This window comes from Anopheles coustani, chromosome 2, assembly GCF_943734705.1.
Source record: "Anopheles coustani chromosome 2, idAnoCousDA_361_x.2, whole genome shotgun sequence".
Taxonomy (NCBI): Eukaryota; Metazoa; Arthropoda; class Insecta; order Diptera; family Culicidae; genus Anopheles; species Anopheles coustani.
The window spans coordinates 18,217,882-18,358,334 of NC_071289.1; the positions used below are offsets into that span (position 1 = coordinate 18,217,882).

At 45.8% G+C, this 140,453-nt stretch overlaps 13 protein-coding genes across 17 annotated transcripts; 6 read left to right on the forward strand and 7 right to left on the reverse strand.

Annotated features, from left to right (window-relative positions):
• Positions 1-7,393: 7,393 nt before the first annotated feature.
• On the reverse strand, positions 7,394-9,323 carry LOC131263770 (protein-serine O-palmitoleoyltransferase porcupine). The gene has a single exon (XM_058266025.1). The coding sequence runs from the start codon at positions 9,235-9,237 to the stop codon at positions 7,753-7,755; it is 1,485 nt and encodes a 494-aa protein (XP_058122008.1). The 5' UTR covers positions 9,238-9,323; the 3' UTR covers positions 7,394-7,752.
• Positions 9,324-10,909: 1,586 nt separating this feature from the next.
• On the forward strand, positions 10,910-38,075 carry LOC131267578 (bridge-like lipid transfer protein family member 1). The gene is made up of 21 exons (XM_058270485.1): positions 10,910-11,025; positions 12,076-13,642; positions 14,051-16,384; positions 16,453-17,073; positions 17,434-18,244; positions 19,498-19,599; positions 20,825-21,432; positions 22,017-23,934; positions 24,009-24,131; positions 25,359-25,548; positions 26,367-26,794; positions 26,864-27,926; positions 28,014-28,152; positions 28,218-28,595; positions 28,685-30,890; positions 32,346-35,580; positions 35,841-36,047; positions 36,132-36,262; positions 36,342-36,668; positions 36,726-36,907; positions 36,978-38,075. The coding sequence occupies exons 2-21, from the start codon at positions 12,180-12,182 to the stop codon at positions 37,192-37,194; spliced, it is 16,683 nt and encodes a 5,560-aa protein (XP_058126468.1). The 5' UTR covers positions 10,910-11,025; positions 12,076-12,179; the 3' UTR covers positions 37,195-38,075.
• Positions 38,076-38,420: 345 nt separating this feature from the next.
• On the reverse strand, positions 38,421-39,158 carry LOC131264025 (vacuolar protein-sorting-associated protein 36-like). Its single transcript, XM_058266316.1, has one exon. It carries the CDS (start codon positions 39,156-39,158, stop codon positions 38,421-38,423), a length of 738 nt encoding a protein of 245 aa, XP_058122299.1.
• Positions 39,159-47,640: 8,482 nt separating this feature from the next.
• On the reverse strand, positions 47,641-50,645 carry LOC131263432 (peroxisomal acyl-coenzyme A oxidase 3). The gene is made up of 4 exons (XM_058265633.1): positions 50,562-50,645; positions 48,952-50,483; positions 48,732-48,886; positions 47,641-48,300 (listed from the first exon to the last, which is right to left on the reverse strand). Exons 1-4 carry the CDS (start codon positions 50,585-50,587, stop codon positions 47,899-47,901), a joined length of 2,115 nt encoding a protein of 704 aa, XP_058121616.1. The 5' UTR covers positions 50,588-50,645; the 3' UTR covers positions 47,641-47,898.
• A 1,801-nt stretch (positions 50,646-52,446) lies between these two features.
• LOC131263125 (choline/ethanolamine kinase) lies at positions 52,447-63,769 on the reverse strand. 2 transcript variants are annotated; one of them, XM_058265281.1, is made up of 7 exons: positions 62,960-63,769; positions 56,924-57,256; positions 55,455-56,059; positions 55,240-55,380; positions 54,893-55,163; positions 53,403-53,663; positions 52,447-53,331 (listed from the first exon to the last, which is right to left on the reverse strand). In XM_058265281.1, the coding sequence occupies exons 1-7, from the start codon at positions 62,978-62,980 to the stop codon at positions 53,218-53,220; spliced, it is 1,746 nt and encodes a 581-aa protein (XP_058121264.1). In that variant the 5' UTR covers positions 62,981-63,769; the 3' UTR covers positions 52,447-53,217. The 2 variants fall into 2 exon arrangements, 1 of the variants encoding a protein (XP_058121264.1); XR_009178242.1 differs by lacking the exon at positions 52,447-53,331 and adding an exon at positions 54,137-54,693 and having other exon boundaries at positions 53,580-53,663.
• A 900-nt stretch (positions 63,770-64,669) lies between these two features.
• Positions 64,670-69,117, reverse strand: LOC131264026 (zinc finger protein Xfin-like). Its single transcript, XM_058266317.1, has 4 exons — positions 69,030-69,117; positions 67,686-68,941; positions 66,035-66,122; positions 64,670-65,946 (listed from the first exon to the last, which is right to left on the reverse strand). Exons 2-4 carry the CDS (start codon positions 68,910-68,912, stop codon positions 64,709-64,711), a joined length of 2,553 nt encoding a protein of 850 aa, XP_058122300.1. The 5' UTR covers positions 68,913-68,941; positions 69,030-69,117; the 3' UTR covers positions 64,670-64,708.
• Positions 66,208-67,660, forward strand: LOC131266846 (nucleophosmin-like). Its single transcript, XM_058269508.1, has 2 exons — positions 66,208-66,641; positions 66,708-67,660. The coding sequence occupies exon 2, from the start codon at positions 66,821-66,823 to the stop codon at positions 67,550-67,552; it is 732 nt and encodes a 243-aa protein (XP_058125491.1). The 5' UTR covers positions 66,208-66,641; positions 66,708-66,820; the 3' UTR covers positions 67,553-67,660.
• An 85-nt stretch (positions 69,118-69,202) lies between the features above and the next one.
• Positions 69,203-72,032, forward strand: LOC131262326 (nucleolin-like). Its single transcript, XM_058264303.1, has 3 exons — positions 69,203-69,636; positions 69,703-70,514; positions 70,592-72,032. Exons 2-3 carry the CDS (start codon positions 69,816-69,818, stop codon positions 70,994-70,996), a joined length of 1,104 nt encoding a protein of 367 aa, XP_058120286.1. The 5' UTR covers positions 69,203-69,636; positions 69,703-69,815; the 3' UTR covers positions 70,997-72,032.
• A 247-nt stretch (positions 72,033-72,279) lies between these two features.
• LOC131267198 (E3 ubiquitin-protein ligase RNF10) lies at positions 72,280-76,021 on the reverse strand. Of its 3 annotated transcripts, XM_058269997.1 has the most exons (5): positions 75,895-75,990; positions 75,266-75,769; positions 73,414-75,155; positions 73,019-73,135; positions 72,280-72,950 (listed from the first exon to the last, which is right to left on the reverse strand). In XM_058269997.1, exons 2-5 carry the CDS (start codon positions 75,333-75,335, stop codon positions 72,567-72,569), a joined length of 2,313 nt encoding a protein of 770 aa, XP_058125980.1. In that variant the 5' UTR covers positions 75,336-75,769; positions 75,895-75,990; the 3' UTR covers positions 72,280-72,566. The 3 variants fall into 3 exon arrangements, with proteins under 3 accessions (XP_058125980.1, XP_058125982.1, XP_058125979.1); XM_058269999.1 differs by having other exon boundaries at positions 73,414-75,152; positions 75,266-76,021; XM_058269996.1 differs by having other exon boundaries at positions 75,266-76,021.
• A 14,786-nt stretch (positions 76,022-90,807) lies between these two features.
• LOC131264027 (acidic mammalian chitinase-like) lies at positions 90,808-91,930 on the forward strand. The gene is made up of 2 exons (XM_058266318.1): positions 90,808-90,817; positions 90,894-91,930. The coding sequence occupies exons 1-2, from the start codon at positions 90,808-90,810 to the stop codon at positions 91,928-91,930; spliced, it is 1,047 nt and encodes a 348-aa protein (XP_058122301.1).
• A 1,559-nt stretch (positions 91,931-93,489) lies between these two features.
• On the reverse strand, positions 93,490-101,302 carry LOC131261921 (WD repeat-containing protein 81). Its single transcript, XM_058263782.1, has 4 exons — positions 100,910-101,302; positions 94,518-100,309; positions 94,002-94,463; positions 93,490-93,937 (listed from the first exon to the last, which is right to left on the reverse strand). The coding sequence occupies exons 1-4, from the start codon at positions 101,120-101,122 to the stop codon at positions 93,706-93,708; spliced, it is 6,699 nt and encodes a 2,232-aa protein (XP_058119765.1). The 5' UTR covers positions 101,123-101,302; the 3' UTR covers positions 93,490-93,705.
• A 1,006-nt stretch (positions 101,303-102,308) lies between these two features.
• LOC131262456 (putative inorganic phosphate cotransporter) lies at positions 102,309-122,295 on the forward strand. Of its 2 annotated transcripts, XM_058264461.1 has the most exons (6): positions 102,309-102,943; positions 102,986-103,060; positions 119,159-119,793; positions 119,863-120,247; positions 120,861-121,099; positions 121,404-122,295. In XM_058264461.1, exons 1-6 carry the CDS (start codon positions 102,844-102,846, stop codon positions 121,620-121,622), a joined length of 1,653 nt encoding a protein of 550 aa, XP_058120444.1. In that variant the 5' UTR covers positions 102,309-102,843; the 3' UTR covers positions 121,623-122,295. The 2 variants fall into 2 exon arrangements, with proteins under 2 accessions (XP_058120444.1, XP_058120443.1); XM_058264460.1 differs by having other exon boundaries at positions 102,309-103,060.
• Positions 122,296-123,106: 811 nt separating this feature from the next.
• On the forward strand, positions 123,107-125,412 carry LOC131264028 (sialin-like). Its single transcript, XM_058266319.1, has 4 exons — positions 123,107-123,140; positions 123,215-124,390; positions 124,458-124,498; positions 125,254-125,412. The coding sequence occupies exons 1-4, from the start codon at positions 123,107-123,109 to the stop codon at positions 125,410-125,412; spliced, it is 1,410 nt and encodes a 469-aa protein (XP_058122302.1).
• The last annotated feature ends 15,041 nt before the right edge of the window (positions 125,413-140,453 follow it).

Genomic DNA, 140,453 nt, shown 5'->3' on the forward strand with positions numbered 1-140,453 from the left:
TAGATTAGGCACCGGATACGGAAAGGAAAATGGGACACGAGGTGCAGGAGAATGGATTTTTCCACACCGCAACGCACTGTGCTGGTTCTGTCATTTACGAACGCACAGCGCCTTGACGCTCGCCCTCTAGGGTTTCGTGGAATGCTGGTACACCTGCATACGCACAAATACACATACACACACATAAGTAGATGCACACAGAGTCAGACACAAGCCGCACAACAGGAAACGAAAAATTGCTTCAGTTTGAGGTCCCAAAAGTGAGTTCGAAAAATTCGTTCGTTGGTCGAACGTGCATGGGATTTCGTTTAGTTCGCTGTTTTAAATTCTAAAAATTTGAGCTGACGGCCAGCGATGGTCTAGAGTTGCACCGAAAGTCAGGATAATACACAATTGCACACAAATGAACACACAAAAACACCGAGGGATAACCAAACAACACACGAGAGAGCGATCAGGTTAACAAGGGGTCTGGCAAACGGCAACGGCAATAGATAGGCGAGGGCTATTACTTGTCTAAACCAACTTCTGTCGAAGACTAAAACAATCTTAACTGGTACCCGTGGGGTTGGTTCCCTTTATTAAAATCGCGCCGGCCCGGTGTCGCGCACTGATAAAAGATGTCGCGCGACCCTGCAACGCCCCGTCGGATTCGGCCCGTTTCGTCGGCCTGGGGGTCCACGGGCCGAGCGCTCCACCGGGATCGCCCGGATTTTGCCGAGTCTGCGCAGGACGGGCGCACCGAGGGTTCCGCGGTTTTGGGGCTCGTGCCGGCTGACGCGCTCCCGACGAACGCCGCTTGTTTTGGCGCCAAAAGGGACGGTTTTTAATTAATTGTTTCAAATGGTTCCATCGGTCCATGAAACTATCTAAGGGGATGTAAAGAGATTTAGCATGGAAAAGAGGGTTTTAAAGGTTACTGGAGCCGTGGAAACAGGTAAACGGTTCGAAGGATTTAAAAGAAAATTAATGCAGGACAAATGAGGAGTTTATTTAATATTGGCTTTAAAGCGATTCAACGGATCAATTGTTGATAAAAATCGATCGAATTTAAGAGACGCATTACGTACAGAATACGAGATAAGCAGTGCATATAAGAATAATATCATGTAGAAAGTCTGTAAAGCGTCCAAAGCTGATTGTTCAGGTAAAAGGCAAAGAGTAGAATACAGTCTAGAGCCAGTCGGTGGGTCCCAGTTTAGTCAATAATAGTCTCCTTATAATTATTTAGAGCGAACTTGGGCAAATGGTGGAGCAAAGTCGTGGATAAAATTAAAAATAATAGTATTATTTATCCCATTATCGACATATTAATCAACAGATCCATCATACAGCAAAGACAATAATTTCTTCGCATTCATGCTAAGAAAGATCAACCTTGGTAAACTAGTGCTATTTATCGACGAGCTTGGACGCTGCCCAGCTTGGCGCCTGCGCATTGCCCTGTCGGCCCACCAAAGTGCTGCGATTGTTGGCCCCAATGCAACATGGACACGTGCGAGCTACGCGATCCTTCCATACTGTCACGTCGCGGGCCGCAGCAGATCAAGCGATCCTGGGGCAGATCAAGCGATATAACGAGCTAGAAAGAAGCGACGCGTTTGTCTCTTCCGGCTGCTGCTGCACCTAATCGCGATCGAATCGTGGTGGAAAAGCGAGAGTTTTGTTTAAGCCTGCTCAAAAGTTTTGCCTACGTACGCCGCAAAAGCGGGAAAACATTGGAAGAAAACAAAACTCCCCATCGTGTATCGCAACGCTTCGGGAGTGATGAGGCGGGGTGAGGGGATGGGGAGCAACAAAACGTAGCAAATAAGATTTACGAAACGAACATATTGAGCAAGAACATGAAACGAGCAAAAGGAAAAGAACACACCCAAAAATTGTGCGGTCCGTAGTTGAAAGTGTATTATTTTCGACCCAAGGGAAATATAATGAGCACGAGGGTTTAATAATAAAAAACAAGGATGTGCAGTTAACCGTGAATTAAATAATTAAGTGTGAATTGGCACGGGCTCAATGTGAGCGAGAAACATACACACACAAGCACTTGAGCGCGCACGCTTCTTGAAACAATGTGCAGATCCGATGGGGAGAAGGAATTTGCCAGCGAAAGATTGCCAGATTCATCGTTTTGTTTGCACCTAAAAACTAGTTATTACTATGTTTTTTTATTTATTTATTTGCTCAAAAACTCACTTGCCAACTAACTTAGCGAGTTTGATACATTAGTGTGAATAGTATAAGATTCTTTTGTGTCGCTTAATTGTTCCTCCTCCCATTGTTTCGTTGATATTTTTCAATTTAATTTAATTTATTTTTTTCTGCCTAGCTTTGCCGTCACTTCCTGTTCGCTAGGTTTATTGGATAGTTCAGATTAACGGGGGTTGTAAAACCTGTCGTCTCTGTACCCTTTGGTCACTATATTTTCCACCTTTCATCTTGCAGGGCGGTTAGTGCGTGTGGCCCGACCGGGTACCGCCTGCGTGGGCTGGGTGGTGTATGTTGATGGTGTTTGTCAAAAAATTACGACAATACCATACTGTTTCGCTTCGTTTGTCATTCCGATGAAGTTTTTAAATCTATCATAAGGTACGGACGTCGCTTTTATTTTTATGTACGATGCTCGGCTTGACGACCGACTGATGTTTGCTTGTTCGGTTGCTCTAGAGGATTGTTTTTTGTTTTATACCAGTAGATTGAAGTATAGAGATTAGGACTGTCTGTAGAGAAAGTAACCTTTGCGTTTTCAAATTTATTTACACCTGCGTTTTTGGTAATGTAATGTTCTTCCTTTGTTTGCTTAGAAACTTGTTCGCATGTGCTTAGCTTTTATTATATAATTTTAAATCCGTTTGCATTATTTAACATCGGCTATAAATTGTATAGCCATTCCTTACTGTGGGTGAATAACGGAAGCGATGCAGTCGCGAGAGGCCCAACTCAAGAGACGAACAGCCAAAAGTCATGGCACGCATTGTCCTACACGTCATCATCATTGCTGGTCGGCAGATTGTCACTTTTGATTTCGGCATTCCCGGGGTGGCAACATTCTCCTCTGGCTTTGGCTTCCTTTGGCGCGAGGTGAAATTGTGCAAAACGGCGAGGGGTCCGCAACCGTCGCCGACGAAAAGGAGGAGTAAGCGCAATGGATACCGAACGAAAAAAGATTTCGGTACAGGAAGCGGTAGAGCAAAATAAATATATATATCATTGGTGCGAAGCGTTCAAGGGATGTTCAAGGCGGTTTGGGGCAGGGTGGGACGCTTCGTAAATTAATCTCCTTTCAACAAGCACCAACGAGAAGAAGTGGGATGGCGAATGGGCCACATTTCTTCTTCTGGCTGCCTACTGCTGGCGATTTTGCGGCACCAGGCGGCCCCACCGCCTCTCGGGCAGCTTCATTAGCCCACCTCAGGAGCCTAGGACACACTTTGTTCGGTCGACGGGCCACGGAATGCCACAGCGGGAGGCCAAAGACACACCGAAGCGGGCGACCGATAGCATCGGGCCCAGCGAGTGGCGCGCGCGCTTCGGCAAAGCTGTCTGATGAAGTGGACTGTCTAATTTTACGCCCAGGGGTGGAAATAGCTTGCCCGCGCAACCCGCGCGACCCGGGGAGAAAAGTGCCGCGGGAACGCCAGTGCCGGTCACAGGATATCGAGCGCTCCCTGTCGCGCTCTCGCTTTCTCTTGTAACTCTACTGTTCGATCCGAGGTCGGAGGTTGCTTCCACCCTGGAAGGAGGAAGGTGGATTGGAATCGCTCACTAATAAGCCTTCCGCTGTACGAGCAGTTATTTCAAACAAGCTGTCGACAATGGCACGCATTTTTGCCTGTCCGGAATGTTTGAACCGTGAGCGTGAGGCAAGAGAAGTCTTCCGCTTCCTGGTTGAGTCATTCGTTTATGTCTTCTGCTTGCAAATAGTTTACCCCCAATGTTGTCGCTTCGAACACACAATTACAATTTGCGGAACATGTTCATTATTATATTAAATGTCCCGAGAAAAGTTTTTGAATTTTTGAATAATGATTTTTTTTTCCAAGTATCAGTATTAAGAAAAACCCGATGGGTGTATGGAAAATAATGGCGTTATCATATGCATATGTTATCATGCATGCTTTGGATTTTCTACTTTCTGGTTAATAACGAATTGGGGGGATGTAGTCATATGACTAAGATAGAAGGAGGTGAAAAAAATATTATACTACGATTTGTTCGACGTGTCCCAGTAGGACAAAGTCAATTTCGGAGTAATGACACCGGGATCCTTTCAACGTTTAAAATAATGTTAAACTTGGTTTTATTCATTTGATAAACAAATCCGATCATCTATATGTGTATCCAATTTTAATTTTAAAAAAAACATTGATTTCGAGAACTGATACACCTTCAATAATAGTAATTTCTAAACAGTAGTCTATATTGCGCCTGAAAATTTAAACTTGAACCAAAAATTCGATAAATATCCTCATTCCCCAAATGGCACATGGGTTTTTTGAAGGTGGTATGAAATGTTGTCTTCTGCTTAAAATATTCAATGATTATTAAAATGAAAATTGTATAATCACTCATTATTTCCCCCTTGATTCTATATATCCAGGAAGGAACTGTTTCCGTTACATTGAATAACTCTTCAATAAATATTATGAGTAAATTTTTGTATTGCTGCAATCCGTAAAAGGGTAACAAAGCATACACAAATATTAGCAACGTAATGGATATTACTATAGTCCTTTTGTACTCTGGAGAGTTTTCTTTAGTAGCTACTAAGCGAAACAATTGTCAAATGTTTAGAAACGCTGTCACTCTGTCAAACTACATCAACTAAGCAGCAAAACTGCGTGGTGTAGATGAGGGATAAAGATTACACGTGTTGTGCATCATTACAAAAAGCTAATTGATCTGATGGAAAGAATGGAAACCCGTTGGCAGTATCAAAGTAAAATACAAAGCGTCTATTTTGCGCATAAAGTTGAGCACAGTAATAATAGTGACGGTTACTAAATATCAATCCGATATCAACCATCGTTGCCTGTCAGTCGGTGTCATGTTCATTGTCTGCTTTGCTTTCGCTCCCTATCTGCACACCTCGACAACCGACGACAGGTGCGAGTGTCACGTAAAATTTTAATGGCTGAACTAAAAAAATAAAAGTAAATGAGACAGTAGCAAACAAAACCCCAAGGCTGCACTGAGTGCAACTGTATGCCAAACGGGTTTACTTAAAACATATTCAGATTAATAAAAAAAAATTAAAAACACACACACACACATAAAACAACAACAGATTCGCAACAAAACAATGCGATCGTGATCTCAGTACAGTTGGCAACGATTTATTTTAGCGTACGTGAACCTCGTGGGACCGAGGGTTAGTTAATGTGTCCTCGAGGCAAGCCGGGTTTGGTAGAGTCAGGGGTTTGATTCGCGTGTACTTTTCACTCCCGAAACGATATGGCTGGCTTTAGATTTTGCGGAAACACAGTGAAAGCGTGTGTAGCTTTGCGTGCCGCCGCAGAATAGAGAGGAAAAAAGTCCCATTTGATTAATTTAAAAAGATAGCGGGTAACGGTTACTGCTAGCATAACGGGTTTTAGATGCTAGTAGAGTTAGCAAGCTGAGATGTTATTGGACCTGAGTTGCCAAGAATCTTTCCCGGGCAACGAACGGTTTGCAAAGATAATTTCGAAACTATCGTGCACAAGATCCCTATGCAAAAGGTAAAAGGCCAGTAGGAGGAAAATTACATACGTACATCCACAGTAAGATTAATTGACGAAATTTATTTGCGGCCAAACCAGATTACAAACTGTACTAAGTACTTCAAGTAAGCAATTTTTCCTTATTCTGTCGCCTTCATAAGGTTTTTCTTTAGTCAAGGATCAGAAACCATGGGTTTTCCTATTTCCTGCTCCGCTTGACAAGACGCTGTCGCTGTGTTGTAGATTTTGCAATCGAAAGGTACCTCATGTTGCACCAACGTTATTCTACATCATATTTCAAACAATTTTCACGCTGATTATTCTCTTTTCCTTGAAGTAGAACAACAAGAATATTGTTCTGTGGTATTTTTGATTGCCAACCCTATCAGACCTGCAGCGTGATAATGCTTTGTAGCGCGTGTATGAATGCGCAACCTCGAGAATTTCTACTGTCCTCCGAGGAGTTAATTGTTTGTACGAGCGAATGGTAGGAGGCCGGATTCGGATGTCGCGTGTCTTTTGTTGCTCCGAGGTGAAGATCTGATGATCTCCCAGATCGCCCCTTTTTTCGCTTTCCCATGATCGAAGGAAAACCCAGGAGTGAGAAAAGTATATAAGCGCCAAGTGCAACCGGGCAAACAGCTACAACGAAGGTAGGGACACGCCTGCTCGTACTTTCGCTTTCGTAATTCGTATTCGATTGATCTATGGTGCTTGAGGTAGTCCTGGCTGTCTTTTATTAACTGTACCAAGAACAATACCGCTAGCGCGGAAGTTCGTGTTGAAGATCCAAATGAAGAGGCTCGTTTTTCCGGTTTCTCTTTTTGCATTGTGATCGGAAGGGCCTCGCGAAACGGATCGCACAGTTCCAACCGTCTCGGCGGTGGGAAAACCTCATCCACAAATCACTCGATTGTAGTAAAAATGACATATTTTCGTAACAAAAAAAAAATCGTATCATCCATCGTTGGCATCTACCCTCGAATGTGGAATGGGAAGGGGGGGCATACGAATCGAAGGAAAAGCGGAAAGGAAAGCTACACCGACCAGCTAGCAGCGAAAAGAAGAGACAGATTTGCGAATCCGCGAACAACGGAACGGGTGGGCATCATAATAAAACGATCAACTGTCAGCTTTTTATACGGCTACCGGTGTAATATACCGTATCGTGTCCGCGTCAGGCACGTTGATCTCTTCCTCGAATTTCCTGGGATATTGGGGGAAAAAAGCGACGCGCCAACCCGCCACCTCACATCCCTCGCGTGCGACAATTTTTTGCAATGTGTAGCTATTTTCTTATTGCGCCGACAGCTCAAAAATAATCTTACGGGCACTTTTTGTCGCTCGGCACGTTGCCTAGCAATAGCGTTACTACGTGTGCGCTTCTTTACGTTTTTGTTTCTTTGTTTTGGCTTCAGTTTTCGGTGTTCAGGGGCAATTATATGATGTTCCGACCGCTCGCAATTTATTTGCCCTGGGGTTTTTCGCGATCTTTGTGGTTTTGCACTAAAGATTGTATTTTGTTTTAAGCGGTCAATGATTTAATTGTAGTCTGATCCAGGGATAAAGCTATTGGTGAAGGGAAGATAAGGGTTTAAGTGAAATGTCAAGAGGGAAATTTTCATCCGTTTTTTTGTGATATCACTTAGTACACTCTCCAACAAAGCTTGTCATAATTTTTGCTTCAATTATTTTATCTTTTATTTATAAGAGAGCTTAAAGACAATTTGTTAGTGACTAATTACTTTTATTCTCCTATAACCTTTTTTTTTGTTGGCGATTTAGTGTTTTTTTAGGTTTTCCTCCAAAATTATCACATTGCTTAGGTTGTGCGTGTTCACTATGTTAGTGGTACGGGAAAATTGACTGATTGTTTACATAGAGTTGGAAAAGCTTTTTTTTCTTGAGATCAGTATTGATCAAGAATACTGTTCGGTACACTACAAAGAAAGGATTATGCGTATCTGTTGAAATAGAAGCGTGTGAATTGATTGAATTTGTGCTCATGGGCGATTGTTTGGTCCTTAGTTTTCTAAGTTTTACGTTCGTATCAAATGATAAAATAGAATAAGTAGGCAAATACTAGCAACCAGTGGGAAGCATAGTTTAATTCAGTCCAGCGACCAAAGATCGACGTATCATGATGGACTTCCTCCGGTGGGCCTTCGGTCGATTCAAAGATGCATCCAAGGTAGATCAGATTGAACACGTTCAGCAGGAAAAACAGTGCATTGATGACGATACTGAACAGACTTTTTCCTTTATGCTGATGCATGACACACGCCTCGGGACACTTGCCAACCAGCACGCACGCCGAGTAGATGGCGGCAAGCTTTTTCCTAATTTCGTGCTCAACGTACGTCCACGAGCCGATGGTTAGCAGCGTTATCCACAGACGGTAGTGCAAACCGTGCAGCAGCGATGATATGATGTAGGTTAGCGCAATGGCTGCCCCCGTCCCGAATGGGCGCTTCGTCGTGCGGAAGATGTACCGCTTGAGCCAAAGGTGCATCGGTATATTCCAAGCCGTCACAACCTGCACCAACGATCGGGGGAATTCCACTGCCAGCGGGGAGCTTACCCGGTACAGCGAGCTCACAGGAACCATCAGTGAACGATCGTCGTCCGCTCGGCTCCAATCCGCGGCCGCCGCGAGCATAGAACTCTGCGAAAGGTATGCGATGAAGTAGTGGCTGGTGCGAAACGACAATGCCCTTCCGTATGCTCGCACCCATTTCCAATTCGCAGCCGGTGCCAGCAGGTAATCGATCATGCAGTTAGAGGTGAGCAGAAACGCAACGGCCATTAGTGCGTTTATCGCTAGTCGGAACACATGAATCAGCATCCGACGTCCGGTCGATCTGGTTTGCTTGGATTCTAACCCTCCGGCTGATGCTCGCCAAATGTGTAGATAGTCACTGAATGAGACCCACGGACCTAGAATCACGTTGGCGGGACAGAGGATGTATCCGCAGTATGAAAGCACGCCCAATTGGTTCCGCAGCGCCATATTATCCTCCGTGTCGAATGCTAAAGATAACACCTTCATCAAGAGGATCATCTGGGTGCCCCTTACGCGGTTCCATGCTTCAGGCGACGGTTCTAGAAGCTCGCTCAGTAGTAGATTTCCGATTCCATAAGCGATGAGGATGAAAGGCGACTTTATATAACGGGCAGTTTTGCTAAACCAACGATGCAGCAACCACTGCATAACGTACAGGGTGACGGCTAGCTGCACGAAGTGATAGTATCCATGCTCAAGTACTCGGTAGAAAAGGGCCACACCACAAACGCAGCTGAGTACATGCAAATTCCTTAATTGGCCAGGGAAGAGTCGTTTCGCTGCTAGCACCAACACGCAGAATGTCAAGTTAATGACGATAAAATTAACAATATACTCTCCGGCAAACCGTAGCGATGGATGGACACAATTGTTGACGGTTTCGTCGAAGCTAAGTTCACGGTTAAAGGAACGCTCCGGTACGCCCGCCTGATCGTAATACTCGTCGTAGTAGTCATCGTAATAGTAATCCATGGTTTCTGTTGAGGGTACGAATCGCTAGATTGCTGCCTTTAGCACATACCTCTGTCCTCTACTAGACTACACTCTGCTTCTACACAATCAGAATTCGAAGTGATGATAGAGTGACACTCTATATTTATTACAATAAACAGATGTAATTTATCTGCACTTCTTTATACGAACAGTTGATTTCAGTAGATGCTTCGACTATTTACTTTACTGAACATGGTTGGTCAAACCAGCAATGTTGCCATGCCTATTTTAAGTTGTAGTTTGATCGAATGATTATAGTTTTCTGTTTCAACGCACAGGGTAAATGGACAATTAACTGATAACGTATCTAATCCACATTTTCTATAATTAAAAACTAATTACAATGAATCATTTTCACACAGTCACAAGAACGCTTGCTGGAGCTGTGAAATTTTGGAAGTAAACAAAACACCGGTTTTGGCTTGCAGTTTGGTTGTCAAACTTTTGATACGATTGGTTGCGCTATCATGCGTTACTAGCGTTATTGGGTGCGTTGGAATAACTTTTTGTTTTAAATTTTTAACTGTTGTTTTTAGAAGAAAAAATAATTCTTCTATGGAACTTGGCAATTAACATTGTGTGAAACGAGTGTTAGGGCTTATACAGCGAATGTTTTCAAACATGTGTTCCTAAAAACTGTTGAACCCAAAAAGAAACATTTAACTGGGCCTTTTCAGGTTGCATCTGCCTCTCTCGGTTTCAAATTTAGTGCATTAAACTTATTTATAGCTTCGTGTGTGGTTTGTGATGCATTGCATCTGAATGTTAAATTTATAATCCATGCACTGATGTATTTATTATGAAGCTTTGCTTTAAGAAATCGTAGTGGGAAGATTATCCATCATCAATTTTTACTCGAACAGGCTTTCAATATTCCGGATCGAACTGTGGCTCTTTATACTCACTTGAGTGTGATTGAAACAATTTGCGAATCGTTCGTAAGTACAATGAAACGAGTTCATTAGCCCTTCTGGACTATTTTAGCACTTATTGGGAATAAGTATTAGCAATTTTTGGTAATATTAACAAAAATAACTAAACAAACTGTTACAGAAGAACGCCATCTGGTTTTGAAATGGGGCAATATGTTAGTAAACAAAACAACAGGTGGCCTTGGATGCACATTTTTTCGTACCCGAGATTATGAATGAAAATCATTAAATGAAATATGAAACAAAGTGAAAACCCAATCAGGAGTAAATGGATGATTGTTTAAGTAAAGTTTTTCCAATATATTCTGTTTTTTAAAGATTACATGTTCGAATTCGTGCTCGCTTTGTTTACAAACTTTGGATGCCGGCTATGCATGTGTGTGTCGATTTGCTGCGGCTGATAAATTTCAGCTAGCCGCCGAAAAGGCGGCTAAATTTTCAAATTCCTGTCATCTGAGACTGACAGCAAACTGAGAATGACAAGTTGATCCAAGTCTTTGTTTACGTCTGCTAGTGAAAGTTTCTTTTGATTTTTACCAAAATCTAGACTTATATTGTAAATATTAATGTTTCAGCTTGTTTTAAACTATTAGTAACAGGTTGTTCATCATTAATCAAACTTTTGCACTATCTTAAAAGCGAAATATTTTGGAAAAAAGGACTTCCTGTACACACAATGGGACCTGCCCACTTGGGAGCTGTCAATTTATCAAAGAATTCAAGATGGTGGCAAGGTTTGCAAGTCGATCTGTGATGCTATTAGTTTTTGATAGAAATTTCGTTTCAATTTAAGTTCATTGCGTTACTCAGTTATGTTGAAAAGACAGTGTTTAAGGTAGGTAACCGCAAGAATGTGAAGTTCAGTTGACTTAAGACATCTAAAGTGGTGAAAAATGGTTTCGAAAGTTGTGACATCGCCCCATTACGGAAGTTCGTTGTCCATTGCACCTTGGAATCGATGTGTGGGGTCAATGGTTAGTTTTCCACACAACGACAAGTGCGTAGTATCGCAATCGTTGCTGATAAGACCTTGCGACAGTGGCTTAACGTGTGGGATTGTGATTCACTGCTTTTATTCGTTCCGTCGCAGCTTAGTGACCGATTCATCCATACGCACTTACGCGCAGACGGGTGCTTCGATCGATTTTTCACTCGGATGGGTTTCTTCATCCCGTCAGTTGTTGTCTTTGCGGCTGTCATTATCAGAGCAATCGATATCAGCAGAATGTGTACGATTTCCTGGATCCCGATGCCGGGTTCGAACTGCGTCAGCGCGAGATTTTTTCATCCATTTGTTGTGCTCCGTTAATTCTCCACGAATGTATAAATTCGGCGCAATGGAGTGAAACTCGAAACGTGGAAATTTCACTTTTCCATCACCCCTCCGGCCTGTTTGCAATGGAAAGTATGTTTTTGTATATTTCATCAGCTGATCGCGCACTGCTGCATGCCAGCTGTGGTTTGTTTACATTTTTCGTCTGGACGTATTTTATTGATTTTTCGCTTCGCTCTTGAAATCTCCACAACAAAAGCATTGTTTTGTCTGGATGCCAATTATTTTTCTACTGGATGTTTTACGAAACACGTTTCTCTTATAACGCCCTTGGCAAAAAAATCATATGTCGTAAGTCTATCAGGGTTTGTATCTTTACGTAATTGCTATTCGTAATACACGAAATCTAACCCCTTAGGCAGGTGTTTGAATGAATCATTATGAAACACGTTTTTTTCTTCTTCTTTTCTCGGAAATTTCTCGAGTTTGAGCTCATTTTAATTACTGTTCCTTTAATGGATGCTATAAAATGTACTGCTGTTTTAGTGCATGTTTTAAAGCTACACTCATAATGTTGACTTTTAATCATTACTTTTTTCACTTTTGTTTCAGCTTTAAATTAGTTTTTGTCTAACGCCGGATTTCTAAGAGGACGGGAGGTCGAACTAACACATCCAGAATTTAAACCCCGCCCACCTTCAACAAAAAGCATCAAAATGAGTTACGAAGTTACGAGCGAAATGAGCCTGATCGACTCGGGCCAGAGCGACAGCAACGATCTGATGAGCATGGGTCAGTTCAACATGACCCAGCCGCTGGAGGATATGAAGCTGGACCAGAACATGTTCTGGCTATTAGCGTCGCTGTTGTCCTCCATCATCTGGGTGGTTTACATCACATTCTATAACGCGCGCCTGTTCGGCTGCATTATCACGAAGCTGGCCAACCGTTTGTACGTGCGTGGTGCCTACTTTAAAATCGGCTCGCTCAACGTGAACCCCCTGGCCGGGAAGATCATGTTTCGTGACGTCGTGTACGTGTGCTTCGACTACACCGTTCGGGTACAGGACGGGTACTTCATCTTCCGCTGGTGGCGCTCGTACGTCCCGAAGGATGTCTCCGAGGATTTATCGCACTCGGACACGCGACTCTCGGTGATGCTGAACGGGTTCGAGGTGCACATCTACAACCGGTCGGATCTCTACGCGAAGCTAGAGAAAACATTCGGACTGAAACCGGCGGTGCTCGTTCCGACCGAAGACATGAGCGCGGAAGAGATCGCAAAGTTCAAGGAACAGATGATGAACGACGAGAACGCCCAGCGGCATAATGCAGAGCCCCCGGCAAAAGTGAAAAAGCCCCGCCCGGAGGCGATGACGGCCACCACCTGGCGGGATTTGATTCCGGTGATCAAGATCGATATCTGCTCGGGACGGTTTGCTTTCGGCAATCGGCTCACCCCGACGACGCTTTCAATCTGCGTGGAAGAAGCGCACTGCGTGTACAGCACCAAACCGGCCGTCTCGAAGCTGGACCACTTTATGCACTTTGTGAAGGCGAAGGTCGAAAATGCGAAGGTTCTGCTTGCACCATCCCCAAAGTTCACCGGAATGGTCGATGAGCCACCGCGCTACATGGGCGAAGGGTTTGTGGTGATGATGTCCAACCTGATGGAGCTGTACTTCTACATGGACGAAGCGGGTGTGGTGCCTGAGGAACCGGTCACACTAACGCTAGCCAACGGTGATGTCGTCGAAGCAGCACCACCCGTTTGGGGCATTGACATTAAGTGTGGTAAAGGTACGGACTTTAGCTACGGTCCGTGGGCTGATCGGCAGCGTGATCATTTGTTCCGGTTCTTCTTTCCACCCGACTATCAACCGATGCCGGTTACCAAACCCCCGAAGCCGGGCGATCGGCGTGAGGTGCGTTCGTTCGACATTAGCCTATGTACGCTGAACGAAGCCACAATCGATGTGCTTTTTTCCAAGAACAAAGAAACAAACGCGGTGCATGTGAACATAGGGGCGGGTTCTTACCTGGAGGTGACGCTGCCGTGGATCATTCTACAGGACGGTATTGCGACGAAAGTGACCGGACAGCTGTTACATGTGGAGGCGACGACCAGCTTGCAGTATCGCAGTCTGGCAGAGTGCGAAACGCTACAGTTTAACGTCAAGTGAGTAAAGAGTACAACCACATAAATAGGCCCTTCAAAACCGATACTTGAAAGGAGATAATAATAGTGAAGGAACGGAAATGCAGTTATCCAGCATCACCCTATAATTTAAAAAGACACTCGCATTATCCAGTCAAGTTGTACGTTAATGCTATTATATCATTCACAAAGCATGTTCAAAATGAGCTAAAGTAGAGGCTTTTTTTTTTATTCATTCATGGGACGCGAGTTCAAGCGAAATTATTCCAGAAATTTTTAAAGTTCAATCACAAATTTGTGGTGCATACTAACAAAACATATTCTCCTTTGATAGGAAAACGATAGCAGTACTTATTCTGCGAACTAAATTTCACTTGAACCGTATAAGTTATAGCAATTCGTATTTTCTGATTTTTTTTTTTTTTGTAGAGTACACTATCCCTTAAAATGGAACGACCATCAAGAGTGGACTATCAACCTGACCGGCAGCAAAGCGACGGCTTGCATCGTGTTCTCCCATAAGGAGTTTTTCCAGGATCTAATCGAAGACTGGGCCTCGAAGGCACGGCCGGACATTCTTAGCTTTGTACCGTACACATGGAAATTCGGTGTCATTCTAAAGGAATTTGAAATCATAACGCTTAGCAATGAATTCAATTGGATCGACTGCTCGAGCACCAACCAGGAGAATCACCATCTCGCCTTCTGTGGCGATCTGTTCGATCTCAGCTTCTCGCTGCCGTTTGACGATTTTCTGCCGCTCAAGCTCCCGATCGTGTTCTGGATACACGGCGAGGGTCTGGACTTGAGCATGTACATTCCGGAGATCTCGAGCAGCCGGCCGATACTGCTGGCGCTGGATGAGAATGCGCGCATTCTGACCCGAGATGGCAGCGTCAAGAAGCGCTCCGAGTTGATCAACAAAAAGTGGCGCAGGGTGTGCCAGCGGTCGACCGGATGGATCGACTGCTGGACCGTGCCGATAGTGGCACTGTCGATAAAGTACATCTACCATCCGATGCCACCGCTTGGGCCGGATCCACAGGCGGACATAACGACGCCGGAAAAGGAGGAAATCTTGCTCAGTCCCATGCGCATCCCAAAGCTACGCAAATCGCCTGCGATCGCGTGGACAACGGTCGGGGAGGGTGGTGCGCCACGGTTCGATCCGACCACGCTGCCGCCGGATCAGGTGTCGGTGGAACTGGAAATCGGCTCATCGGTGATGCTTGCGTACGGGGCGATCCTGCGCAATTTCATTCACCTGAAGGAGAACATCTTCGGCGAAGATCAGTCGTTTACGGATATGGAAAATTCGAACAGTAAAAACGGCACTCGCAGTACCGGTCCACTGGCCGGTGGTGGAGGACATGGGAAAACATCGTCGAAGGATGACCCGGCGAAGTCGCTATCCGAGACTAGCCTCAATCCGGATGAAAAGCCGAAACGTTTTGATCCCCGGCTCTATCGTCCGCTGGAGGTGATCGTAAGCGTTACGATTCATGATCTACAGGCACATGTAATGAAAAATTGTAACGAAAACGATCCTCCCTGCCCGATCGTACTGATCGAGCGGCTTGGGTTCGAAATGAAGAAGCGATTCCACGAAACGGAGCTGCAGGTGCTCGTGAGTCCCTCGTTTCTCATATCCTCGGACAACACGATGCGCCCGTCGAAGGATAAACATCTACGCCAGGGACACCTGCTGCTTTCGGCGGTTCAGGTCCGTGGGCACGCCATGTTCAGTAACGAGGGTCGCCAGCTGGAGGACGAAACGCTCGAGTACGCCTGGTTGCTCGAGGTCCAGCTAGGGAAACTTTCCGGCAAGATGACACTCTCACAGCTGTGTAACGTTGTGACGGGACTGGAGACGCTCGCCTTCCTCACGATGGACTCGGAGAACGAGCTAAAGTCGCCGAAAACGATTCGCTATTGTCACCATGGCGTTCCGTCGAGCACCTGTCCGCATACGAAGGAGGATGCAAAGTATCGATGCCCATCGACGGAGGACATCAAGTATCGGATGACGCGTGTCGCCGTGGACGCGGTCGATCTCTACCTGATCGAAAATGGAACCGCCATGCATACGTGGATATCGCCGATTCGGCTGGCCACCTGTAATCTGCACGGCCAGCAGGTGAAATCGGGCATCACCGGGCTAGTACCAACGATTCTACTGCGCCAGTTCGTATCCACCGGGGGCCACTTTAGCCAGTACAGTAGTGGTAATTCGCACAGCAACACCAACACCACCGGGAGCAGCCGATCGGCCAAGTTGCATCATCAAAACTCAACCAAACATGCGCCAGGACCCCCGGAGGACAGCTATCGTAAATCGTCCGACGAGACGGGCCACATTTATCGCCGCACGATGGAGGAGAACGGGCCGATGGTGTCGTCCACCGGGTCCGGTTCGTCGGTTGGCATGATGCTGAAATCATCCGGCCGGCGGGAGAATGTTGTGGTCGAACCACCGTATCCACCGCACCGAAAGGATTCGAAGGAACACACGAAAGATGATCCATACGGGTCGATCTCGTCGAGCAAGAAGGGACGCGACGGTCGAGACGACCCGTCCGTCCACTATCGACGCGACAAGGAGGATCCGTATGCTTCGCTTCACTCGACTCGCAACAGTGGACGCGACATCGATTCCAACGAACCGTGGCTTGAAGTTGGTTGTGTGTCGCTTGGTCCGATCATTATCGAAGCTGCATCTGCCTTGCCAATACCAGAGCACTGTTTGCATCTCGTGCAGCACAGGTGAGTTAGAACAGCCACAGAACCCCGTGGCGAACATCAGTGATGACAATTGTTCTTTTTCTTTTTAGCTACTTGAAGGTTCACGACGAAAGGAATAAAAAGCTTTGGTTCCTGTGGTCGGCCAGCAGCGACCCGGTGCGTTGCGGTTGCGTCGGTGGCTGCGCCTTCTTCGGTAGCAACCGCAATGGTCCACGTTTCTTCAAACCGTGCGCCCAGGACATACAGGAGTTTATCAACATCGCGCGTTACCATATCCATTCGAACCCGCGCGAGTACGGCTTCGGCCAGAGTCTGCTGCACGAGGGTCAGTTGGTGTTCCACACGCCACCGTACAGCCTTCAGCCAGTGTCGCTACAGGAGTGCTACGAGTACATCGGGAAACCAAGTCTGCATCGTGCCGGCCACCGCCATCCACCGGCTCACGGTGGTGGAATTCCGTCGGCCTGCTGTGGTACGTTGGACAGCAGCAAATCGCCACATCTGCCCCAGAAACACGATGCAACGCTGTCCCAGAAGGCTACATCGGCCGAGATTTCACCGAATAGTACATTGATTCGTGGTGGGAGTGGCACCGGAACGGGTGAACGTTCGGGCAAATCGTCGCTCGAGCGGGTCAAGGAGAAAGATTCCGGTTCACCGCACGGTTCGGATCGTGCGCGAGGAAGACGCTTTTCGTACACCAGCGGAAGGTGAGTTACTGTCTTGTTCGTTGTTTAAGAGTTTCAAGTTTTTCTAAAAGTTGATATTATTTATGGCTGAATTTAACTATTGGAAAAGTTTGTTTTTATAGCGTCCATTGGTTCCTTGAAATCGTTCAAAAACTCAGACAAAATTGGGAATTTTGATGGTTTCTTAATTCCATTATACCGGGGAAAGGAACCTATAGTACACCCTAGTAAGCGTGGTATGTTCCAGGTGAAGTCTTATCTGAAATTGTTGATAGACTTTGTATAAAACTACCTACAGATGTAAATTTTAGAGTAATGTTTAAGAATTAGCCTTCCTTGACAAATGTTAACACCCTCTCGCATTCTTCCATCGCTATGCAGACAAAACACAATATCCCACGATGTCCCGTACTGTCGGCTGCTCGATGCTAGTCCTAAAACGACCACTAACAGCTCGAAGGTATCAACACCGACCCCGGGCCGGCTGGACTCCTCCGAATCGCGGCTGCTAACGGCGAAAGGATTCAAGGTGCAGAAAGCTCCCAACACTTCCGCCTCGGACTCTCGACTGATGCACTACTCGGACTACTTGCAGGGTGAACTGGACAGCCTGCCGGCTGTCGGTTACGACGAACACCATCAGCATCCTTCGCAGTCGTCGTCGTCGTACCTGCCGCATCAGTATCATCAGCATCAGCACTACTCGGCCGCACATCATGCGTCGCAGTACCAGCATCAGCCGGCCTCGCACCAGCACCAGATGGTGATGGAAATGTCTCACTCGGCACCGTCTCCCGGTCATCCTTTGGCGTCGGATTCGGAGCAATCGCTTGGTGGTATCCTACCACTGTCCGGTCTACGACCACTACCCTCGGACGATGTGATCATGCGTGATGTTCAACGGACGGTGTCGCTGACGTCCGAGAACCCATCGGAAGCGTTCTTCTCGGCCGATGAAGATTTGCACGCATCCCGCAGCTCGAGCCTGAAGGCGGCCGGTGGTGTCAGCGGCATGGACCATCACCATCATCCACATGCGGCGGCCATCCCCAAGAAACGGTTCGCCTCTGACTTGAGCATCGTCGGGCCGAACGAACTGGAGGGACGACTGTCGACGCACCGGAGCGACTACGAGATCCACACACCCGAGCATCGGAGCCTCCCGATGCGACCACAGTCGACCGCAGAATTGGTGAGTTTTGCTTCGCAGTGCGATCGCACCGCCCTTTATCTTCAGTTGTGATCTAAGTTGAATCCGGGACTAAGTGGACTGTTTGCGCCGGCGATCCTTTGCAAGATCGAACCGAACCAGCGGAAAACACAGGAACCTGGACACCATAGTGTTATACATTTAGCGTTGCTCAAACACCAAACAAACGCCGAGTTGAGAGTTTCGTTTTCTGTTACTGTTTACCTTTGTTCGCATTTCTTTTACGTCCTTAGCAAAAATGTTTGCTGAAGCTGAAGTTTGCTTTCATAGTCTGCGCGAACAATTGCAGCAGTAGTACAACTACACTTTTCGTTTCATTTCCTTTCCATTCAAAACTAGTACTTAACCTTAGTGATCTTCTCTGTAGTTTAGCGACATTCCATTGCGAGAAAAGAACGATATTTACTCCTGCGTTTGCTGCGATGGTTTAAAAAGTTAAAAATCTTTCTTCTCTCTACGTGGGCAGCGTCCTCTACTTATATGACGGACCTCTTGCAGCAGCCACAACAGCCAATTGTCATTTATTGTTTTCTAAATGTTCTTCGTCCGCCCATATATCGTTATATGTATATGCGAACAAAACCAAACTCTTTCCTGCGCTATTGTGATGTTCTGGTTGTGATGTCCTTACTATGCAAATCTGACGATCGCAACCCGAACTCCATATGGCGACCGACTATCAATTCGACTACTGTTACGTTCACATGGCAAACCAATCTCTCAAACTATCTCATCACTTTCTATCCCTCCCAACCCCACAACTGTAATGGATGTCATATGTTTGTCATCAATCGTGTGCAACAAAATTCATCTGCGCAAACGAACCCCCCACACCGCCACTTCTCATCAACGACATCCCGACACACACAAACACCCTACACCCCCAAACACCCTGTTTCATTCACATCCGGCGTAACACTCACGGACGGAACGGTGCACGGCGTGTTTTGCAACATACTGTTTGGGAACATATCAAAATGTCTACGGAAAAAAACTGCACGCACGCACGCAATCGGCTATTTGGTATAAATTGGACACTCCACACAACTCCGACCTTCCCACCTGTTTCCCCTGGTACGTGCGGCACGCTTGGGTGCGCGTGTGTGTGTTGTTGTCGTTGGATGGACGTTTGTTGACTGTGTGTGTGATGATGGGTGTGTGGGGATGGGTTCGTCCATCTGGCCGTCGGTCGTCTCCCCTTACACTTCCCTTGTCCTTTTGGCCCCCCGCTAAAGAACGAAGAGGAACGACGGCTCCACGGTCTAGCGACCCCGCTGCGTAAGTTTAGCAACATTTCACCACGGCCCGAGTTCCGCCACTTTAAGCCAGTCTACGATGTGAGTAAAGTAACTTAGAAACAAATTCGAAAACAAAAAGACAAATTCTTTCAAGCCAAATCTCTCTCTCTCTCTTTCCTTTTCTTTTTACTTTTTGTATAAATTCGACTGTCGGTATGCATGCGGGTAATACTGGAAAACGGAAGCGTTGTGGCGTGATGGATACTAGCTACTTGAACTAGAGCCATTCCCATCTTTTTCATATTTCTCTCTTGTCATTTCGCTTCCTCGAGCTTCCTGAATGCATACCGCAGTCGGTCTTTGAGTGTATCTGATTGCTATCCTTGTGCTTGAATCGTATGTCCTTTCCTTTTCGCTTTCAACATCTGTACGGTTTCAGTTTGCCCTTCATTTTTGTTCAGAGTGTGTTTCTCCTACCTCGTTTGCAAGCTCATTTACACGAGACTGTACTGGCTGTGTGTGTGTGTGTGTTTTTGGTTTTATGTGAATGTCCTTTTTCAAGTGTGCTTTTGTTTGTTTGTATGCTTCGAGAGACTGCAGAATAAAAAAACATATTTTAAGTCCGTTTTCCTATCCTATGCACCTATTACACATTTTTCTTATCCGCTTAATTTTCGGTTGTTTTGCGAGCTTTACAGCGCTTCAGGAGCAATTTATTGAAATATATTCACCGTTGATTAGTAACTGAACAGCATATAACAAACCAAGCATATAACAAACAGTATTTTGCTTATCGTTTTAATCTGTTGCTCATCGGTGACCAGCTAGCATTATTTGTTTTACATTTTGTTTTGCTATTATGTACTATTTAGTTTGATTTTTAATAACAAATTATTTTATTCAAAATTCACTTAAAGTGTTAATAATTGGAAACCGTATGTTGGTTGATAATGTCCATATACCGAAACACTTAAAAAAGATATGCTGAAATTTTTAATACTTTAAAATAATACTTTAATACTTTGTAATAATCTTTGTATCACACAATAGCGGCCCATTTCTAGTGTGAAATAACACGTAATAATTGTTTCATATTCACCTAGTGTTGTACGCTACACTCGGTCATTAGAACTCGTGCCTCACAACAATATAATAGAAGTAGTGCAAAGTTTTAGTCTGAGATAATTTATGTAGCACCCCTGGCACAACCGTTTGCTTTCATATGAATGTTTTCTTTTTACGAAAGTAAAGCAGATACGAGAACGTGTGTGTCTACAACTATGTCGCATACTGATGGCCATTTGTCTCTTTCCGATGTGTTTAGGTTGACCCGCAGGATTCGTCCGAATCGCATTCGCTGTCGTCGAGCTCGTTCATTTCGGCACTCTCCTCGCAGGAGGACATCACGCTCGTCAACCTGCACATGCAGATCAACCGGCCGATCGTTGACTCGCCCCTACTGATGGCAAGTTACGTGACGCACCTGGCGCAGGTGCGGTGCTCCAACTGGTCCCACTGCTCGATGCCGCTCGGTGCGGATGCGTTCTCCATGCCGCTTTTTCAGCAGAACGAAGACGGCGGTCTGGTGTACATTGGCGGGAAACTGATACCGCACTTCGATACCTACTCCAACTGGCGCGAGGTGAAGATCGTTTCACGCTACGATGGTCCCTCGGCTGGTGGCGGTGTGTCCGGCGGGGGTGCGTCCAGCTCATCGACGGGAGGCTTTTCTACGCTCCCCAAGCCGCACCCCTGGGACCCGAGTGTGCTTGTGCGCAGCAGCTTCGATAAGCAAGGAGCGGAAGGCAAGGAGGGTGAGAACGAATTTCTCAGTTCGCAGGGCGAAATAGCGACGCGCAATTCGATTGTGGTGCGCTTCAAAGGACAGGTCGACGTGATGTTGACACCGTTGCTACTCGAAGGACTACAAAGGTAGGTGTTCTGATCTGTGATTGTCGTTTTGGATCAACATTGTTAAATTTTATTGGTTTCCTAGTTAGATTTAAATCCGTTGGAAAATTCGTTTCTCGAATTTTCATCCAATCTACTATGTTTGTGGTAGATTAAGGTGCTACTGCTGAGGTCTTTATTCTCTTCTAGACCATTTTTCCTGTTTCGAAGTCCCAACGTATACCGTAACGAAGCCAAATCGGTCCTTGCCAAACGTTGCCATAGAGATAGGGCATTTTTATTCGTGTCCATGCTGGTTATAAGTTCGATTGTTCTGTGCAATTCGTTTTCGGAAGCCAACTTAACTTCACCATGATTTTTTTCCGCTTTTGACATATAATCTGTACAATAAAGCAATAACACTATGAAGTATATTATAACATATCGATACGCAACTTTAACCATGCTGGTATAGTTAGTTGATTGAACGAATTAGGTTATCTGAGATATCTGTTGTGCTGTTAAGATTTGAAGCCTCAATGAAGACTAGATCATGTTCCTCATCGATAGTCGATAAGTAAAACTAGAATGAATGTTGTTTACATTTCTTGCCCTTTTACTTGCAGAATGATCGAATCGTTAACACCGACGCTTTCCACGCTGCATCCATTGACGGTGGTCAACGATATCCATGCGTCGTGTGTACGAAAGGTCGAAGCGGTCAACATCTTGAAGCGGGATCAATCCCTCAGCTACTGGTCGCAGGTGCACTCAAACTCGAAGCGTTCCACGGCGGAGCGGAACCTACAAGGGCCCGGTGGCCCCGTGCTGACCGACGTGTACGAGGAAAGCATCTCGACCCAGGTGCAGGGGTTGATCGTGCTGCCAAAGATCAACGTCACGCTCATCCAGAGCTCGGTGGTGGAGGAGGTGATTTCGTTCGCCGCCCTGGACAACGTTCAGGAGCTCAGCTGCGCGTCGCTGCTCGCCGTCTGCTTCGAGGGCGTTTCGACGCGGTTCCACCTGGGCAAAACCACCAAGGCATCGATGCACACAGTTTACACGCAGCCCACGGTGCGCTCGGGGGGTTTGAAGAAGAGCGGTCTGATACGGGGCACGCGTGCCCTGCTGGCGCATCTATCCTCGCAAACCCGACCAGATAACATTCCCGGCGAACCGATTCTGTTGGAAACATCCGAGAAGCAGCTGGAGGAACTGATCATAACGCTCGACATCGGAAAGGCACACGCGCAGCTACGACGGCTGAAGAACGAAGCGGCCAATCTGACTGACTCGCAAATCGTCATCACGGCCATTCCGGCGCATCGTAGTCGCGCGATGTTTGATTGCGCACGCGTTCCGGAAGAGCCGTCTACGGTGGTGCCCGGAGAGGTTGGTTCTGGAGGCAGTTCTTCCGGCGGACTCGGTTACATTATGTTCGAAGGTGGTCTGGAAGGTGTGAGCGTAAAAATAGTGAAGCGATCGCAGTTCGAAAAGTCGGAAAACGCCGAAGAAACGCTGAAACCCGAGGCGGACAATGTGTTGCCGGCGTCGACCACGGTTCACTCGGAGGCGAACCAAAATAGCGTCACGCTGAACAACCCACTCAACCTAGTTACGTTGCTCAACGAAGCGGGTGGTAATATGGCCGCGGAAGCGTTGGCTAAGTTCGGTATGAAAAAACCCGGTACACCGAAGGCCGGTAGCAGTGGCACGAAGGATCGGTCGTCCCTGTTCGACATCAAGTCGAAGGAAAAGACATCGTCTATCACTACAACCACGGTTACGACCACGGTGGCGACGTCGACTACCACAACGATCCTGGGCGACGGTGGGAAGTCATTTAAATCGATCATCGTACCGGATGAGGTAGATCCGGCATCGGTTCGAGCGTCGCTGGTCAATGATTCACCGCTACCGCCGGGAACTGGGCAGCCCTCGGGTCAACCACAAGGTTCGGGACCATCCAGTGTACCGGGACAATCCGCCTCTAGCCAACAACAGCCTTCGGCAGCTGGTGGTAGTTCTGGAAGCGATGCAACACGAGTCGGTGGAAGCGCCAACACAACTGGTACGGTTGCACCTTGCACGAACGACAACGGGAAGACCTCTTCTTGTGTGATCGATTTCAAGACGGTGTGGTTCAACTTTGCTGCCCCACCGAGGACACCAATAACGCGCAAGATCGACTACACTCGACTGGACTGGAACCTGCTAAGCACCGCATCACCGGCCATTACCGCGTGGATGAACCCAAGCAATCGGTTTGCGATCAAAATCGTAGCCCTCATGAAGGCGATGTACATCCGGCGGACAGCCGTCACGGTGGCACTGATGGCAGACGCTTGGGAACGACCGTCCCTGCACCGGCCGATCAAGAGCCGATACGGTGGGAAGTTTACCCCGCTTGCCAAAACGCTTCAGGAGGACCCAAGTTGTCAACTATGCACGGTTCTTCAGAAGTACGTCCTGGACGAGACGGCCGCCAAAATCGAAAACATTCTAAAGCAGCAGTATCTACCACAGCTAAGCACGATGAGACAGGTCTGTTAAATTCCTTTTGGTAGTCGTAGATGGTTAAACGCATCGTTTCTATCGCCCTTTTACCATCGAACTAGGCCGTAATCGTATTGAGTCGTCAGTGGAAAAATGTACTCTACAATCCGATGCTGTTCGAGCACCAGTACAAGGGAAAGCTAGCGAAACCGGTCAACGTGACGTTCGCGTTGCCACAGGACGAGGTATGTTCACATCGGCACAGCCCAAACGCTCCCAGAGGTCGCTCTGTCTTCAGTCATCCGTCGAAATCCGCTCTTCCGGAAACAGGACAGGAGTTGTTGTTCAAAATCGAGTGTTTCCCAACACCACTTGGTCCCCTTGTTGATATCGTTTGTTAAAGCTTTGTACATCTGATCAAGCACATCCATATCCATTTTCCGTACACATCCACCCACCCATCATTTGTACATTTCTCCATCCCATTGTAAGCTTCATCCACAACATACAACGTAATTTCCCCGTTGTCTTCGTCACACGTTTGCCGGTATGCCGCTCTTGCGTTCATTTGTTCAAGCAACATAACATCCGTTCCAAAAGTAAAAGCAAACCATTCTCATTCACCATCGTTCGTTCGTTCCATCTGGAAGAGAGAGGGAGGGAAGTTGATCGAGAACCCATAAGAGGTATCCGAGTTCAACGCAGCAAGCATAAAACAATACCATAAATATGTTCAACCACTTCACACTGATTGCTTTCCTTTTGCAGCGATACGAACCTATTTGGGGTAAGTGTTTCGAACGCGCCAAATTCACGTGATCTACTGCCATAGCAGGGTTACAAATAAGTACACACGAAGTACATAAACACTCGGACACACCAAGAGAGACTATCTGCAAAATTCTGAAAGGATATCTACGTACCCTTTTGAAACACGGTGGTTGTATTGTGTCTATTTGTTTGTGCGTGTGTGTGTGTGTTTGTATGTGCTTTCTGTTCGATCATGTTCGTGTGAATGTGGTGAGGGGTGTATGACTTACTTAAGTACGTGGTATAGATGATTTGGCGAAACTTAAAAAGCGGACAGCTTTGAAGCACAATTTTATGTGAAGCAATGTGGGTATGTCCTATGGGGAATGGGTGACAAGTTTGGGGGACATTCTGTTTTTTGTTTTGCCCACCATGTGTTCCTTGTTGTATCATTCACTAACACACTATAGAATCACTAGTACAAGGCGGATGGGTATATGTTGTCTATGAACTGAACGCATCGGAAGCAGAACCGCAACGTCGTGTAAACATTTTCCTATCCACATTCTCCAAGTGTGTCCGCGGAACATATCCTACCCTCGACCAAGTTGATGTCTTTTCCATATTGACTCGATTCTTCCGAGCACCCGGCCAACGGTTCTTTTGTCCCAACCTCCACCACCACCGGTCTTTCTTTTGAATACACGTTTTTCAAACCGTAGGACGCCGAGGATACGGATGACATCGACACGGATAATTATCCGGCCGGAATCGTCGAAAATCACCCGCTGCTTGGGGAAGAAAACGAGCACACGATGCTGCTAGGGCAGTGCATCCAAACGCAGCAGCAACAGCAACAGTCGGCCTCGTCGGCCGCCACCGGAACCAGTCATCACCAGCAACAGCATCATGGTAAACATTTTCTTCCTAAACCGGTTCTACGGATTCAAGGATCCCAGAACCGACGACCATTTCTACGTGTCTTCTACGTGCGATGTCTTCGGCCCTTTCTCTCTCTCTTGTGCTCTATTTTTCTCTAATTCCCCCCCACAATCCCTTGCTACACCGTTTCTAATGCTCACATTGTCGTCTTCCTCACTGATCCTAGTTCCAACAAAGTTGCTTGCCACTGTTTTAACCCAATCCCATAACCAATATATATTTGCGTTGCCTTCGATTTTTCTTATTTTCCGATTCGGTTCCAATCAGTTTTGTTGCTTTCCAGTGCATGTTTGCTTTATTAGAGCTAGAAGTTTCGATGATTTGTGTGCGTGTTTTGTGTTTCAAGAAAAGCTGGAAAAAGTTATTAACACTTATTCGATGTGTGTGTGTACTTTAATTGACCTTTTCTGTCCGTGTGTGCTGTGTTAACTAACAATTAAATAAGCAATGGACAGACCTAACAAGAACCTTAACATGGTCACGTACAACAAAATACATGCACGCACAGAGACACATACGCACACACACATAAAGTAGATGTCGATCGTAGATTGTGTTACTTCCTGTAAGTTTGGCGAACCTTAGCTGAAATTTTGCTTCTCCTTTTCTCCAATTTTCTTACCTTTCGGTTTCCTTGCGCTAATATGCAACCTAAAATATACTTAAAAAAAAAAACAAACAAAACCGAACAAAAAACCAACCCCCGTAACGAAACGCTCCGTGTGCCGGTCACCACCATCACCACCACCACCACTACCAATACCAACCAACCCGTGTCCCGCTCGCAGTAATCAAAGTGCCCAGCGAACCACCGGTACCGTCCGCGGCGTCGGCGGTGCACATGGCCACCACCGGCCACCGGCTGGGCGATTCCCTTAATACCTCCCCCAGTACCACTAACAACTCGCACCGCAAGCTGCGGAAGAAATCGTCGGTAAAAAGTTTCATTCCACCGGCAGCGCCGCCATCGCGTGCAAGCATACAGATGTTCCCGATCATCTTCGACAAGCAGCATCAGCCGCACCACCAGCACCACGACCCGGTCGGCGTGGAGTATGGCGAACTGCGCGAGGGCTCGGTACCGTCCGTGTGCAGCTCGTCCGACTCGATGGACAAACCCTGGACGCCCCCGGCGAACCACAAGGAGGATCTGTACTCTTGGATGGCGAAGCAGCAGAGCGAAAGCACCAAGCAGCGGGAGAAGGAAAAGACTACCGTAAGTGATAACACCAACAATAGTCGAAGACAAGTATTCTGTTAACGTTTGTTTCTCCTTTTCCAACAGCAGAGCAGTCGCCCAACGTCGAGAAACCGTCCGGCAATTCATTCGGTGAAGTACATGCAGGATAACAATCGCATTCTTGATGCGCACCTCATTTTTGAGCCGATGCTCACCTGCCTCGGAGTGATGCCTCAGCAGATGATCAACAACGTCTCGAGCAAGGATGTGTCGTCGCTGGAGAGCCTTGGCACGAACCTTTCGCTGGTGTGTTCGTTCGACACCATCCGGATCGATATCGTGGTAAGCGAGGCGGGAGATGGCAAAAAGCCCAGCAAGCAAAAAGACCCCAAGAAGCGGGGCAACGGAAAGTTTACGATCATCATGCCGGGCGAGCAGCCGGCGTTCCTCTGCGAGCAGGTCGGCGTCGAGTTGGAGGTGCTAAAAATGACCGACGGGTTCCCGGACGAAACGAAGCCGGCGATGTTGTACGTGTCGCGCGGCCAGCTGAAAAAGCACACCAGCACGGTGATCAACTTCAGTCTGAACGTGCGCTACATCTCGCAGCAGGTCAACATGCCGCTCCTGCGGCTTCTGCATCAGATTACGAACATGTACCAGAACGTGAAGGATGCACAGAACGAGCTGCGGGACCATCCGGACCACGGTGGGAAGCGCAGTGCACCGCTGAAGGACGAATCGAGTCTGGCATCGGAAATCAACGATCCAACGCTGATGGGCTCGCTGAACGAACCGCTGATGGCGCACATCGAAACTTCCGGCATCTTCGATTACACCGACGAGCGATACGATAAGTTCAACGAAGACATCTCCACCATGCGCCACGAGCTCCGTCACTCGATCAGCAGGAGCAAGATGCCGACGCTTGGGCCACTCATTCCACTGACTCCGTCCCCGAACTCGCGCAATCGGCCGCATAGTTTCGCGCAGAAGCTTCGCAGCACCGGCAAATCCGTGAAGGGCAAGCTGGGTTACACGAATCTGAACGAAACGATCAACACGCCGATCAAGACGAGCCCAACGGGGCTGGCGTTTGCTGATGCGCAGTCGAAGCAGTCACTCGAAGCGAAGAACTCGCTTACCGGGGGCCTCTCGAGTACTTTTGGAGGTAATGATTATCGACTGTTTTTCGATTCAGCGAAAGAGCCGATGCATTCCACTTCAAACCATTCTGATCTCCTTGGTATTTTTACAGACTACACTGCACCATTCGACCGATCAACATTTACCGGACCGATTCATAGTATATTGGATACACCCAAGTGTTGGAAAACGGTTTACCATCTACTGGATCTCTATTCGGCCATGCCGGAGACGAAAACCATCGCCCACCGGTAAGCCATCCGAGGCGGTACATCGATCCAAAACATAACGTGCTTATTTTGATTGTCCTTTCTAGCGTCTCAATTTCACCGGATGCAGTGGAACAGATCAAGGCAAGGAAGTACAATTTACTTCACGACAGTAAAACCATGCGAGATGAAGACGATTTGATCGGTCACGGTGGAGGATCGGCTAACGGCGGGGGCACCGTGAAGGATGTTGGTATTGTGACACCGGAACGCACCCGATTGGTGGTGTTCGGTGTGGCCAAGATACACCGTACCCGGTTGCTGGCGACGCTGAGCGGGTTGAAACTGGAGGCGGAAATCACCGCACTGCACAGCAGCACGACGTGGCGGAAGAAGTCACGGCCTGCGTCACTCGAGTGCTCCCTAACGGGGCAAGTTGGTCGAGCGATGATCGTGCTTCTTGAAGGTGTTCAACCGAATCAGCAGTAAGTTTCGATCCCAAGCTGCAAAATATGGACTTGTTAGTGAATTTTTCCTTCACGTTCTCTTTCTTCCTCTCACGGCCTCTTTTCAGAACGGTAGTGAAAGTGTCTATCGGTAAAAGCCAAACGCTCTACTCGAGTATCACGCGCCGTGGTAAAGATAAAAACAATGGACTTCTGTCGATTGGAATCGTTAACGTTGATATACCGCAGCATCCGGTCGCGTTGCACGGCATGATGACGCGCAGTTCGAAGCAGATCTCGTCGACGCTGCAGGAGCTACGAGTAACGCGCACCTCGTCCCGGCTTACGCGCCAAAACGAAGAACCGGAATCGCCGCTCCATCATCATCACCACCACAATCAACGCGATTCGCGCGATAAAGCCGGACCGTCGTCATCGGCGGGCAGCCATCGGAAGCACAGTACGGCCACCGTACGCACCATGACCGGTGCGACGGCGAACAACGGTGCCGGAAACAATCCGAGCGGTCTGCTACAACCGCTCGTGATGCAGTTCAATATTATTCTCCAAAGTTTGTCTATCAGTGCGGCGTTGCTACCGTCGTTGCAGGCGCAGTACAAAATGGACCACGTCACGTCGACCGGGGTGACCGGGAGTAAGGCCAAGTTCACCATCGACCTGCCGAACCATTCGCTCAGCTTTACGACGAAAATTCAAACCACCGAAACGAATCTTCCGTCGGAGGCATGCATAGCGCTTCCACCGGTGCACGTTAGCGCCGAGTACATCCCCGAGAGCACCTCCGAGGAGGTGCCGATCGATGGGGTCGTGCTGCGCCAGGGCGGATACCTGTCAGCGTCGGCCGAGATTGGTGTGTTTGAGCGTTGCCTCACGACGGATCTGCTGAACCATTTGGTGTTCGTGCAGAAGGTGTTCATGAAAGAGGTGAACGAGGTGGTGCAGAAGGTGTACGGCGGAGAGAAACCTGTCCCACTGTGGCTGGAGGAGTCGGAGGAAAACGGATCGACCATTAAGCGTATTTTGTTCTCGTTGAATATTCGTGTGAAGCGCATACAGTTGACGGCAACAACGCCCTGTTCGTCGGCCGTGCGCTTTGAGACGGGTCTGCTAGAGCTGCATCTGTCGAATCGCGTGAAAAACATCGCCGACGTGTCCAACACCAAGCTGTTCGGCAAGGCGCAGATCGATCTGAACCTTTCGCTGGGGCAGATTATCAAGAATGTTATCTTTGACGAAGCCGAACCGGAGTTTCAGCAGCACGCGTTCTTTAACACCACCATCGGGCTGCGGAACGCATTCCAAAACGAAATGCTCAACGACGATAAGGAACTGGTTCTCATCACACTAAAGCGGCCGCTAATCTACGTGCAACCCATCGCCGTCGACAAGGCCATCCTGGTGTGGCTCAACTACAAGAATGCCTACGAGTACTGGACGGAAAAGCGGGCCAATCTGAACAAGGAGGTACTGATGGCCACACAGCAAGTGCTGGAAAAGGTCCCCTTCGGCCAGATCAGCCATCATCTGGCTACGTCGGCCAATCTGTCCACGCTCTTCCTGCAGCTGACGGTCGAAGATATGGGGATCTGCCTGCCGCTCAATCAACCCCCGCAGATCTGGGGCAACCGTTCAGTGCAGGACTTTGAGCAGAAAGGCGCCGTAGTGATAACGCTCGAAAATACCATCATTTCCGCGTGCAGCTCCGGTTCGCTCGTGTCGAACGGTCGCTTCGTGGGACTGTGCCTACGGTTCGCCGAAGATTTCGATTCCTCGTTGGACGAGTGGAAGCCGAACATGGGCGACGCCAGCATCATGAACCTTTGCGTGGTGTCCGAGGGTACGTACGAGGTTTGCTCGCGCACGATCGCTGCCAAACATCCGGACAACGCTAAGTGGTTCCTCAACGTCAAGTGGCAGATGGAGGGCGTCGATATCCATCTGGACGTAAACATCGGCAAGCAGCTGTCGGCCTTGGGGCATACGCTCACGATGCTTACCGGGTCGGAAGACGATGAGCCTATATCGTCCGACACGCCAGATAGTGACGACATCGATGCCGGTGGGCCGCAGACGGCCGGCAAGGACGCCAAGTCGCGCAAATCGGTAGACTCGCTGCCATCATTCCTGTTTGATACGACGCTGGATCCGAAGAAACGATCGCTGCTGATGGAAAACGAAATCAACGAGCAGACGAAGATAGTGAACGACTTCCGGACGCTCGGTGCGTCGGTGAAAACGATCGAGAACGAAGAGCGACGCCTACAGGAGTTGCAAGCTGTGTACTACAAATACTTCCGGCGCGATATGATACAGGTTGGTACATTGAATATCCCTATGCGGAATTTTAAACTATTTTCTCTAATGATCTCATGAAAATCTGTTTGTGTAACTCTGTTGTTTTAAATAATATTGGCTACACATGAAACGCATGTCGGAATTTAGTGTGAGCTAGCCTACTTTTTCCACTTACTTTCCTATGCAGTACAAAAGGCAGAACTTCAAGATTCACACAAATTCATGTACGGCTTTTTGGAAAATCATCCAAGTAAGCATTGCATAAGCATTTTATTTAAAGTCACTAACCATTTTCGCAAAGTCAAATTTCGTACAGAAGTTGTTTAGACAAAATTACATACAATGCCGTCCGTTAAAATCGTGCTAAAATTATTGTGCCAAAACGTTGATGATGGACACCAGTGTCAGGTGCATCTACGGCGGTCAATGTATGAAGTGGACGGGGATATCGAAGAAATTAAGATTCCTCTGCAAGCAATAATCAAATTGAAACGCATCGCGCCGTTGGACGCATCGTACTCGTCCTCGATGCTACCGATGTCACAGCGCGCCCAGCTCAGCCTACCGGTGATATCGAAGCTCGAGTCGGATCAGGACGAACGAAAAACGGAGGATGAAGGAGAATCGAAGACCTCAAAGAAGCAAAAACCTCGGGCTCGCAAGTCCATTATGAAGGAGACCAAGGATATGTCCAAGGAATCTGACGATGTTAAGCATACCGACGACAGAGTAAATGAATTGAAGGAGCTCAAAGCTTTGTTGATGGAGCTGAAAGAGCGATTGCAATTCACGCATGATAGCAACAGTATGGAGGTTCAAAAGGGACGTACAATACCACGCAAATCATCCGTAATGATGGATCGACCAAGTGTTGGAATCAATGAAATTCGCTCGTCCGAAGAGAGCAACTGTCCCTTTGTGCAGTACCTGTTGACCCAGCACGAATCACCAGAAGGTAACATCGATATGAGCCTTCCGATTTCAGCCATCATAGGACCCGGTTATGCCCTTTCATATAAACGAGATACGCAGCAGTCGATCGATGCTGGCTCTATTGCTCCCGAAGGGTTGGAGACCAAATCTTCCGAAAGTGGCTACCCGAACAGCACGACGGATAATTCAGTGGACACTTGTAACCTGGCAGTTACTAGTTGCGATGAAGATTTCGAAAAACGGGATTGTTCGATTGAGACTGGCCAGGAAGAGGAGCAGAACGACTCGGTTTGTTCGTGTGAAAGAAGTATGTCAGAAGGATTGACGCATAGCTGTGTAGAGAAATCAAATTAAAATTGAAATAATGAAAATTCAGCGACGATCACCGATGAAACATCATGAGCATACACTTTCTAAAAATTACAGCAAATAATAAAAATTACGGTTGTTAAAGTCATAGCGTTACACAAACAGAAATCCATTCTCTGTTGATTGTTGATGTGGTCATTTTCTAAATTATAACACCTTGTCTCCTTACAGAAATGGAAACGCCCCGCGATGCGTAAACCGATGCTAAAGGCCGCCAATCGTTCCCGTTCCTTTGTTGCGCCATCGCCCACCCGGGAAGATCTTATCGATGCCGGCTGCATCGATGGAATTGGTGGTCCCGGAGGAACGGGTGTGATCAGTGCTGGTGGCGCCGGAACTAGTAGTAGCGTTATGGATCCGTTCACCGGAAGCGACGATATGAGTAGCCTGCAGGAATCGCCCAGTTCTGGGCCTTCGCGGACAGCGTCCCTCAGGGTGAAGATTCCTCCCAACTCGTCCCGTGTAACGTTCAGTGAAACGATGCGCCAATCGTCGCTCCCCAGTGCCGATTCGGACGTGGCGGCGTATTCAGACTCCGGGCTCGATTGGCCTCGGTACGACTCGAGCTCGGCCACCTCGGACGTGCCGCATCTGCTCGAGATCGATGGTGAGCAGGTGGAACTGCGCAAGAAAAGCCCGAGCCACCCGCAGAAGCAGCAGGAACCGAACATTGACTTCGAGCTCGACATCAAGGTGCTGGTGAACTCGGGCAAGTGTGTCCTGCACACCAAGGACATTCACGACGAGCGGCTGTCTTCCACGACGAACGCGACGACGACCACATCGACGACTGCATCGACGACGGGTGTCGGTGGGAACAGTAACACTTCGGCATCGGGGGTCGGAAAGCACCACAAGCGGGAACGTTCGACCGGCGGTGCGACGGATTGGGGCAGCCCGATTCCACCGCGTCGGAATAAGGACAAGTCCCGGCTGAAGTACAACACTGCGCCGTATACCGCCCTGGTCGATCTGACGATATTCCACATTCCTGGGCTGGACGTGAAGCTCCAGTATCAATCGAAAACGCTCGGCGGAGATGACGCTTCGCCGCGGTTAAGCACGAACGATCCATTTGGTGTGTCGCGCAAGTTAGCCTCCAAACGCGCCACGCTGTTCGCGTGGATGACTCTGCAGAGCATTCCGGAGGAAACGATCATATCGCCGCACATCCTGGAGTTCCTGGAGCAAACGCTCGAACCGATCCCTTCGTCGAAGATTAGTGGAGGCGTTGCGGGGTTGAGCAGCAGTAGCTGTGGCGCAGGTGGTGGTGGTGGTGGTGGAAGTGGCGGATCCGGACCAGGAGCAGTCCCCGGTGGGGCCTCCTCTAACCCGGTGAACCTGCAGATGCTGGAACACAACTATGCAGCCGTTTACGCCAGCTTCCCGGTGGACGTGGTCGTGTACTTCCACATGCAGCCCTCCACCTTCCGCTTCTCCTGCCTGCCGGTGTCTCGAGTGGAGTGCATGCTCCAGCTGCCGAGTCTTGACATCATCTTCAGCTCGAACCGGCAGGATGGCGATGATACGGCCAGTCATCCGAGCGATGCGACGAACCCGACGAGCGCCGCGGGTGGTGAAGGAAAGGTAGCGGGTGGCTTAAGCGTCACCGGTTGCCTCGCCGACTTCAACGTGTACATCTTCCATCCGTACGGGGGCAAGAAAAGCAACCTGAAGGAGGCGCACCAATTTTCCCCGCTGGCCGACAGTGAGCGTAAGGACTCGCTCAGCATCAACGTGGAGTTTGTAAAGTTCCACATAACGCGCTCGAAGAAGATCAACATCATCGAGACGGCGGGCATCTCGCGGAAACACTCCGACCAGTCGTCGAAGGCGACGATACGCTTCTCGACCATCGTGGACATTGGTTCGGCATCGTTCAAGTACGATATGCGCCGGCTTACGGAGATACTCGCCTTTCCGAAGGCTTGGTACAGGCGTAGTATCGTACGGCGGATGTTCCTCGGTGATTTGGGCATGCAGCAGACCAGCATGTGTGACCTGGAAGTGCCCATACCGGAAGGAACCGGCACGACGGACGGTGTTGGCAGTGTTGGTGGAGACTCTGACAATGTTGGCTTAGGTCTGGGGCTGGGCAAAGGGGAAACGATGAGTCGCGATCGACTGCGGTTGAGTTTGGAAAGCGATCTTCACAAGCACCATCTCGGAGGGCTGGGTACGAATGGCGGAAGTGGCGCCAGCAGTGCATCTTCGACGGCCCGCATTAAGGATCAGAAGTCGTCCAGCCTGGACTCGACGTCGTCTCCATCCGATGTGAATCAGGTGACGTCGTGGGAGACGCTGGTGCTGTTCGCGATCAACTTTACCAAGCTGAACGTGCAGATGAACATGGGCAACGTGATGGGGAACATCGTGTGGTTGACTAAGGCTTTCCGTAGCGATGGACGGCTGAGCATCGGGAGCACGGGCCACAAGAACATGTACATCGGGGTCGGCCTCGGTGGTTCATCGCTCGACGCGAAGGGAGGAATCGTGGGAGGCACCATCGATTTGAATCGCATCGATACATACATACACATTCGGGAGGATCCCGGCTCGGAGCCCGACCACAAGGTGGGCATCAAGCTGAACGCCCTCGAGCTCAAGTTCGACTACATGGGCACGAGCGTTCTGATGACGCGGGTTAGTTCGCTAAACGCGCAGCTACGTGACGAGTGGAAGTTCTCCAAGGATCACGACTTCAGCAACAAACTCCCCACGAACTATCCAGCGATCATTCTCATCCACGGCGATCTCTCCTGGGACCAGCTGCAGATGATGATCTCCAAGTCGACCACCGCGGACATACTGAAGATGTTCTACAAGCTGGAGGAGTTCTTCTCGCAGCAGTTCAAATCGTCGAAGCGAGTCTTCTCCAGTCTCGAACCACGGCTGGCCAACCCTTCGCTGCGGGCGAGTGTGCGCAGGCGGGAGGAGAAGAAGGCAGCGTTTGGTGCGGAGTCAGCGTCGGCCTCGATCCATGATGCCCGGCACCACCGCCACTGGCAGCGGCCGCTCAAGCAAACCAAGGGACTGTGGCTGTCGACGCTGGGCGTGCCGCTGTCCAACATCGGTACCGTGCTCGGCGGCACGATGGAGCTACACGGACAGAACATCTCGCTCGCCTGTTTCCACGGTATCAACTTCAAGGCGAAGTCCTGGGCACTGTTTAGCCTGAAGGAACCGTGCATCGACTTTGCCACCGAGGCGCAGCACGTCGAGTCGACCGAGGAGGTGCACATCATCCAGACGCTCACGTTCGGACTTGGCATGAACAGCCAGGCGCCACCGCAACACCACTCGAACGCGACCGTCGTCCGGATGTCGCGGAATGTGATCTTTCCGCCGCAATTCAAGACTCTGCACGAGTGGTTCCACTATGCGTTTGCCAACAGCGAAATCGATGGTAAGTAGTGCCTTCACTGGATAGATTTATGAGGTATCAAAGAGTAAAGATATTCTAATTATTGCAAAAAGTAAACTACATATTGCAAAAAGCGTATAAAGTATCGACTTGTTATCGTTTCTAACTTTTCCAACACTTTCTTAAATGGTTTTGATCATTCGCGTGTTCTAATTTCTTGTAATGTATTGCATGTTTTGATGCAGCTGTCTATACACTTTTCTAATTCGTGTGATTGTTTTACATCTATTTTAACTTTTCAGCAGTGGACCGATTTCCGGTGATCGAACGCGACAAAGAACACAATACAAACTCGATCGAACGTGCGCGCGGCTCGGGACCGGGCTCGACGTCCCATCCGAAACTGCAGGATCCTAACCACAATCGGGAGGTGATATTCGCCCTGCCAACCCTCCAGCTGCACTTCAAAACGGAACACCTGCAGGGCATTTCAACGCCGGATACTTCACGTAAGCATTGTTCTGTCCTTCGGCTGCAGTCGAGTGCTAGTTTGTTTATTTACTAAAAAACCGTACTTTTGTTATGCTCTACAGAAGATAAACCAATGGTGGAGTGCAGTTTCATAACAGCGTTCGAGGATCATATCTTCGTGACGGTGGATGCGGATGCCTTTTTCTTCTTGCATGATCTCATTACGTCCTACCTTAGCGAGAAGGAAAAAGTGGTACGTTTTGTGTTTGCTTATTCAAAATCAAATCAAAAGATTTCACTGGTACAGTAATGACTCCACTTTCCACATGTAGCTTGGCACGATCACCAACAATCGGTCGTCGTCGCCGAATCCCGCCACAGTCACGCCACCCCCACCGTCCGCGGGCAGTTCGGCCGGGCTTTCGGTCGGGCTTAAAACGGCCCATGCGCAGCTCAAGAGCAGCACGAGCAATCTGATGGGACCGGCACCATCGATGTCGTCACTTGGCACGCAAGATTCGACCTCCAGTCAATCGATTGCCATCGGTGCCGGTGGCAGTGCGGTTGATTTGAACGAACTGGGCAGTAGTACGACACTCAATAATGGCGGCACCGGTGTTGGTCCTACCACCACCTCTACCACTCCGGGGCTGATGGCGGCATCCGTCGCGGGTACCAAAGTGCACCGGTTGGTGACGGAGGAATTGGGATCGAAGAAAGGTGGTAGTGCCGTCGGTACAGCCACGGGTGTTCCATCGACCACGACCGGAAGCAGTGGAGCAGGATCCGGGGGGAAACACGTCAACATTGTGGTGGAAAAGACTGATCTCGAGTCGTTCATGCGCACCGACTGGAGGCATTTCAACTGCAAGACGTGGCATCTGGAACCAACCGTGCGGTAAGTAACTTTGTATTGTGTTGAGTTTAACCGTGTTTACTGACAGTACCTCTCCTCGTTCCCCGTGCAGACTCCTCTCATGGGCGGGCAAATCGATCGAACCGTACGGTATCGATTACATCCTAAACAAGCTCGGCTTCAGCCACGCCCGCACAACCATCCCCAAGTGGTTGCAGCGTGGCTTCATGGATCCTCTGGACAAGGTGGAGGCGCTGCTCATGCTACAGCTGCTCGTGATGGTCAAGGATAACGGCTCGGAGGAGAAGGACACGAGCAAGGATAAGTAAATAATGCATTTGACTGCTGTTTGCGCGTACTCCACTACGCATAGTGACCGACTACCATGAGACTCACGATCGGCGATTAATCAAATTGTTGATCCACGATCTTCGCGTTCGTGGGTTCGTACTCATGACTGCTCAACTATCTTGTATCTTACTTCTACCATTGGTTTGTATTTCCTTCAGTAATTCAGCTTTACTCTAGTCCCCCTACACTTAAACAAACTAATATAACTATCTACTCTACGAAAATGCGATCGAAGCCACAATTGATGGCTACAACCGAAAGTAGAGGTGTCGAACCGACTTCCAAAAATCAACACTCAGTACGGAATAAACTCAGCATAATCAATGACTTAGATCAAGATCGCGCTAGGAAGTGAAGCTAAATTAAATAAATAGTCAAATATCAAACGAATGCATTGTGAACGAATACGCAATTAGTTTATGCCGAAAATTAGCAGCGTTTATTATTGAATATCTTTTATTAATATATTGCAATATTTGCTTAAATCATTCGTTGAAAGTGAAGCGTTTCGTAAGGACGACTTCATTAAATAATGCTGATATTTAAACAGTTTAATAAATTTCGCATACGGGAGTTGTATTCCAGGTCAATTCGGCCCCTGAAAATCGAAGTCCGACTGTATAAACAAATGTCGAATTACCTTACCAGCAGAAGGTTCATATTTTGGTTTTGTTCTGGGAGGTATAAGAATGTTGGACAATTTACAGTTGAAAAATGTGTTCCCTTATAGTTATGCTTGATGCAAATTGGTACATCAACGCCGAGGGAAGAAAATATACAGACAACGTTGACTTTCATGCATAAAAATTACTAACCGACCAATTAAACCATTTGAAAGAATATTTGGATACAGCAAAAAAGGTGGAGAAATACAGAAATACAGCAAAAAAGGTTGAGAAATGAAAACATACGCCTTTCGTTTTGCTAAAGAAAAGTAAAACTTTGCAACTGCAGACATCTCGAAACCACGAAACAAAACCCGAAACGCCCCAAAGAAATACCATGCACCAAATTAATAACACATAAACTTTGTTTTGTATTCATAAAAATTAGTTTAATCTCCTTGATATCGTTTTTGTTTTCGCAACTTAATAACTTAACATGACTGTGTGTGTGTGTATCCATCGTCTAAAATCACATTTCACGGCCGATGGATGCGTTAAGGAACGTGCCCCTTCTGGTGGTAATCGACGCCGGTTCGTTCCTATCGCTGTTTGGTGCAGGAGCTTTCGGCCATCAGTGCCACGCTGCAGAAGATGGACTGTCTTCGTTCCCGCAGCAAACCACTGTTGGCGCCGATCGGGGAGGGTGTTTGATCGATGAACTGCCTTTTCGTCTGCTGCTCGAGCTCGAGGAAGGAATCGCTTTTCCGCTTCCGCTCCGCCGATTGCTGTTGCTGGTCCAACGACTGTATCGATGACGACGATCGGTTGTTGCTTCCGGAGACGTCCGAGGTGGAAAGGCGATCCGAAGACGTGTCCGGCTGCTCGGGCGCCGGTGACGTCGACGGCGAGAGAGACTTGTTGGCACGTCGCTTGTAGGGACCTCGGGTTTTCCTGGGAAGTGCCTTGGTGGAAGGTCCTTGGTCCTTCGCTTTGGATGTGTTCCGCTTTGCCGGGCGCGACTGCGGCGGAGTGGTTCGATGGAGTGACCGTTGCAGCAGTTCGGCCTGCTGGTTGAGCAGATACAGAGCTGGGGTTAGCTGGTAGTCCACGGGCTGTTGCGGCTGTGCCATCTGCTGTTGAGCGCCGTACACGTACGGATTGTAGAACATGGCGGCCGCGTCCGGTGAATAGTATCCCATAACACCGGCAATCCTTTGTTGATGCTGGGGAACTTGTTGTTGTTGCTGTTGCTGTTGCTGATAGTAATACTGCTGGTAATCCATGCCGTAACTCGCACCGTACACTGAACCACCGTTGTATCCTTGCTGGTTGTACATTTCACGTGAGTAATCCGTGGATTGCTACGATCCTTTTACTGACGATATGTTTCCTCCTCGACTGCTCAAGCTGATTTGTGATGCTGCTGGTCGGTGTTACAGTAATTTATACCGACCTCACAGGTACTCTGGCACAAAGTGACCCATCCTAGCGGCAACACTCCGCCAACCGCAGCAAGCAAGCTGCAGAAACAAAAAAAAAAACCCACCAGAACATGGACGTGTTATCCTTTTTACCTGTTTGTTGCTGTAGGGTAGTTTTTAAAATACGCGTTCTGCTTTCTTTCTTTTTTAAAACCGTCCGCTCGGTTTTATTGCTTCTGCCTATCTGGGCAGGTACCCCAGTTTTGGCCACGGTGGGCAGCGGGAAGAAAGATCCGATGCCGATCGAACAACTAGCCGGGGTACCCAGGGTGGAGACATTAATTCTTCCAATAAAGAACCCTAATCTTCCGTGCACAACTCTTCCGGTTGTGATGTGATTCAGCCCATAGCCAGAATTTATTTTAAGTATTCGATGGTTCCTTGTCCGCTTCGATTTTTGCATCATTAACTTGATTAAAATCATAATGATAAACCCCTTCCAAGAAACAACCGCTTTCTCTCAAACTCTTCTGAACTTTCGTTTCTTACATGTCCTGAATTTTATTTTTATACTTTCCCGTGTTAAACTGTGCTCTCTATTGCACTATACTTAGTACACTCATTCCGTTTTACACATTTTAAATTGAATGTGTGTGTTTTTAAAGTTCTAATGCAATTATTACAAACAAGGCAAAATGCTGGTTGTTGCACTTTGCAAAAAGTATCTTTTGATAAAATTTGCAATTGTGAATTTTAAAGAAACCAAGAAAAATTACACTCTCAAGCCGCAAACACTGCCGGCACATCACTGCTCAACGAAAAAAGACGCGCATGTAAATATAAGCTCTTCGTCGAATGCCAGCTACCCGCATGTTAAGCATTTGAAGACTTGAAATGTATATGATAAAAAAAATTATAAACTTATCTTTTGAATAAATTTATTACAATCTAATTTTGTCAGCGTTTCGCGAATTGGCGGCTGTTTCAAATCGTCAAGTTTTATGAAAATTTAAATTTTCGTACCATGAGCGAAGGATTTAAATTAGTTTTACTTATCTAAATTACTGTTTTTGGATAATTTAAAGCTGCGTTACTTACCTAAATTACTCTTTTGCGGTAATAAATCGACAAAAGTCAGTAATTTAATTTCAGCTTCTCAAATGTCAGCAAATGTTCGTTTTTATTAGTTTTTTAGTCTATCAGATGCTTTGCAAAATGCAACCGATTAATATGTCGTAAAAATCATAAGCTTGGTATCAAAACTAGTATTGACATGGTTACTCAAGTAAACTAACTAATTTTAACTAACTTACGCAAATAAAATATGAAAAGTGTTGAAACATTTAAAGTTCGTTTCATACACGTTGGTAACTCTGGGTCGTGTTTTCAATATTCCCATTTGGTTTTTGTTTTAAAGCTTATACCTTGTGAATCATCCAATACTTTTTGTGACAAACTTATCTCAGAAGCACTCTCGGCATGCTCGGTAGAGGTACAGAACCACACTCAGTATCTCGGCTGTGGCCAGCTTATCCCGATGCCACTGCACGGTTCGCCGCAAAAAGATGCCTTTGTCCTTCAATTTACGCGCAACGCCCCGCGGCCATTCCCGCACAGATGCCGCCGGTACCTAAGTTTCCCCTCGTCCCGTACGAGTACTTTTTCTCTCGGCCTCTTGGACTTACCTTAGTGAATTTCCGTTAAAACTCCCAGTTATAGGTACATCGGTGGATCCGCCTCCCAAAAAAGGAGAAAACCACAACGCTGAGGTAGGTTTAGTTTTCGCACGCACTTAATTTCCTTATGTGTCCTCGGGGGCTAGCGAGCGTGCCCCCGACTCAGGTATCCATCGGTGGAGGATAGGAGCGCAGGTACAGAGGCCCAGACTCAGACGCAGTGCACATTGCTCCGTGGGTCGTCCTGGTGGAACCGCCTCGAAGGTACTCCCGCAGGAGGGAGCGATGAATTCGATCCCGTGGACCGACCCACCCCCTTTTTTGCATGGGCGAGTATTACATGTTATCCTTTTGGTTTAAAGAGTTAATTTCTCATGTAAACATTGGCCATTTGGATATGGTCATTTGATGCGGGACTCTGGGGACGATCCGCTCTTTTATACCTGGCCTTGGCCAGGCCTCGTTAAAATGTCCTATACTACTTTCTCTTTCTCTCTCTCCTTCGCACCCTAATCCTTCGCGATCGGCTTGAGCCATTAGCAACATTACAGAACTCATCTCTCCTAACGCTCCCGAGGGTCAGTCGGGGCTCATTTATTGTTTCCTTTTCGGCAAGAGGCGAACAAAGAAAAAGTCAATTTCACTTTCACTGCCCTCCCCTACCCATTTCCTTGGTCCTTGGTCCGGAGGGAACGGAGGGAATCGGCCAGGTTCGGCAGCACACAATGGCCGTTGGGATCGCATTTATTAGACAGCGTTAAAACAAACAGCATTGCCAGGGGAATTGCGGCAATTTTGGGAGAAGGGGTTTACCAGCGGCGGTATAAGATACTCGAAATCAAGAAAAATGAAGACAATTGAATAAGGGTATTTAAAATTCGCGTTCTACATGTATTTTTTTTTTTTTTGTAGTCGGAATGAGTAAGATAAATTTTTGAAAAATTAAAATAGTTCGTAAATTCTTCTTTTATTTCTTTGTGTGCAATTCCGGCGAATTGATGTAACATTATCTTTGTAAAATCGTTCGTTACATACATTTACTGGTTCATATTGACCATGTTGTTCTTGTTAAGTTATAAATTTACTGCTCATGAATGTGCTTAGTTACTTCTTCTGTAATTTAAATTATTTTTCTTCGAATCGCTCTTACGTAGCGCCACTTTCCTGCTTTGTTAGAAAATAAGAGAAACGGTTTTGTTTTTGCGTCAAGCAAAACTGATTTGAAAATCGTTTAAATTAGTTCGATAATTATTCAATACTCACGAGGTCTCAACTATAGAAACGTTTTTCCTACATTACCATTCCCGTACTGTTTGTGAGAAACTGTTTTTGTTTTTTGCGTCAAGCAAAACAAATTTGAGAATCTTTTACATTTGTTCGATAATTATGAAATTCACATTCGTTTTTCCTACATCTCCATTCTGCTACTATTTGTGCAAAACGGTTTTGTTTTTGCGTCAAGCAAAACAAATTTGAGTATCGTTTACATTTGTTCGATAAATTGAAATAAATATGCACTTTTTCTCGCCAGGCGCTGTAACCATGGAAACGTGTTTCCCACGGCATAAACGGGTAACGGACACTCCAACTAACACTTCCTTCCCGTCGCGGACGGACAGGAACTTTGTGCCATCAGCTCCACGCTGTGGAATATCGAGAACCGTTCGCCGTTGCTGGCCACTGGCGGTGACGGAACGCCAACGCCGGCCGGTGAGGAATGCGGGGGTCGCATGATCGCTTGCTGGTTCCGCTGCAGTGCAACCGATGCCATCATAAGCTGCCTCCACATGGTGAGCGTGTGTTCGGCGTGGACAATCCTAGGATCCAACACCGGTCCTCCGCGGCCGATCGGGTGTCCGTGCGCCGCCAACGCTGATCGCTGCTGCAGCAGGCTACTCTGTAGATTTTGCTCGATCAGACGGGAAAAGTCAATTTTATACAGACCACCGCTGGTGTTTGGTTGCACTAGAGACGCCGGTATGTTGGTGGTAGCGCCCGCGGCCATTGGCCCCACATCCTTTGACACTTTGCCATCCTTTGTGCGCTGCTTCGTGCGAGTGACCCGTGGTTCCTTCACCGGGGACTTTCTCTTGCGATGCTGTCTCAAGGACACACTCAAGTCAGCGGTCGGTTCCGCGGTCGAAAACGTCCCGATCGGTAACGGTACCAGCTGACTGCCCACCGCCGGTGTGGTATATTGCGACTTTATAGGGGCCATTTGTACTGGATGTGGCACCAAATGTGAACCGTTCTGCGACTCCGGATGATGCGCGTGGCTCAGATCTACCACTCTGGCCACGTAACGTGCACACGGTTTGGTTCTCATTACTTTCCTCGACGGTTGATGTTAAACTGACCACTGATTTGCGCAAAATGATCGACTTCGCCCGAGTCCAAGTAGCCACAGCTTCTCTGGGAGTATTGTTCTCGCATGGAGCAAGGCATGGCACAAAAGGCATTCAAATCTGCCAGATGTAGCACAAAACAAAAGAATTATCCTTTGTTTTTCTGGCACATTTATCTCCATCTCTATCTCGGATGTACTCTATCCGTATGGGAATGTCGCAGATATCGGAGATGAAATGGTCATCTAAAATACGGTGGAAAGGTGATCAACCAAGGAAGAGTTCAGAAGAGTGTTTCAAAACGAGTATCAAACCATTTGAACGTGTTACAATATTGTCGTGCAGTGTGCCGCTCTAGCGTTTCTAGTTGTTTTGATCTTTATTCATTAATCCCTACTCGAAATGGTTCGACCTCTCGATCTGGATGCATCTTTCTAATTAAACATAAATTAGTGCTAGGTTGTGCAACCAGTTTTCGGTAAACAATTAATTCAATTAGTTTAAATTAATCTTTAAAAAAACGTAAACAGTTTTTGAATAATTGACAAACCTGTAAAAATTATTATATCGAAAAAAAATGATCAAGGTGGAGCATTTAAAACAGGGCCAGGAATTAAGCACTCATAATCAAATGAAAATTTTATTCCCTAATGCTACATTCTTTCTCTGGCACAACATTTTCATACTTCCAATTCAAAGTCTTATGAATTAAATCTAGAAACATAAAATTTTATTTTTAATCTTATACATTTTACGAACCACAAGTAATTTACAAACTTATCGCTCTATCGACGGACACCACACACAGTTGTTAGCTAAGGAACACAATCGTTCAAACAGAGTTTTCCAACAAAGAGCTTTCGCCTACACTGTCCGTATTCGAGTATTGTTCAACACCACACCAGCCCGCATGCCAGATTGTTGCTTTAACGCGTTTCCGGTGTCCCAGTAACTTTGTGCCAGCAACTCCACATTGCGGAAGATGGATTCGATCCGAACCGCAACGGGCTGGTTCGAGATTGGAGACTTCCGAGGTACTGGCTTTGATTTTGGCGAACTGCTGATCAACCGGATCGAACGAGGCTGCCCATTGGAGACCTTTTTCCGTTTTGGCTGACCACCATGGCTTTCCACCCTGTTGCTTATGATGTCTATGAACGGTTCGTCGTCGGGAACGGTAGAGAGGCGACGTTTTTTGCTGGTGCTAGGTGCGTTACCAGGGGCAACGGATTGCTGGATCTGTCCTGCAATTGGCTGAAAGCTGTTGTACGTATTCCACTGCGATCCTTGGTAGGCTCTGGATTGATCGGGGAAAGGTGTACCGCTGCGTCCGTTGAATTTGTTTTTCGAGCGAAGATCGTACACTCTGGTTTCCGTATTCCAGTAAGACTGTGGCCGCTCGGAACGGTTGTAGTAGCCATCGTATGGCCGTCGGAAAGCTCCTTCGTGCAGCGCTCCTCTAAGGACTCCCAAGGGTTGATAATGTGATGGCACGTGCGACATTACTTCAAACGTTCGCTCCTTTCAAACTTCACGGAAAATCGATGACGGATGTTGATGACTGGCGGGATCGAACACAAGTGATGCTCCTGTGCGACTTCGGCTTGCTTTTAAATGTGGCCAAGCGGTTGGCCAAAGACTAGGCTTAATTAAGTGACTGCGCGCCAATCCAATCCAGCGTCTCGTGAATTCCATCCAATTGCGTCGAGACGGGCCGAGATGATGCTCGCTTGGGATTTCGAAAAGTAATTTCCCGAAAAATGAATTCCCAATCGGGTCCTAAACTGCTGCCCGTCTGCTTGCCTGCCTCCATTACCTGTCCCGTTCGATCTTCCAGTCCAGCGCCGAATACCTGCTGGTCAGTCTCGCCCACTGACCACTCCGTCGTACCCCGTAAAATAATTTTGGCCGAAGGGCGACTACCCACTCCTATGCTCTCTCACATGATTCTCGAGCCTGAAGCTACCGCCAAAGGGTACGAAAAATGTCGGCAAGTTTTACTGGGCAAAAAATAGGTAGCGTCTTGTTGCCGGCGGTCGTTAATTCATAAGCGTTCGCGTAAAATCCCAAACCCGACTCCATTCGCCTCTAGTCCCACCGGCGAATTATGTTTTTGGGATCGAATTTCTCTCGCCAAATTCACAGGACAGACTGAGGTGTTGTTTCGTCCTAAGAATAATAGACGATCAGACACAACATCAAGTTTGCCATCGCTATGGCCGAGAACGTCCCACGGAATATCTTCGATCCAACGGACGTGGAATGAAATTCAGAGTACAACTTGCTATTATTTTACCTCTTTTCGTAACCCTGGAAGGAAGTGCACCTAACAATCTTGAACTTCCTGCCCTTAAAGTGCGGACAGGAAGCTGGTGCTGGTGTTTTCCTAAACTTCCTCGTTTTAATGATCATCCTATCCAAACTTCCTCGTTCAGCTCACCATCTTAGGGACACATCTTCCGGCGGTCAGTTTGAATGGGGAATTTCCACAATCACCAAATGCACGCGTCGGCATTGGTTTGCCCCCAAGAAAACATTGCGCCTTAGTTTGGAAAAACCCTTCACCATAATGGAGGTCTACGGTGAAATTAGTAAATGGCGCCGGAAGTGATGCTTTTACGAAAAAAAAAGTGCGCCCAATTATTTACGTAACCAACACAGCGACAGGATGCGACGGAAAAGGATTCTGTCTATAGCAGCCTGACGGGAAAGTCCCACAACTCTTCCTGTCGGCGTCAAATTTGTAGCCAAACGAAGGACATTACCGATCCTAGTAGTTCTAGACACCTCCTGAGAAACATCGACATACATTACATTATGTAACTTGGAGAAATGGAAATCCTCCGGTCTACAAAACTCCTTCAGCTCTCACTCGGTTACGTCAAATTACGTTATGTTACCTAATCATACAAAAGGATATCGACAAATTTGCAAACCCTATCGCCGTTGATTCATCAGTCGGGATCCCGGTCGGGTGTCTAGCCTCGGATCGACGGGGGTCCGATTGTTGTTTGTCCGGGCACGAGCCTTTTTCGCCGTAGTCTATAAAAATTAATAGGATTATAAAGCTGCACTGTACCGTAAATTCGCACCGAACTATTACCGCTAGGGTGCCAGGTAGTTCCAATCAGTCACCTTCTCGGACGAGGATTACTTATCGTCATCTCCATCTCCCTTCCGCTGCCGGGCATCCGTTCCGAAAATCTCTTAAATTTGCTGCTCCCATGTGGCGAATATATTCGGCAAGCAGGCACCACATCGAAACATCTTTTGTATTTTTGCAGAAAATGGTTGATAGCAAGGTGACGTTCAACGGGACATTTAGGAAAGTGACCATCTTGAACCGTCACCGTAAGAGGATTTTACGGCCACTGGCCGTCGGAAGGGCGTCACCCCGCATGGCGTAAACAGATCATAAACCCATAAACCTATTGGCTTAGGCTGGGAACGGTGCAGACCGTGTCTCGATGTCGCATGCCCGGACTCATTTCGCTCCCGTATGTGTCTATTGTAAGCAGCGGTCGTATATTTTGGCCTGATTTAACGCAGTGTTCGATTTACAGCTACCTGGTCATAAGGATAAATAAAGTTTCGGTGCTCTGTCGATGTCGCGAGTACCGTGACGGACGGATACAAATGCTAATTTTAATAGGTTCAATTTGCATGGATTATACATGCCTTTTGGGATGTCTGCGATGGATGTCCAGGTTTCCCCAGGATGTTGGTATCGCGAAAGGTACGCTTTTGCCATCCATGCAGCCAGCAACCATGTCCAGTTTACCATTTGGCAAATGTGTTGTTTTTCAAAAACTACACATTTTCCCGCTACCCCCACCAGCCACTGTTACCTTTTCCACTCGGCTGATGCTTTTCGTAAACAATCTCCACCCATCATTCTTTTGGCCCACCGAAGCCGGTTACCTTTCCCCCGGGGGTAATTGGGCCTAAGGGTAGCTAGCGGTTGGATGTTCTTCTGTTCAACCGTCGTCGGTTTTTTTACTTTTTATGATACTTGGACCCGTAAGGACCTCCCCAACACAACCGGAGTATTTTCGGTAAAAAGGTAGGTCGTAAAAAAGGATCCAATCACAGCATCCTAAGACCAGCGGGCAACAAGCCCGCTGACCGGGAAACGATCAAAGCAATCGTTTTATGGTTTGTTTACGAAATCCGTTAGCAAAAGTCTTGTCCTGGAGAGAGTGGGCCGGGTAGCCGGAATGGGCTGGGAGAGGCGTTTAAAAAAGTGCTGCCTTTTTTTCTGCACAATGGCTCATAACGGCAGCCATGCAGAAATATTTTTCTGTTTCGAACGATCGTAATAAACTTTGGTGATATATTTAACGCAGCGGGACGAAGCAGAAATCGATAGTGTTAGTCATAAAATCTTAACCCAAGGGCCCGCTCGAAGTTGGTCTTTTTTTTATTACAAAAAAAAAACAACGCTATATAATTATAACAAACTACAATACCAAAGAAGTCGAAACGAAATTATGCGTAGTAAAACCTAACAAAAGGAAGATCGAGCCCAAATTATGAGCGAATGCCATTTTTCTTTGCCCGGCCATACCCACAGCGCATTAAAATATAATCGAAAATGTTATCCCGCGAACCCATATAAACTCCACCACCGGTTGCTTACAGCTTCGACTGTTGCACATAATCTCGGTGTACCACGTCGCGCCACCACTTGGGACGTTCGAGCGCCTCCGGCGCTTGCATGATGGCCGACTCCATATGTCGGTACACGTCCCCATCGCTCATGCCGAGCGGCGAATTGAGGATGAAGTCGGTCGGAGCGATCGCATCGACCAGGGCGATCGCATCCCGCTTGATTACGGGCAGTCGATCGAGGATCGCTTGCTGTAGGAGGCCCATTGCGCCCGGTTGGGCGGAGAAATATCCACCCTGGTAGAAGACACCGATGTGACGCAGGATCACGTTGGCACCGTAAAGTGCACCGAGATGCTCTAGCACCTGTCGTTCCGGACCGGATTCAAGGTCGGCCAGGAACTTGGCAAACACGAACAGTAGCATGCGCTGTTGAGGAAAAGGGGGAAAAAGATTAATAGCGAAAAGAAAGGGCAATGTGTCAGTTAAATAAATTATGCATGTTCATATCAAATGAAAAAATATTGAATACGTGGTATCATTTTATAGAGTATGTGTTCATGTTCTTTTCATTTTCTATTTCAATGTTGAGCTTATTTCAACAACTAAAAAAAACTAAAAAATAAAATTTAAAAGGACACAAAATAGACGAAACTGTTCAGATATAACTTGTCTTGTTTCAAACGAAAAGAGTGGGACATTTAAAAAATTATAAAAATACACAAAAAATAAAGGAAGATCTTATAGTGTTGCTTTGTACTTGATACATCAAACCGTTTCAACCATCAACCATGATTTCGTGAAAATGGTAAAAAACATGTTGTTAAACATTTCACTGATGATTTCAGTCATCCTCTTACCTCTCCGTAAGCGATTGAAAGCGTTCTGGCGAAGAAGGATTGGGAGTCGTTCCGGGCTTCAAAAGATGTCTTTCCTTGACGCTTCAAATTGGATAACTTTCCATACGTTTCCTCCAGCAGATAAGCGACCAACCAATCCAATGCTTCTAGTTGATCTGTGAAAACAAACGATATGAATTATTGAGCTCAGTTAGCCAAGATTGTCGGCACCGTTTCGTACTTGAAATTGACCCTGCGTGGGCTGCTGAGGTCCAGTTCGGTCGCCGTTTGAGCAAAGTCTCCGAATGCGCTAAAAACTGTGCCGAACCGAGGGGTGATACTTCGGCAAACTTGTCCCATCCTTTAGATCGCACACTTAGCAACCAATTCGACGCCTGCTGGATGAGCACATTGTTTTCCCCTTCGTACGTGCAGTTCGGATCGTTATTGCCTCGCAAATCGCCGATAGTTGATAGCTTCAGATATCCGTGACCTCCGCAAGCCTCCCGGCACTCCTGAACGCCGTCACGTGCGGCCCACGTGCAGACGGGTTTGGCGGCCGACGAAAGTGCGTGCACCTCCATCCCAACGCCACCAATATTCTCTCCACCGAGCATCTTCAGCTGCATGTCTCCGTAGGCTTTGGCAAACCAAAGGTTAAACACGCGTATCACGAAGTTATTGGCCAGATGCGGGAACAGACGGAACTGCTGCGATTGGTACTCAAGCACGGGCCACTCTTCCTCACTGTCGTCCGGTCCGAACTGTTTCCGGCTGGCCGAGTACCGGAGCGCTATGGTGATCGCTTTGGTGAGGTACACATTTGCGATACCACAAATACCGACGCGACCCCCCGAGAGAGCCCCCAGGGAAGCGCCGAACCGTTTGCTGGCATCCTTGAACGGGGACACAAACTCACCCGCCTCGTTAACATCGCCAGTGCGAGACAGTAGGTTTTCACGCGGGATGCGATACTGTCGGAACATCACGAACCCATTGTCTACGCCCTGTAGGCCAGCCTTCGCACCAAGATCGCCAACCGTCACCCCGGGGAAGGCTTTAAGGGTGGAAGAATCACGCACCGGTACCACGAAAGCGTTCAAGCCGTGATGTTTACCATCGGCGGTGTACAGTTGAGCGTACACGATCAGGTGGGTACAGGTTTTGCCCAGGTTGCCGATCCAACATTTGGCCGCCTCAAAGTCGGGCGTGTGCAGCACAAACTCGCCGGCCGCAGGATCATACGTGGCCGTCGTACGCATACCCTTCGCGTTCGTCCCGTGAGCAATCTCGGTCAAACCGAATGCACCCAGGTACTCGCCTGTCTCGTTACGCTCCACAATCTCATCCAGTCGGCCTACGTCGAGGGTGCGTATGACCGACGGGAACATGCCGAATCCGAGCGAGTACTTCACGGCCATGCTTGGTTCGTAGGCGATCCACGATTGGTGATAGTGTGCGGCCAAATCCGGTCGCTCGAGGTAGTCGATAATGGTGAACATCTTCTCGTTTTGCACCACATACATCCGCTTGGTAGCCAGATGGCGCTCTTCGTCCATGGTAAGCGGTTGCAGCGGATGCGCAAACAGTGGGTGTTTACTGGCAAAACTCCACACCCGGTGCTGTAGCTCCAGCGAAGTGACATCGTTGAAGGCCACCTTTATTTTTCGCCAATCGACGGTGGCCTGCTTACGATACACTGTCAGCGGTCCCCTCGACGGTGGATCCGGAAAGAGGGTTTTATTTGCCAGCAAATCTCCATGTTCCGACGGTCTGTAGAAAGAGTTCAAAATACATACATTAACGGACAAATTAAACTAGTAACGCTTTGTAACGTTGCCGAAGCGTTACCGTGCGATTGTGTTGAATTCACGCATCTCTGGCGTTTGTTTACGTTCACCGTTGTCAACGAGCGGTGCCGAGGATAGATTCCGAGAATTCGACGTACTGTTGATGTTTTTGTTGATTTGCTTTACTGCCGTAGTATCGCACAATCCCGCACGATATCTCGCTGTTATCAGAGGCAATCTTCTGCAAATCATCGGGAAAAGAAAGAGGGCTCGTAACTCTTGTCACTGCACAGAAAAAACATACGTATAAACCCTTGACACCAGATGTTTTCGGTCACTAAACTAAACGACGAACTTAGTCTACGACGACTTGGATTACACTGAACAGCACTAGGTCAGGAATGAAAACCTTATTCCCGTCACATACCACCACCACCGGCCAATCAGCTGTCTGCGAGCGAATGCAACATGAATGAAAACAAGACAAATGGAATGAAAAAAGTGAACTTTGCACTGTAGATCGCGATCGGTTTGAAATTATTCACGATTATTCTACCACAGTAAGGCTGGAGCTGACAGCTAAGAAATGTTAAGCAATTTTCTATAAAATTAGTCGCTCTCTTTTGAAAAACTTCAACATGCTTAGCTCTGTCGTCTCTGTTATCTGAACACACACAAGATTTTGTGAACTTTGTATTACACCATACCGATTAAGATTACTGGGCTAAGGAACTCCGGCTGGACAGTATATCAGCGACAATTGCGTCGTTCGCAAGACCTGAACGCGCACTGAACGCGAGGTAGAACTTGCAATTGATGTTGCTACTCTCTGCGGTCTCTTGCCTCGAGGCTTCCGTTTGATTGTGGAATCGTTGATAAATGACTTGCGAACCGAACCCTCTAGCTTAGCCGGGGGCGCATTCGTTTATTGACTTAAAAAATACACCCAAAATTAAAACCATGATCACAATCAGATTAGTTTATTAAATGAAGTAATTTATTTGCTTATAAGCTTACAAGATGTGACACGTGTTTTAATGTATACTATAAACGCTTCACTTACAATGGGACACATTACTCGTTCTCGTCTATCACCGGGAGTTTACATGATACCACTAGTAATTCCTAGCGCTAACTACAATATACGTATATTGTAATATTTTCCCTTCTCGCAATTTATTCACCATTCCGCAATGTGATAGGATATTGATTCGTTTGCTAACGGATTAATTTTATCACGTTTTTGTGCACTGTTCCCGAAAGACAATCGTACAAAGAAAGGTAACGAACAACCATTTTGATACATTGGAATAGCAATTCAGTACTATAGGGAAAGTAACAGCTTTATATAAATACGTTCGTCTGATTTTTAGTAAGGTGCAATAAACGCGCGTGTTTTTTTATAATTTCTTTTGAGGCTGTTAGATATATATGAAATTTGTATTACCCGAAACAGCAGTCTAGCATTCATGTAAAGAGTATTGGGATAATCAATGTGTAAATCACACGCACAGCACATCATTTAGCAATTTTTGAGTAGCTCTTAGTTGGATCGATATGTTTTTGATTTCTAGATACGAATGTGTTTCTTTAGGCGCTTTTGATGTACTTGCTATGCTATCTTCCAAATCCTATCGCACGTTGCCCCCCTTCCGGTCTATTCAGTGCAAAATTTGAATAGTTTATTCTACACTATGAAACATATAAACTATCAATTGTTTGCAACGGTTTCAAATCAACCACAGTCCCAAACCGTCTGCGTTTGCCACATTTGCGATCAAGTCTTTCTAATCTTTTTTTCCGCTTTCGAAGATCATTCACATCATCTACCACAACACATCACAACTACACGCTGATGAATAGTAGCATGCCTACGCATAAAATGGGTTATTGAAAAGTATTGAAAATAAAAATATTACGCATTATCATTTATTGCAAAATACCAAAAGCTCCCTGTAGACAACATATCAAACTTATAATAAAATAACTTGCTTATCGTTATAAATTCGTCGTATCACCTCTTCTATAATAGTCTAAGCATCCTCTTCGTACTTCAGTTATGGTTTGTTGGTTTCGGTAGGAAAGTTAAAGTCGTTCACAAATATCATTCACGAAAAAGCGTCAGTTAAAGTACATAATAAATTGTCACAACATCCAAACACCCACGCGGTAGATAGCGGTAAGTACGTCTACAATTAATAAATAGTCCAAACGATAGACCATGATAAAACAATAGGTGGATACTTAAACTAGCTCAAGGAATTACTAGCAAAGAAATTAAAATAAAAACTCACTGTGGCAACTAATACTGTTACGATAGTGACGGTGAACTTTAGCTTGGATGACTGTTTTTTTTTCTACGCAAATTTTAAACACGTCCCGTCATTCTTCTGAAACCGAAAATTAATCTACGCATTACGTTAGTGCATAAATTATGCTATTAAAAAAAACTAAGGCTGTGTAATTTACTGTAGAAGGTATGACATGGGCACTGAATGTGTCTTTTCTGTGGCCCATGCTTGACCGGTAAGCTGTACTGGGAGGGAAGAAGCTGTTCAACAGGCCAGATCTACTAGTTCTCCTTCATCAACCGAGATTCAGTTTGCTTCCTCATGCTTACTACATCGACCAAGCGGTCTAAAGCGCACATGTCTGCCTGTATTCCTGGACCGTTTTCCCGGCACGACAAACATATTATTTCGTTGGTGTCGTTTGTTTCACTTTTCCGGATCCACTGAGGATGCCTTACGGGTCGAGTCAACGATGTTCGCCGTTTCGATATAACTCTTCTTAGCCGAACGGTACTGATTTAGCCGGCAGATGGCGTATTCCTGTGAAAGAACAAATGTTTAAAAGCTATATCCTGGAGGAAATTCTTCATTCAAACATTCTATCCACTTACCAAGTAACCAAATTCGATTTCCTGATACACGTTCACGATAGCCCAGAGACTCCAGAACAGATGGGACGCCATCGTGAAGCACTGCACCTCACGCCGCACATGGTTGATCTCATCGGTTCCCACACTGCCCCCGCTACTACGATCGGAAACGGAACCCGCGTCCGATGCTTCATCGTAGTCTTCTGCTGCACTGTCACGATCACCGTACGATAGCCGTTCCGCGGGCGCCAGATGGCTCAGGTACTGACGGATGAACTGGTCCTGGATTTGGAGGAAAGCACAAATGCACACATCACAGGTCATTAATTGATGCTGATTCACAGGAAAGCAGTATTCTCTCAAATTGTAGTGGGCCTCTATCTACACCGAGGCGCTACAATGAACATACGCAAAACTATTTTCATTCATTCGTTGCACTGTGTGTTTGATTGCTTGTTTGTTAGGATCCGGGGTAAGGAAAACCAAGTAAATCTTATAATTAATTAAAAGGATGGAAATGGACATGTTCAACAGAATCTAGTGTGGTGAAACTAGTGATTTACACTAACGCACACTATGCGAGGCACTTTTAGCCTACTGATTTTGAGTTGAAAAGTGTACAAAAGTTCGATAAAAGCAAATAGGAACGAAAGATCAAAGTGTGCGTAGGAGTTTTGCGAGACAACACAAATTGTGCGCGGATGAATGAAACGAAACGAAACGAAAAAATGTGATAAATGGATGACAAACTCTACTTTTGCAGATCGCTAGCGTGGCGTGAGCGGTAGCGATCGCGACCAGACGATCTCTCTGTGTGTGGCTGCGCTGTCGCAGTGAGTTTGCCCCGTTGCGCCCGGATGTCTCAGCCACACAAAGCCACACACACCCGAGGAAGACCCCCCGGGAAGCAAACGTGAGGCCTTTCTAGAACGAGAGGAAACCATTACTGACGCTCTGGCACGCCGGCACGGCCATCGTCGCGGCCCGCGCGGGCTAGCATTACGGTGGAGGAACGAGAGTGCTGCTGCTGTACGAAAATACTTGGTACGTTTTGGTCCTTATCCCTTTATGCCCTCGTGGACACACACTGTTAGGGGACGAGTCCGGCCCGGGACGGGAGTTGCTGCCGCATACTCTTGTATCGACTCTTGTGTGTGTGTGTGTCTGTATGCTTTGCCAATTAGCGAACGCAAGCTGGGTTTGCGGGGGATGCTCATATTCTAGCGCGGCCACTCTTGATGCCTCACAACCACCACCACCACCTCCAATACCACCCATCTCCCCCGAGGTGACGCGAGGTGTGTTTGCCGAACTGAAGAGAGAAACAATAGAGAGCGCAGACAAAAACAAAGAGACGGAAAAGAAGAGAACAAAAAAAAAAGAACATAGGGAAAAGCACAGTGTGACACAGGAGACTCTTGTCCTGGCTGCTTGGCTGGCACACTACTACTGTTGGTCACCGTCACTTGTCGTCTGCACTGTTCGAAGTGTCCTCGAACAGGGTGGCTTACCTGTTGCTCGGCGGAGGGATACTGGTCCAGCTTGTGGTAGAAGTACGGCGATTCGCTGTTGGTGTAATCGAACGTCCACTCGAGGAAATGGTTGGCGAGATCGAACCCGCGATAGTTGTAGGCACAGTACTCGAAGTCGATGATCATCAGCTCCGGCTCGCCGTCCGTCAGCGAGGGCACTTCCGAAAGGGCCTGTGAGTTGCCGCTTAGCACGGAGTCGCGCGTATTATCGAGGTCGTTTTCCATGTGGTCCTGGTCTAGGGAACGTTTCCTAAAAAAACCAACAACATTAAGATTACATTATTAATTACATTGTTATAGTTTGTCGAGCGGACACCATTTGTTACCTTGAGTTACGGTTGAGATTAATATTGCCACCATTGGATGGAGCAAGTATATGCCCTTCCGGGACAACGCCATTCGATATCAGAATGCCACTAAAATGCGAATCGAGCTGAGTGGATTCGTCAAATGATTCCAGCGTTGTACTGTTAGTAAAAGATAATCATGAATTATTTGACCATTCGATATCCTTGTCCAATGGCTGGACCTGATTACTTACCATTCATAATTCTGACCACCAGCCGTGGAGGAATAATCCTGCCGAAGCAGTATATTTCCCTCCTGCAGATCGTTGTGACAAAACACCACCGGAAAGTCTTCACTCTCGATCACTGATCGTAGCCACTCGACCTCCGCCACCAGGTCCATCTCGGTCAGAATATTCGCTTTTTCGCTATCGCCATCACCACCATCGCTATTGTTGTTGTTGCTGTTAGAAATTATGGTTTTGTCCGTTATGCCCTTCGCAGTTGTGTTGTTCCCATTGGCGCGATCACGTTCCATTGTCTTGAGCGTTGTCTCTACACCCTTCAGCCAGCGGTTCATGGTGTTCCAGATCCAGTCCGGTTCTTTCGACACCGGAATGTCCATACTATGAATGGCGGCCATCTTTTCGGCGATCTTGAGCGAAATCTTCATATCGCTCAGTTCGGCCGTCAGCAGCGCCCGTGCCGGAATGTATTGCTCGATGCGCCCACCGGGGAAGATGCCGTGCAGCTTAGGACCTAGCTTCCGTTCGCTGAGCAGCGTGAAGACGACCGATTCGGTGAGCATAGTTTCCAGAGCGTGTTCACCGTGAGTTTGCCCGTAAATCCTTAGAAGCACCTAAATGGGGGAAAATAATCGAGACGAAAAACAAACAAAATCGATTAAAATATCTGCAAAAATGTGTTTCTCCAGTCTTGTGGTAGATTTTAGGATTAAATTAAAGTACCCTCGGGCGATGATGATATCCTTCGTATAAAAGCTACATTTTTTAATTAATCCACTAAATTCTTATTTGACCGATGAACTTTAGTAAATTATTTCAGCGTGTTTTTCATTATCTGCGTGTTGTTTAAATTCGTTTATTCACAACGTTGGGTGAACCTACACTTTTATATTATAACCATCCAGATATTTGATGCTGTGATGGAAAACCGCCAAACGAAATCTAAATTATCATCAGGTCCAAGAGTTGGCAGCGATTGTTTCAACAATTGGAAGCAATCAAAAGTATGATCGAACAAGCGCGATTGTAACTTATAATTAGTGGACAGTCCGGGAATACTCGCAACAAAAACCAAGGGAGTACTATCTTATCTGCTGACGGTAATCGGGACTAAATTGGTTGCGAAAACTCGGTAGGCTCGTGGGGGCAAGACATGGAGATACGACCATTTGGGAAGATGCACAAAAACGATGGTGTCGGACAAGGAAAGTTCTCGTTCAAGGTGATGTGTGTTCTTTGAGATGGAATGACAGATTCTGTCGATTCAAACGAGGCAATACAATCACAATTGCATGGTGGCGTAATGATTGATGCATGACACGTGATTAGTGCAGGACCGGTTATTTAAACGACACCACCGATGATTACCGCATGTGGGAGTGTTGCTATTCGTTTCCCTTAAAATGCCCCTTCCCCGGGGTCGCTAGTAATAAAAGAAAATAACAGAATTTAATACACAACTCGGAATCTATTCTTACCTCCTTCGGTTCCAGCATGTTGGCGCAGCTGTCCTTCCGGGCACGTTTGTTCCCGTTCCTTCCCTTAGACCTCGTGTTTGCCTTCGGAATGTCTTCAAGCGCCGTACCGGAAGAGGCATTAAATGAGCTCCGGCGTGAACCTTCGTTCGATTTGACACCGGCCGCATTGTAGTAATGGTGCTCCGGTAGGCTGACGTAGTAGAGGAAGTTCGAAAGGCCGCCACTGATCCGCTTGAGCTGCAGCTCGTCGGCCGAGATAGTTTTCCACGCTCCGGTCAGATAGTCCCGGCAAATCCGAGCCGCGATGTCCCGCATCTCGGTGGGAGAGTTGGCCTGCGAGTGTGGTTGGTGGATGGAAGAAAAGAAAAAGAGATCGTAATTAGCAAATACCGCTAAGGCGAACGTTCGAGAATGTCGCAGTGCAGAGTATGGCAAGGTGAAAGGCAACAAAATGCGTTCATTTCCAACCTACCGTAGCCGCAATTAAAAGCTAAAGCAAAAGAAAGAAGCAAACTCCAAGGTGCGGTGGCAGGGATCGATGAGGGATCCTCTTTTCACCGAGTTACACCCAATTGCTATGAAAAATAAAAACGATTCTTCTCACAACACTCCGAAAAGATATTCTACAAAACCACCGTACCACGATTTCTCAGTTATAGTCTAGTAAAGTTTCTCGAGTCACTAAAGGTGTGGGTCGATTTTCCTGCCCTGTTTCCTTTTTCCCTTTATGTTCACACACGCAATAGGTTGTTGGGCCAATGCCAATTTCGCTGGTGGAAGCATTCAGCTTGACGTCGCAGAGAGAACTGTTGAGGCGAGCAAGAAAACAACCCACCGTGGCCCTTCTTCGTCTCGTACAAACGCAGCAAAAAAAAAGGGTGTTGCATATTTGCCAAAAATCGATACCGACTCGGACATTCTTTTCGTTTAGTCGGCACGATGCAAGGGGAAAACTCTTGTAATTGCTTCGTTTGTTTTGAAAAATGAAAAAAATGATAATCAAAACCCTTGTTCGTGACTATCGGATAGCATATCGAAACTGTTATAATTTTACAAGGTAAGACCTTTTGCATACCACATATGCAAACTTGGTAAACTCGCCTCAAGGGGGTTGTGTTTGGGTGTGTAACAACAACAACAACAACAACAAAATCTCCCTTGCCCTAAGGCAAACAAATCTGCACAGCACGCAGGCGCATCCGAGAACGGCTCGGAGCGTAAATAGCTCTGTATAGTAGTGATGACTGTCTCCGGACAAGTTCAACCCACGAACGGTTCTCGCCTGGTGCCGCTAAAGAATACCGACCATTTCTCACGAGTCTCCGGGAACCGCCGAGCTGACCGGTGCCGACTCTTTTCGGTGTCCTCATCGATCTCGTCGTCGTCGTCGTCGTTGTCACTGCTAATGGCGTAAACAACAGCTGTGGTGTTGTCCCCGTCGGATGGGAAGGCGTGGCGCGACGTCTCGCAATCCTTTTCCTTGAAGACGACTCTCGTACACCAACACACCTGATGGAGGAACACTTTCCGCACGTCGTTTAGTGATGACGTAGCCGTGTGGCACGGACTATCGGAAGGCGGCAGCAAGCCGCCGGGCAAGGCAGCGCAACAACACGTAAACAAAAACACGTGGATCGAAGCAGATCAATGCTATGTGCTGTTTTTCTACTACTGCACTACTCGGTAATCATGGTCGTATGCAAAAAAAAAAGAAAAAAATGACCTAACGATTGAACACGGTACTGTTTTACACAATCATCCGCAGTTCAACATTATGTCAGGAAGTCGAACATACCGAAGCTTAAAATAGAACACTAGAAAAGGGCCATTCGTTGGCCATATTTTCTATTTTTCAACTGATTTTAATTTAATTTTTCAATAGCACATGTAAAACAATGTTCACTGATGATATAATAATCATCCATGACGCTGGACATATTGAAATGATTAACACGTTAAGCCCTACGTCGGCCCCGTGGGGCCGACAGTGTTCTTCCCCGTAAGCCGGCGTCGGTCTGCTCGGGCCGACAGAGCCCGTTGGGTAGACCGGCGTTTCTACGAATCGCTGGCAGAACGGGAAGTAGTACAATTTGCGCGTAGGACTTAACGTGTTAACAGCTTTAATCAATCTCTTCACGCAAAGAATCAACTAAGAATCAACTTACAAAAGATATTAATATGTATTTCTTGACTAAGCTCAAGCTGTATACAAATTTTATTTAGTTCTCAATTTTATTTACACTCGCAATATTGAAGCAGTCAGAGTGACTGGTCCTGGCAGAATAGCCTAAGGCATAAAAGAAAATAGTTATATTCTAGTGTGGTTCATACAAATAATTTTTAAACCGTTATAAATGAAATGAGTTATTTGTAATTTATCTAGAATTTCAAATTTAGCTAAAACCATAATTTAAATTAGCTGAACATTTTCACCGAAGGAAATAAAAGCGAATCTTATGTTGTTTGGATAAAACAAAATTCACGTGCTGTATGAATCATCCCCAATTTGTACCTTGAAATCTGAGATTCTACATTTAGTTACTTTGTTAGTAGTGATTACCGGATAGTTATAAAATCAATGACTAAATCCCTAAAATCTATAAAAACTGCATTTTAACATGCATTTCGATTTTTCCTAGAATTGGACCCAATTTAAAATATGACTCATGACTTCCGTGCGCTTTTGCTTCGTGCTGCAAGCATGCTTTTGAATCTTTTAGCACACGACTATAATTCGATGTACGAATAAGTAATGTGTCATTACGAATATGACTACTTTACCAACCAACAGATCGCTGTAAGCCAATGTCCAGCTAACATTATAAACATGCATTTGAGGCACAGATAGCCTTCAGGCAGAACCGTACATTGCCATTGGTAGGGCCGAAATGCTCTCAACCGAGCCAGTCTGCTATGGGTCACGACTATGGCCAACGGGGATGGCAGAAAAGGAAGGTTTGCACTTTGTGTTGTACTACTACGATATTGATCCAACCGTCAATCGCGGCCGTCATATGGAAAAGCAAATGAAGGCACACGATAGAGAACTTGACAGGGTAGCCTTTGTTATTGCGTCTTTATGGATTGGGTGGACAAAATATAAATCTTTCCTCCGAGACGGTGGACGGCCGGGATCTTTTTCACAATGTAAATTTTCTCTTAGCTCGGGTTTTGGTGATTCAACCTTTAATCATGTCCACCAATTATGTCGGTTGAAAGGGTCAAAGGGTTTACATCGATTAGTGACCGAGAGGGTAGCTTATTTGTCTAGCCAAGCATCTGAAAGTAATGGAGAGTGAGAAAATCTACATGTTTGATTTTTCTTCAAAATCAATTGCAGCTGAAGAAATATTTGCGGCGGACCTAGTGAGGTAGGGTGACTAATGTGTTTACATTTTTAATAAGCACGAATTATGGTTATACTCGATTCTAGCGACAAAGAAAACGATAAGTGGCGAAGTTAAGGGAGAAAAAACAAACTCAAAGTCATCCCACACTCTAAAGGTAACGCAACCATGCATTGGATGAATGCCATTATTTTTCGTAACAAACGGGCGAAATTACGCTACTTATGTGAGGACACGTGCCAACGTGCCGGGGACTGAATTAAGTGCTGTGCAAAGCTTAAAAGAGGTTTCTGCTGTGCGGTGAACAAAAAAAGCAATTCAGAGACATATGATTCTTTCACCTTCACCTTCAGCAACTGTTTGAGGGATCCACCACCTCCATCGGGACACTTCTGGATGCATGGATGGGAGAGACGAGACAGAAGGGGGAGAGAGAAAAAAAAGATTGTACATTTGATCGTAATTAGATTCTACACGTGCCGTGCTGCTAGAGTGTATCGTAAAAATTTCTTCTTTTTTATATTCTATTAGTGTGCCGGCAGATGAAAATCACATTTTAGTAAAACGTGACAAGGGAATTGATGGCCACCGATTAGTAGTTGATCATGGCGCGAAATCCCACCCCCTCCTTTTGCTACCAAATCCAACTGAAGACACGTTTGTGACAAAGTAATATAATACCACGCATGGATGTAATTAACTTTAGCGCACCTGAAACAAGGGAAGGGAACCATTGCCGGCGATTAAATCTGCGTTGTTAACGAAGTGGCCTATCACTTGTCGTTGATTGGACGGCTAAGACGAAGAAAGGCTTGTCCAAACGATGGATTTCAATACAACTGATAACCGACTGAGTCAGTCGGTCAAAATGGGCCGGTACTAAATGTTACATTGTTGCGATGCCAAAACCACCGTCCTATTGTGTCTGAGTGTGTGAGTTTTCCCTAAGGGTTGACAGTTAAAATTCATCATTAGATCGACGAGGGCTCTAATCTACACTGCGCAGAAGAGGGCACCGCTGATAAGGGAACTAACTACAACCAACATCCCTTCGTATTCTTCCTGTTATTTTTGCTCTGTTTCCGAAGGGAAATAGTTTCCTGAAGTACACACAAACACAGTACAAAGTGCTACGTATTTGCTTAAACTTATCTTTTTCCGCCGCATCTTGTGTTCGCCTTGATGATACCGACCTTCGAGGAGAGCAACTTGGCAGCAAAGGGCAATAACGCAGTTGTTTCGTTTATTAATGGTTTTATCTTCTCGCATTTGCAAAAATATGCATATAAAATGTTTATCAAGTGTTTTCGATAGATTGTTCCGCTTCGTCTGGTGATAAAAATGCAGAGTAACGTGGCAATAGAGTGCACACCTTATATGGACCTTGACGTATTTCTATGAAGCAAATATAAATTCTTATTCACACAATATTCGATGCTTTGGAACATAATGTATTACTTGGAGTTTTACAAATCCTTTAGCAATACCATTAAATTTAAAAAAATAAAAGATAATTTAAAGCTGCAGTCCTTGTTTCATTTTTAGAAAAAAAACATTAACACGGTCAAATTAAATCACGAAACATTGTTAAGAATTAACTATAATCCTTAGTCGATATATCTTTTCATTAATATGGGAAAAAAAACTATACAAATCAATCTCTTTACCAAGTTTTTCTGCCCTCCTGCATTACGCCCTCTTTCATCCTACCTTATTGTATGAATCCTTTTCTTTTTAGTTGAGCGCACGACCAAAAAACTGATAATAAAAGTAAATACTTTTCGTAGACGGCATGTTTAATGCCATGGCGAAAAGACAAGACTACTATTCACATTGCATCTGTACGCATTGTGATAAAGGGAAGTGTGACGTCGACCGAAGGAATGTGTGAACACGAAACAACCAACCGCTAACGAAATGGAATCACCGGAACGTGTTATCGCCCGACGGTGACAAATTTTTTATGAATTTTTCGAGAACTAAGGCACAGGTGGTGCCTGCGGCGGCGGTTCATACTAGAAATCGGATTCCCCGATGCGGTTTCGCTTTTCAAACAGGTAGCAGATTTCTCAATGACTGCCTCCGGGGATTTCCATCAACCGCGCAGGCAACGGGTCCATCGGTTTTGTTTTGAAGATCTTACTATTGGTTACGGGATATTCCCAACGGAATCCAAAGTTCAATCTGCGCAGAAGAGCGAAGGCATGTACGCACATTCAAATGTGCGCCGTAGCGTTGTTGTATACTGAAACAGACGGTGAAGGACAGATTTCTACATCGTCGTGGCGGCGAGTAGAAAAGGCTGCAAAACGCATTCGCATTGACACCGAGGATAACGACTACTGGTTCCGGGTAAAGGTTAAGGCAAGTTCGGTGATTATAGCCCTGTAGATACTGCGTACCTAGCTCGAAATCATAACAAAAATCTGTCTAAAACTGCTCATGATGTAACCGAGGAGCACGTCTTCGGCCATCCGTAACCAATTCCACCTGCTACGCAGAGGCAACCGAAGAAGAGATCAACACGATCCATCGCGAAAGTCGTCTGACAGTTTGTACCGCATTGTCCCTCAGACCGATCACGCCATTTTTCTTACGTTGGTGTGGTGGGTAGGTATAGGTGGTAGGTGGTTCCTGCAAGAGATGGTGTAAAAGCGATAACAGCTGCCAGACACCTACTGGCGCTTACCTTCGCAATGAGGTTGTTCATCCTGTGACGCAATCTGCAAAATTTGCTGCCAACGGTAAATCTTTCCCCTCGGATGTTTCCTTCGCCGAAAGCGGTCCCAAATCTTTCGATTGTGTTCCGACCTGCGCTACGATTGGGGTATCGGACGATGGTTTTTATCAGCACGCCTGTGGGGGATGATCTTCCTGGATCTGTTCCAAAATGTCCCAGCTCTCACGCGCTGCGATTGCTGCTACTGTGCTGATAAGAGCGTTCGTTCGCTTCTAGAGGAATGCACTGTGAAGTCGTTCGACGGTGATTTTTGAACTCCACGCGCAAGCCTTCGATTGTGAGTTGATAACGTTGCTCTCCACGCCGGATGGAAAATTTAGTGGGAAAGTATGATGCACAACAGCTGTCAAGGCACACTTCGACTCTGTTCACGGCACTTTTGTCTGGCTCGGCTACGTAAACTTACAAACGCTGATTATAAAAATAGTAACATGAAATCCCCGCTACGCACCCGCGTTTTCACTGGGCGTATTTAGAAGGCACGCGGATCCGGGTATGAACGATGCAGTAGTGGTAGTCTATATCAAGTACTTTCGTTGTTATCAGTTCTATGTAATATTTTGTTGAATATTTCGAACGATTCCGGAAACACTATTGACTGAGTTTTTTCTTGTACGCTTTCCTTAGCAACAACTACTACACAGCGATGCAGCTCGTTCTGCAAGAGATCACTTTAGAGAAAATTACCACACAACACAAAAGCAATGTGCAATCTAACTTTTCACTGATCACCAAACCAGTTCCGATACGCGAAACAAAACAAGTGCTGTACTTTGAACGAACCGAACGCATTGACCGCCTGTTTCAAACTAACTCGTTGCGCGAATGCAGGACTAGATTAGCAGCTGCGGCAAGTCCTAGTGTTGGGACTCGGAAGACTCGAAGATTGGATCCCTAGACGAATTCTAAAGATTCAAATCCCATTTGACGGATTGGCGGTTACAACTAGAGGTGTACATGAAAATTGTATTTTTTTTATTATGCTCCCATTAGGATTGAATGGTTGTAATGGCTTGTATATAAAACACAATTGATGTATTATACGAATTTAAATCCATCCAAGTAAATCCATTTATTAGGTAAAGTTTTAATAAAATAAAATAAAATGAGTGAATAAATTTCATGTTTTAGCTTCCGCTTGCGTGCCGTAGATTGTAGGTAACATTTGAGGGTATTATGATTGGGAGCGCGGAAACGATAAACTTCTCGACGCTGGCCCATACAAAAGGTAAACAACACTTTGAAAAAAGCGACAAAATGGCTGGGCGTCTCGACGATCCACAACGACGCCACCTGCGTGTCGAGACGATGCGCGGATACGAATCGACGCGCGTCGTTATCGTCGAGCAGTTTCAAGCACCTCCTGGTCGATGGATCTCTATAGACCGTATGTGTCCGAAGCATATGTGGGTTCTATGGATCTTGGTATTTACCAAGAACATGATAATTCAGGATGCACTTTTCATATCAACGTTGTGTTTAGACAAGTCACTTTGATTTATTTAGCCATTTGGCCATAGTATAAAACACACCAATAACTCGATCGTTTTGAAAATTGATTAAAAATCAAAGTGCTCGAAACTTGTTAAAAACTATATATTTATATACCTTGAAATACTTGTATAAATACCCAGGTTGCTATTCGAGTAAATATGCGGAAACTTTCGAGCAATAACGCGGAACTGGATCATAATACCCTCAATTAATGTCCTTATGTCGATCGTCATTTTTTTTAGCTTTTTGAACCCCGGTCCGTAATGCACACTTAGCTTCTTGGTGATGTTTCAGCAAGCCAAAACGGCTAAATTTTCTGGAACAGAAAGTACATACAAACGGATAGTCGCCTGTGTGTTGATATTCGTGACGCTTTATATCGGAAAGGTACATAAATGTTTTCTTGCAATATTTGCACGCGTACGGGCGCTCGCCCGTATGTGTGCGCATGTGATTTTTCAAATTTATGTGGCACACAAACAACATGTCGCACTGTGTGCACGGAAAGGAGCGGTTGTTGGAATGACGCATTAAATGTACCTTGTAGTTGCCCTTTTTGGAAAATCTTCTCCCGCATATCTCGCAGCCGAACGGGCGCTCATTGCTATGTAGCATTAGGTGCGACTTGAGGTTGCCCTTGCTTGAAAACTCTTGTTTGCATATGTCACAAACATTCTTTTGCGGTTCACGCTTCGTAAAGCTGCAAATCGGCTCACCGTCACTGTCCACGAGGCTTTCCAGGTGCTTCGGCGGTTGTTCAACAATTTCTACCTCCATCTTCACTGTTTCATTATCCACCGGTGCTGGGTCGCACTCAGCCGGTTCAGTATCCCCGTCCTCGAAAAATTCATCACTGTAGGACGATGCTTTCGCCTCCTGTAAGTCTTTTTTTTCTTCTCCGGTAAGCTCTTCCTCAGGAGGCTCGTATGGTTCTGATTCCGTGAGATTTCCTTCATACACAATCATCGAAGATGCATCGATAACATCCAACTCATCGTCGAAATGATCCAATTCAGTTTTGATTTCATTTTCATGATACTCCGAATAGTCCGGCTCTGTCTGTATTGCGATCTCCGATGCGTTTGCTGGGATCATGTCAGCGTTTTCTACCTGCTTTTTCGTTACTGTAGTATCTTCGATGATGGGCTGTAGTTTTCGTGAAGTAGGAAACAGAATTTTCCTCATTTTCCTATCCGATGTTATACATTTATCTCGTATCACGTACGCCTGAGCTATCGCTTGTAGGCAGGGATTGCAGACAAACTCCGGTAGGCCATCATCTTGGGTGACCGTAATGCCGAAACATTCCGTGATCAAACTTGCAGCCGTATGTTTGAATTTCATCAGCTCGATGGTTTCAAACAGCGAGCAATAGTCCTCCACCTCTTCCATGCACACGCGACAGATATCCATCGCGTCCTTTTCCCGGCCAAATCCGAATGCTGTGGAAAAAGTTTAACATCACAGGATTAACAATCGTGGTCTCATGGTTTCAGTTCCTTTTAATTTCTGTTTTAATCACGCACTTACTGCGAATATGAATTAGAAGCACATTCACAATAGAGTGCTTCACTGAGACAAAACAACATCGAACTAAACAATCAACACAGCTAGCTGTCAGTTGTCAAACCTTCTTGAAAGTAGTTTGACGTTCGCATCGGAGTGATGCATCGGTATGTTGGTTTACCCGGGGAAGGTAAAAACGAGGGGTAGAGGTTGCCGAGCATAGCTTTGATCTCTGACGAAGAAGACTTTCTCCAGTGCATCGGGAAGCGTTCTTTTTTAGGGATGAGAAGTGCGTGATAATCTCGTGGAAATCCGCATGAAACTCTAAAGGACACAGCAACCCAAGCTGGTGTGTCAAAATATGTAACCAAAACTAGTGAACGTAGTGTGAAAAGTGTGTAAAACTTTCCTAGTTGGTTATGTTCTGATGTGCAATATTTAGGGAAATAAAATTTCGAAAAGTGCAAACAACCTGGAACTAGTGTCACGTAGAAAAGTATCTACAGTAAAAAAGCGTAAAGATAGACACAGAGAAAACAGGAAAAGCTGCTGATGTAGGAATGATAGAGAAACATAAGTAAACCCAAATTTAGACTGTCTCCTGCAATTAGCATACGCTCATAGAACGGTGGTAAGCAAACAGAATACATACGACAAAACGTACACAACATTTTCATTCAATATTATACTCCAACAGGAACAGGCGCAACACAGCGTATACAAAGTGTTTTCCAACCCCCCACTCCGAAATAAACAAAGTGCGTACACTTAATAGAAACAAGCACCTTTCCTACAAAAACCACCTCTAACATGCGCAGCAGAACCGAAATGGTAACAACCACCCTGGACGGTTCCGACTTCGATGAGGATTCCGACTTTGAAGACTCCGAAGAGGACTGGAAACCGGAAAAGGGTGATCCGAAGAGTTTGAAGCGGAAGACGCGTGATATTATCACCGGCACAGTAAGTGGTGGCAGACGGGGCAGTGGAGGCCGTAGTAGTAATGGCAAGAAGCGCGGTAGAAAACCCGCCGCAAAGGGACGCGCCGGAAGAAAAAGAAAATCAGGAAATCACTCCGACGATGACGACGATGACGATGAAGATGACGATGAGGATGACGGAGATGATGATCAGTCGGACAGTGAAGAGGGCGAACGATCGACACCGCGAGCCCGCAAACGAGGCCGACCATCAGGTGCGAAAGGAGCAAAACGATCCAATGGACGAAAAAGTCTTGCCAAAACATCCCCGTCCACTTCGAAAGCTGCAGCTAGTACCGGAGAGCTGGCATTGAAACCGATCCCGCGAAAGGTCGTAAATTTGGCCAGCAGCTTCCCGGACAAAAGTGGCTTCCTTAAGTTGTTCGCGTACCGTGGCGATCTGGAGGAAGGCATCCGAGACAATCTGAAGGTGTGCCTGTGGAGACGGGACGGTTCCAGTCTGCTGCAGAAGTACTTCCGGGACAAATCTGCCGACGCCACTTCGCCACAGTTCATTTCCTCGATGGTGGTAGGCAATTTTCAATTTCACGCATGGTTGTAATGGCTTGTATATAAAACACAATTGATGTATTATACGAATTTAAATCCATTCAAGTAAATCCATTTATTAGGTAAAGTTTTAAAAAAATAAAATAAAATGAGTGAATAAATTTCATGTTTTAGCTTCCGCTTGCGTGCCGTAGATTGTAGGTAACATTAATGTCCTTATGTCGATCGTCATTTTTTTTAGCTTTTTGAACCCCGGTCCGTAATGCACACTTAGCTTCCTGGTGATGTTTCAGCAAGCCAAAACGGCTAAATTTTCTGGAACAGAAAGTACATACAAACGGATAGTCGCCGGTGTGTTGATATTCGTGGCGCTTTATCTCGGAAAGGTACATAAATGTTTTCTTGCAATATTTGCACGGGTACGGGCGCTCGCCCGTATGTGTGCGCATGTGATTTTTCAAATTTATGTGGCACACAAACAACATGTCGCACTGTGTGCACGGAAAGGAGCGGTTGTTGGAATGACGCATTAAATGTACCTTGTAGTTGCCCTTTTTGGAAAATCTTCTCCCGCATATCTCGCAGCCGAACGGGCGCTCATTGCTATGTAGCATTAGGTGCGACTTGAGGTTGTCCTTGCTTGAAAACTCTTGTTTGCATATGTCACAAACATTCTTTTGCGGTTCACGCTTCGTAAAGCTGCAAATCGGCTCACCGTCACTGTCCACGAGGCTTTCCAGGTGCTTCGGCGGTTGTTCAACAATTTCTACCTCCATCTTCACTGTTTCATTATCCACCGGTGCTGGGTCGCACTCAGCCGGTTCAGTATCCCCGTCCTCGAAAAATTCATCACTGTAGGACGATGCTTTCGCCTCCTGTAAGTCTTTTTTTTCTTCTCCGGTAAGCTCTTCCTCAGGGGGCTCGTATGGTTCTGATTCCGTAAGATTTCCTTCATACACAATCATCGAAGATGCATCGATAACATCCAACTCATCGTCGAAATGATCCAATTCAGTTTTGATTTCATTTTCATGATACTCCGAATAGTCCGGCTCTGTCTGTATTGCGATCTCCGATGCGTTTGCTGGGATCATGTCAGCGTTTTCTACCTGCTTTTTCGTTGCTGTAGTATCTTCGATGATGGGCTGTAGTTTTCGTGAAGTAGGAAACAGAATTTTCCTCATTTTCCTATCCGATGTTATACATTTATCTCGTATCACATACGCCTGAGCTATCGCTTGTAGGCAGGGATTGCAGACAAACTCCGGTAGGCCATCATCTTGGGTGACCGTAATGCCGAAACATTCCGTGATCAAACTTGCAGCCGTATGTTTGAATTTCATCAGCTCGATGGTTTCAAACAGCGAGCAATAGTCCTCCACCTCTTCCATGCACACGCGACAGATATCCATCGCGTCCTTTTCCCGGCCAAATCCGAATGCTGTGGAAAAAGTTTAACATCACAGGATTAACAATCGTGGTCTCATGGTTTCAGTTCCTTTTAATTTCTGTTTTAATCACGCACTTACTGCGAATATGAATTAGAAGCACATTCACAATAGAGTGCTTCACTGAGACAAAACAACATCGAACTAAACAATCAACACAGCTAGCTGTCAGTTGTCAAACCTTCTTGAAAGTAGTTTGACGTTCGCATCGGAGTGATGCATCGGTATGTTGGTTTACCCGGGGAAGGTAAAAACGAGGGGTAGAGGTTGCCGAGCATAGCTTTGATCTCTGACGAAGAAGACTTTCTCCAGTGCATCGGGAAGCGTTCTTTTTTAGGGATGAGAAGTGCGTGATAATCTCGTGGAAATCCGCATGAAACTCTAAAGGACACAGCAACCCAAGCTGGTGTGTCAAAATATGTAACCAAAACTAGTGAACGTAGTGTGAAAAGTGTGTAAAACTTTCCTAGTTGGTTATGTTCTGATGTGCAATATTTAGGGAAATAAAATTTCGAAAAGTGCAAACAACCTGGAACTAGTGTCACGTAGAAAAGTATCTACAGTAAAAAAGCGTAAAGATAGACACAGAGAAAACAGGAAAAGCTGCTGATGTAGGAATGATAGAGAAACATAAGTAAACCCAAATTTAGACTGTCTCCTGCAATTAGCATACGCTCATAGAACGGTGGTAAGCAAACAGAATACATACGACAAAACGTACACAACATTTTCATTCAATATTATACTCCAACAGGAACAGGCGCAACACAGCGTATACAAAGTGTTTTCCAACCCCCCACTCCGAAATAAACAAAGTGCGTACACTTAATAGAAACAAGCACCTTTCCTACAAAAACCACCTCTAACATGCGCAGCAGAACCGAAATGGTAACAACCACCCTGGACGGTTCCGACTTCGATGAGGATTCCGACTTTGAAGACTCCGAAGAGGACTGGAAACCGGAAAAGGGTGATCCGAAGAGTTTGAAGCGGAAGACGCGTGATATTATCACCGGCACAGTAAGTGGTGGCAGACGGGGCAGTGGAGGCCGTAGTAGTAATGGCAAGAAGCGCGGTAGAAAACCCGCCGCAAAGGGACGCGCCGGAAGAAAAAGAAAATCAGGAAATCACTCCGACGATGACGACGATGACGATGAAGATGACGATGAGGATGACGGAGATGATGATCAGTCGGACAGTGAAGAGGGCGAACGATCGACACCGCGAGCCCGCAAACGAGGCCGACCATCAGGTGCGAAAGGAGCAAAACGATCCAATGGGCGAAAAAGTCTTGCCAAAACATCCCCGTCCACTTCGAAAGCTGCAGCTAGTACCGGAGAGCTGGCATTGAAACCGATCCCGCGAAAGGTCGTAAATTTGGCCAGCAGCTTCCCGGACAAAAGTGGCTTCCTTAAGTTGTTCGCGTACCGTGGCGATCTGGAGGAAGGCATCCGAGACAATCTGAAGGTGTGCCTGTGGAGACGGGACGGTTCCAGTCTGCTGCAGAAGTACTTCCGGGACAAATCTGCCGACGCCACTTCGCCACAGTTCATTTCCTCGATGGTGGTAGGCAATTTTCAATTTGTGACAAATATTAATTTATTATTGACTCATTGTGCATCTTTATTGCTTTTCCATTGAAGTACTCCTGCTGGGAAGACAAACGTTCCGACGAGTACATGGAGGTGAAGGTACGTTGCATCGAGCAGTCGAAGCAGTTGCGCGTCCAAATTTACGACGCGGATACAATCGAAACGAAGGCAAAGGAAGAGTATGAAAAGTTTATCGCGGAACACGGGAAACCGGTACTGATGGCTGGTGGTGCCGGTAGTCGGACAAGCGGCAATGGTTCTCGTAGTCGAAAGAAGAAACGCGCCCAAAACAACGACACCGAAGACGATGAAGAAGACACCGCGGATGAAGAGGAGCTAGACGAAGAACAAGAAGACGAAGAAGGTGGAGGTGAAGGTGCTCCCGAGGAGGAAGACGATGAGGCCAATGCCGATCGGATCGAGGATGAATGTGAGGAACCGCCTCAGGAAGAGTAGGAAGATCATCCATTTTTAGCTGCAATTTACATCGTTTCGCTTGATAATCTAAACGTTTTGTAAAAACTTCTAGTAGGCGTATGAAGCGTACATCTTTACACATAAACACACGCACTTACGATAACCCTAGGACGACCTGGACGGGCATTATTGCAAACATGCTACAAACTGATGAAGTTTAATCGTAAAATATTCAATTAACAATATTTGACCATCTTGTAGTAACTGAAGAAATTTTGCTATGTGGTTGTTTCATCCGCTCAAGAATTTTGGTAGCTTTTAAAAACACACAAGTTAAATGTGTTTGAGAATTAAATAGATTTATAAGATTTATTTATAATGACTTATTCCCTGTCGTAACGCAACAGCTAGAAATAGTGCCGTTGGCAAGTAGAAACAACAAAAGGACAAGCTGTCGATGAATGGACTCCTTGCTAGTTAAAATATATTTTTTCCGTTAATACTCTTAATGTTGTTCAAAGCTATCCATGGCCGGGTCGTTCTGACATTTGTACACGAATTGATAAAAAAGGTATGAATAATCCATCTTTCTTGCAAATTTTGGTTAAGTTTACCATTGAGCAATGTAAAGAAGTTTCCCTTGTTTTAATATTTCGAATATTTTGGACAGATTCTAGGGTTTATGATTTTCGTGATGGTCATTCATTCGGCTCATCTCTGTGGTCGTTCAAGTGGAAAGAAATGGAAAATGCTTCACATGAAAAATACAATCCTTAAACGGAAAACCGTGTGAATTATCAATGTTAATAATGTTAAGGAAACGAAAACGCACGTCAACGAGGGAAACCCTCTAAACTCGCACACTATGCAACAGATCCCCCGGCCGACTCTCATGACGATATGATGAAGATACTGAGGAGAGTGTGCTTTTGCCAAAATCTTGTTCAATCGGTGGATCGATGTGGAGATTAACTCACTAGATGTAAGTTGTGTAAACCCATATGTGAACAAAGCAAATAAATGATACAGACGATTCATTGTTTTAAATGAAACAGACGAAGTTTTACACCTCGTTGCGATTCTTGCATTTGCTTGACGGGCGCAGTTTCAAATAATAAATACTCTTCTTATCTGCTGCGTATAATATTTATTGTTGTTTTACAAGCATGTTTTCGGTCACATTTGATTCTATCGATGTTGGTTAGATACTCCTGCCGGCGTTAGGAATTTTATTCCCAAAAGTTCGGGAGGGTTTTATTTATTTTTTAGTTTTTTTGTAAACTACAACCCAATCGTAATGATATAATTATAGAGAAAATCTGTGTTTCAAGTCGTTATTTCTTCAAGCAAAAGTATAAACGAGGACAATCTTACTTTCCGAGTTTCAAAATTAAAAACTACGTAACCTTCATTATCCGTTACCGTTTTACCGTAAGAACCAAATCTTAGAAAACTTGTTCCCGATGTTAGGTTTTACACGTAGTCGGTGGATTTATAATCGGACAAAGACTGAGACTTACTGGAAAGAAAATGACAATAAATTTAAATCTAAAATTTTACATGAACAAAACGGTACGCACATTGAAACAAAACGAAGTTATTTTTGGATCTAACTTAAATTCATCCCAGAAGCGAAGAGGAGTGTTTTCTTATTCTTCTTACGCTTGCCTCCACCACCGTTGGTGGCCGATCCTTCTGTAGCGCGCGGTAGCGAAACCTTCTCGAGGGCGGCCTCAATCGCGCGTCCAAGGTTATTATTGAAGCGTGGCGCCCGAGCGGCCAGCACATCTTCATCGTTCTCGTCCTCATCGACGTCGGACATTGGTGCAAGCGTATGCCAAGCAGCTCCACGTGACGTTCCCGCGGTAGATGTCATGCGACTGCCAGTAACCTGGACCACTTTCTGAGCAGAAGTGACCGTCGAGGGGCCTGCGGCAGCACCTCCAAGCGTTGGCCAACGTTGGTTGTTGGTGGGTGCTTGAGTCGAAACCATCTGTGCGGTTGGGAACACAGGTTAGTACAATGATGTAAACAAGCGAACATAAGCTACTCTTATTTTACCTTCGACCAAGAGGGAAGTCCAGTGTTGGTGCTAGATCCGGAAGAACTGGAAATATCGCTCGGGACGGGACTGGACCCAAGAGGCGAAGGTTCTTCGTACGACTCGTTTGTGCCACACTAGAAGAAAAAAATGATTTAAATTTTTATTTTGCTGCCAAAACTATATGCGATTAATTATTTACTAACGAATGACTAAACGAACAACATATTTCTAACGCTTGTATTGCTAAACTAATGTAGCTTTTCCAAAACAAATACTTCATTTATCTTGAGTTTTTTTTTTATCCAATTGTCGATGAAAGTTTGTTCGTGTTTTTAATGCAAACGTTATAAAGGAATGTACAAATTAAGGTCAGATCGGATACAACTATCACAATAATGTTTTTGGTGCTTACCGTAGGGAACTGCTTGGTCGAATTGATGGAAATACGCGCCGACCGTGCCATCGCCTTCCCGAGCTGACGTTCGTTGAACTCAAAGATTTGCTTTTCGCGTTTCTGTTCCGCCCTTTCACGTTTCTGACGCGTCCGCCGACGGCTTGTCAGCTCGTCCTGAAACTGTGCCAACACTTCACCCGAGACGGGTCCATCACTTTGTGCACCAAAGTCCAGCTCGACCACTTCGAACTGCGTGCAGACGGGCAGATGCTGGAGGTACTTCAGACGACGTCGGAGGTTCTCGTCCATCGAGCAGGAATCCTTGTGCACGACACGACCCGTAACACGCCGGGGGCTCCGATCGAGGCTCCCATAAGTGGCCTGAAGCATGCGGCTGTTGATGGAGTGCAGGAACAGGGGCTGCCCGTCAACCGATTGGTAGAAGTAGTAGTGCTGTCCGGCACATTGCGCTGTCGGTACGATGTCGATGTCACCGACGGTGAAGTTGCTATCCTCATCGATCACAAAGTCGGGCGACGTGGGTACAGTTGTCTCTTCGCCCGACGAATCGACGGATTCAACATGCTTCTCGTGTTCCACCGGCGGTGATGGTAAATCGATAGCGGCACGATCGTCTTTCTTTGCCACGGGAAAAGCGATCACCGTGGTAGAGACCAGCTTGTCGCGTTTCTCCGCAAGCAGCTCGAGAGCTTGCTGGACGAAAACAATTTCCGGTGCATCGGCACCATCCGCTACGAGCTGGTTCTCCAGCTCCATTCGTTCGCGGTCCATTATGTTCAGCATCTGCTCCGTATCGGTTATCAGCAGCTTGGTGAGGATGTTATTTCCTCCGATGGCGTCAAAGTGTGGAATCTCGCAGTTATAGTTGTTCCTGATCGCTCCCTCCTCCATCACCGGTACCACCGTCATCGTGCCCTTCTCGCGACGCATCAGCTGCAGCGTTACGTATTCTCCGTTGCCGAACGCATGGAACGGCTTGGAAACGGCCGGGCGTAGATCCGGCAGGTGGATCGCATCGTAACAGATCGGACACTTGCGCCATGCCTTATCCGAGAGCGCCAGATAGTGTAGGATGCATGGCCAGCAGTAAACATGGCCACACTTGGTCATCTTCGCCGCCACTGGTGGATATAGGCATATCGGACAGCGTGGCTCCTCCGAGCTCAGAACGTGGATCTGTTCTATCTTGCCCCACTCGACCAGCTGATCAGGTACGGCCAACAGTGCCCCGTAGTCTTCATCTGCACGCACCACAAACTGGCAGTTGGCCTGCAGGAACTGATCCTTGTTGTAGCTGGTCGATGTAAGGTGCTTCCGCATGTAACCGTTGTTACCGGTGCGGGAAAACCGAGCCGGTTGGTCGCGATCCCGCGGAGCATAGTGGAAGTTCAGCAGGTGGTTCAGACTCTGCTTCTTCGAACCGGGTGAAAACACCGAATGCAATTCTCCCCGCGCGCCGTATCCCGTCGGCGGGTTCTGTCGAGCCTGGTCGTCTAGCCCGGCGGTTCCACCAGCAACGAGTCCGGCGGAATCACCCTCGCCGACGTCACCATCCGGCAGTACCTTCGGTGGGCGCTGAGAACGTTGGCGGGCGTCATAGTTGTAGTTGTTTTGATTACGAGTTTTGTTTGCCTGATTCGGCACTTGCTTTCCGGAACCGGCCCCGTGCCGATGGTTGCCAGTGTCCGATTGGTCGCCGCGACGTTTCGACTGGCGAGGCCACTTGACGGAAACATCTACTGAAATAGGAAATCTATTTGAAACAACCACCAACTTCAAGATAACAGCAAGGGTAAGAAACATATGTTCACCTTGGAGAAGAAAACAACAACAATAGTTGTTCACCTACCTTGACTTTTCTTCGTCTCAGAAACCTGCCCCTTGGACAGATTCTGATTCGTATAGCGATTCTTCTCCATGAGGGAGGCTTTCAAACGGTGTTACAAAGTACGAAACCACGGAAACTTCTACGGCGAGGCCAAAAGAGCCTTTCGCTTCTTCAGTGCGGGGGTGGGTCGCCCCGGTGGGAGTGCAGCGACGACGGCTGCGGTGGCTGCTGCTGACGCTAGCGACGGCGGAAGGTAACAGGCATTCGTTGCGTTGCGGCTTCATTTTTTCGTTTAGTAGGCCATGTTGGGTCACCTCTCAAAAAGAAATCGTGAAGAAATTCTTCTTCGTCTGGGCCGTACCGGAAATAAACGAGCTTAACTTGGCGCTTTCGCAGCGCGGGCTAGAGCGTTAATGCTCTGAAAGGCGGGGCACGTCTCGTTAAGACACTTGTGAACACCGGAACGGAAACGTTCGCTGGATGTCGTCTTAGCGTGAGAAAAAATTCGTGGCTTTCTTTTTCTACCTTTGACGGAATGTACGCAGTGATGAGATGATGGTGATCTGCTTACGATCGCGTGAACTTGATGACGTTTTCCGATGAAATTTAGGCGTGATTTATCGGGCAAGAAAGTGGAGGATGATGCTTACAGTGTTGAAATTTTGAACCGGAAAGCCAAACACTAGACGGATTCCACCGTTTAGAAATCGATGGGGACACCGAAATACCACTGTATGATATTTTCGTTACGAAGCAGCTGAGCAACCCGTCGCGACAAAAATGGCGACGAACGAATAATCACGAAAACGAGGTCTTCAATGACAGGGTTGCTTCTGCAGCACCCAGTGCTGCCAGATAGGCAGAATTGAAACCTATGGAAATAATATTAATTATTATACTGATTTCAAATAAAAACGCGCCATAACTTTTGTTAGTATCGATTTATTTTAGTTAAATGCCATGTTTGGAAGCGATTGTGCTGGTAATTTTCGAAAAAATCGTTAAAATCTACAAAGCTGTCAAACTGTTGATCATTGATGTATTCTGACACTGACAGCTGATTGTCATAGACTTTCTAGACGAAAATACGAATCGTGCGGATAAAAAAGGATATTCAGGGATACAAAGGGATTTTCAGATGATATAATAACAGCAGCAGCATTATTACTAACTGCAGCACATGATATTCCAACTGCACCAGTTGAGTTTATAACGCGATCATGTTGAAATCAGAATCATAGCAGTTGATATTATAATCCTGGTGTCGCAGGATGTTAAGTACGCAACTAGCGTAGGTATCGTATCGACAAGTTCCGTTTTGATTCAACCTGGATTCAACCGGATTCATCACGGACTCAACCGGATTCAATTCGCATTCAACTCGGATTAAAACCGGATTAAAACCGAATTCAACCCGGATTCACCCCAGCTACGTTAAATGATGCGATCGTACGATACCCCAGCTACGTTAAATGATGCGATCGTACGATAGCCATAGTAACGATTCGTTAATCGATGCGATGGGCAACATAACACCACAGCATAACGGCTATAACCCCAAAGGTTCTCAAACCATCCGCGTCACACAGGAACAATCAGAAGGAGCGCTAGTGTGCTCAGCGCAACACACTCATAAAAAGGAGGTTGGTTCATCTAGAACAAAAAGCGTTGATTGAAGAAGAAAACATTAAACGTATTTTTTTGCACTCATTGTCGTCTGCTTACGAATTGTTGTTGGTTGTGATGGTGAAAAATTGATTTCCACTAACCTCGATAGGCAAAACTCAACTTCGATATCACATTCAAATTCAATTAGATGCTATATGAGGTAACCTCCAAATTAACTCTTCTTGGGTCTTGCTATTGTTTGACGTCTTCAATCCAAAACAAACTTGTACGCAGTGCTTAGAAGACTCCAGTCGATAAAAAATACTGTTTTTGCTTTAACAGCAAAACCAACGTGAAAAGTGAGTGTTCATTGTAAGTTTTCGAAACATTAAACATGTTTTCTGTACAAAGAAAATGTGAATCGTTTAACAAAACGGTACGGGAACCGGTAATTGAGGAATGTTTGTTTGTGGTCATGAATTCATTGTGCATTGCAGTCCCACTTCCTTATCCTGACATGGCAGAGTGGTTGGTAAGTTGAATGCAATTGTATTTCGGTATGCTTCAGCCCCAACAATATATTATTTCAGATTTGATGAGATCGTCAACGGAAGAGGCGTTCCACTGAAGGAACCGGGGTGAATCACGAGGATCTTATCGTATTACATTATACAGAGCTAGACGCCATTCCGTATTGCGTAAGTAGTAACAAATAATTTGTGGAAGTTTTTTAATTTTTCAGAAGGCGAACATTTCTCTCACTCTCGTCGAAGATGGTTACCAACGACATAATATTCTTTAAGAGCTCATATTCACGATAGAAGCCGGGCTGGAAATGGTTCGTCTGCATCCAATGTTGTAAAGACGAAAACATCCGGTAGATCTCTTGATGTTCATCATCTCTTCCAAGTGAATGTAACAGTAAGTTGTTAATTTACATTGAATATTTGTTAATGTTGATGGTTTTGAAATTGAATAATGTTTTCCAAATCAGAATAGTTGAGTTCATCGAAAACATCAATTGGTTATAGAGTAGGATTGCAGTACGAATTAGAGCGGGTGTGGAACCGCGAAAAGCCAATTTGGATTCAAATCAGCGATCAGGTGTGAACTTGTGCATGTGCCGATAAATTTTGTTTATGGTAATATGCTCTCATGCTTTCCATATATGTATAAATCAACAAATCCTTGATTCTTTTTTCTTTCAGAAAATTTAAACCATAGCTAATGATAAAAAATATACCATTTTTCTATAAAATGCATCCTTCCCTTGAACCAACCTGTCACTATACATATCCCAATGCAGTTGGAGTGCAGTTTTCTGGATCGTAAGCTGACCCATGAAGTATAAAGAGCATGTTATGAAAGGATCTTCGACAATACACCGGTTTTTACATGTAAGCAAAACTATGTAAATACTGCTTACCGTTCAAATTTTTGAGGACGAATGATACATATTTTTTCCCTCACAGCACGTGGTTGGCGGAATTAGCTAAATAGTTGATTTACTATTTGCAACAATATAAACAAGCAATGTAAGTATGGTATTAAATTTCAGCCAATCTTTTGAATTAACATGGTGTTTTATTTTACAGAACCGAGGCAATCAACAATTTGAGTGCTTCGGAAAAAAATCAGAGACAAAACTCGTTAATTTTAGAAAATTAGGCGTTACATTTGTAAAAATATGGGTGAGATATTAGAAATAATAAAATAATCCATAAAAACTGAAAATGTAACTGTTGATTTGAATTTTCAATTTTTAAACCGAAAAAGCCGTTTTCATTTAGCGCCTACATGTAGGCAACCACCAGGTCGAAACGTTACGAGAGCGTACAATAAGGCGTTTGTATCTCTTCTAATAGACGCTAAATGTACGCTCTTCTTTTGTATGTTAATGTACGCGATTTGTCGCACGACGCATAAATTAATGCTCCTGGGGTAGCCATAGTAACGATTCTTTAATCGATGCGATGGGCAACATAACACCACAGCATAACGGCTATAACCCCAAAGGTTCTCAAACCATCCGCGCCACACAGGAACAATCCGAAGGGGCGCTAGTGTGCTCCGCGCAACACACATATAAAAAGGAGGTTGGTTCATTTAGAACAAATAGCGTCGATCGAATAATAAAACATTGAACGTATTTTTTTGCACTCATTGTCGTCTGCTTACGAATTGTTGTTGGTTGGAATGGTGAAAAATTAATTTCCACTAACCTCGGTAGGCAAAACTCAACTTGGATATCATATTCAAATTCAATCAGATACTATATGAGGTAACCTCCAAATTAACTCTTCTTGGGTCTTGTTGTTATTTGACATCTTCAAACCAAAACAAACTTGTGCGCAGCGCTTAGAAGACTCAAAGCAAAAACAGTAGTTTTTATCGATTGAACAGCAAAAACAACGTGAAAAGTGAGTGTTCATTGTAAGTTTGGAAACATTAAACATGTTTTCTGTACAAACAAAAATGTGATTCGTTTAACATAACGGTACGGGAACTAGTAATTGTGGAATGTTTGTTTGTGGTCAAGCATTGCGCATTGCAGTCCCACTTCCTTATACTGACATGGCAGAGTGGTTGGTAAGTTGAATGCAATTGTATTTCGTTATGGTTCAGTCCCAACAATATATTATTGCAGATTTGATGAGATCGTCAACGGAAGAGGCGCCGTTACGCCTCAGTTCCAGCGGTCCCCGTTCCGACCACTGATGTGGACCGTGTTTGTGCTCTGGAATTAAGTAAGCGTTAGACGGTGGACACAAACAACAAATTCTCAAGCAACTTTACTGAAGGAACCGGGTCGAGTCACGAGAATCACACCGTATTTCGAAGACTACCCCAGGCCGACTATAGGTAGACCATTTGCACCGAGTGCATTATACAGAGCAAGCCGGCATTCCGTATTACGTAAGTAATAATAAGTAATTTGTGGAAGTTTTTCAATTTTGCAGAAGGCGAATATTTCTCTCCCTCTCGTCGAAGATGGTTACCAACGACATAATATTCTTTGGGTGCTCATATTCACGAAAGAAGCCGGGTTGGAAATGGCTCCGTCTGCATCCAATGTTGTAAAGACGAAAACAGCATCATAATCCAACAAATTCTTGATTTTTTTTTTCTTTCAGAAATTTTAAACCATAGAATGATAACAAAATATATCAATTTTTCATGCAATGCATCCTTCCCTTGAACCAAGTTACAGTTGGAGGACAGAACAATGCGGGTGCAGTTGCCTGGGTCGTAAGCTGACTCATGAAATACAGAGAACATTCTATGAACGGATCTTGAACAATACACCGGGTTTTCCATGTAAGTCAAACTATGTAAACACTGGTTACCGTTCAAAATTATGTTTATGAGTGATAAATATTCTTTCCTCACAGCACGTGGTTGGCGGAATTAGCTATCGGAATAGATTGCTTAGTATTAGCAGTAATATCATCAAACAATGTAAGTATGTTATTAAATTTCAGTCAAACTTTTGAAATAATGTGGCGTTTTATTTTACAGAACCGGGAAAATCAACAATTTAAGTTCATCGGTAGTACAACTACATCAGCGACAAAACTAGTTAATTTTAGAAAATTAAGAGTTAAATTTGTTAAAAATATGGGTGAGGTAATAGAAATAATAAAATAATTCAATAAAACTAAAAAGTAACTGTAAATTTGAATTTGCAATATTTAAACCGAAAGAACCGTTTACATTTAGCGCCTACATGTAGGCAACCGCCAGGCCGAAACGTTACGAGAGCGTACAATAAGGCGTTTGTATCTCTTCTAATAGACGCTAAATGTACGCTCTTATTTTGTATGTTAATGTACGCGATTTGTCGCACGACGCATGAATTAATGCAGCTGGGGCAACAGCATTCAACACGGATTCAACCGGATTAAACCGGATTCAACCCGGATTCAACCGGATTCAACCGGATTCAACCGGATTCAGCCGGATTCAACCGGATTCAACCGGATTCAACAGGCTTCAAACAGGATTCAACCGGATTTGCACTGGATTCAAACCGGATTCAATCGGATTCAACCGTAGGTAAAAGAATAAATGAGGCTCCAGCCTTCATTTTTTCAGTCGTGGCTACACCTCTTGTGCGACGAAATACCTGAGTATATGCAATAGGTGATACATCAATTCAGAGGCCCACGGGGCCCGCTTATTTCTCAAAATTACAACAAATTCTCTTTTTCGGTAGACCTAGCGCAGTCCGCTCGCTGCGCTCGCTGCGGGCGCGCCGCCGTTTCAAATTCATAGTTTCGGCCAAACTCAATGGTTCATAGTGTCCATTATGTGTAGTATAATTTACAAGGTAATTTAATATGTAAAAGTATATTAACCTGCATTCAACCTCTACTGCATGATTAGATAAACCGTTATGTTCTTTTAAGCGAACCGTTGGCGTGCAAACAATCGAAAAGAATGCATGTGTCGCGCATTGCATAGTTTCTGGCGCAAATGAGAATCAGAAGGAAGAGGAGAATCTAGAACGGGGCTTTTACCCTTTTACCCCTCACGAGGGAAAGTCGTGTAGGTGACACAGACCCAGCGTGCAAAACCGTCATGCTTTCTCGTTTAGTTGTTTAATTGTCAATTAGACAGAACGAGAAATCATGACAAATTTATAAGTTTGGGATATGTCCAAATTAGACCATATCTCAGATGATCACATATATTCATTAATGAAAGCGATGAAAGGGAGCAATCGCAGAAGCAATTACAAAACATTCAAGATGCCCGATGCCAATTCTAAACAAAACCCAAGTAATGCCTCAAAAGACATTCATAATGTATCAGATTAATTGCAGTCGATTTTAATAAGCCTATTTTGTTACTATAACCGATCAAAGCCCTGAGGAGAGATAAGACTACTTTAAACTTCATCTGACTATTGAAACTTTATCTGAACCAAATGAGTACACGAAACCTTGCAGCAGGTGCAGTAAACGAGCGAGTTGCATAATTTCTAGCGAACTGATACGGAGTTCGCTTATATATATATATATATTCCACCAGACCACCCTTCCCCAACCCCCCCCCCCCCCCCACACCACCCCTTCACCACCCCACCACACCCCGAGGAATTTGCTCAAACAACCGCTTGCGTTAGCGAGTATACTCGCGGCATTTCACGACAACAGAGCACACACCTTCCATCCACGTGGTTGTGTGCGGTTGTTGGGGGCAACAACGCGGCACTCTTCGGTTCGGAAAACGAACTACCCGCGCGCCCGCGGTGAAAATCCTTGACATACAAAATGCGTTCCGGCGACCCAGTTGTGCTCCGCATTGCCATGGCCGTGGGCCGGGTGAAATCGAGGACGAGGCCAACGCCAGGGCCACCAGCGAAACTCGGCCGCGGTCAAGGCATCAGCACCGCCACCGACCGACCGACCGTTCACGCATGCTTCGACGCGGTAGTCGACAGTATGACGTCCCCGGGACACTTCTTGGGATACACTACATGACACACTTTTGAAGCTCCAACGCGGGCGCTGGCCATTCCGGGCGGCCCGACGAACTTGGGGCCCGTTCCCAGTACTAACCGAACCGAGGGCATCGAAATTTGTTAGTAAAAGTATCCACCAGTCGAACAGGAGCGCAGCAGCTAATAGGAGGATGCAATACCGACACCGTGGGGCCACACTTCGCGCTGTACCAGGCGATGCGCGCCACAAACCACTTTGGTGGTGTGTTGCAGCAAGTGGGTGGGCCCGTGCTTATCGATTTTTCATGTTGTTGTGTTTCAGGCAGGGAGGTTTCATTTTGTGACGAGTTGGCTCACAACCGATGGATATTTTGTTGGCAGTTTACTTCATCGCATGTTTTAAAATATTTCAAAATGAAACGAATGTTATTTTTGTGAAAGTTTCAAACTGCATTAAAATGCAATACTTTTCTCAACTGCAAATGACAACGGTTTAAGAACAATAATAATACGGTGCAGTAGGCGGGAAAAGCAAGCGCCAATGGCAGAGAAATCGTCGAGCACGGGCATCCTCCTGCTGCGTACTGCTTGCCTGGGAAATGTACATGAATAAGGTTGTGGACTTGTCCGTGTCATTGGGTTCGCTCACCCTGAAAAGTTCAAAGACCCCAACCAACCAGCGCAGTCGCTTGCTTACGGTTATTTTACGCTTTTTCCTTAGTAGTGTCGTCATCTCACAAGAAACCGCATCACGTCAGTTACGAGCGGTTCAACACACACACACACACACATCCGCACGCACACGTCACGCGAATAGTGGAGCCCGTGCCGCGTTGGAAGTGGGATCTCGAAGAGTACCACCCCTGTGGGGGGTTGTATTACTGTTGTCGGCTACAAGCCGATTGCTACAAACTTTTGTTATTATAAACGAGGGTCAGGTACGGGCTGCAATATCGCACCAGGGTAGCAGCCCTGCTGCCCATGTCGGAACGGGTAGCTTGTGGATTTCGTGTTGCTGGCGGCGTGCCAAGCCCCCCTCGACGCTGATTGGAGCAACGCCGTTCGTCATTCGTCGAGGGAAGCGAAGAAAAACCGGAGCAACCCCACAGACCGGGTAACGGTGTAGGAGTGAAAGAGTGCGATGCTAGTTGGAAGCCGATGGGTTGGTTTCCCTGGCAACGCTGTTGAATGGAAACAGAGCAATGAACTCAGCTCACCCGACCAACAACAGAGATCTACCATTTTCGTCTGCACGTGGGGGTTTCTGTAGGTTGCTTTGGGTTGAATAACTGTTCCTATATACTGGTTATGGAAAAACAAAACGTTTGGATACACATAGCTTCCCGGTGGCTATAAATCGCTACAATATTTTTTTTTTCAAATTTCAGATAATTTTTAAAAATTCGAGAAATTCAGACATATTTTGATCTCCCAATGCAAGTTTTCCAATATATAGCAGCTTTAAATTTTTACATATTATACATAAAATAATATATTGTCTGTCTCGAAGGCTTCAGACCTTTCGATTACATTTTTCTCCCTCGTTGAAATCAAATTAAAACTCAATAAATTGATTTGTTTTTAATATATCATAGCCCACTTCAACTGACTCACTTTTTCAAATTTCCCGAAATAACGCAGTAAAAACAGGTTTGGTATCATACAGGCTTCATGTATTAGATGAATCAATGTGTAATTTTAATGCCAAAGGTGTTCATTTTTAATTAATGCCGTAGGTGTTGAAAATAAAACATAAATCCCATGTGGTGAAATAAATTGTCACCGACTATAAGACGGAACTCCGGAATGTTCGTCTACATTCGAATAGTACTTTCCAATGGCGGTTTCTATGTAGGGCAACTAATACCACAAGCATCGGACTAATCTAACGTCGCCGCAGCTTGCGTGCACTCCTGTGCGCCTGGTTGAAGTAACGTTTTGTTGACGGTACAGCTATAAATCAAGCGCATTGCTTCTAATGGTCGGTATAAAAGCCATAAAAAGTTGTTCCACCGTGGCGTAAACAAAAAACACCGCGCTCCGTGTTAAAGTCAAAATGAAACCCCCCGTATGGAGCCGCCATGGTTGTCAGAGCATGTAGTGAACCCCAACAACGGCCCCTGCTAGGGGTGACTTTCACGATGGCACTTTGGCATTTAAAACGCGACATTTCGCTTTGGAAAGCACTGGGCCCCCAAAAGCAGGGAGAAAAGTGTCCCCAAAGTTATCAGGCGTCAAGCCCCGGTGGAGCACGATCTGGCGAGTGACACAATCCAGCGATGACAAAAAGGCGGCAGAGAAAGCGCGCCTACTGGCCATGTCGTTCGTTCCAGCGTTCGTCATTCGCCCAACCACTTATGTTCCGTCGTTTCATTGGTGGACACTTTTCTAACCCCCATACCGGAGGTTATCTACATTCCAGCAGTTTCGACGGGAAGCTTCATAACGAAGATACCCTTGTCCCCGCTTGACGGGGGACGGTGTTTTTACGACCAACCATCACGATGACACAACTTGCAGAAGGGAGGTTCCATCAGTCGTATCTCTGACGACAGTAAACTGTGTGACGTTTCGAAACGGCCCCGTGTGTTCGTGCAAAGAGGTTTCATTTTTTAATCTATCCGACGCTACCCAGCGCACAGATTCGAGGCCGGGTTGAAAAGAGGGATCCAAGCGATGCAACCACGACGACGAAGCCCCCTCTATTCGAACGCTTCCCCTGAGCGCGAACGAGAAAGCCCGGCTAGAAAGAGAAGAAACGCGCCAACATGAATGGCGCTTGCCGACATGATGGGGAAAAGGGGGTTGGGCGATAGAAAGAACGCGATTTGAAACAGCGCTACTTTTCATTCTTAGTGACCGCGAGCGAACCGTTTGGCAGCCAATCTTGGTACGCGGAGTGGTTTGTGAGTAAAGACGACTTGTGTAATTGTTAAATAGTAAGCGCCGTCGCGACCAGGGCCGCACGCCACCAGGAGGTACCATCTCGAGCGTCACAATCTGTTGGAGCCGACGCATGTTTGGGGTGGTGGAAGCCGTTTGGGTTGACCGAAAAATGCTTATGGAATTTGTTTTCAATGTTGGGTACATGACTGGCAATAAACCGCGAAACATGTTTTAAACTTCGGAACTTCAACGATGAATGAAAAGTTGTAAAAAGAACAAAAGCAGCAATACAGTTTTAAACACCAAATCAAACTGAATATAATAAAACATTAAATTGTGGTAAAAACTTTCAAAACAAACGACAACTAATACATATTCAGTTCAGCTCTTCTGTTTTTATTTTGAGGAAAAACACCTTGACACTGAGAATTAGCGTATTGAAAGCAGCTTATATTTTTAACAGTATTACAACATTCCATCTTGAGTAACTTGAAAGGATTCGTCCATGTGTGACACGTTAAATTATAAAAATAATAATATACAGTCAATGATATAAAAAATAGCTTTCAAGCTTTTAAAAAACAACTTGTACATTATGTAATTCACAGAAAATTGTGAAAATTGGTAAACTATTTTGTACGAATGTGTAATTCGTATATTTTGATCAATTTTTGGTTTTCTATGGACAAAAATACACAAACAACATGTTCCTGATTTCACGAAAAACATAAAAAGAGTTCTGTTGGTTTGAGTATTGTGTTCAGGTACACTTTTCTGTTAACCCAACGACAACATTCCTTCGGCACTCTGCCGCACGTGCCTTCTCTAACGGCATTTCAGTGTGCCAATCTGACGCACACTTCTACTACGACGCTCTTCTACTATTACTACTACCAAGTCTAGGATGCCACCATCGTAATGGATGCTGCCTCGCGGCTTCTCCCGGCCGCCTTCAGGAGGTGTGCCGTTTTAAAACAACTTGAACACTATTCGAGCAACACAACATTTTCGATAGTCCTGTGGTGGGGGTGGAAACATGCGCTCTTTCTACATTTTCATGCAATTGCAGATGGTTTGCGTTCTCGCGTGGGAAAAGTGTTCCCATCGTTGACGTGAACACATTTTAAACTTTAACCATTTACTGTGTTTTCGAACACATTTACAGATGTGACTGATATTGTTGGAATTGAAGTACTTTAAGTTATCTATTTGTTTAAACTATGAACATTTGACTTTCTCTAAAGCCTGCTTTTGGTTTTCCCGCAAATGGTATATTTTTTCGGCTAGAAGCAGTTTTCCCTCGATTCATTTCAACGCCCGGAGTGGAAAAATCCCCGTTTTGTTTGTATACCCCATGCATCTGGTTCGAACCGCACCGAAGCGAGTTTTTCCCTACTCTCCCCATCGACGGAATGGTGTTTCCATTTCCCCTCGTAGCAGTGCATAGCATCCATCCCTTCTCTTTGGTGCGTCGACGAGATTCAATACAAGCCGGAAGTTCGTTCAACCCGGCTGTGGGGCTTCAGAGCCAGGCAGCCTCCTCCGAGCATAGCAACCTAGGAACATTTTTATCTCATTCACTGGACCGAGATGCTGGTTCTCACGCATCCATGTGATGATCATCAGCTGCTGGGTTGGAAACAAACATGCCGACCTTCTACACAGTGGGAAAGCGACACACAGCATCTCAACTTCTCCTTCCGTTTCGGGGGAATCGTTCACGCGAGGGAAGGGATTGAATACTACTATCGCAGTTTTAAAAACCGCAAGCAATATCCCCACCCTTTGCGGTGCCCGAGCATTAGAAGTGGCATTAGAGGAGAAAAAAGGTCGTTTTCTATTCGTTCCTATCTTTCATACTCACCTTCTCACTAAATCCATTGCCAGGCGCCCATGAGCAGCCCGCGTCGGCCACGGGTTGCTTAGACGTGATTAGAAAAGCGCGCGCCGTTCGTCGTCCGTTGCCATGGGGATCGATCTCTGGTGGTGGTGGTGGTGGTTGTATATGCGAGGCTGCACTATGCTGCGCCTGGTACCACACGTTGCTCATCCACGTGTGTGTAGCAACATCGCTACGGCGCCATCGTCGTCGTCGTCGTCGTCGTCGTAGCGATAGATGAAGCATCTGGTCCAGCGCACACACCCAGACAACTACGACCGTATTAGAAACTGGTTTGCCGCCAACACCGGAATGTTACGCAGTGGTGCGGTGTACGATAGAGTGGCCAACTCAGGCTACCTCCCAGCAAACCTTCGACGCTATTCAATGCATTAGATTGTCGGATCGTGTTCCGGCTTTGTATGTATTATCCCAAGCGGCTAAACCGGATGATGAACCGAACCGTCCGTTCCGAAAACCGGGTGGAGTTGTTTGTCTCGAATATCGAATCGGTAGGGGGTTTGTGGAGATTATTATGCGGATTTAAACTCCATCCGTCTAAAGCCATCAAGCAACGGAGGCCCCTCGAGAGCGGTTGTCTAATGGTTTCTAATGCAGGATAAAGGAGGAAAGAATATCGTCACACCAAGCCCAAGTAGGCGACGAAGCCCGGTTCGTACCGAACTTAATCAGAATCTACCCGGCTGGCAGACACGAGCAGAAGGTGAACTAACGTTTCTAACGGTCGTGCGGGTATAGGATGAATCCGGCGTGTTAGAACCAGCTGTGCTTGTCGGAGAGGAAAAGGGAAGCTGTTTGCTTTTCCTTTCGTTCACAGGCAGTTGAAATTATTTTATAACAAATAAACATGACATGAACCATTCGTGTTTTTTCCCCCGTCAACCTGTTTCATTTGTTATGTGTTTCGATTCATTTTCTCAAGCCCCTCGGCGAGGCTGAGGAATAAAGCATCGTAGGAAAACCTACATACTACGGCCACGTACCTCCTGTTCGAGGCGCTAGCAAACGCATGTGCAAATCCTCGCCAACAACAACAATAATAAAAGAAATTTGAGAGAGAGAGTTAGCACCACCGCCCAACCAGGGTCGCATGAACGTTGGCCGAGTAACGCGGATAACGCAAGGGAAACTCGATACATTGGCGCGTTGTTTTCACCCCACACCGAGGCTGTTTCGAAGGAGATCCAGCTTCGGATCGCCATGTCGCGGTAGCACAAACACATCCACGCACTAACAATACCTTGAATGAAGCTCATCTCGATGAATGAACGCTGCCGAACGCGAACCCGCGGCGAGAAAACATGTGATTTTTTCCGCACCGTCCGGCACGGACCGCAGCATCGGCAGCAAGCAGCGTTGGAAGGAGTGTGACGCCGTATGCCAGCTGGCGTTGCTGCTACTCATACCTACGCTGGCAAATAGCCGTGCCTTCCGCCGACAGCGCGGGAACAGACCGGCATCTCGCACCGAACGGCATTCGGTAGGAAAACGGAGGACATCCCCTTTTTGCTGCTGGTCGCCGGGTGATCGCGCGATGCCGGTAAAGCGAGTGCTGCTTCCAGGACGCCAGGAGCGTTAGGATGCGTTGTGTTTTCTTCTGTCAGCTTTTTTCGCTGAGGAAAACCAACGCTACGTGATTTGTTAACACGACTTTTCCGTACCACAAAATGGGCGAAAGGCATCAAAGCAAACGATAGGATCGATTGCATTTCTCATCAATTATACTATTAAACTAATCTAAATTAGTTCAATTCTTCTAAATTCAATCCTATCGATAAGTACGTCTGCTACGAACTGTTGCGTTTCCTATTTTTAAAAATGAGCACACGCTAGGAAGTGTATCAGCAATTCGCGCTGGAATCTTGCGCCAAAACCGCTTGGGTCGTCAAATTTGCTTGCCTGGTACGGTGCGTTACAAACAAAATGTTTAACACGCTTTGAATTCCTTCGCGTGTCACGTAAATCGAAGCAATATGTCGCAAGAGGGAACGAATATTGCGCTTAAATGTGTGCCGACGTGTTGCACTGCTTCGTCTCTTGTTGTAGAACATCAGCTTCAATTGAAAGGGAACGACTTATTTATAAAAAGAAAAAGAAAATTACGACATACATGGAATGGTAGCCAGATCTTATAGTGATGGAATGCAATACACGATCAAAGAAGTGCAATGCTAGCACGTTCTTTCTGATATACATAAATGCAATCCATGATTATGTGAAACAGCGTGCCTAATACAGGAACAGGTTGCCGATAAACGCTTCCAGTTTTTTACATACGTTTCTAGATTTGTCAAATGGTTCTCATAGTTATACAAAATTTGTTTGCAATATCGTTTGCCAAGGCTAAGAGTCTGTTTGATACACTAAAAGGCATCGTTTGAAGCTCGCGAACACCAATTTAACGTTTTCACGATTAAACCGATTCTTTCTGCACCAATTTAACCGATTCTTTGTGATATAAATAAATGCAATGACTGATTATGTGGGACATGATTATGTGTGACTAATACGGGAACAGGTTGCCGGTAAGCGCTTCCAGTTTTTAAGTACGTTTCTAGATTTATCAAAGGTTCCAACAGATAGGCAAAAGTTGTTTCAAATATTGTTTGCCAAGATCAACAGTCTGATAAGTTCGGTATCTAAAGCTATCTTACAGTTTCTCAGTTTAGAATTCATAGCTTCTACATCTCAACGAATTTTTATTCACTTTCATTTCAGAGTTTTTTTGGTAATAAGCTAGAGTTAGGGCTATTTTTTCGAAAAAAGAGCTATAAGGGAAGACAATCAGCCTTGTATCAAGTTCGTTGAATTTGAGCGAACTTCGTGACGTTCGAAGCATGTGGATACTAAGGAACGGTACGTCAAGGAGGTGTGTGAAAACGGAATGTTGCAGCTCACTTATTGTCCCACAGAACACATGGCGGCTGACATTTTTACCAAGCCACTAGGAACAACAAAATTCAAGAAGCTATCTAGGTTGTTAGGTTTGACCTAAAGGAATTGTTGAAGCGGTTGTAATTGAGGAGGAGTGTTGAGTTTGCGATTACAACTTCAACAATCGAGTAGGCTATAGTTATGTAGTAGACTGTGTATTCTTTGTCTGTCTGTTAGTCTCATCGGATGTAATCTATATTCTGTTCAGTACGTGTAATAAAAGCAGAGTGGCGCAGTGGAAGCGAATCAAATAACCAATAAACTCCCTTTAGAATGCTCAATGATAGCAATCAATTGCAGTTATATCAATTTGTTCTAATAGTTGTAGTATCGGGGGGTGCCCATGGCGCAGCGGTAGCGCGAGGAAACACCACACCACAGGTGTGGGATCGAATCTCGAGTCTGGCACCCTCCGGTATTACGAACGGCTGACCACCGATCTATAATATACCGTCTTTCGGTCACACAAACTCTCTTCGGAGAGAGGCCTTGTCCCACTAGGGGATGTCGTGCCACATAAAAAAAAAAAAAAAGTTGTAGTATCACTGTCAGATTTTATAAAAGTATTCGATTCAATTCATAGTTGTATGGACATGATAAAACGTGTGGAAATGTGTTTCCAAAGCAGCTGAAAGATAAAATCAGTCAGACCAACACACGCACTAAGCAGTACACTAAATTATGACGATCGGAACGGTGGATGCTATTTAAACCGATCCCGAAGAATACGGCCGCTCATTCTGCCGGTAGCTCTCCTTGTGGTCAGAGGTATTCAGCGAACGCTACGAAATGCCAAGTAGTGAGTATTCATTTACACAGGTTTTTTTTAGTATATTAGGACACTAACATTTAAAAAAATGTGTTATCTTTGGTAGAACTAATCTTCGGTTACTATGGATCATGGGCAACATATCGTTCCGGAAAGGGAAAATACACTGCAGAGGACATCGACCCATACTCCTGCACTCATCTTATCTATGCTTTCGCTAGTCCCACTTCCAGAGGCGATGTGCGGATTGTGGACTACAACCTAGGCTTTGCGGAGTTCAACGGTTTGCGGAATCGTAATCCGAGTCTGAAGACGCTCATCGGCATTGGAGGCGCCAACTTAGGCGAGAGAATGTTTTATATTATAGCAGGCAATCCTTCGTTGAGGCGTACGTTTGCTGAGAACACTCGTCGATTCTGCCATACCCACGACTTCAACGGTGTGGACATCGATTGGGAGTTTCCGGAGTCTGGCGATCGGTACAACTTCGTTCAGATGCTGTCCGATTTGTCATCCGAGCTGGGTAGACATGGCCTTCTATTGACGGTCTCCGTGGGACCCAGCGAGTATAGGGCGTCCCAGTCCTACGACATTCCTGGCATTGCCCGGAACGTGGACTATATCCTTCTCATGACCTACGACTACAACGGATCGTGGGACGCATACACCGGACACAACGCACCGCTCTACTCCGGTTCGTCAGATAGCGAGTTCCAAAAACAGTTGTACATCGACCACAGCGTCCGGTACTGGAAGCGCCAGGGTGCCCCAAGCCACAAGTTGATATTGGGTCTTGCCACATTCGGGCGTACTTTCACGCTCTCCAACCCGGGCAACAATGGATTCCGGGCTAATGCCAGGGGAGCAGGACATACTGGACCTTACACAAAGGAATCCGGCATCCTAGCGTACTATGAAATTCAGGACCGCTTCCCGGAAACACGTTGGGACAGTGAACAATGCGTGCCGTATGCTGTTTCCGGTGACCAGTGGGTAGGATTTGACAATAAGAGAAGTATTCAACAAAAGTGCGAGTACATACAACGTGAGAGTCTTGGCGGTGCGATGGTGTGGACGATCGATATGGACGAACGTCGTGGAGGAGCCTTCACATTGCTCAATACGATCAACCGGTGCCTATAAAGGAATGCCTGTAGGTATTGGACACAGTGGCGTGATGGTCAGTTTGTTCAGTAGTTAGAAAAGTGATTTAGGAAAATAAATAATATGAAATAGAAACAATAATGTTGTTTCATGTGTGTTCGATTTAACATACAGCCGTTTTCACTGCGACGATAATGCGTTCACGTTTCGGCGAAAGATCATGACGCGGATGACGGTACGGAACTATGAGGCATTTATCACGTTCCTGTTGATTCACGGAAAGATACATTTTGTCATTGATATGTGGGTGCTTCTATAGAAGCGATTAAGATTACCAGGTTCTGAAAAAGGCTTAAATCCGTTTTTTCGGAAATAAAAAGTTTACAAAATGTCAGAGACCGATAAAACTGTGCTTCAAGTGAAATCGATTTAACCACATTCCAAGGCGATAGTATAAAGTGGATTAAATTTGCAAATCGTTTCACCGGAATGGTGTATGATGCAGAAATGTCAGACATTAGGAAATTTCAATATTTGTTGGCATTGTAGCATGAATAAGCTACCAGGCTATTTGACCACGTCAAACTAGTGGAGAGAAATTACAAAAGAGGTGTAGAGGTGTCAGGCGCTACCTGATCGATATCACGATGAAGGGATTACTTCAAGGCAGTGGTCTGACGAGGAGTCAACTCGAATCGTATTAGTATTAGTATTTGGGATGGACAAGCTCCAGGAATCTGTATCATCCTGGGATATACCTTTCTAAACCCTTGTAAGATACCAGTCTGACAAACAAACCCTTATTGATTTCGAACTTAGACGGATAACTTTCAAGCGTGCGGCAAGGAAGGAGTCCCAGTAATTGTCTGAGGTGACTTGGTTCTGCTTGGTTGACTACGATCTTGGGCAAAATTACTCAAGGTGGCAAACTTCGAAAAAAGGAAGTTCGTAGAAAACAGTTCGCAGATAAAGAAAGGCGACCGAATAAGGAGGTACACATGACAAGACGGACATTTCGTTGTGATACCGATCTAACTTTGAACGATATCTTGTTGACGGGACGTATAAGTTGTTCTTCACAGATACAGAATAAGGCCGGAGGCCTTCGTGGTCGATGTGGTGCAAATGTCTTAGTTCCGCAAGAGGATCGAAATCGTCAGCGAATATTGTGGAGAGAAACCGTAAAAAATAAAGAGTGTGAGGGTCCATGTAGTGACGCACGTCCTAACAGTCAGGACGACAACGTCATAACGGATAGTACCATGGAGCTTCAAGTTCACATATGATACGTTGCTTCAAAAAATGAGTGTAGAGAATGCTGCTACACTTACACTTTGGAACTTACAGCGAGTAACAATGGTGTGATCGGCTATCAACCGATACGTTTGTTATAACACCATATGATGTAATCGGTTGGCATAGTGTTAAGAAGTTATCGAAACCTAGAATTGTTTGGTTATCCCGCAAGATAATGGAATATTGACAATACGAATTTCGTTTTAATAATTAATATTTGAAGTTCCTTTCTTTTGCTTACGCGTGACTCTGCCAAGTTAAAGGACACGCCATGGTCACTTTTAGAAAGTAAGTTTTGGTTTATTTCAAACGCATTTGTCTTGCCAACGTAAATACACACTCACACATACACAACACGCGCGCACACACGGCCACACACGTTCCCACTTCCCTGAGGACACTCGTGCCAAACCAAAAGAAAATGTGTTAAATCATACGCAAGTTTTGTTTTTGTTCATAATAATATCACTACCGATAATAATCAGCTATTTCCGTTAACATCGTAGCCTCGTCAACGTCTAACACAGCAGCGTGATCGTCCCATTGTCACCGCCGACGAGCATCATCCGGTTGAGCGGAAGCAGGGCGAAGCTGGTCAGCACACCACGGAACGTTTCCGAGCGGAGCTTCGTGTAGGAGTACGGTGAGTCTGGGGCGATGGCGCTGTATACCCCGATCCGGTTCGTTGGCGTCCCGACGATCAGCTCCGTGCCGTTGTTCACCATGCAGTGGACCGGTTCCGGCCGGTTCCTGTAATAAACCACAACCAGGTGAATATATCTTTCCGAAAGAAATAGGACAGTTTACAACTCACCTCATATGAAACTGTAGATGTCCAGTGTTTGGATTCCACACGCCCAGCAATTGATCCAAGCTGGAGCTGACGAGCTGGCCATCGTTCGGGGCTAACAGCTGCAGCAGATCATTATCGTTCGCGCGCCAGGACGAGATAATACCACCGGTCCGGGCATCAACCACACCGATGTGCCCGGTATTGAGCCCGACCGCGATCCAGTGCGATCCGGGTGCCACCGCGATCGTGCGCACCGTTCCCGCCGGGATGTGTGCGATCTTCCACTCGTGGCAGTAGCTGAAGGTGCGCGCATCAATCAGCTTCACCGAGCTGTCGGCTGTTCCCGCGAGCACCAGACAGTTGGGCGAAGGGAACGTCTTCACGACCGACACCGGGGAATGACGTGGCACGTCTAGCTGACCGATTTGGGAGCCTACGAAGGGATCCCACAGATGCACGCCGGAGTCACAAGAGATTGTAAGCCTACAATAAAGTTGTTAGAATGAAAGAATCCCAAAAGATTACCATAGCACTCACCTTAGCGCTTCACAGAATGCCAACGAATGGACCGACTTCCGATGGTTGGCGTACGTGAACTGACAGGAGGACACCTTCGTTCCATCACCCTCGCTACGCAGCGACCACAACTTCACCGTCTTATCCTTTGAGGCCGAGATAAAACTGTTCTCGTTGTCCAGCGCCAGCAGGGCCTTGATCGAGCTCGAGTGCCCGGTGTAGGTTTGCAGTTTGATTTGCTTCAGGTTCAGCTTGGTGTCCTTCTCCGACCGGCCGATCTCATGCTCCCAGTATGCGAGCCAGTTACCACGCAAGTTGCGGGCACTGTTAACATTCTCCAACCGGTACGTCACCAACCCCAACAGGTCTTTCGGGTCCACTCGGGACGGCGTTGTTGTGACGCCTGACGAGTTTCCCGTTCCCTGGCGGGCACCACCTTCGATCCGATTGCCGATGATATTGGAACCGAAGCTGTTGGAGCAGTTGAGCGAATCCAGCTGCTGTTGCCGTTCGTCTTCCAGCGACGATGGGTCGCTTTGCATCGACTCGTCACCCTGATGGTTTTGGTTTGACGACGCCACTCTTCCACCGTAGTCCATCTGTTCGTGTTCGTGGCATAGGTTCAGTATGAGCGGCAGGTTGCGTACGCACTGTGCCATCTCCTGCTGGCCGAGGTAGTGAAGGAACGGAACGAAACTACAGTACGCCAGATTCGGCGTAAAAACGTCCCGTATTTCTTCCATCGCTTTCGCCCTCGCTTGACTCGCGGCATCGCCCGCCGACGTGGCGCTCCCGTGCTTCTCCAGCAGGAGCAGCGCGCTCGGCGGTGTACAGCTTCCGAACGGTGGATCACGCTCTTGTTCGGCCACCTGCGAACCGAAGGACGTTTCCGTCGTTGCCATGGGAGGAAAGTACTCCTGGTGCCGTGCGTATGCCTTGTCGAAGATGAGGAAGAATCGCTGCAGGGCCGGCATGCAAACGTTCTCGCGGGTCATCACGCGCCCGATTCGCACCGAGATGACGTACAGGGCGTCTATTAGCTTACGGGCGAGCACCGAGCGAGCCAGAAACCCGTTCGGCATGGTGTACTTGGACGATTCGAGCAATCGTACCGCGGGGTGTAGTATCTGGCGCAGAAACACCTCCTTCAGCTGCTCCATCACGGTCGAATCGTTGAGGTACGGTACGAGACACTTGAGCAGCTGAAGCGCACTGATGAGGCCACCCTCGAGCGTTGGCGTGATCTTCTTCCGGCAGAGGGCAATCACCTCGCTTATGTGCGGAAGATATTGCACGAGAATAAAGTGTTCCCCGAACAGCGCCGAGATTGATGTGAGACAATCGATCACACGAAGCGCAGCTTCGTCGCCGACTACGGATCCTTCGGCGATTGAGAAGTGATTCAGTCCGGCCGGTCCTCCACCCGGCGGTCCCGTGGGTGAGGAATCGGCACTGGATTCCCGACCGGAACCGGTGGCAGCAGCCCCGGGGAAAAGATTCTCCGCACCGATGTAGCAGAGGGTGAGCATTTTGAGCAGGTTTCGTGAGAGATACCGGGCGGTGAGGACCGGTCCGAGACGATGCGACAGCCAGATGATACTTTCCGAGCTCATCTCCGAGATTCGATTGGAACGCGTCTTATTGGAGTCGGTTGATTTGGTGCGGTTCAACACCGAATTTCCACTTGAGCCAGCTACCGATCCACGGTGCGGGCCTCCTTCAGTCCCTCCTACGATCAGCTCTTTCACTGAAGCGCCATCCGATCCCTTTACCGACGAGGACACCTCGGGTGTTTTCGCCAGGAATTCCCCCGAATCGATGCTCTTCTTGCTTCCGATTTCGCACCCGATCGAATTGAACTCAATGCTACGCCGGAAAGACGACGGTATCGGGATGGTCGGGGACTTTAGCTCGTTCTGCGTTAACCCGTCCGTGTCCTCGAAAGCTTCTTCCGCCTGCGAGTGGTTGAGCTTCAACTCAAACCCACCCTCGAGATCGTCCTGATCGTCGATGATGCGACGCATCGCATGCTCCACCACCTCGTCGTCCTCGATCGTCGCCGTGCTCCGACGTTTCGCCTGTGGATCCTCATCGAAGGCAAACATCTCCTGCGAGCCACCGTCGTGGCGATCATCCTCGTCGAGCGGATTGAAACCGCTGCCGGCCACCGTCGGTGAGATGGTTTTATCCGAACAGTTCGGCGAAACGAGCGTGTTCGAGAGGGATGGTGCTTCGCGTTCCGGGTCCACAGCTACAACGGGTCCACCACCATCATCCGGGCCGATCGAAGGATCATCCACCGTGGACGTCGAGGCAGCGTTCAGCTTAAAGCTTCTGTACGATCGGGATTTGCGGAACTCACCGAACGGACCGCCCGATGGTCCCCAGGTCGGTTCGTGGACGTGATATGATGGATTGAAGTCCCCGTCGCGGTATCCACCGACCGCTTCGACCAGTGGCACGACAAAGTGCTCGAGAAAGCAGCGCAAACCAAAGCGCACGATCAGCTTCAGCAGGAAACTGTGGTGGTAGAGTTTGACCGATTTTTTCGACTTGAACGACGTGTTACGGGGAGTGAACTTGAGCGAGAAGGAAGAGACCGGTGTCACCGTACTACCGTCCACCCGGGGACCAACCATACCGAGTGGTGCGCCACCGGACGAGGCTGCTGGCTGTTTCGTGCCACCAGGTGGTCGCACATTGCCTCCCACAATCGTGTCCATCTCGTCGGAATCGTAAAGAGCGAGGATCGGTTGAAGGAGACACGCTTGTGTCTTCCGTACACCGAGTGCCGTCGCGATCACATCGAACAGGTTCCAGGCAGCCGGAATGGATGTGTCATCGTGGAGGATCAGCTCGACAATGTGCGGCAGGAGGAGTTCGACGGCGGAATACTGTTCCCCGTGGCCACTGGGAGCTAGCAGCGGATCGGCAAGGGCATAGCACGCGTTCACCTTACACTCGGCGATCAGCCTCCGGTAGTCGATGCGCGCTTTATCGAGTGTCGCATACCGGGAACAGTTTTTCCCATCGCATTCGAAAAACGTCTGCAGCTCGAGCAGATGGAGACACTCGTCGAAGGCACCAAGGGCGCGGATGGTTTGATACAACCGGTGATAGTGCGGGGGAAACGGGATGAGAAGATTCGCGAGCAGCGGTTGAAGGAATTGATGAGGGGTAGGAGGTGGCAGTCCACGATCGGTAACCACGGGGCCGACGGGTTCATCCCCGATTGCGGTCGTACCTTCCATCCCGAGCAGTTGACGTACGATCGTAAGGATGCAGGGAGGTAGTGACTTTGCTTCGTCCGCTACGAGGCGCGTACAGGCGTCCAAACGGTTGTCAAAGTCCTGCCGTAGGCAGCTTCCAAGCGGCAGCAACTTTGGAGCAAGAAAAATCTCCACCATCAAACAGCCGAGCACTTTGAGATCTTTGGTTCGCTGCAGCAGTAGCAGCTGCTTGAGATTCTGTCTCGATGTGGCCATCGTTTGTTGATCCGGACCACCACTTCCGGTGGGACGATCCTTCTGAAGTGTCTTTTCGTACACTTCAGTGAAAATACGGTTAACGAATGCGTTCCCACCGGCATTAACCGGCCGTGCGTCCATCCGGGAACACCACAGATCGTACTCGTCCGGTTGGCGCGCCGCTTCTCGATCGAACCCACCCGAGTGGAACACTTTCTTCCGAAACGTGCCGAGATTTTCCACCGCCGTCAGCTGCGCGATCGGGTTGTAGGTTCTCGGGAGCACGATCAAACCGGGGGATGGTTTCGTCTGATGCACGTTAATATTGTAGCTCGACTCGGACAGCTTGAGGTTCTGGGTGGAGTGGCGATAGGAGGATGCGGCGGAGGATTGCTGCGAACTCATCGTCGTCGCCGGTGAACGATCCCTGTGCATCGGCGAGGCGGAGAATCCAGCGCCATCGATTTGTGCGCAGTGAGGGAATCCGTGCACCCGGGTGAGATCTTCAGTGCTGCGCGTTAGCCGGCGATTCGTTTCGTGCTGTAAATGCTGCAACCGAGGTGGTGTCTTTCCATTCCAGGCCGTAGGGAACTGGCGCGGTGGATGGGGACACCCGAACAGCTGCACGACACCCCGATGGCAGAGATTCTGATGTTTATCCACGAGCGACAGGCAAACGTTCTTGGAGCGGATGGCGGCAGTCCCGGTCAGCTTGTAGCCGAAGGTAAGATCGATCCAGTGATGCAACCGCTCGGACACGTACTGACTCTCCAGTAGCTCGCGATGCTTCAGCACAAAGTCCTCCGGGCAGCTCGACCAGCTGGGAATCTCCAGATCCGGCAGATCCTCGTGGATACTCTTGAACACGGCCGGATCGGTAAAGAACTCCGGAATGCACTCATCCGGTGTCCACTCGAAGAGGCGTTGGATCGTGGCCGGATACTCGGCCGGAACCCAGATTGGCCGGACGTGCTTACAGAGTACGGCTTTCGGTGTTCGACGCGCCATGTACACATAGTACGTAATCTCGGACAGTACGTCGGAGACGTGATGGGGTACAGTGACCTGACTGCTACTACCCGGTTGCTCATGGCCACCGATTCCCAAACCACCCACGAGTGCCGAGGCCGCCTGAAACGTAAGATCAAGCTGAGCATCGCCTTTGTTGAGTCGAAATTTGGACTTTTTCAAATCACGCCACGCCTGCCCGGAACGGGACGAGAAATCGGTCACCCACGGCATGATATGGTGGTACTCGGCACATCCAACCCTCCGCCCGGTCATATTGTTCAGGATGGTTAAATAATCAAAGTTCGACAGGTGCCCGTGGCACCACATTTCGCAGTACTCTCGCAGCGAATGCCGAAACTCGAGCTCTTTCACATTTAACGTTCGCATAAGTGTCGCTCCCGGCTGATGACCACCCGCCGGCCCCTGGTTGGTAATGGTTAGCTCTCCGAGCTGTCTTATTAACTCCTCGTCGTACTCGAGCAGATTCGCCTCCAGGTTCGGCATAACGCGCACCCAAAGGTTCTCCGTCATGTAGATGTCCTTCAGACTAACGTCTCCCAAGTTAAGCCCCCGATCGTGGAAGCTTTTCATCAGTTGCAGCAGCTGGTAGACGATGAACAGGGGCTTATTGTAGGACCGTTCCATCATCGCCGGGCTGTAGGTGACACAGTCGAGCAGATTGTTCGCCAGGTAGAGATCGTACAGGACGTAGAACGCGCAACCCGTCTCGATGGTTGCCAACACGGGAAAGAGATTCGCACTGGCCTGCGACCCATCACCACCACCGGGTGGAGGTAGTGATCCCAACGGATGGTCTTCCTTGCCCTGCAACACAGGACAACCGAAGGCGCGCGCCAACACCTCCCGAAAGACCACATCGTGGGGCAGTGTGGACGGTTGGCTTCCTGGCGCTGATATGTGTGTGCCACCAACGACCCCGTTCCCACCACCACCACCTCCCCCATCGGTGGACGCGGTCGACGTTGGTAGCGGTATCTTCCTGCCGTTTGTACTTTTGTTTACACTGGAATGGTGATGATACGGATCGCGCTCGCTGAACGCACTGCTCACGGCGTACGGTGGCGCTGATGACGTCGAGGGAATGTTTTCAGGCCGCGATTCAGCGTACTTTCGATAGGCCGCTTTCCAAGCGTTTTTGTGATTTGTGGTGGACACGTACTGCAGGAGCTGAGAGTAATGCAGCGGGTCATCACCGTCGCCATTGGTGGTGCCAAGGGGTGAATTCAGCAGATCGTTCGTACCAGACCCGGATGCTCCGTTTAAATGCTTGTTTTTCGGCAGTGGGATTACTTTGGAGTTTTGTTTTTTGTATACCTAAAAATAGAGGAAAAGTATAATATATAATGGTAATGGTAGTTTTTCAAAAGAACCATAAAAGAGCTCAACCAAATAAAATCAAAGATTCAAGCAATCAAAAACGTTATTTGACTCTACTTTTTAAATAAAAAAACGACAATCTAAAATGTAAGGAATAAATAGTCAGTACTATATCACTACAGACACTATTGATTTGCTTTTGCTCAGCTCACAAACTTGTTTACATTTCTTTTCAAAACCGGCGTGGAAAAGCATGCGAAACATAACCGATATCATACGATGCATTGTTCTCCTTGGTGTGCGTAAACACATGAAACATTACGAGCAAAAAAGGGGGTGGGTTTGTTTTGACATGGAAAGCCAGCAGGAGAAAAAAAAAACCAATCGAGGCACGCGCTCAATCGCAACTCCACCAGTGGAAAACTGTGTTATGAAACCGTATGGGAAATGGTGGCTATAATCGCTGGCTAACGGGAGTTTGGATTTACGACTTGCCGACTCCTCGTAGCGCAAACGCGGTAATTCGATACGGAAGAAAGGCATCGAATGAGGGGGGTTAGAAACGGGATTTTCATTTTTTTCGTCAATGCTACTTACGGTTGCATATATTCTGCTCCATGGTCCCGTTTCGTTTTCCGTGGGCCATTCGAGTGCGTCCGCCAGGCCGTAGGTGGGGAACTCTTTCGGCACCTTGCCCTGGGTCAACGATCGCAGCCAGGACTTGTGCACCAGCAGGACGAACCGATTCGGGCACCACGTTTCCCGTATCTGGTGCTTGGGGATGGAAAACTCTTGCATAAACGCTTCCATGGTGGCTTGCTTTTGAATAATTTCCACACTCCCAAATCGGGTGGCAGAGTTTTCAACGAAAGCGCAGCAAAACTTTACCCGACGATATGCATATTCTTGCTTCCCGTATTTTCTTTAATGAACTCGTTAGTCACCACTGGTTAGTCATCAACCTATAAATTATCACTATAAAATACACATCGGCACATTGTTTTAATTTGGTTTCGCAAGCGAACGACACACGGAATGATAACGAGCGGAATGTGAACACTTCGGTTCGGTTTCAACGGCCGAACAACACTGGAAAATGTGTCTTCCTTGCGTCCATCGATCAGCGATACGAAAGGTGATAACAAAACATCGATTTTATTTTGTGGTTGTTTTGACGTTTGGCTCGCTGCATGTTTTGTTTTGATATCCGTTTTAGGGATGAAACAGATGAGTCGGAATCATCACGCTAGCTCCGTTCACGTCAAAAATCCATCCTTACTGGTTTCCTTCCATAAACTGTATTTACATAAGAAAAACTTGACTTGACTCACACAACCAGACGACAATTCTCCGATATTATAGAAGAGTTTGTATAGAAACTTTGAATGTGAATTTCAAAATTATTTTGATTCCCCCCATGAATCCATCGAAAGAGTTGTTTACCCATCGCCATTCCATTTGTTGATATATACAGCGCCGCAAGTGGCTGGTTTTCAAAGCTAGTATTTTCAAAAAGTTTTTAAAATCTATCCGTTTTACTTACACTAAAAAACAATTCACAAACAAATATTTATTTACTGTTTCAATTAGCAATCGAAAGCAAATCGATGATATTGATCTCCTACAAAATACGTAACTTTTAACATGCATTGTGATCGAATCAGCTTGTTTATTCGATAACCCCTTCGGTTATGGTCACGGTTTTGCGAATAAACGCGAGCCACGTGCCTGGATCATTTTGAAAAGCACGCTCGTTTAATGCTCAATAAATCACGTTGCAAACAAAACATATAATTTAGATGAAGTCATTCTACAGCCCCTTGCAATAATCGCCAAAGTAAGTATCGATCGTAAAAAAAAACTAATTACCTTCTGTCACCCGAAACAAAAAGTCTAACAAAATCCACTCTATGCATCTGTGCTATTTTTTGTTTACGTTGAGATCAGGCAAGATCGCGATGTGTTAGTGTCAATCAGTGAAGCTTGCAAGATGAGTTTAAGTGCTACATAGTCGAATTTGCAGCTGCCACACATTTGTTTTTTTGTTTCCATTTCCAACAAACAACTTTTTTCGCTTCTCTAATCTTTTACAATGGCGAAGGAGCCTTTTTTGTTTTTGCTGTTTCGGTGCTCCTTATTAGAACTTTCTCTGCCTTATCTTGCCGGTCTTAGCTGCCTCGTGTACGCCCTAACGGTACCAGAGCTCGTACAAAGTATGACGATGGAGGTCGATTCGGTCCAGATTTGTCAAGTCGGTCCCTGGTGCCGGATGAAGGAAATGAAAGCAGTTCAACCGTGAGGCCTACCGGAGTGCGTTATCAGTTAATCACAGAGTCAATTTGATGTCATCACCCACGGCCGCCACGGAACTGGCAGCGAATGGACCGGTTTTATTTTAAGACCAGCGAGCCCCGTTTAACCGGCATTAGTACCACTGTTCGGTTCCTGCGGGATCGGTTCGTTCTTCTAGTGTGTGGTGTAGTGTGTGTCAAGTGTGACTGAAGCGTGATCCCTGTTGGTGCACCGTGAAAATGTTTAGTCCAAAGGCAGGCCCTTCGGGGGAGCGGACACCGTTGTTGAGTGGAAAACTCCTGGGCCCGGTGGTGATCGTAGAGGAAAAAATCGTCCAAGGTCCGATAGCGATCTTCGAGGAGCATCATGCCGTGACGGAAGAGTACAGGGAAATTGTGCTACCCGAAAACTTTCACTCGTCCTATCGGCACCGGTGGTTAGAATGTCTCTCTAGAGGTAACTATAATCTGTAAGATAAGTGTAAGCATTGAACTCTCGATAACAAATGGGTGAACTGTGTATGATCTGGTGAGAACCATAGTCGATATAAAAATTACACACAGTTGTAAACGTCAAATTCATTATCCTTCGTCGATCATCAATCACACAATATCTACTCTTTACTATGAAGGAATCAGCAATCAGTAAAAAAAGAGGTCAAAAACGTAAACTATTGTCCCACAACCAACGTTGTGACAATAAAGATAATAGAGCGAAATGTTGGCGCTTCTTTGACACAATCAAAGTTTTAAGTGCCCAGGCTGTATAACTAACTCTAGAATGTTTGCAAATAATCTATGCATATGACTTTTCCAGTTGAACTTTGAACAATAAGAGTTCTTCATTGTCAACTTTAGTGAAGTAAAGTCAGGGAAGCTGAATTCAAGAGGCGTATCATCGCATTAAAAAAGTAAAAAAAGAAAATGATGTTCATTAGGTGATTTTGTGAGAGTGAGAGTCAATCTTTTTTTAACGGTACTGCAAAAATACTTATATTCACGCACATTGCATTCTGTATGAATGATTAATTTACTACATTTTTTATTTCAAGAAAAGTAATGAATATACTATTTTATTGCCACGTTTGTATCAAACAAAGTTTATTTAAAACAAACAAATATTGTTCAGTTTTATCAGATTCTGCAATTTTGAAATTAATTGACAGTTGTTTTAATTTTTAATTTATAATATTGATGACATAATATCCACACAAATGCAGAAATTGATTATTTGTCTAATTCGACATGTTTGGCTGTAATTTTAGAATTTCCTGTCATCCGTTCAACAAATAATGTACGTTCATGGTAATTATTATGGTAAAACAGAGTTTAAGATGAATATTTCTCCTGATAACGTTTTACAGTTTTGAACGAATAACCAATACGTCAATAAAAACTTAAAACCAATTGTTAAAACTGTTTTGAACATCCATTATGGGATGTTGATGTTGGTGTATTCAAGATATACTCGCTTACCTTAAATCCCATCCCTGAAGGACGTTCACTTCCGTCCATTGGCAGGAGTTCTAGAAATTGAGGGTTCCTACCCTCCACACCGTACCGAACCGTTTAGATGTTTGCAGAGTTATTTTAGTCAACTTGTAATTGACTAACTTACACGCGTCCGCATTTACAAGTGCATTAGCGATAACTGATCATCATTCGTCACAATTTGCACACACATTGCAACGTGCCTAATATAATGTTGGCCGGCTATCACCCCGGTATCGAGGAGGGCGAGTGCATCCCATTAGTATGTCGGCTAACGCTCCCGTAGAAGACGTGGCGGAGGCGCTAGTGCAGTGTCGTGTAGACGATGCTTCTGTTCGGCAACGGAACATGGCTCATTTGCATGTTGAACCTACACGGCTGCAGCTGCTGACCGTCACGCACGTGACGGCGTGCGCTTTAAGAAGCCATCCCTCCCTCGCCATGGTTTCGACATTGATCTGTGCTATTGACCTAATCCAGGCCGTTTGCTCGACGGTTCGGTATGGTTTATGCATGGTTGGAATAATAACTTGGACTGGTTGGGGAAGAGAGTTCCAGGAACCGGAATTTCGCGCTCTCCAAGCAAACAAAAAACTCCGGAAGTTGTTTTCCGATGGCAGCTGGCGTCCAACTCAAAGTACAGAATAAAACTGTTTGAGGGGTTCTTTTTCTTTCCCCTGTTTTTCTCTACCAGCAGCTACCAGGCGACCAAAGACCAGCTTATATGGGATTGTTCTGTGTCTTTATGAATACCAAGTTTTCACTTTTATCTACACTTTCCCTTTCGTTTGAAGTATCATGCTGCCGTCCTGCCCCAATTTCCCCCTGGTACGAGCTATCTCTGGAGGACTCTTCACTTAGAGTCCTTCCATGGCTCGATCCCGTCTCGTCTTCGCCGGTCACAAAGCGTCCAAATGAACCTAACCTTACTCAACCGCCTACCACTAGCATTCGGGATGGGGATTGTCTCTCCATGCTGATCTCTTAGACACCATCGCACCCACTTCCACCAGTCCTGTCTTCCTGCCCCGGTCTCCAAACCGAACGAGGATTCCTACCGGAAAACCTGCGACCCTGGTACGGCCGCGCACGGTTCATCTTTGAAGTGAAAATATCAAAGGAACTCGCTAGGTGTCTTTGAAGTGCGTGGTGCGCGTTGTCTTGTTTGTCGGTGGGCAAATTAATTTCATTCCATTTTCATTAACATCAAACGGTTGGCCCGGGTGCTCTTGCTCCGGGTTGGCCGGATTTCTGCGGGCCACAAAGACATTCATCGCTTCGTCCTGCCAGTAGTGGGCGGCAGATGGGGCGGAAGTCTGTAGTCGTTGTTTCATGTTTGCTGCGTCCTATTGTTTGGAAAGTCGTTTTTTGGAGAGGGGAGAGGAAGAGCTTTTCCGGACATAGCGGAATGTCGCCTTCTGTGGAGTGGAGCTGAAGTTTACCAAAGCGGGGCGAAGGGTGGTCGTTGCAGTAGGGGGCGAATGTTAGATAAATGTAGAAGCAACAATCGTGCGCTGCATGGACAGATTTAGATCCTTTGAAGTATCTTTTTGATGGTGATGCCGACACTCCCTAAAAAAGGGACACTTTACTTCCAACTGCACTTCGGACATGTCCACAAGATATCGCGCAAAGAAGAGTGTATTGTTTCGAGGGGTTGTATCTTAAGCGGGGAATTGTTTCTGTAGAAAGAGGGATTGAATTTGAAAACATTTGAAATATGCTTTGATTGACCTGTACTATTTCTGCATGATTACATACTATCATGTGTAGTTTGATAAACTCTTTTATAAGCAGCTAAATCATTCCATAAACAGAGTGTTATTGAATTGAAATGTGTAATCAAAATGAAACTTGAATTATGAAAAAATCCATCGTTTGACCAAAAAGTATCGCACTTCCAATGAAACTAAATTGATAACACACGTACCTTTTGAACTAAATATTTGTTTGAGTTCATACATATACTTTCTTTTCTAGAAGTTATTTTTTATCAATTCATCGTGTAAATCATATTGCAAACTATCTTTAAATACAATTTGTTGTTTTCTTTTCCATTTTTGAACACCTTCAATCATTATTATACTCCAAATAGGACCTTTCTGTTTGTACTATTTCTATTTGTGAAATAAAACAAGAGTTTGAATTTCTCATTTACTTCACATCTTTTGTACCAATTATTGTGACAGCTAATCAAATTAGACTGATGACACATGTTCGCTTCTTTTGAAGCTATTTAGTTCCGCTCCACACCTGCCAGCAGCGTCAACATCATCGAGCAGGTTAAATGAATTTTAATCGTGATAACATTTTGTGTAATTCATCGCATTGCAAACGCGCGTGTGATGACTATTTGTATTTGTCTCGTTGAAGTCGTACAGGTGTTATTGCACCTTCAATGCCATGGGACGGAAATAGCCGTCCCGTTGCGTACGTAAATTTTCACTGTTTTTTTTCCTGATAGCTAAATTTACGATGTGGTCAGAAACTTTAGTGAGCAAAACAGGATTGCAATGCACGTCTCTATAATGAATCACTAGTACGAATGCGTTGCATTGTACGGTATAACAAATGTGACAATATTTACCGAATGTTCTAGTATCGAATGAACGTTACATACTGTTTAAACAAAAAACGATTGTAGAATTTAGGATATTTTGCCAGAAACTGAAACAGAAACGGATTTCAATTTAAAATTCAACAAATTATCTCCTAGGTTGTTGTTTTACATTTCAACACACCTCGCAGTGCGGGACATTGATTGATCATATACTGGCATTGGCCTTCGCGACTTGAGGACGCCAGTTAAGTCGAACGGCGCTACGAACTCAGCCATCACAAGACTCGTCCCATTTCCCACCTCGGTCACGGTCAGACTATCGGCATCGACGGGACAATCTGATAGTAACCCCCAAATCGTTCCCAAACAGGGGACCGCCAGCAAGATCACTATCGCTGAGGGTGTTGGGTGTAGGCAACTCTCCTGCACGAAAATGAAAGCGCCACCATCGAAATGCACAATATCTTCTCCCACTCTACTGTCCATTCATTATTTATAGAAAAAAAAATGAAGAAAGATAAAGAAGTCCTCTCAAGCGCACAGGCACACGCTTGAAGGGGACCTGCTTCATCTTATCTAGTTTACGGGAGCCGATTCTTGCTTATCATCTTGTCTCTCATCATGTCGCAGCACACAACAATGGGGAATTGTTATGATTAGCGCTCCTGTCAACGCTCATTAGAGCGACAAGCGTTTTCGTCATTGAGTGTTGGGCGATGAATAATGGGAGTCTGTTGTGTTTTACTACATTTTAAAACTCACTTATTACCAACCGTTGTGTACTTTCAACCACTTATTGATCTACTCAATTTGAAATAGAACCCTTCAACTGTAGGCTTGGGAACAATATTTACAAATTTACCCCTCTCTTCACATTAGTTGAGTGGAAAGTTTGACGAGGGGTTTGTTCGCGAATCAGACACTTTTATTGTGTTGAATCGTTAATTATGCTATTATACTATTGACACTTCTATAGAACAAGAAATGTGTGTGGAAGTGTGTTGGTTTGATATTTATAGTAGCTTATTTTTGTAACATTGAACGTCGTCTGCGTTAAGTATAATTTTATGCAAAACAAATTCTCCAATTTCTTGACTGAATCGAATGAAACTAGTTTTGATCAGTTTGGACTCATTGAATCCGGCGCGTAACCGACGATGCCGACATAAAACATACTCTAACCCACATAAAATAAAACTTTACCAAACGCACTACACTCTTGCGCCAATCCCTCTCCCACCCTCCTCCTTGTGCAAACTGTTGAAGGGTGATCAATGCTTGCAAATTATCATATCAGTCCCACATGTTAAAGTAAAACACACACAAACACATTTACTTGCATTGCATCACATCATCCCTGATCTGGTTTGTGCATTGTGGGGCTTCAGCTTTTATTCTCCTCGGCCACCCGCAATGCTTCCCATATGTACCCGGAACGGAAGCAAACACTAGCCCCCCGTATCGTACCGATGTTGGTCTAATTATGGGGTTCGGTTTTTGTTATCATTTTTGCAAACTGGGCAAACTTTGTGTGAGTGTTGGCATTAGATGGCAATGAACCGTGTTTTATTTTTGAATCGAGGAAGCCATCGGCGTAAAGATATCGCGAGATAGGTCCATTATTACCGATTGATATGGTATATTTAAAAAGTGGCGTAGGAAGGTCGATAGGATGTAATATTGGTACAAAGAATGATTTTAAAACATCTAAACAAGATAGTGGAGCGGCTTAAAAGGATTAATAAATACCAAGTATTGTTGCTAATATACAAAAAAGGTCCGTAATAATTTACAAAGAAAGTGAGTGTATATGCAAATGATCTATGAATATATGGCAGAAATAACAAAGCGTAAAAAAATTACTTGGAAAAGTGAAAAAAGTCAATATGAAAAACACATCAACAACAGAGAGAAGAATAAAAAAGAAATAAAAGAATCGGATTGAAGGAAAGGTTACACCAACAAAGGAGAAAATAGATGATCTTCAAAGTTAAGATTAGAGTTGAATCTGTGGTTGTTGATTAAACCATACGAATACACTTCTTTTAGAGCTGTATTTGTTCTTTAGCTGTTCTTTCTATTCATCTGCGTCATTGATTGTAGGCCTTCCCTCCCAATGCTGACACTCTGAGCTATCTCCAAACTCATGACGCGCAATCCTTCTGTCACCTCAAGGAGGTTCGATTCCCGATAGACATCCGGCGATGATGCGCAAGGGTTGTCGGTGATTGATTTATGGGGATTAAAATATCACACTCAGAGCTAGAGAGAGGGTGGTACTGAATTCGTCCGATCCGATTGGCATAACAAGGTGCCAACAACAACGAGGATACTTCACAAAACGAAGAGGCAGCCGGTCGGTGAGAGAAGAACGCAGGACATTATCGGGGCTCGTGCGCTTCTTTATCGAAACCAAGCCATAAACGCCGGTGGGGTTACCGTAGGACAGGGCGGTTTTATAGTACCACCCGCGAATGGCCACTCGATTGACTTAATTTCGCCACCGTGGGGAAGAAGAATTTCAAGGTTTTTTCCCCGCTCTCACAAAGGAGAAGCTGCTATGTAGAGCACCGGGTTAAACTTGCGGCTTCCCCGGAAACCCACGGGGCGTCGTCAAGGTGAGAGCATTGTTTGCCGCGGGTTAGCGAACTCCAGGCGGGGAGATTCACAAGTTGTTGGAAATAATGTTGTCACCGCGCACACCCGGTTCCAATCCGGGACGAAAGTGGTTGTAAGAATGTGCGAGAGTGCATTTTCTCGGGCGACTTGACGTGAAGTGGCCGGGTACGGAAAACCGGCTCTCATTGACGGCAGCAGACGGGACATTCTTTATCGGCGTTGGCGTGGTGCTAGTGGTTGTCTAATGACCATCTCTTTGAAGAGCCCGTCAATTTGGAGTCAAAATTATTACATGCTGGAATGTGGGATTTGCTGACGCCTGAATAGGACTGATGTGTCTCAATTGAGTAATTACCAACGCATATGGATGTCTTTTGATTTGGACTTTTTGGATATGATATGTTTTACACATATTTCTCAAACTCTTACCTCTAAAGTTAGCTAGAATTGTGTTCGATTTTGGTTTTAAAGATGAAATGTAATTACATGATAAAAAAGTGAATTAAGTGAATTAACATTTTAAATTGTAAAAAAAAAAGTTACAACAATTAGCCTCACGGCCACGAGAGGCGAAAATTATTTTTCACCCGAAAAAAACCGGTTTTTTTTCGCTTCAACACCGTTTTCACGAAGTTCACCATGGCCGGGCTCTTTATCGTAGGGCACTCACAACACTGTCTTTTATCAGAAGATTTTGGATGAAATTGATAATTCTTTAATTAATATATCAAATAAACGTTCAATAATTGCTAGACTCGGTGATAATACGCACCACGGCAGAACAGTTTGCTTAGATTTGAGCTGTCAAAACATTTTCACCCTTTTTTCGCTACCATTTTCGTGGTCCATCCACAGATTTTGAAAAACTTTTTCGGCACTCACAGTCGCGAAAAAGTGAGTGCCGAAAAAGTTTTTCGTCTCTCGTGGCCGTGAGGCTATTCGTAATATGTGCTGCTCTATATGATTTTCTCTGCTTTTCAATAAAATGTACAATTTCCCGGACGTAAAAGTCGCTTAGTGTACAGTGTATTTACATAAAGGTTAAAGTATTGTTACAAGGTTACATTTTTCCTTACTTTAAACTTAATGCTAGGATTTGTTATTACTCGAAATTGTAAAAGATCTGCCCAATTTGTATAGTTCACTTGAATCGTGTTGATTGTTTTCTGAAACAAGATAAGATTAATGAAGCATGCAATTTAAACTTTCAGACTTTTATTTAGTTATTATTTTTAGCCGAAACAGGTACTCATAATTGAATATATTGTTTTGTTGTTATATAATAGATTAAGTGCTCTTTTTCTTTTGCTGGCGATTTTTTTTCCATAAATGAGTGTAATTAAATTCGTTAAATCCAGAATTTTAAATATGTGCTTTAGCAATGTGTAAATCAATCTCGATCGCTTTCTATTTTTACTTATACCAGATCCTTGCGTTGATGTGTTGTATTTACTTCGCACCATTAATTCTATGAAAACTTCTGCGTATCTTTTTATGATCACAGACCTGACCTTTTTGCCTTGATGGTTTGGCTGGTGAAAACACCTATGTTTCTGTCGATCACTTGCTTAAACATATTTTAATCGACACACAGTTTGACCTCTTAATGCTACTGCTTAGCAACTCTTAACATCAATTTTCACGGTTCTTCCTCCCTTGACTACATAGAAGCATTAGAAAAAAAAGATCCTAAAACAAAAGGCATCCGACGGAACGTACCTCCAGACAGTTGTTCCGGCCCGGGTACTTGCGGGCCCACTGGCAACAACTTTAGGCCAGGCCGGGGCACCAGACGGTTCGTTAAGTCCCGTGCGGCGGTCGTCTCGTCTGGCAAAGTGCTTTCAACCGTTGGCCGCGCCAACCCGTCACCCAAACCCCGGCAACCCCTTTGGCACACACACGCACACACTGATAAGCCGCGGGCCACCTACACCGCGACGTACCAACACTGCGGAACGCGCGATATACGGCCTCAGGTGCGCGGACAATTATTTATGAGCGTTCCGTTCGTGCCGAGCGGTTCAATCGATTCGCGAACGTCCAACCGCCGACAACAACCGCCGGACGAGCAGGAGCTTTTTCCTCTATCGAGTTTCGAGAGTTCGATCGTGTGGTTTGCTCCGGTTGTCACTGTTGGACGGAGGACCCCCCGGCGAAAACGGGAAAAAGCGACAGTTTTCCTCAAACACGAAACCTGCTGAAATGTGATGTGCGCGATCGATTTCGACTGTCAAACCCTTTAATTAATCCAACGCACGATAAGAACGCAAACCTCCTCTGCCGAAAAGTGAAGTGAAACTTACCGCCCTAATAAACTTTAGCCCCGCCACCCTCGGTGGAAACCCTACGTCACACAGTGTGCGTCGAGTGTCAAAGTGTGCCGGAAAAAGGGCCCCCGATCGCTACGGCCTTCCCTACGGCCTCATTCTCGTCCTGCCAAATGCGGACACAGACCACCTGCGCAGGTCTAGGTGTCGTCTAAGGGAGGCAAAGGGCCCAGGCGGTGGCCAAGCCGAGTCGAGAGAGTAGTTTCCAACCCAGTCGACTCCAGCGACAATAGAGTTTCGCGATTTTGTTACGGGTTGGCGAAAGTGCGCGCGCCGATCGCGTCGTTGTCGTCGTCGTCGTCGTCGTGTTACGCTAGTGTGTGGTTTTTGGGTGTTGGATTTTGGTTTGCGGTTTTCACCGGTGCGTGGTAGCGGTACGCTTTATTGATTGTTTCACCTGGTGCCTCGAACAAACAAGCCAACAAAATGTATAGTTCCGGCTGGCAGCAGCGGTTATCCCGATGTGAGTAAATTCGATTAAACCAAACGAGACAAACCGTTTATGTTGAAGTGCAATCCAAGCGTTAATGGAAGCTTTTCGAAAAGGAAAAAATAAGTTCGGTTATCATCCAAGGAGCAGCAAAAGTTTGGAAAGTAGAAAAAACAGTATTCCCTTATCCTTTGTATAGCAAAGGGTGCTGCAACGAGTGTATGCTACTAATTAAACAAAACATTTTTGAGATGATCGAGAGTGTGAAAGGTCGATTTGTCTCAGCGATCCGTGGAAATGCATTCACAAATGCATTGATTAAATCCATCAGCTACGGCTAGGGTAGAGATCTTGGGTGATAAAATGCAAACCATCTCTACCGCTACCGCGTCCAGCCTTGTCCCTGGGCTGCGTGCATTAGGCGATCGTTTTATAAAAAAAGCACATTTCGATCGCGATCGTTCAATGTCAACGCATCGTGTGAGGACGCACAGGTTGCGAAGTATGGATTGCGATGAACATAGGCTTTGAGAGACGGTGTCGGCTTCGTCGAGCTCGATCTTTGATGTTGGCGAATTAGCGAATGGTAAACAGTCCCCGACATAGGCTTGCAAAACTCTAGTGCTACGTAGAACATAATACATTTTCAATCATTGATTCTTAATCGATGTGCAAACGGTTGAATCGTGCATTTCAAGGATTGAACGATTGAAATCATTTATTTGCTGTTTAACTTGCTTTTTGCTGCGGGAGATTCTTTTGGTGACAAAGTGCCTCACCCAAAACTTATAAAAATTTAAACTTCCAACTTCCAAATTATTATATAATTTTCCTCACGTGTGCGAAACTAAAGTGAACTACGCCACGTGTAAAGTATCCAATAGCGGTTAGTAATTAGTGAAGCTCATTTGTCACAGTTGAACCGAGCAAAAGTGAGGAGAAGCAGCGTTACTAATAAGATGCACATGCAAAGATACGACTGAACAACAAAACTATCCAATCAGGCAGGTGTTATCAAAAACTGACCGCACAAAACTCATCCATTAGGCAGATTAAACTTATCTTGCCTGTAGGATGTCCGCGTGATCGTCATTAAGCATGCTAACAAGAAATTTATTTTATTTGATATATTACACAGCAAATCCTAACTACCCACATAAAAACACTTAAAATTTTAAAAGTAAAGGTAGAGGCAAAACTATGTGGGGTTCAGTGAGATGTTTATTTTATTTCTTATTTTGAAAAGCTTTAAAAAAAAGCAAAAAGCATCCAACTACTGTGAAAAATAAAGCCAAACTAATTATTGTTTGCATTATAAACAAGCTTAAGAAGTTTATGCAAACCTTTGACCACATTGTAGAGAATATTTAATTTTGATTATTTTTAAAATAAAATTGTGATTTTATTAGCTTTCACCAGTCCTTCCGGTCGCCAACGAACTCTGGCGTTTCCTTTATTTGCACAACTGAAACGTTCCCGTCCATGGTCGGCGGTAGCTAAAAATAAATCCCAAACAAGTAATCAAACAACGATTTCGGTACCATTTGCGTCTCCAGCGGATTTCGTCCGATCGATCACGATCACTTTGGGAGTGTGTGCGGTAAAGGGGCAAGAGGGCTCGCGACAAAACAATTGTTGTCGCGAAAATAGAATGCGGCTCGTCACGTGTGTTTGCGGGGGAGGAAGCTTGAGGGGGGGGGGGGTGTTGCGCTATGTGGGGGTGTTTTTTATTATGATGTACCAACCACCCCTCGCCCCGTGGGTTGTAGTTTTCCCTCGTCTGCTCTTTCTTTGCATCGGCCCGTCACAACACAATGGAATGCCGAAACGGTGCCGTCATCATGCACGGAAATGATCGAAACGTTTGTGTGTTGCCGGTTAATAAAGAGGCACAAAAATAAAATAAAAAACTCCAGCGGACCGCAGCTCCAAGAGCAATCATTTTTCATTCACCACAGGGGTAGGGTTCGCTATTTTTCCCTTTTTTCTAAGCAATTTTCCCGGAATCCGACATGCAAATTTGATACAAATTAACAATGTTCCATCAAAGTGAGAGCGTAATTTTTTCTGTACCATTAACCTAACTATTACTATGCCATTATAGCGAAATAACAATTTTGTCATATTATTGAATCATGACTTCTTTTACTCATCAAGTGATAGCTTATATTTGGAGCTATTTTATATCAAGCCATTAGAAGAGTTTAAAGTTCAATAAAGCGAAGTTCAATAGAGCAGAAAATAGATAAAAAGCGGTGAAAAATCTCCACTTACAAAAAATGCCGGCCCATAATACAAAACACGCGGAAAAACTGCACAATTCTAATTGCACGTTTGGGTAAAAACAAGCATAGTCTCGTGCCCATAGTACTGAACATGAAAACCCCCGCCTCGAGAGGTGTTACTTAACACGCGGAAGTGAGTAGCAGTGTATCGGATTAATGTAAACGTCGACCATAATCATCGGAAGACGTCGACGAGAGAATGGGCGGAGGGAAAAGGAGTGGAAATCATGCATAAATCTAAGCAATCAGTTGATTCTGTGATGTGTCTGCGTAGTGGTTTTCGCAGTTGTAGAAGGAACACTAGGTATCCGCGTTTATAAAGAAGCCCCTTATTTTTGTTTAAGTTGCGAGAAGAATGTCGCGATGACAAATGAAGGCCGCATTCATCCTGGAAACCTTGAATTTTTACACTTTTGTTTTCAACTATAATTTCAGATTGATGGTGCGCTTTCGCTTTTAGTTTTGTTTCTATTTTTTTTCAAAACGAAAACATATTAAACGAAACCCAAAAATGGCACCTGCATTGTGCGCCAAAAATAAAAACATTTGAAAAATATAATAAATCCATACATACACACAAACTCTGTTTTCCCTTGTGCCGTGAGCGTTAAGCACGAGACCGAAAAGGCTGTCGGAAAATGGAAGTAAACACGCACGCACGCACGATCCACTGACACAGTATGTGCAAGCCGCAGCTGAAGATTGGACGCCGAAGGTTGCCCGCAAGTTCAGGGGCTTCACGGGTTGGTGGTTTCTTTTGGCCGCCAGCTTTTTTGTTTTGTTTTTTATGTCATTTGCTCGTCTAGGTCGGACGTGTTTTGCATTTAAAAATTAGGATTTTTGTATCAGTTGATAAATGATTTTTTCTATCTATTTGATAGGAACTTCCATGACTATAGAAGATCTTCTATCTATTTGATAGGAACTTCCATGACTGTAGGAGAACTTGATTATTGGTTTACAAATTAGAAACATTTGCTTTTATATTGAAACAGCGAAACTAAAAAAATGTTTCAATTGAGTCATACTTTTATCTATCTTCAGTTACCAAAACAAAAAGGTGTGACAAACCAAATCACCAAATCAAACAACGCGCACCTACCATTATCGTGTGGCAAATTTGACTATGATTACAAATCACAAAATGGAGGGCAAATAGAGGGCCCTTTCAAGACAGTACCTTTAACAACTTTGTGGTTCTTTAACACTCCCATGCAAATAAGGGAAAATGAGGGCAAGAATGACGCTAGATAGGGATGTGGTCCACAGAACGATTTCGATAAAGATTATCTGACTACAAACGAGGAAAAAACCACCGACGTCAAGCAAATTACACGCTATAAATTGCAATGCGGTACGGAAACCCCTCGGAAAGTCAGTCGGTGGTTTTATGCGCTTCTATTAGTGACCTTCATAAACAATATCCCTATCCGTCTGACAATCGCCCAAAATCACCCTTGTGCTACACCAAGGGCTGATAACAGTGTAATAAAAATAAATATCTGGTCAGTTATGACTACCGTTTTGTTGTTCCCATCCTGTACCAGTTCTCTCCCACTCGGAAAGCAGTAGTAGTTTGTGATTTTAATTCTGACTACCACTGCTTTGGTATTATCTTATCAAAATGTAATGCCATAAAAATGCCGAGCGCAAGAAAAAAGTCCGATGATTTTTCAATCATAAAAAAAGAAATCAATTGAGGATAAGATTGATCTACGATAGTGATGTCATTCAAAAATAGAGCTGAGGACTTCTATTTACATATTGAGGAAACAATATATAGGCTCATCAGCTGATTTCTTATGGCACAGATTTCTGTGTTGTTGTCTTTCCCTTGAAACGGATCCAGTTGTTTAAAGTGTCTGTAAATAGTTACAAGGGAATTCTTCTGGGGGGAAATCCATCGCACTAAACTAGGACACGGATATCAACCGAAGGACTGAGGACTGAAGATCACCATCGAAACACTCGAACCCCGACGATTCCATTTATTGGCATAATGAAACTACAAACAGTGTCAAGTGGTTGTGGAATGCACAACACGACACTGTAACTATTTGTTTTCTTCGCCAACATTTTGCTTGTCGCAGGCATTCCATCTTTTTCAGGTCACGGGACTTAGTTGGACTTCACACTCCAGGAAATTCCCATCTTGGAGCATTCTGGTTTTGTGTCGCATTGGATGTAAGAAATTTGACGGTAGATTGCTGCGATGATTGTTTTGGGCTCTGCGCAAACATGCGTAAATAATTGCGCAAACTCACAAGTCGTGTTGGGAATTCCCTCCATTTTTGGGAAATCTCGTTCGCCCAATGTCTATACCGGCGATTTATTTGCACGGCTCTGTCTATTTACAGTCGTCTGGTATCTCGGATTCCCTCTTTTGATCATGGTGGTTGGTGTTGGCATTGACCACAAGCGCGCGATTTCGCACCACATCTCTCCATCTCTCTGGGGAGTTGCAGAAGGACAGCCCATCGCCATCCGCTGGCACCTTCTTTTGGAAGGTTGTATCGGCATTCTTTTTTTTTTCGAGTGCTCGAGCTTGCCTCCTATCAGCAGTATCGGGGTAATTGAATTATGGAGTTAGATAACTGGTTGGTTGATTGACCTAGCAACCTCCACAGTGCATTACATCGATACCCAGAGTGCATGCCTCCCTTTTGCCCATTCGGTGCAACTCCCCGAGATATAGAGCCGTTGGAGGGGAATCGGGCGCGAAATCTTATCTGAGATTAGAGCCCACTTTATAGCTACTTTATAGTCGGTAAGCTGCGCTAGACAGCTGATAGGGAGCAAATTATCGTGCTGACAGGTGGCCCCACAGCTGCTGCCGGCTGTCGGGGAGCATCCATGATCGATTGGCGGGGACGGAAAGCGGGCCAAGATATATCTTATGCCCGGGTCGGGACAAAGGGTTTTGTTGCCAATGGTTTCCGATCTATCAAGTTAAGTCCGAGAGCGGATGATGAATTTACGACGTCATGACATAAACCGGCAGTGATTAGTTTGAACTACACACTTACGTACACACACATCGATGTTGGGTTAATTCCGAGCATTGTAGGCGTGGGACCTCGAAACTCCACGATACCGTTACAGCGAATCCGAACAGCTGATGCGTCTTATGTAAATCAATAACGATCGTCGATAGGAAATCGCGCGAACAGCTACACCCGAGATCCGTTGGTTCCCATCCAACCTAGTCTAGTGAAGCGGCACCCTACACTCTGTCTCTTGGTGATTTTCCGGATGGGAAGCGGGTTTGCTAATTCGCTCGACTTTCATGCGGCTGAACTTGTTTAAAGTGTTTCAGGTATGCATTCGATGTTTCCCGTGATTCCCATGCGTGTGATGATGGTATATCGATCAAAGTTCAAAACTGGAATCCACACAATGCAACGAGGGGTCGGTAGGGAGAATTCATTTTCCCTGTTCCACGCGACCGGTGATTTTCCTCTTCAAAGCGAGAAGCGCTCGGAAAGTGGCACTAGATTTTATTCGCGAAACGAAGGGCTTATGAGAAGTTGGGATTTTTCCATCTGTTGGGAACACTGGAAATTGTATTAAATAAACACATGTGCCTTTTCACATTCTATTTCATAACCAATATGGAAGATAACGGTGCGCAGGTATATTTCATCGAAGAATATGATCCATGCTAAAGATCAATTGCTTTTAAATTACATTTCCTTGCCACATACAAATTTTGGCACGGAAGTGTTCCAGTACGACTGGCAAAACAAACTTCACCAACAACGCGTTCGCTAGACGCTAGACCGACTCAGACGGTCGGCGGCGTAGAGAAGCGCCATCCTTCACACTTGATTAAATAACAGGCGTTCTTTCAATTGAATTCTTTTAACAACAACAGGCTCATTATTAGTTCCTTGTTCTGAGCGAAACAGGACAGTTCATTGATCACTGTTCGATAGATTGGTGTTGTAGGTACCATTAGTGATCGGGTTTCTTCCCCTATTCGGACACTGTGTGTTCTGTGTGTGTGCGCTTTATATTCCTTTGTTTTATATCATCGTTTAAATTGACCCAAACCATTAGCACGCAAAATGTTTGAAGGTGAGAGTGGAACGAAGGTGTTGTTGTCTTCTTAAATGGTTCAACGAAATCCTTGAGAATATACGGGCGTTGTAAACACACCTGTCGTGCGCTGCAGTCTCGTGCGGTTGTTAGGGTAGCATTTTAACACTTCAGGCTTCACTTCTCGCTGGTTGCCGATTCTAATTGACACTGGCCGTCAAACATTTAGGCAAACAGATCATTGATGCAGACCATTCGATGACTCTAAGACGTCATAAGCGATCGGTGGACAATGGCTTATTGGCTATGGTTAAATTATGGAATGTCAGGGACTAATTTTATCTGTGTATAGATAAAAAAGACAATATTAAACGTTTTTGAATGATGGAGAATGGTGAATCTGCAACAGTGTCGAGTTCTAAGATTATTACAGTAGTAACAAAGGTACAATAACGTTCTTGTCGATTGATGGCAAATGACTCTTGTCGGTTGATGTCGAGACTAGTGAAAGAATTTCTTGTCTATAAACCATGCTTCATGATATTTCCAACATCAGAAACAACAGAACAGAAAGAACAGCAACGACTTCAGAATTTCATTTGAGTTTATGAATCGGTGAATACGTCACTTTATATAGTAGTCTTTACAGCTCTTAACAGATGATTGAAGAACATAGGCTTATGTTCTGAAACGAGGGAATAAATTTTGGCTTGAAACTCCCTCGCTTTTGTTAAGCCTATTTCATTAGCTTTCTATTGCAAATGTTCTACAGCGTCCAACTAACCAATGTCTTGGTTTCTTCTAGTTTTCATCATCCCGCAGCGTGTGATCCTCGCCATCATGGGCTTCCTGGCGATCATGAACGCGTACACGATGCGAATCTCGCTGTCAATCGCCATCACGGAGATGGTGAACAAGACGGGCGGTGGCGGCGAGGAGGGCGAAAGTGGCGTCTGCCCGATCGACGAGAACGACAACCCGGACGACTTTACCGGCGGTGAGTTCGACTGGGATGAGGAGCTGCAGGGCATCATCCTGTCGTCGTTCTACTGGGGCTACGTCATCACGCACATCCCGGGCGGCATGTTGGCGGAGAAGTTCGGCGGCAAGTGGACGCTTAGTCTGGGCATCCTGTCGACGGCCTTCTTCACGCTGATCACCCCGTGGGCGGTGGAGCTCGGCGGCTCGACGGCGCTGATCGTTATCCGTGTGATGATGGGTTTGGGCGAAGGTACGACCTTCCCGGCGCTGAGTGCCCTGATGGCGACCTGGATCCCGGCGAAGGAGCGCAGCAAGCTGGGTTCGCTGGTGTTTGGCGGCGGTCAGGTCGGTACGATCCTCGGTAACCTGCTGTCCGGCGTGCTGCTGCACAACATCGACGGCTGGTCGTCGGTGTTTTACTTCTTCGGCGGCATGGGAGTTTTGTGGTTCGTGATCTTCGTAAGTATCTGCCTGCACAACTCTTGGCTCTGTGGTTTTCGAATTTGACTGACATGGTTTATTCTACAGACGCTCCTCTGCTACAGCGATCCCGAGTCGCATCCCTTCATCAGCGAAAAGGAAAAGGAGTATCTGAAGCGTGAGCTGGGAACGCTCGAGCGCGACCGCACACTGCCACCTACCCCCTGGCGGTACATCCTCACGAGCGTACCGATGATGGCGCTGGTGTGCGCCCAGATTGGCCACGACTGGGGCTTCTTCATCATGGTCACCGATCTGCCCAAGTACATGAGCGATGTGCTGCGATTCTCGATCAAGGACAACGGGCTCTACTCGTCCCTGCCGTATCTGGTGATGTGGATCGTGTCGCTGTCGACCGGCGTCCTAAGCGACTGGCTGATCACGTCCGGCCGGATGACGATCACGTTTGGTCGGAAGCTGTTCACCACGATCGGTAAGAGGACGGAAGAAAGCACTCTCAACACTCATATCCTTACACACACGCGAGCTTTGATTAAAATATGGGAGGTTCATGAAGAAGCAAAGCAGTCGCCCAATTATTCAATCTTTTACAATCTCAACGTTGAAGCTCTCTTCTAAATATCAAAGCGTACCATACTTCTCAGGATTTGTTCAGTTTGATTTGAATCATTAGAGATAGGAGATTATAGGAGAGAGATAGTAACCTATAGCCTCGATCTTGCTAAATATTAAAAATTCAAGACTTCCTCTTAGCACACTGAAATATTTATTTCCTTTTTTGCAAACAAATCGGTGAATTTATTAAGTAAACTGAATTTGTGTTAAGATCTTTGAGGCAGAAATCGATCTTGTAGGCCCGAATACAAGTAAAAGTTTACGTCTAAGAGTCACAAGACCCAGTACTCTTTATGAATTAATTTCCCGGTCCGTTATTCACCATATTCCGTGACGTACTTCCTCCGCAAGCTGCTCAGCTCAGTTTGATTGAAATCATCAGTTCCTACCAAATGACCCATTGAAAACTCTCCTTCAGTAGCGATTAATTGTTGACCACCATCATCATCATCTCCGCATTCCAATTACAGCGTCGATCGGACCGGCCTGCTTCATCGTCGGCGCGTCGTACGCCGGCTGCGAGAAGGCGGTGGTGGTCATGCTGTTCACCTTCGCCATGGGCCTCATGGGCACGTTCTACCCGGGCATGAAGGTGAACCCGCTCGATCTGAGCCCCAACTACGCCGGCACGCTGATGGCCATCACCAACGGCATCGGTGCCATCACCGGCATCATCGCACCGTACGTCGTCGGCGTGATGACACCCAACGTAAGTAGATCCACACACCGGAAGTCGAAGTCGTGGGGAGCGGGAGGAGGAGTGTAGAGGGAGGGAGTGTTTGTTATTGGATTTTTGCGAACGATCGTTAACCGTTTCCGCTCGACTACGGATGGCGCTTTTTTGTGTGTGAATCACCGTTTCGCAACAATTCGCTCGACAGGGCGGGGATTTCGGTGCATTTGTTTTGACCGTTTGCACATCGATTGCGAAAGGCCAAACAAGCTTACTTTTGCACGCTAACGTCAATCAATAACGATTTCTAATAATTTATCTTTGTCCTTCCCAATTTTAGCATACCCTCGATGAATGGCGGATCGTCTTCTGGATCTCGTTCGCCGTCTTCAACGTCACCAATCTGGCGTACATTCTGTGGGCATCGGGCGAGGTGCAGCCCTGGAATACGCCCCATCTGATGAACAAATCGGTCGAGGCGGGCGACTCGAACTCGTCCGACAAGGCGCTTGCCGAGCCGCGCAAAAGCGACCAAACACTTGGTGCCATAAAGCAGTGAGGAGAAGGGCGGGAGGATATGAGACGCGAGCGGACACCTCATCCATTGTTGCGCCCACAGGCAGAACCAGAGCAGGTCTCGAGAAGGACAACACAGCCGGATAGCGGACCGGAAGATATCCCCGCAGAAGGATGAACCTCTTTTTGTTTGCGAGTGATAACCAAACTTCTCAGTGAAGAACACGCAGGGGAACGACCCAAGGGTACACTAGAAACGGGGCGATCTTTAAACTGTTTCTTATTTTATTAAATATATTTACATACATTATTGTTAACACACGCCGTAGCGCCGCTAACGACCGTCGGGTTAATAGTTAATCCGACCCGTAGGCCACGCGACGGTTTATTCCACTGTAAAACCCGTATTGCCCCATTCGGCGCGATAAGATACCGTGTTCCGAGTGTGCGAGTTTATTTATAGCACTTGTCAGGCGATAGGATACGCGATAGGATTTACCAAGCAGAGGGATGCGCTGAAAGCAAGGGAGGCACGCATCGGTCCTCTGAACAAAGGAACTTTACAGGGTTTGTGTACAGTTGAAAGGTGCAGAAAGAGCTTTAGGGTATGCATTAGAACGAGTAACACTACTGAAGGAAGTCAAAATAAAGGTTATTCCTGTTTATGTAAGGAGTCAGTAGCAATGTTGAATGAATGCGTTTTTACAGATGACGGAAGTGAGTTCGTATGTATAAGAAATTAAAAGAAAATGATTTAATTTCTGTGTTGATCAATGGTGAGTAAATTTCCTGATGCACTTTGGCACACTTTATCAAATTTAATCTTTCATTTTAGTAACACACAATTCAGAGTTGTCAAGCATTAGCTTTGTTGTAAACTATGGAAACTAGAAACCGCTTGATTATATTTTATCAAGATCGATTCAAAGACTGATCGGGTCAAAACTATTCTCTGCTTCGCCATTATTGTGAAAGTAGGTTTAAAAAGTGTTTACTAGCATACTTGCATACTTGTGGGAGATCTTCGCAAAAAAACCTCTTAAACGAAATAGATAATTGAAAATTCTAGATCACAGATCACAATTCTAGATCACAATGCCCATGGTCTCGCGGATAGAAACTGCTCTTCTGTGTGAAATGATGGGATATGGATCCTTTTGGTCGCCATGATTGGCGACATTAAGTGTGTTGGTCTGCTTCATTAGCAGCCTTCCTCCAGAACATATACCGAACATATGCCTTACAGGATAAAAGAAATAAATGGGAAAGTGAAGCAAAGAGTTGCTTTACAAAACTTTTTGGGGTAAAATTTCATATTCGTTCGAATCATTTAACGATCATGGAGAAGCATGTTTTGGAGGTCTATGCGTGGTTCAAAGGATGCCAAACCTTTCGAATGCTGTAGGAAGAAACATCATAGGAGTCATTGGGAAAGCAGCATTGTTCTGTCGGATCATATCGAATCGAGAAGTCTATGGTGTTTTCTGCGTCGTTTAATCTGGAGGTGCAAAGGAACAAAGAGTAAACATGTTGAAGCTTCTGCAGTCCTGCATGGCTGGGAGTAAGTAGACAATGCGGGTATTTCAGTTCCAGAAGCTGCTTGTTTAACGCCCCCGGTTTTACACCCTCCGCTAGCTTTCTTCTGCCAGAAGAAGTACATTCTCACGATGATGACGTTTTTCGCCATCTTCAATCAGTACACGATGCGTATCTGTCTCCATCTGGCCATCACGGTGATGACGGGCGACCGGAATGAGACGGTGTCGGGCGTGACGATCGCCGACGAGGACCACTTCGATTGGGACGAACATCAGCAGGGCGTGATCCTGTCCGCGTTCTACTGGGGCTACACGGTTTCCCATTTCGCGAGCGCCCTGGTAGCGGATCAGTACTCGAAGCATCTGCTAGGGCTGAGCGTTCTGGTGACGGCCATCTTGACCCTGCTGACACCCCTGGCGATCGATGTTGGCGGTGCGTGGGCTTTGGTTGCCGTGCGGGTTCTCGAGGGGATCGGCGAAGGTGCCACCTTCCCCGTGCTGAGTGCCCTCGTTGCCCACTGGATACCGGCGTCGGAACGTGGCTTCTACGGTTCGTTCATCTTCAGCGGATGTCAGATTGGGGCGCTGGTCGGTGGCATCGGTACGGGTTACTTCATTGCCGCGCATGAAACCTGGCGTACGACGTTCTACATTTGGGGCGTCTTGGCCGTCGTCTGGTACGTGTTGTGGCTGTTCATCGGGTTCGAGAGCCCGGAAACGCATCCCTACATCGACGAGCGCGAACGGGCGGAACTGGCCGAGCGGTTGGCGGAGAGCAAGAAGAGTGCGCACATGCTGCCAATTCCATGGCGTCGCATCTTCTCCTCCTGCCCGCTGTGGGGCCTCATTGCCGGCCAGATTGGGCACGACTGGGGTACCTACCTCATCATCACCGATCTGCCGAAGTACATGAAGAGCATCCTGCACATTTCGGTCGCCGACAACGGACTCGTCTCGTACGCTCCCTTCTTCACCATGTGGCTGTTCTCGATCGTCGGCGGGTGGCTTTGCGATCTGCAGATTCGCAAGCAGTGCTCCAGTCGGACGAACGCCCGCAAACTCTGGACCACACTGGGGTCGCTGCTGCCCGCCTTCTTCATGATGGCCGCGTCCTACACCGGCAACGATAAGACGCTCGTCATCACCTTCTTCGCCCTGTGCGTCACATTTCTCGGCGGGTTCTATCCGGGTGTGAAGGTGAACTCGAACGACTTGAGCCCAAACTTTGCCGGCGTGCTGATGGCAATGGTTAACGGCATCGGTGCCATCACTGGTGAGTAATTGAGGTAGTTTCAACATTCGAATAAACGCTTTTCATATTTCATTTCCTTTTCCTCCAGGAATTCTTACACCGTACATCGCGGGACTTTTAACGCCAAATGTAAGTGTTTCCATGATTTTCTGTAGTAAAACTTTACGAAATTATCTGAAATTTAAAAGGCACTAAGGGGGTTTTCTCTAAATATAATATTACAGACACACTGTGTGTGTTGTGCAGGATTTAGCTCTATGAAAATATGTTTTAAGATCGGGAATTATTCATCATTCAATAGATAAATAAAACGACGGGAACATGAGTATTAAATTGACTACTACGTAGTTTACTACAAACTAAAATGCATACATATTTCGTAAAATATGTGAAAATTCTTCAAATTTGATGTGTTTTACAATTTCTATATTAGATAATATTAATTGCGACATTACATAAACGTCATTATATGTTGGTCTTTATTAGAATGCGAAGCAAACATTTTAATTGTGGTTGCATACACACATACAAATAATCTTCAGTATGATTTTGGGATAGGAAATTATTTTTATTTATAGCGTACACTCCTTAAAATCATATAATCAATTTAAGCTTTACCCTATTCGTCTGTAAAACATTAATTCTTCACCTTAAAACTTGAATAAGAATAAACTTGTGCATAAAGTTGGCGCCCATAAACCGTGTACCAACAAAAACTCTTAGCATTATTCCTATAAACAATGTTTTAAAAAGTGTGAAACCAACAGAAAACAAATACTCTTTAATTCGCAAAGAAAATTTTGTTTTTTTAATCACTATAATGCTTTACTAACAAATTTTTGAAACAAAAATTAAACTGTAACGTGCCTTGAATTTTTCAACAGCAAACCTTGGAAGAGTGGCGCGTCGTGTTCTGGATCGCATTCGGTGTCCTGAACGTGACCAACATCATCTTCATCCTGTTTGCGTCGGGCGAAATACAACCATGGAATTATCCTCCAGCCCCGGAGCAGCAGCAGCAGCAGCAGCAGGGATCGTCGTAGAAAGGGAAGCAAACGAAACCAAAAAGTCCATCTTCGACGAGATGAGGAAAACAAACGGGCACGACAAAGCAGGAGAGTGTAGGTGCAGCCAAACGTGCCGAAGAGTGATGAAGGGAAGAGATGGCGGCAGGAGAGGAAGATATCCGATGCCGAAAAACGGAAGGTTTGGCGCGCCAAAAACCCACTTTTTGGGTCCGCTTTTCGTTGGGACACCTTTTTTCGGGCTGCCACCCTGCTAAAATTTTGTATTAAAATTTCTCTCAACCTTGAACCGTGAGTAAAAATGGCCTTTTTCGAAGGACGTCGTGGTTGGTGTTGGTATTTTGTGGAACCCGAAGTTGTTTGTCCCTCCTCCTCCCGCTCGATGGGTGTGTCGTGCTTTTCTTTTTTTTCTATTTGGCGACATCTGGCAATCGGCATCTTCTTGCCGCAGAGAAGCGTTTCAATTCGGTTCTTTGGCTGCTGGTGGTTGCTTTTCCGTTCTCTTCACGTACAAAGTAGCGCGTCGTGCCCGCGTAGCACAGCATACGTATCAGCGGCGGGTTCGTGCGGCTGCGTCACGCGGTCACCGTCACATGAAAATACTCATGTGACTGTCCTACCAGGCGAGCAGCTTACACCAGGAGGCTGCACATCGGTGGCGCCACAGATGGCAGCGGCTTTCGCGCGCCATCGCACTTACACGCGGTCGCGTTCCCAACAGTCACCGCCAGCACCAACACCACCACCACCACTTGGTCTCATGACGACGACCAGTGGTGGCGATCGATTTACGATGATGCGATAACAGGGACCAAAGAAAACGTTCAACGATTAATGATACTCAATTATCGTCGAGTTTCCGCGCGTTGAAAAGGGCCTCAATGTCGCACCACGGGACGGAGGGAGACGTGCATAGAGTGTGAGCAGGAAACAACACCACTATGTGAGTGTGTGTTTGTTGGAGGAACAGTCATCATCGTTAGCATCAGCTGGTGGAAGGCAGACGCTCGTGGAGTTAATGGGTGACCATTTTTTCTCGCCTCCTGCTGGTGTTAGAACACCGGCGGAAAACACCCGTCACTTACAGCCGATTTTCGCCATTATCGCGTGATTTTTCCCGATCCCAGCGAAGGTGACGAGGGTGCTTCGTTTTGATGGGATCGTTGATGGCTCCCGCCGGAAGATTGATAGCTGCCAAGCGTTACGTCAGTCAAAATGACGCATGGTTTATTTCTAACAGGAAACCAGCAGCACGCAACGGCTCCGTCGGTAGACGGTTTTTGTGCGACTAGCGAAAGAGAACGCAAGCGTCGTGCACGTGTGAGAGGGGCAACAACAGAGACAGCACGCAGCAGCAGCGACTGCTGCGATGAATTTCCACGGCCGCACTTGCGTGGTTTGCTTGCCGGCTCTGCCTCCCGTTGCTTTTCCCAACCAACCTGGATTGGGGTGACTGTGTTTATACCAGAGATGGATTTACCCATTGTTACAACGTGCCAACGACAGTCGAGCTACCCTCTAATACTGGCTCCTGGTGCTTTGAAAAACATGTTGCAAGCTTTTGTTTTCAACAAGGCGGTTTCAAAGGAAAATTGTCGTTTAGGTTTTAGGTAAATCATCCTGTGACTTAGGTTTTAGGTAAATCTGTTAATGACTGAAAATTAAACAGACAAAATCAAAAGATTTAGAATAAACGCTTTCGGGTTTTTATGTTCAAATCATGTATTCCATATGTTCCCCTCCCGGTTTTAATAAATCAAATAAAGCTATTCTCAATGATAAACTGGTCTGGCAAGTGAAGCAACATTTTTTTTTATAGTAAGCGAACTGTTCAAACAACAAGTTGTAGATATTTAAAGTAATTCTTTTGCTTTCGTTATATGTATTGAATAAATCACGCTGACAGAAATTGTTTACTGAAAACGGGTTGTTCAGACGCTTTCATATAAAACTTATTTGCAGACAAATTGATAACATTAAATACTCCTAACGAGGAAATATATCCCTTTAAAAAATGCTTTAGATCTACACAAGACCAAACGAACGAAACGAAATTGATGTCACTAACAATTCAAGTCTAATTGTCAAATAACGAAACAGAAAAACTAAGGCAATTTGCGTAAAAAATCTCCTTAAAGCTGATTTACTGGGTTTTCTCATTCAATGCGAACTTTGGATTACAATCATCATACACATTTTTTGCGATACGGCCACTTACATTTTCAAAAAGCACAACAACTGTTTTTTAAACTGGAAAAGCTGTACAAACTATGATTGCATAGTTCGTTGATGAGTTGTTCATAGGGTATGTTGAGTAAATAGATAGATATTTTGTGAATGATTTATCAAAACACACCAAATAGTAGGATTTAACATAAAAACTACAATGAATATTAAATTAAGCATTATAGTTAGATTGAACTATAAATATAGTAAATTTATGAACCCAACAAAATGAATTACTAAGTCGCTATCGTTAGTCGTAAACAAGGTCGTGAAATTTTTATTGCTCGAAAGAAATTTAAACTCAACAATGTTTGCGCTTAATTCTGGATGACATACTATTAAACACATTAGTAACTCTGGAATACTGTACAAAGTATTAGATAAGCTAAAAACAACTTAACTTACTTATCCAAAAAATGCAAATCCACTTGTGAAACAGTGGTATGTTCAATAGACGATTGATTATAATTTTCTATCGAAGAAAATATAAACCTTCAGCGGCGTATCAAATACCCCATTCCCTTGGAATTTAAAACCCCAAGCAAAATGCACAGCATCTTCACACCCAAGACGGTTCGTGCTCTCGTCTCCTTTCGGGTGGTTCGGAAAATCGGCACTGGCTTTTCCATCGGCTATCTACCCATTGCGCAGCAAGGGCGAGTGTATCGATCGACGCCTCGACGGTGGTCCACGAGCTTCGATATCTTGGTCGTCTTCCAAGGAAACTGCCCACACGAACACAGGCGCCGGTCGCCACCGCGGTGGGTGGTTTCTCCCGCTCGGGCGTCGGCGAAGGGTGGTGGTGACGATGAGAAGCGCGAAGATAAATGTCGGTCATCGGTGCGGAAAGTCACTCGCTGGTCGGTTTCTTCATCCCCCGTCGTCTTCAACCCGCCGGTATGGGAGCCGGAAAACATCTCTCCGAATCTTGGCCCCGGGGCCAAGGTGGGTGGGAGGGTGGGGAGGTGAGAGGTTGGTATTGTTGTTTTGTTCTTTTTCTTTCACTTTCGATTTCACTTCGATACCCGCGCGCAGTACCTATCGCCGGCCATGCTAGCCTAGTAGACCGCACTACAATTGGTGTGCCACGGTGAAGGCCATCCGAGCCGAACGTGGGAGAGAACGGTCGTGTGTTCGGCGTGTTGACCGACCGACGGAGCCAAACCATGGTGGGTCATAATAATTTAACAAACTAAGTTTTAATGACCGTGCATTGTAGCAGGAAATGAACGGAAATATTACATGCAAAAAGGATATAAAATGGTCGTTATACAACGAACAGATGTGATGTCATAAAATGGTGCCATTTTTCAGAATTGATATCCCGCTGAAATGGTCTTTAAAAACGCACATAAAATACAAGTTAGGCTCAGTTTATAGTAGCGTGGGTAATAACCATAAAAAAAGTTTATACTTTAAATATTGTGTTGCGCTCTTCTGGCACACGAGGCAACGCTTTTCCCCTTCATGCCGACTCAAGGATAACGAAGGATAACGGTACAGGAAAAAAAAGGCAAAACAAACGACATAGTGTGCTGTACATAGAATGGGAAAGCGCCTCGTGCGTGTTTAGGCGCGAAAGGGATGGAACGAAAACGGGAAAATCGTGAAACGAGCTGCAGAGTACGCATGTCCTTTAAATGTCGGTTGCGTCACGAGCTCGGGAGGGATTTGCTAGAACCCCCTCTATCTCTCTCTCTTCCCCCGGTCAAAAACGGAATACAGGCCGACCCCTGGGATGTGGAAACCGTTTCGGGTGTCATGTTCGTGGCACATGCGCGCAGGGTGTTGTAGAAACGGTTCCGTTAAAAATAGCCAACCCCTCACGGTGGCGGGTTTGTGCTCACTTGGTGGACACTTGTTGATCCTTGCCGCGTGCATGTATGTACGGGACCTATTTATGGGTATTCTAGTTCGGCCGCACATCCGACTCCTGCCGCTCCTGCGCGACTGGTAGCGTTTAACGGAAAGCTATTGACTGATGGAAAATTCGGATTTTCCACGAGTCACGAAAGCAACGGTTCTACCGGGCACGCACGTGATCGCCCGGTTTTCCTCGAAATCTTCGTGCGGTGGAAACTGCACGCACGTGGTGTCGGTTCGCTCGGGAAAATTTTCCACCGGGAGAGAATTTTCCACCCGATCCATTGTTCCACGGCGCACATGCTGCGGTGTGGGATGCGCAGGATAATGGAAAAATCCCTTACCCACCGACGATTTTCGCGCCCAAATCTGTGGCGGGCGATGCTGAGATTGAATTTGAGGGTTTGCGTGTGCGTGCAATACTTTTCCCACGAAGGAAACATTGACAAAACGAATGGTGATTGACGCGATTCTCGCTGGTTCGTGCCCTTTCCGCCGGGTCGTGCTAAGGGTGGCTGATGAGATACATCTGGTCTGTAGCCAACATAGACATAGAGCAAGAGCGGTACACGAGGCTTACCTCCTGCTGAGGCACAAATAATACCTGTTTTGAAGTGCAATTTTGGAAGATTTGTTATGTTAAACAATGTTAGGAAGTGCAATCATAAGCCATTAAGTTTTTGTTTACATGTGATGATACCAAAAACGTTGAAAAATAAGTTTTTATACTAGGTTTGTTATATTCATTTAAATAATTTAAGGATTCTTGCTTATCTTCAATTGACATAAAAAAATGTTTATAAACTACCCTCCTTTAGGAAAAAGCTTAGTCGTAAAAACTAACTTTATTTCTCAATTAAGGCAAATAATGAAACTAACTTAATTTTTATGTTTGGAAAGATATCATTGACAAAATTTCTATTCCACAAAGGAACCACGTTTCAGCTAAGATTGTTAGAAACTGGTTAGAATTGTAAAAATAAGCATAAACTTAAAGTGAAGTGTCTAAAATTGGTTGGTGAAATGATTGCCTGGAAAAAGTATCAAACAAATTAAGCTGCAATGCAAATTCAATGATTGTAACAAATATTATAACACTTTGTTGTGAAAAAGTAATAAAATTACCATAAATTTAATTTACCCGAAATAACAGAATATGCAAAGAAAAGTCATCGCTTTACCTCCGGGGGTTTTTGTTCACTCCGCCATCGCTGAAACGACCAGCCTCGGGCGCGATGGTACCTCTTCGTTACGAGCACGAGTACCGAGAAACGCGCGCCATGTGCTCGGAACGCGTTACCTTCTGCGGCGTGCTGCGCTCCTGTTACTCGGCGAAGCAAAGTGGGACTGCCTCAATTTGATCGCCCGTTCGGGGTGCGCCTTTCATACACGCCCACATATTAATGGGGCAGCCCCGGGCGTGTGTTTGTGGCCGGACGACGGAACACCCGTCGCGGGCTGCCACGAAATCACTACGTCATCGAGCGCACGTTGGCGATGGCGAATCTGGCCAGGATTTGATACGCAGCAGTCCCACCGCCGGCCGGGAGTCCTTTCGCAAATTCGCAGCCAACCAGCGGCACCGGAAGGGTCGAGCGGACGGGAGAAGGGAAAAAAGCCACAACCCTAATGATTGTGTGTTCAACTTGTTGTTATCTCTCCGTTTCGACGTTCAATTACGCCCCGTCGTGGGGGATCCGGCGGGCCATGGAGTGCCACTGCCCTCTTCTTCGCGCTTCCGAAACTCTTCGCAAACCTTTCCGGCCGGAAGGTGTGGTTGTAGAGCAGATGTAAAGAAAAGCGTGAAAAAAACTTCATGCAAACCAACTTCGCAACGGAAGGGAAGCATTGGAAGCCGAATAACGATCCGGGTCTGGCTATGTGGAATGCAATAAAACGAGGACGACGACGACGACGCCATAAAATGATAACGACGCAGTAGGCTGGGAAAAGGAAAAAAGGGACGAATAAAACCCGTGGTGTGAGAGTGATAGTCGAGCGACAAGCGTGAGACAGAGCGGCATGGTATGCTGTAGTGCGAAGGAAAGAGAAACAGTGAGCACAATCGTACACTGCGCCGCCTTCCACTTGAGAAGGCCGGACGAAGCGCAGTTCCATTCGAAGCGGTGTTTAAAGTTAACTCTTCGCGGGAAAGTGAAACTAGAATAACAAAATTGGATTTTATTCGAGGGTTTTGAAACGGTGTCCAAGTCCTAATTGCCGCATTTAAGTATGATAACATTTCTGTAACTAATTAAGCGAGTTGTCTTGCAATGCAAACATGCAAATGATTTTAATAACTAAGCAAATAGTTGAAAAAATAAGTTGCCGAATTTAGTTTTATCTCAACCTTAGATTGTTTGTATTAATTTTCGATTGACAATTTTTAACCATCTTGATAAAAGATATACTCAAAACCTCGATACAAACAAGTTAAGTGTTACAATGAAAATAAACATATTAATTTTCTATTTGTAAGTCAATGTACACACTTCCAAAAATGTTTTAAACAAAATGAAGAATTGAAGATCAACAGTCGAATTTGTTTTCTTGTTGGTGAATGAGATTTAAAAATGGGAATAAAGACAAGTTACAAAATCTTTCTAAATATATGGTTTGAAAGACAACAACCTGGAAATAAAATGGAAATGATTTTGTTTAAAATATTTCCATCGATTTGTTCGAGACACGTTCGCATCCGAAGGGTTAGTTCGGTCTGCTCGATAAAATCCACCTCCGGAGCTACCTCGCTATCGTTCGCAAAACCTGCGGCCCTGGCCCGGGCGGCGTGGTCAGCTAAAGATAGACCGATCCCGAAGCCCTTGGCTCTCCCGGGGCGTGTACCGAACGTCGGCACTGGATTCGGTCGTGCTGCCACGGTTGCCGGAAGCCGGCTTTCTCGCAACCACATTGGAGCACGCGGCCAGCTTGCTGACTCTTCCCACAACCCGGACCGGCTGTTAAGTTTGGTTGTTGGAAAATAGTCACCCCCTCCCTCCGGACCTATTTCCCGATTGTTACACCCCCTGTTTATATGTGGGTGGGTACGCACCACTTGTCCAATTTTGGCAACCGAATTGTGCCGTTCTCGGAGGAAGGAGTGGAAAAGTGCGTTTTCAGCAAGTGTTTCACAAAAAGCTAGGGAAAAATGAAGGGTGTGCTGGCTGGGCGAATTTTCCACTCTCCCCATCTCAGTCGAAACCGCCAGGGAACGGTTGCATGCGCAAATTCCGTGTCCAGGGCCAAACCTTTTGTGGGTGTGTTGTTTGAAAAATGGGGCCCCTTCGAGAATAATGGGTTTTCATTATTTCTTGCAGGAATGCGTAGTAACAACGCATCGGATGGAGGATATCATGCCAAAAAAACACGCAATTAGGCAATTGGAGAGCGGTTCAGAGCATAAAACCCAGCCCACCAATTTCGGACACACATATGAACACCCGGTAAGCATCCGGATGGATTCAATTTAAAACCAGATTTGCCAAAGAAATTATAATTGTATTGCGGATACGCTTTTTATCAGGTAGAGGCGGGATTTCTTAGACAGATAATTCAATAACAAAGTAATTTTTAAATTGTGCCAATAATTATGGCAAATTTAATTCAGTTGAAATAACTTAAATTATTGAGGCAAATATTTTAATAAACAAGGGGCTCCAATTTTGCAGAAAAAAAAAACAATAAACAATTGAATAAACACCTCATTCTCCATTAAAACCAATCGAAATAAAACGACAAAGAAAAGAGCTAGGCGGAGCTAAATCAGATTGTTCCGGTGGACATAATTGCAACGCATTCAGGTGTTCGGATAACTCGAAACGATTGAGTCAGCACAACGCTAGGAAACGCCTTCTACAGAACCAAGTGCGTAAGACAAGAGATTAGGTGCGAGATAAAGAGGAGATGCTTCGAAGCTATTGTAAATGATGATCATGGGAAAGTTCATCGATAAAACAATCGGGAAAGTATAAAAACTGTTTTATTCAATTTATACAATTGAATGCTTTGTCAAGTACACTACATAAAAGTTAAATTACAATCATAATCATAAGTTACACATTAAATTGTTTCTCCTTCAAATGTTTAAAACACACATTATGTAATAACCCTATGCAGAGCTATACAATCCATACGAGAAGTTTCGTGTTGTACAACGAAAGATCATTTTGATGTGTTCAATTTTATCTTGATTTATTAGGTAGAAATATTATTATCAACAATTCATATTACATCCTCAAGATGCGTTCGTTTCTGTTTTGTTTTTAAAGTTCGCAACTTCAAATTTATTTTTTGTAGAAAACTACACTTTCCGAGGGGACAACAAATTTGTTCCAATGTTAATATCATTAATGTATTTAAAGAACCTTTAATGATTCAGATATGAGGTAAAATGCAACAAATTACTAACCTTGATGTGAACAATTTATTATTTATTGAAAACAACTATCAAGCCATTTTGTTCAAAACGTTCTATATATTGAAGTCTAGGAATTTAATTGGTTCCACACCCAAATGTTACGAATTAAACATTGCCCTCGTCTAGAAATTGTATAAAAAGCAAAAGGTGAACTCTGTTCAGAACTAACTCTCCCCATCTTGACGCAGGCGACGACCGTGAGGTGTTTCTCGCTTCTGCAGGAGGCGGGAACCAATCAAGAAAACCATCAAAACGGCCAATTTCTTCCCACCTGGAAAGGGAAAACCAGATGTAATAGAAAAGCATTGGTAAACGAGATGAAAAGGAATCCTCGAAGACGGTCGGAAGGAAGACGACCAATTTCGTGCCTTTCCCCACTCTCAGGTTCGATTCGGAATCGTTTCGTTCTGAAGAGGACGAACTCCGTTCGCTCAACCGTCCTCCAGTGCGGGCTGCCACACTGGTAGCATTTCGCTGCGATCAACCTGTTTTCCTCGGGCTGTTGGCACCTCGGGCACAAGCCGAACGCCCACGCCAGACGGCTCGGAATCCGCTCGTGTTCCGAGAATCGACCTGCGAGATGTATATTTTGGGAGTAGCCAAATCGACCGCCGCAAAACGACCGCGTTTTAGAGGTGGGGCACGACGAAACACAAACACGACGCAGCGCCGTCTTCGCGGTGTTTACAGAAAAACGCAACGCCGTGTTGTGTTTGTAGGTGTGGCCACGGTGCACAGAAACCTGGGCCAGTCTGGCGCTGTTTTGGTTCTCGCGCTAAAGGCGCGCAGAACGCGTAACCTCCGCCGGTTTGCTGCGATCCTGTGAAATTGGGGTACAAATTTCGACACACACAAAAGTACGAATAAGTCGCCGAAGGCCGGCTTGGGCCCCGACCTGGGCACGAAGCGGTTCCCTGGCGGGTTCGGGCTAGATGTTTCATACGAACCGCTTGGAAGTTCTCGAGTGAAAATGCTGCTAAAACGCGGGGTAACTTCGTTGAAAACACCATACGGAACGGGCTGTGTTGGTGTTCGTTCTGGAGCATCTTTACGGCGAAGGAGAAAAATACCAAAAGAAACCTGTAGCCCGTTCGATGGTTTAGTGATTTTTGGGAAAAGCAGGTAGAAGGGATCCTTTTCGACAGTTTCCTTTTGCGGGTTGTTGGGTTTCGTGTGTGGCGGTACAAAAACCGAGCACAAAGAGCTACCCCGAACCCACATATGCTGGTCGTATTGGTTGCGCGGGGAAGTTCCGAGAACCTGCCCGAACCGATCTGTTTCACCCGAGCCGGTGCTGCGCTCCTGTTCCAAATGGTAAAAAACATTGAACGGGTTAGAGTGTGTTCCCTTGGATCGGTAGGAACCCCTTTTGGAAGACATATGTCATTTTTGACGTTCGGCCCACTTGTTTACCATCACTAATTGAGTGGTTCGTAGAATTTCGTTGCGCTCCGAAGCCGTGACGACGGGAGGGTTCGGAGTTTTCGGCGTGGGGAAAAATCACGATCACACTCTTGTAGAAGGAGAGGATTCCCCAGCCTCGGAGTTCTAGGGGGCTCACCCCATGTGAAAGACAAAATTAAACGGTTGAACCCACGCCACCCGGTCTGGAATCGGACGGGGCCGTTGGAGGCCGCACCTTCCTGAAAAGTTTGCTCCAGCATCTCCGGGAACGGCGTGTGGTATCATACTCCCTCCTCCAACCCCGAAGAGTGGGGGGGGGGGGACACTAGCGGTGCGCTCTGATTGGTTAAGGAGCTCCAATTTTTCCGAACGGCACCGTTTAACCCTTTTGTTTTGGGCTCACAATAGGGCCAGGAGCTAAGGGCCCTCGGTAGGTAGCGCACACGAGAGAACGCCCCGCCGTACGATCCAGCTCGAAACCGGGTGAGGTTTTTTCCCCCGATGCGGAGGTGGAGGAAGCATTGGCGTGAGCAGGAAAAAGGGCCGACCAACCGAGCGAGAAGCTAGAACTCACGCGGGTGTGTGCGTGGGTATGTGCGTGCCAACACCGACGAGCCCAAAAGCCTCGGAAAAGTCGACCAAACCGCGCGGGCTCGGAAACTGGCGCTACCGAAAGTGCTGAGCCACACCGCTGTAGGCCTAGTATGGGAAGGCTTTTGATCTGGTCGTTCGCGCGGGCTGTGTGTGCCGTTCCTTTTCCACAGTCTGTGGCCGAGCATTTGTACAGCCCATTGTAGGCAGTGCCTACCTTGGTTACCTTCGGTCGTGCTTGATAAGTGCCTAGTAGGAGCCCCGTGCTCGATTAGAATATTATCTTCATTTTATTTCATATAATATCATATAAGAATAATATGCGGATGCGTTCTCATTAACATAAGTATTCAATTGCCAAGACATTGTTAAAAAGTATTAAAAAATTGAGGAATTATGTTTGCATATTTCATGCAAATATCATTACCTTATGCCCAGACAATTCCCCAAAATTTTAATTTTGAGTTTTTAAGCACTGCTAAGTGTCTATGATTCATTACAGCGATAAACCAAATATTATTAACAAGAGAAATCAACAGGTCTTACAGGCTTTAATTATGTCTTAAAACATAATATAATAACAAAACTATAGGTAGAATCGCATACGGATGTGTTTATTTAAACATCGTTTAATTTGCCGTCTAGCGTTTACTTTCAATGTTCAACCGTTATAATCAATACAAACGATCGTTACTGACCCAGGATAACTTCCAGCTCCTAGGTCTATGAAAATAGGCAATTGTTTATTTTAAACCATCGTTAAAATTAAATAAATCCGTACGCGATTCCACCTTATAGTTATTTTGTATATGAACATGAAAATATTTATATTGAAACCCTTTTCAATGGTTCTGAGGAGCTGAAAAATGTTGCCACTTGCATCCAAAGAGCTCACATTTGATTCGTTGTTCAATTGCCAATAGAAAATAAAATTAGCAATCACATAGTGTAAAACAGTTATTTCATGCAAGAAAACGATTTCAATAAAATACAAATCAAACAACATACTATTACGAATCTAACTCTCGTCACTTATCAATCCATAGTACAGGAAAGCTCAGGTAGCGCGACCTGGAATCCGATTGGGCTCGCACCGGCGAAGGTACGCGCAAAGGTAAGGGATAGCTATATCGAGGCTCCAGCTTCAGCTTCTACCAGGTTCAGGTGTTTCGAACCGAGTTTCCAGGTGAGCTGCTGTGTCCTCCTCCGGTCCTTCGAGCCGGGCCGCGTGGCTGAGCGGAGTTTACCTGATTTGTACAAAATCGGACAGGTGCAAAACGCCCGAACCATGAACCGAATGGAGCCCGAATCGACGAAGGGCTCGCGCACGAGGCTTCGGCTTCACGGACGAAATCTACCTTTAACGGTCGTTGTATTCCTCGCTATGGAAAGGGTTTTGTTCCGCCCAATCAACAATCCCCCCCAACCGATTCTCGCACCATCTTCTCACCGGTTTCGTAGGGCTTCTCATGAGGTTTATTCGCGACTCGTTTGGAGCCAACCCGCGTGGAAACGCCGTTGGTAGATGTGCATGGTACGTTGCTTCTCATTGTCTTCGTTCGAATGCGACTGGTAGGAAATAACTATAGGTAAACGAATGCCACCACCACACCACGTGGTGGAGCGCGTTTGCGCGATAAAACCCCCCTCGTCGTTCTTCAATGACCTATTTTCCTTCCCCCCTCCCCGGCGTGCCGTGTGTCTATTCTCTAGCGCGGTATTTTTTCCCTCCAATTTTGTGTTGAGCTGAAAGTCGGCAGGAAAAAAGTCGTGTAGCCGCCCAACCCGTATGCTACCCGCGTTGAACTGACTTTCACACGCAGATGCACTGAGTCATTGCGCGAACCTTTTTGGCGTTACCGTACACACACTGCTCTCGGATGGGTTGTATTTGCGCACAGAACACGTGCTAGTGATGTGCTCTCAACAATGGTTCTCATAAAGAAATATCAAAACAAAGATAGCACTAAAGTATGAGACAAGAAGAACTACTAAAACAGTTTGAAAATGTAAATTTTGTCCGTGAATCTTTTTCGAAGTGGTGTGTATAACTAAGTGCTCGATATGTATCAGTCCAACGAGAACATCTTGTATGCAAATAAGCGTTCCTTTGCAGCACTCTAGCTCTGAAGAGTTGCAAGTAGAATAGGAAAAACCTACCAAACTTTGGTTAAAGTTTTGTACTTGTAAATTTAAACCATTTCTCCACAAATGAAGATCTTTTATATTTGTCACATGTAACTCACTTCAATGTAGAAGCAAGAAAAACTGACAAAGATATTAATATGCATTTTTGCATTGGAAATTCACAAAATTTTAATTCAATTCTATCAAAATTCTACTTTCTATCTTTCTGTTTCAATTTCAATTTAAATTCTATTAAAAACACATAACAAATACACAAAAATACAAAAAGATTAAAGTAAGTTCAGATAGAGCAAAAACAAAACAAAAATTCTTGATTTCTCAACAATCGACCAACCTTGACATTCGTCGGTTGGCCAGACTGCTATATGCCAAAAACAATCGGTCCTAACTCGCTCTCGGTTCCGGTTCCTCGGTCAGGCTGGTATTTGCCCGACACAGAAACATTGCTTTTTAGCGCCAACCAGCAGTACAGCTGTACAGAAATTTATCGCAGCTGCGGCCTTGGTAGTGGCGAATCAGCCATCGGCAATAAGGAAAGAAAAGGTTTCCCAGTTTCTCAGCAGATGAGAAATAGGAATAGAAATAGAAATGAGACGTTCCATATATTTTCTTAACGCCAAGTGCAAACTGTTACTTTTGAATTAATGTACCGATTTTTTTTATTCTTCTTCATTGATTACTATTCGGGGAATAATCGTTAATAACCTAACAATCAATTTCTCAATTAAATTTTCAGATTCTAACGTTTTATTTAAAAATTTGCTTTGATGAAAAAGCTTTTTAAATTCTGCTTAGTTGAGTTGAACCCTGAAATATGCATTTTAATTGATCCTTATGTTTATTTTTGGGATGAAATAACTCTATATTGCTACTCTTGCTCATGTTTTTTATCTAGAAGAGGAATGGATATTCGTATTATTTAAATTATTTAAATATTTTTCTTTCATCCAGCCAAAATGACATTTTATTCAACCTAAGGTCGTATGTGTCATCGGGTAAATGAGTGTTGCAAGCGTAACAACGTCCCGAAATCCGCACTTAAGTGCCCGTGGTGTGCATCTCCGTTCGGCCATCACGACCAAGGGAACAGCAACGACGTCTCGCTTTCGGTCGGTCGGGTCGGTTTTACGTTTTCTCTTCGCGGCAGCATTTTGGAGGGAAAAAAACCTACCAACCGACCGGAGGGAAGGGAGATAAGGGAACCGCTAGCTAGCATTACCATACACGTACACGCGCCTGTACACGGGGCGTCTTTCGCTGTGTGTAAATGAGCATCTTCTTGCCCGAGGAGATAAGGCGCGAGAAAGCGATTGCCAGAGCTGCGTTGAGCAGATGCTGTAGTACGTGTCTCCTCCGCCGAGCTGCGGCCCTGGTTGTCGGTTCACTTTGAGATGCTGTTTGGCTTCATCTCTTGTTCCACTGAACCAGATTCGAGCACGCATATACACACCGGGGTTGTGAGTTTCATCTTTCGACTTACAGCATCCCAAACTGCAGCGTCCACCGACCGAATGTGACAGCGTGCCTTTGGGAGGTCCGTTGAGCATGTGGGAAAGGTGCCGTGAATTGCATCGCCCTAAGAAACCAGCAAGGATAGAGGGAGAAGACAACGGAGCCGGCAAACGTCTTCCATGTGCTCGATGAAGGAAAGTGAACATCTTTTCCAGTGGTGGTGGGAATGAAAATCATTTGAAGAAATATGAGAACCTCCTCCAACCGAACGAGGTAAAGTGCTGTGTCTCCTGAACCAACTTCATCTTCTTCCCAGCCGAACACGCTGGCGCTCGGTGCAGCTCACCAGGAACGCAGTTAGTGGCAGTTGCATGCATGCATGCGCGCACGAACGATCCCCTCCTCCCTCCCCCAGCCTCCCGGGGTGCCAACCCAAGGCAGCAACAATCTCCCTGCAACTGCATCTCACTTACTGCGCGGCACATGTTGTTCGCTTGCATGCAGTTCTGGTACCCGTTGTAAAGCGCAGGGTACAGTTACTACTGGGCCTGGTGTAATGCATTTTTTTTCGTTTACACTCTCGCTTGAGCCTCGTAAGTGTGTATGTGTTTGGGATGGGTGAGGCTGGGAGGGGTATTACATTCCCAAGTGTAATATTTACCTCCAGAGCGAGGACCACAAGAAACGGAAAAAGAGAGATGGAGCACGCATCTCGGCGTCGGATGCAATCGGTTTACGTTGATGCAGTTTGCGCCGGTCTGCTGTACGCGTCGGTCGATGCCCTTGCACTCTGGATGTTACACCGCGGTGCAATAAAATCTCGTTTGCGCTGGCTCTCGCTCTGAATAAGTGGCACGCATTGTTCGTAAGGAAGGCTAATCTCTAATTGAAAAAAAAACAAAGCAACGATGATTAATGTCTTAGTGTTTGAAAATAAATAAATAAATAACTGATATCG

What these genes read in the sequence shown, in the direction of transcription:
- LOC131262456 (XM_058264460.1), top strand. Translation starts at nt 102,844, where the DNA reads ATGTTTAGTCCAAAGGCAGGCCCTTCGGGGGAGCGGACACCGTTGTTG. An exon ending in GAAGCTGTTCACCACGATCG is followed by an intron (nt 120,248 to 120,860) that starts GTAAGAGGACGG and finishes TTCCAATTACAG; the next exon opens with CGTCGATCGGACCGGCCTGC. An exon ending in TCGGCGTGATGACACCCAAC is followed by an intron (nt 121,100 to 121,403) that starts GTAAGTAGATCC and finishes TCCCAATTTTAG; the next exon opens with CATACCCTCGATGAATGGCG.
- LOC131266846 (XM_058269508.1), top strand. Translation starts at nt 66,821, where the DNA reads ATGCGCAGCAGAACCGAAATGGTAACAACCACCCTGGACGGTTCCGAC.
- LOC131264026 (XM_058266317.1), bottom strand. Translation starts at nt 68,912, where the DNA reads ATGGATATCTGTCGCGTGTGCATGGAAGAGGTGGAGGACTATTGCTCG. An exon ending in TTACCTACAATCTACGGCAC is followed by an intron (nt 66,123 to 67,685) that starts GCAAGCGGAAGC and finishes GTTTGACAACTG; the next exon opens with ACAGCTAGCTGTGTTGATTG. An exon ending in GCTTCTAATTCATATTCGCA is followed by an intron (nt 65,947 to 66,034) that starts GTAAGTGCGTGA and finishes CTTTTTCCACAG; the next exon opens with CATTCGGATTTGGCCGGGAA.
- LOC131262326 (XM_058264303.1), top strand. Translation starts at nt 69,816, where the DNA reads ATGCGCAGCAGAACCGAAATGGTAACAACCACCCTGGACGGTTCCGAC. An exon ending in AGTTCATTTCCTCGATGGTG is followed by an intron (nt 70,515 to 70,591) that starts GTAGGCAATTTT and finishes TTTCCATTGAAG; the next exon opens with TACTCCTGCTGGGAAGACAA.
- LOC131261921 (XM_058263782.1), bottom strand. Translation starts at nt 101,122, where the DNA reads ATGGAAGCGTTTATGCAAGAGTTTTCCATCCCCAAGCACCAGATACGG. An exon ending in GGAGCAGAATATATGCAACC is followed by an intron (nt 100,310 to 100,909) that starts GTAAGTAGCATT and finishes CTCTATTTTTAG; the next exon opens with GTATACAAAAAACAAAACTC. An exon ending in CATCTACAGTTTCATATGAG is followed by an intron (nt 93,938 to 94,001) that starts GTGAGTTGTAAA and finishes GGTTTATTACAG; the next exon opens with GAACCGGCCGGAACCGGTCC.
- LOC131263125 (XM_058265281.1), bottom strand. Translation starts at nt 62,980, where the DNA reads ATGAACAACCTCATTGCGAAG. An exon ending in ACATGCTGGAACCGAAGGAG is followed by an intron (nt 56,060 to 56,923) that starts GTAAGAATAGAT and finishes TCCCCCATTTAG; the next exon opens with GTGCTTCTAAGGATTTACGG. An exon ending in AAATCGAATTTGGTTACTTG is followed by an intron (nt 53,332 to 53,402) that starts GTAAGTGGATAG and finishes GTTCTTTCACAG; the next exon opens with GAATACGCCATCTGCCGGCT.
- LOC131263770 (XM_058266025.1), bottom strand. Translation starts at nt 9,237, where the DNA reads ATGGATTACTATTACGATGACTACTACGACGAGTATTACGATCAGGCG.
- LOC131263432 (XM_058265633.1), bottom strand. Translation starts at nt 50,587, where the DNA reads ATGCGTGAATTCAACACAATCGCACG. An exon ending in GAATTCAACACAATCGCACG is followed by an intron (nt 50,484 to 50,561) that starts GTAACGCTTCGG and finishes CTCTTTCTACAG; the next exon opens with ACCGTCGGAACATGGAGATT. An exon ending in TTTCAATCGCTTACGGAGAG is followed by an intron (nt 48,301 to 48,731) that starts GTAAGAGGATGA and finishes TTTCCTCAACAG; the next exon opens with CGCATGCTACTGTTCGTGTT.
- LOC131267198 (XM_058269996.1), bottom strand. Translation starts at nt 75,335, where the DNA reads ATGGAGAAGAATCGCTATACGAATCAGAATCTGTCCAAGGGGCAGGTT. An exon ending in TGAGACGAAGAAAAGTCAAG is followed by an intron (nt 75,156 to 75,265) that starts GTAGGTGAACAA and finishes TTCCTATTTCAG; the next exon opens with TAGATGTTTCCGTCAAGTGG. An exon ending in GACTTCCCTCTTGGTCGAAG is followed by an intron (nt 72,951 to 73,018) that starts GTAAAATAAGAG and finishes CCAACCGCACAG; the next exon opens with ATGGTTTCGACTCAAGCACC.
- LOC131267578 (XM_058270485.1), top strand. Translation starts at nt 12,180, where the DNA reads ATGAGTTACGAAGTTACGAGCGAAATGAGCCTGATCGACTCGGGCCAG. An exon ending in CTACTCGAAGGACTACAAAG is followed by an intron (nt 21,433 to 22,016) that starts GTAGGTGTTCTG and finishes TTTTACTTGCAG; the next exon opens with AATGATCGAATCGTTAACAC. An exon ending in ACGAAAACCATCGCCCACCG is followed by an intron (nt 28,153 to 28,217) that starts GTAAGCCATCCG and finishes TGTCCTTTCTAG; the next exon opens with CGTCTCAATTTCACCGGATG.
- LOC131264028 (XM_058266319.1), top strand. Translation starts at nt 123,107, where the DNA reads ATGTTGAAGCTTCTGCAGTCCTGCATGGCTGGGA. An exon ending in CGGCATCGGTGCCATCACTG is followed by an intron (nt 124,391 to 124,457) that starts GTGAGTAATTGA and finishes CTTTTCCTCCAG; the next exon opens with GAATTCTTACACCGTACATC. An exon ending in CGGGACTTTTAACGCCAAAT is followed by an intron (nt 124,499 to 125,253) that starts GTAAGTGTTTCC and finishes ATTTTTCAACAG; the next exon opens with CAAACCTTGGAAGAGTGGCG.
- LOC131264025 (XM_058266316.1), bottom strand. Translation starts at nt 39,158, where the DNA reads ATGTACAACCAGCAAGGATACAACGGTGGTTCAGTGTACGGTGCGAGT.